This window comes from Gasterosteus aculeatus, chromosome 17, assembly GCF_964276395.1.
Source record: "Gasterosteus aculeatus chromosome 17, fGasAcu3.hap1.1, whole genome shotgun sequence".
NCBI classification, from domain to species: Eukaryota; Metazoa; Chordata; class Actinopteri; order Perciformes; family Gasterosteidae; genus Gasterosteus; species Gasterosteus aculeatus.
This window is the reverse complement of record NC_135705.1, coordinates 16,045,322-16,188,944: the sequence shown is the minus strand read 5'-3', so window position 1 is coordinate 16,188,944 and position 143,623 is coordinate 16,045,322. Positions and strand designations below refer to the sequence as shown.

The window sequence follows — 143,623 nt, the reverse complement described above, 5'->3', positions numbered from 1 at the left end:
TCTCAGAGGTGGGCGGGTTCTGGCTGCAGGGGAGGATTCTTTACCTGCAGCCTCAGGAGAGGGTCGAGGGGCGGCTTAATCCCTGAAGCGTGGACCATATCTGTCCTGGTCCCAGCGGGGCAGATGTGCTCCAGATGGCAGTATGAACCAAAAAGGGGCATTAATCATTTTCAGCTTGATGACTCTCCCCTTCATCTCCTCAACCCACAGGATTTGTCAGGTGGGGGGAGTTCCCAGTGAGAGACATGCATGTAGGCTCCTTCTTATAGAAATGCCAAGATGTCCAATCACGGGGGGGGGGGGGGGGGTGGCGACTGTCAGAATTTTCAACAGAACAAGAGGAAGGTACCGTGAAGGATACACGTTTTCTATCTCTTTCATCCCTTTTGAAGGAAGACCTCTCATGCTTAGCGAGTCAGTGACATTGGGGCTCTGATCTGTCCTGGCGTGGGACGGGGTTGAGCTCATTTTTCCGGATGTCAGGCCCTCGTCCCCTCTGATGAATCCCGCGGCCCGAGGCCTGTGCGCAGTGACTCCCACGCTGGCTGCATCCAGGTGATGGATGACTGGGGGAGTGCTCTGATTTCCCCCGACAGCCACAGTCGACGGGCGGACATCTGAATCGGGCCTTCCGCCACCCGACGGCAGCTTACAGCAACTCTAGGAATGGCTGCTCAGTGAGGAATAACTGCGCCTTTGGTAGGCCGAGGTGTATTACACCCACGCAGTCATGAAATATCAATAAGCTGGATGTTTTCCACATTCGAGTGCAGCAAAGATGGATTTTGTAGTATATCTTGGGCCCCATTTAGAATCGCTTCTCTCAGCATCCTCTGGAGCAGTGAAAGAAGTGAGCCGACGCCGCAGAGCACAAGCTCCTGTCTCAGCTGTTTGGATGAATTTTTGCCGTGGCGCACGCAGAGGTGGTGCATCACCTCCTCAATTAGCACCTCGTCCATACCCCCCCCCCCCCCCCCCCCCCCCCCCCTCCCACATGTCCCGTTCCCTCCCACAGCACGGCTGTGAAATTTAAAACCCTACACCAGCGTGATTGCTCTTCTCTTCGGGGCACCGCGCTGCCGAGGCAGCATAATGACAATCACCACATGGTGGCCGAGGATGGCAGAGTGGGAAGCACCGCGAGCCAAACCCAGCGAGGAGGGAGGGAAGGCAAGACGGTGTGTGACTTAACAATGGATTTAGCAGAGTCGTGCCGCGGATGAGTCGTCGGGTTTGCTCGGCCACACGTCTCCGTGCCAGTTCTGACCGTCTGTTTGTTCGGCGAGAATATCCATTCATTCGCGTCCACCCTTCCCTCCTGTCAGGCTTCCTCTTTGCATCCCACGGCAGCTCGCCAGTCGGGCAAAGTTGTGCCTGACAATTACGGCCTGCTCAGCCGGGAGCGAGGCTAAACGTCTGGTTGGTCAGAGAAGGGCTGATTGGCCGCGCCGGTCCCTGCTCATGGATGGGTTCCATGTCTCAGTGGACGAGGTAGCAGATGATGGCGAGGGTTTGATTTTTGGCTGTTTCTTCAATTAAGTATTTTTGTCTTGGTTCGGCTGGAGGAAGAAATTACAAAAACCATTACATATCACTTTTAAAGAGGCAGGTGATTGTTATTAGTATTTCTGTATCGACAAACACGACGTCACCACATCAGCGGTCGGTGCATCTGGCCCTAACCGCACGGATAAGCTTATCTTTTCTAGTCAACCCGCATTTATTCCCCCACTGATACACCTCCAGATTCTTACAGCCCAGCCAAACATTTGTCATGTTGTTAGCAGGAGCACAGGGCTCCTGTTTCCGGGGTCTCTGGCCCCCTGAGCTGCTGCGCCAAGTGGCAAAATATTATTTAATCACAACCTGCAGCTCGACCAAAATGAGAAATAGGAACAGGGTGAAGGGGTGGAGGGAGGAAACGCACCCATCCAGCCAAGCCCGTGCACATCACCATGGCAGTCTTCCCAGTGTACTGCCCATCACAGCCCGATAGAATATTCTATTACATTATTCTCCAATTTCTGCCCCCTATCAGCCTCGGGGGCCCGAGTGCCTCGCTAGCACCGCCGGCCGAGGAAACGTTTCGTCTGCAGCCATCTGTGGTGATGGGAGGACATATTGGAAATCAAAGCAGGAACAGGAGGAGAGAGCAGAGGGCAGGTCCCACCGCTCTGGAGAGGCTGCTCTTTGGCTCAATGGAAGGAAGGGGAAGAGAGGTGATCTTCTAGCCGGCGTACACAGATGGCGTACGGCACATATGTGTTGATGCATACTTTATTGAGGGACCTTATGCTTACTGCAGTACAAATACAAGCCAGTACATTTCTCCGATGTAAAACAGTCAAATGGGATTTTCCGCACGATAAACAGTAAGGCGACGGAGAAGTAACACGAGGACAGAACTGTGAGCTAAAGTGTGTGTCAGAAAAAAAAATACTGCGAAAAACGGAAGGAAGAAACTACTCTAACGCCAAGAAGTGAAAAAAAAAAAAAAAAGAGACTGGCGAGGACGCCCGGTGAGGACTCTCGCTAATGAATCTGTCCTCTGCTCGGTGCTACCCACTTCCTCCCTCTGAGCGGGGTTTAGTAAGGCCGCTGTAATCCCCCCCCCCCCCCCAAAAAATACCCCTTCAGGAGACACTTCCTATGGCCTCGCCATATCTCTAAAGTACAGTTGGTCGGCATCGCGGCCCCGGCTTACTAGCAAAGCCTACATTTTGAATACAATCACTGGTGTCTCTCCTACCGATAGAAAGAGAATTACAGACTCAACATGTATTCTAAGACCGTTAAGAAACACTTGTTAGATTGATCACCTGTTTAATTTATTGAAATCTAGAATCAAATTCGGACGCTGGATGTTCATTTAAAAAAAATATATTGTACAGTTTCTTGATGTAGAATTGTGGCTTTAACGTTGAAAGTTTTTTTGGTGTACGGTCGGGACCACGGCAACAATTAGGGTAAGCAACAAACTACTAACCTATTCAATGTATATATGACCATGTTAATATTGTTTTAATCTAGACAAACTATTCATGTGAATGTTCATTCTGAACTTTAATAAAGAAATAGCATCAAAATGAATAGAAGCAAACAACTATTTGCGTCTGAAGATGTAATCGAGTCATTTCTGGGATGAAGTCGCTCTCCGTCTTGTTTGTTATCGGAGCTTCTCCCTGCTTTCATATTCAGAAGCGTAAGTGTTGTCAACTGGCTGCTCACACACGCAGTCCCCACCCACAACTGTCCAACTGCTCGCGATTTTGGATCTTTTAATGCAAATGAAGGCCTTGAGCATTAAAAGTAAGTAAGTGTGCACAAATAATAACACTGTGCATCTATGAAGAGGTATACGGTTTGAGACGGTAAGACTCAAAGGGGACACATTAAACACTGGAGGTTGCAAATGGTCACACAGAACCATCTTCCTGAAAAATAAAAAATAAAAGCGTGAGAATCCGATCGTCAGTTTTTGATTGGATGAGAAAAAAAATACATGTCAGGGACGCGGAGCAGATGAAGTGTCCCATCGGGACGCAGAAACACGACCAAACAGCTCTCGGCTACACTGTGTCGGTCACTATAGCGGCTGCCACATGGTAGCAGGTTGTTACATGACCTGCCAATAGGCGTTATGAATTATGCAGCCTGAACAAACATACACGCACCTCGGTCGCTTGAGGAGCAGAAGATTTCTTCACCCTCTCAATCCTGTTCTTCATCCTTAGAAAAAGGATCCGGTGGACGGACGAGGAAATGAAAGAATAGAAGGAGAAGTGGAATAATTGACAGATAGAGGAAGAGCCAGCTGATAAATTGTCCACTATCGAGGTCCACAGAGACGTGACCTGCTCCTGGTAATGTTCTCCTCCACCTCAACACAAACATACACCCATGCCGCCAGCTCTGATCACCACCTCCTGAGTGCTCAGCTGGAGACCAGCGGTGATCTCACAGCAGCATGACAGGACAGCAGAGACCCCGAGGTAGGGGGAGGTCAGAGGGACAACAAAGGTTGGTGGATGGTGGGGAATGATGAAAGTGTGTGTGTGTGTGTGTGTGTGTGTGTGTGTGGAGAGGATGGTGTGGATTCACTGTCTCCATTAGCAGTGGCTAGGCCTGAAGATCAAGCCAAGGGCACCCAGCCAGCCACTCCTCTAGCCAGCCTTGTCTCTAGTGGATCACTGTGTGTGTGTGTGTGTGGGGGGGGGGGGGGGGGTGCGGTCATTGTATCCGTGTGCATGTATATAGGCGCGTGACTCACCTGTGACCAGCGCTGCTAGCTGGGAGGCAGCTCTTTGTCTTTGTGCTGACAGGGTGAAGATGATTGAATGCGCTGCCCCTCCAGTTTTTATGCTACAGAGACCAAGAGCGTTAGACACACTTAATGCACAGTTTTTGATACATAATGGAGCCGCACTTGCTTTGTGCACATCAGCACTTAAAATATATTAGTTCCCAAAAGGTACGTAGGTAAACTGTTAAAGGATTTGGCCAATAGTTAAAGAATCCTACCATCTGACAGTGGGAAGGAAGCTGTGTTTGATCCGTGTGAGTGATACACTCAGCCAAGCGCTTACCTCATATCAGACTACAGCTGAAATCTTCCTCCCCGGAACTCTGAAAAAGGCAAACGATTTCCACGCCTGTTTTAGCACCACATCTTCTTGTTCTGTTGAGCCCTTAAATGATAAAGATTCTTTTCTGTTTTCAAAAACCTTTGATTCAACATTGAGGGATAATTATTGTTGTTTGAACTTTTTGTGTTCAAGAAAATCTTAAATTACAGCTCATGTACACAGTGGTGCCTGATTAAGTTAAAAAGAAAGAAATACAGTTGAGGTATGTTTCATTGAATGCAAATTCTTAAGAATTGAATAATAGCAATAGAAACGTATTATAATAGAAAAGATCCAACCTGCAGGTTCAAAAGAATCCAACATGCTTCAACAAAAACATTTTCGATGTTTAAACACGCTTTTGTTTCAATGTCATGCATTGACAATGTGGTCAAAGCAATCTGTCACACCAGCCATCTATTTTAATGGTTATTACATACGCATACAGTTGAAACAATTAACCAATAAAACGATTGACTATTAATGTGTAGCTTTTATTATCAGCAAAAGATGTGAACATGTTTTGAATCCCGCTCCTGGTGACTGTAAACTTCAATATATCCTTTTTCTTTTAAAATGCTTCTGTTGGTTAAAGAGAACAGGTGATTTATAAAGACATAAACATGGACTTTATGAAGCCTTAAAGGGGTTTTCTTCTTTCACCTATTACAGACCAAAGAATCACTTCAGAACACAATCATGAAAATAATCAAGGATGAAACAGCTTTGCCTCCCGACTAAATCAAATCTCGCAATGACTTATTGATGAACTTGCAGAAGCCCAGGATGGTGGCGGCAGCAGACTGCACTGTTTGTCCTCGTCTCCCGTCGTACTTCCAACGCGGCTGATACCATTATGTTGACAAGCGTGTGTTGAAATATGGAGTTTGGCTTGTGTCCCTAGAGCCTGTGCTGTGGCAATGATTAGTAGACCAGTCTGTATCACGTTGAGCCAGACGGACAGGGAACATATGTATGTGTGCTGGGCCTTGTAATCAACACATGGGCTGCAAGTCGCCTGCTGCAGACGGGGAGTGAAGGCTCTCATGTGTTTGAGGGAAATGAGGTAAAGACACAACGCGGGTGTATCCAAAATCACGCTCGCATGCAAGCCAAGAAACAATAAAAAGAGGTCTGTGATTGATAAGATAAACAGAATCCGATTTACAGTCTGCAAATAGATCATTATTTTTACTGCCCACAAATGCACATAAACAGTCCCATGAAAACAATTCAGAAGAGTTGCCATTTGAATGCAACTGATCCAAACAGCATTAGGAAGCTAATTCATTTCATTGACCAACACATTTTCTCTCCCCTTCTCCTTCGTTCAAGCCTCCAGCGCGTAAGATGTTATCAGTATTTGTCAGTAGAAACTGAGCGAGCGGGGGGACAGTGGCCCTCTGGGTGCACACAGATCCCACTGCCTCCTCACTGCCTGCCTGCACTCCCATCCTGCCAAAGGCTGCCGGTAATTAAGAGCCACACACAGGCGGAGTGTGTGTGCGAGTGTGTGTGTGTGTGTGTGTGTGTGTGTGTGTGTGTGTGAATGGAGCAAAATGAGTGAGTATTATCTTTGGAGGTAATAATGCAAGACACAAACAGATTAAGCCAAAAAATGAAATGGGAAAATCCATTTATTTCTAATATATGGAAATCTCTCTGCGTGAAGTGGCCATATTTTATGTCTCTTACTGTGAACAAATATGACACCGATAAAACCAACTTTCTGTGTTCCATTGGGGTTTTAAAAGAAAAAAAAACAACTCCTTTTGACTTTCTTTTCTTTCTGGAGACAAGAAAAAAAAATGAAAATTGCATTTTATACTTAGAGGCCAATGCGGTAAATGATTTACAATTGTAACTATAACAGGATGCAACCTGTAAATTAAATACAGAGAAGCTCGTCTCTGTTGCATAATCGTGCGCGCTGAGTAGACGTGTGCATCACATGTTAGCCGGAGTACATTACAGTCACGGGCCGTCTTCTATTCACGATCTCCTTCCCCGTCTCTTAACCCTGCTTCCCTAATGCGGGTGTCAGATGAGGTGAGAGAGGAAAATGATGGGCTTCACTTCCTGCAAAACACCCTCATCAGCGCGTCGCATCGATCGCATTAGTATCTCCTCCTCAGCGATCGATGACTCTCTGTGCTCAGCATGCAGAATTTCGCCTCCCGTGGTCACAGGCCAACCGCTAGTTTGTCTCCATTGTCGATTACATCTCACACTAATAAAAATAACTTTCCAAAGCTTTTGTGGTGAAACATGAAATGAAATGTCATCAGTCATATTTATGGTTATCTTCTGTAATTCTTTTCCCATTACATTTGCCTCGCTGTTGAGAAAAGCAAGGGGAAAATCAGGAATTACTAGAGTTTGGATCTCATCCGAGGGACGATTTGTCCATCTCCCATGTTCTCTCAATAGCTGTGACAGGGAAGCAGGTGTTGGTTGGAATAGAAAAGATGAGCTCAGTTAAAAGACCTATTAGAGGCCAGCAGCAGGGGCTCAAATGCCCAGATAGAAACACTCTCCTCTTTTGCTTTCCCATTTTCGACTGAATGCAATTCTATCAAAGGATAAACAGGAACATGCAAACCCACATTGAAGGTACGGGATCCGTAAATCAACCTGATTTCTGTTGTCCGACTTAATGCCTTCTAACGTAACATTGTCATCGTGTGTGATCTTTTCTTTAGGTTTTGAATCACTGACTTTTTCTGTCTGCTGCACAGAATGAGATGATTTTCCACCAATTGCTTTTACAGATTCTGCTGCCGATGCGTTGTATTTATTCTGTTACCCGTCGCTTCTTTCCTTTATTACCTGTAGAATCGCTCCACCATAACCATCCCCACCCGCAGGTTACTCTAAACCATTTTATTCCTGACCTCCTTTTGCGCTAAATGTTTTTGCACCACTGCAGTGCTTACTGGACCGTACTGGATAACGCCCCCCCTCCCCCCCCTCCTCCTCCTTCATCTGTCAACTTACTGTCAGTGTCCCGCTCACCTTATGGCGCTGGCACGTGGGGCTGAAATTCTCGGGGCATCTTCACCCTCCCTCCCTTCTCCTCCAAAATGTATTAATATGATTTACATAAAGTCAAAGTTCTCCTGGCAGCCGAGGAGGCCACTCTAAAATAAGCTGTGGTGATGACAGAACCAATGTGTTATACCTGTCCCGTGCCCGGGGGGGCTGCGGGGGCTGCCGGGTGGGGAGCATTGAGGAGGGTCCCTGGAGGGGTGCTGGCCTGGAAATGACACAGAGTGAGGGAAGAGCCCCCGTACCTCAAAATCAGTCATCTTATCTGTAGAGGGAGAGGAGAAAGGACAAAGACGCATTGCCCCACCGCCGGGCACACACACACACACACACACACACACACACACACACACACACACTCACTGGAAATGCATGGTTGTCCTTTCACACATGGGACACACATGCATCCACACTGAACCATAACGTAATACTTTTTGTGTGATTTCTAAATATGGCGTTAAAAGGGATTATTCTGTGTTTTCATGAACGTTTTAGGATATTATGTGTACTTAATCTATTTAAAAGTACCCAACACATGAGTGTATTCAGACAGCAACAATTGTGTACATTGTTCTGGCTGTATCTGACCAGGCAGAAAGCTTGGGGTATAAAGGTCACGGTTACCTTTATTTTCTACTAAGTATCTTCAATTTGAGACAAGCAAACACAGTTAAAAATAGAAAAGCATATTTTCTGATGCCTCTGAAAAATGGCACTGCAGTACTGTGTGTGTTAATGGTGTTCAGTTCAATCTGAGTTAGATGTTTAGGTCACCACCACCACGCTCCGCCATCTAACATACAAACTCGATCGTTAACGCGACCCCATCACCACCACGTCTGCTGAAAATAGCAGCGCGCGGTGTAGCTTACCCACCACAAGGTCAATATCTGCCTATCTGCCCCCCCACCCCCCCCCCCCCCCCAGATGATGGCAGCCAACTGATCTCAAACTACACCGACAGCTTTTTGATGGGATGATTTTTGAGAAACCGCCTGCCGATCCCCGGAAGGTTTGGACCAATAGCACACGGGAAATACAATCCAGTGTGAGATGTGGCAGAGGAGGTTTCTCCTCAGAGAACACACGGCACTCGGAGCCGTCAAAAGCTCAAACATGGTCAAATCAAAGAGCTGTGGAATAAGTTTTATTAAGGAAGAGTAACAAACGCTAGAAACGACCTGGGCATGGCCTGTGTCACTGCCAGCCATTACCCCACACGGCAGGGACGTTACCCCAATGGGCTCCTCTGAGGCCATCATTTCAACACCCAGCTTTCCCTGCAAACATCTCAGAAAACTGCGACGAAAGGAGACGTCCACAGAGAGACGCAAAAGAAACACAAAGAGGACAGAGAATTAGCGGAAACACTCATGTTACATTTTCCCAGACGCTTCATCTTAATTACCGCCGTGCAAGCCATGCAAATCCGATTTGCCGTTTATGCCAGGAAATTCATCACCACAGTGCGATATTAATTACTCCGGTAGGATTCCAGCTATATTTGATATGCACGAGGCATCGCGGCCATTACCAGCCTTGTGTTTCAGCATCAGCCCTGCGTGTCACTGGTAATCAAATCTCAACGTTGACAACAACACATTCACTAATCAATATAGGATGGGGGGGGGGTCCTTTGATGGGGGGATTTTAATCTCTTTTCTCTCGTGCATGTGTTTTAGCGTGTGTGTCGATATCTTGTTAGCATCTCTCACACGCGACTCTATTAATTTCTGCCCGGCGTTGCTCATTGGATTCCCCTCATTTAAAGCGTTTATGTTGTATTGTTCCAAAAGCCATTAGATCAAGGGGAGTCAGATGCAATTGCAACTCATGGTTGTTCAATGCCAGCAGGTATCTGCTGTATTAGTGGGAGGAATGGGAAGAGAAGAGAAGCTCTACGGGGGTTTTTCCACATACCAGCTCCTACAGCGCGGCACAGAGTACGAATGAGACGGCGAAGGGAGAAAACGGCCTGAGAATGATGGACAGGTGGGAGGTAAGTGGCCTTTGACTTCATCAGTGGAGCAACACTGACCTCTGCTGGCAAACACATCTTTTTTTTGTCAGTATTTGTTACGCACGGAGTGGCTTTAAGATTGCTTCCTTAAATCATCTGGCGGTGTGAGCGAAAGGGAGCATAGATCAAACACGTGGAGGGGTAGAAATAATCATTTAAAAGGAAAAACAAAATTACTGGCAGGGGTTCTACATTGCTCTTATAAAAACGTAATCAATCACCTGCTCCAACGAGGGCCGCCCACAATGAAGTCTGCAGTTTACCAGCCCGCCGCCACGGGAAAAGGTCACCTGGGTGGAGGTAACGTACACGTGTATTCGGTTGGTTACCCGACTACACTGGACCCCCTTTTTAGTGAACTTGGAAATGAGAGATGGCAAGTGAACAACACACAAAGGTGACAGACAATGTTTTACTCTCATCCATATCCCAAAGAAACATTCATCTTCCCCTTCAGGGCCCCCTGGCTCGACTCCATTCTCCCCTAAAAGCTTCGTTTGATTTTTAGACGGGCACAGCAGTTGTAGGCTGTTGGTGGGAGGGGGGGTGCCCCCCCAGGGGTCCTTGAAGGCCCAGACATGCTCAGTAATACTTGGCTACATAGGGTGCCACAGACAACAAAGAGCAAGAAGGGGGGGGGGACACATTGAGATAAAGGCATGTATAGTATGACCGTTTTACACAAATACGCACGCGCACTTAAATTGATGATCCACGTTCTGAATTCCTGATCTGTTCATTCAACACACAAAAAAGAAAACGATGCAGTTCACGAGTGAACAGCCATCAGCGATCATCACACAGCCGTCCACCCTCTGTGTGTGTGTTCCTGTCTCTCAGTCATCCTGTAACTCGCCTAATGACGTCCTGGCAGGCCGCCGCGCGGCCGCGTCGCCGTTCACGGAGCTGGCGTGGGCTAATGGCCCTGGCACCACACGCTGAAGCGATACATCCAACTGGCTCTGCGGCACAAACACAGTCAGCCCCCGAACAGATGCCACTCATATCTGCTGGCCAAAGTGACCCAGCAATCAGCTGGCTACACACCTAAACAATCCCAGCAGGCCAGCGATGGAGGGGAGGAATCCTCCTCTTGGTGACTTCCCCCGCCTACTTTCTGTTTGTCCTTTTCCCGCTCTTGCCAGTTTTATGGCCGATCCTTACCGAGCTGGTGTTTCGCTGACCCTCAGTCGGTCTCGCTATCTTCTGACCTCGTTCTCTTCCTCTTGTTCTATTTTCCCTCCCGTCCTGCCTTTCTGTCTAATGCATAATTTGCTTTTTTCCATCACATAAAACGCTCAATGGGGATATTTCTGTCTGCCCTGCCGTCCTCTCGCAGGTCAGCACCGACGTGTGTGTGTGTGTGTGTGTGTGTGTACACGCCTTCCTCTGTGCTTATGTGTGTTTGTGTAGCTGCTAGCTGATGTACTCTATGACATATTGAGGTAATAAAAATCTCCTCTGCAGGGATGGCTGTGGTCCACTAATTAAACGCCTCCTAAGCGACCTTATGGCGGGCGCCAGTTAACGTGGATTCTGAAAAACGTCTTCTGGGCCCTGCGTCACTCTGGATCTCCCCTCTTTGAACCACGGGGAGCAGAGAAAAGGGTAAAAGAACAGAGGGATGAGCAGTTGCAAGGTCATTACTTATAATTAGTGTACATAATTATATACAATTATCATCATTTATACTTTTCATGCCAGTAGGAAAGTTTTGTTGTGCGCAAAATTCTTCTCACCTGCATTCTCTGACTGCTTTAATGTTGAGGGATAAATGTGAGGGTCCGGCCTGCTGAATGACGGCGTCCGCTTGGTTTGACCCCCGGTGGGGCGGGGTCAGCGCGACAGACGATTCAGCACCTGTCACTGGCCGAGTCCCGCTCATCAGTCACTGCCTCCATATGCTGGCCATTAAAATCAGACATGTGGGTACATGCTTGGCAATGTCCCCGCACCTCTTGACCCTCCCCACATCTGTTGACGGAGCCTTGAACCCCCGTGCAGCAAAGAGGAGGAGGAAAGGACGGCCGAGCAAAGCCAGACACTCTGCATTTACATGGTTACACTAAAGTAAACTGATTTCTGGTCAGTGGGACTAATCCTCATCGCTCAGCCATCCCATAATTCAACATTTGACTTTCCACATCTGGAGAAACTCTTACGAGATTATTGTTCACCCGGTTTGCTGTCAAGATAGAAATGTATCATTGCCTTTGGAAGTCGGGGTTGGCATTGCTCTGCATTACTTAGTCATTCACATTTGAGCGGTCAGTGAGAGAAGAGGAACATTTAGTTAAATGGTTGTTTAGTAAAATGACACATAAATATTAATGCTGGTGTTCTCTACATTTTTCTATTGAAATAACGATTTCCATGGAACAATTCAAATCCACAGTGTGCTCGCCCAAGTCTCAGTACTTTCATCCTACGACCGAAGCCCTGAGCCCAAGATGTAAGTAAATGTAAAAAACAGTTCCCCAAATTACAGTTTCAACAGTTAAAAGGAAAGACGCCCGACTACATCACAAACACACACCAGTGTGTACAGTGTTAAATCAAAGACTTTTCAACTGCAGATTAATATATCACTATTGATGGCAGCAGAATGATGAATGCAGGATGTGAAAATTGTTTTATTAGTGGAGGTCAATGACACACTTCACTTAGAAAACACTTAATAGTGTCAATAACACTAAAATAGTGTAGTCTCATGAAGTATTAATTGTGGTGCTAACAGCTCTGAATGTAAGGTTTTAGATATGTAACAGCGGTAATGTTATTATTCACAGACCTCACGTCGACAGTGACACTACTCTTCACATGCAGCTTGTGGACTCTTTGCCACCTCAACTGTATTTTAAGACACCGATGTCACTAGATTTGCAACACAAAACTTATCACTTATCACTTTTAAGTGTATTTTTTTTATTGCGTATCACCTTTCATTCATGACCATTTCTGTTTGCAGTACACTTAATAGGATGCACATAGTATGTATTACCATTCATTTTAGTTATCCATGCTTCCTTTTTCTAGGTGTTTGAAAGTGAGTCTGTTTTGCATCTACGTGATCAATCTCGTTTATCTCGTTTCTCACGTTCTGAAAAAGAAACAGCCCATAGTGTCACACGGCGAGTAAAATATACTGAAAGATAGCAGGGAAAGAGGCTTTTTAACCTCTGCCAGAGACAGAGAGAGGACATGAAAAAAGGCTGCAGGAGTCCAAGTGGAAAAGGAATTCTGTCTCTATCGATGACACTACTCATTGATAAGTGTGCGCGCATGCCGTTATATTCTGGTGCGATGGTAAGCCTACTGTGCCTGTGCATGTGTGAAAAAGGCAAGAGAGAGCGTGACCACACTTGAGTGGCTGTGTTAAAGAAATGCAGAGGGCATTCTCTTCAAAGGGGGTGTATTCAAAGAGCAGGGAGTTTAAAAAGCAGACAGCACTGAGGGCACTCGGGTTTGAACTGTGTTTGTACAAAGCTCTAAAAAAGAAAAGAAAGGGATTCCTGCAGAGCTTTCGCTCTTTTTAAGGAGAGAATATTTGGAGAAATAAAGAAAAAGCCAGAAAAGGGGGAGGGATGAGGGATGAGGGATGAGGGGGGAGCCGTGGACTGAACGGCAACAAGTGAGGGGGAGAAAAAGAGAGAGAGAATAAGGCGGACACATAGAGGGAGAACATTTGCCCGGGGCGGCGCTACATGCGGTGCCCCTCTCCTCCCCTGCACCTCGTCACTCACTGGGGCTCTGGTGGATGTAACCTCTTGAATAGAAGATGAAGATAATTAAAGACTTTCTCCACTTTTTAGTATTCACTAAATACAATTTTGATCATTTATGTAAACATGTGTTGTTGTTCATTTCTGTTGCATGTTAAGCCAGTTGTTTCTGGATGTCGCACACTTGTAGGTTTGCCTCCTCAGTCGATGAACTCTGGGACAAATAGGGACATTACAAAGACAGACACATCGTTTTCTCTTTGCCGAAGCTCTGAGGTTTGATGTGTTGTGTGAATTTAAGTGTACAAAATACGTTAATTCAGTGACGTCTTTAGCTTTGTTGGAAACTAAAAACGGATCTGTAACCAACATGGACACTCCAACATGAGAACGTTATTATATGTCTATACTAATGTTTCAGCTCAGTCGGCACTAGACGACAGAGTCCGTGCTCTCTCACACAGAGGCTCACTGTGTTCTGGGTCATCTGATGATCAAGATGTTTGTGGTCAATGTTTATAATCTCGTGGTGACTGGCAATTGATTTTTGCCCCCCCCCTTCCCCTCCCTCCATTTTGTCTGCTTCGGTATTCTTGTTCTCTGCAGCCTCAGAGACGAAGCAAGACATGCGGAGGATGGATGAAGTCATAGTAAGGAAACACCAGTAAAAACGTTCTTAGTTATGCCAAACAAAGACTACGAAAGACGTGATTGTATTGTATACATGGAAATGTTACACACATGTCCTAATATCTCATAGAACCGTCATGAAGGGCAAAAAGTTCACAGTGCCTTGGAAATGTCATGTCTCAACAAAAAAAAAGAGTGATAATCAGTCATAGCCATGATGTAGTATGTCATAAAAAGTCTTATTATAGTAAGCCATAAAAGTGTCACAAAAAGCTCATTTGAAAAGTTACTATCTGGAATGCCATTTAAAGGTCATTCAAAAATCGTAGATAAAAAAGCTATTTTTGCCAGTATTTTGTTATACATTACGGTAAAGAATGCAATTACAGTAATCAAAACAAATAATACATATAATAGTGTAATACAGTATGTTGTATAAAAGGCATAAGGAGAAGTATGTGTCAAAGAATATGTCATGAGAATGCAATAAACATTATGCCATAAAATACTATTTTTTAAAGTAACTGTAAAGCTATGAAACTCATGTAACATACCTGCTATGGGGTACGTCTTACAAAGTACATAAAAACTGTAAAGTTTACCATTGTACGGCAGAATGGTGAAGTACAACACGCTGTAAAGAGTACGCCATGTGAATTACAACAGACATGTCATCAATCTGTCATATGCAATTACTTTTTTATACGTACTATACTATGACTTTTTAGATCTTTTTAGAGTGTTGGTGATAATTACATAAAAGACAAAAAGAAAAGTCAAATGTATTAAAGAGATTCTGAGATCCAGTGTGCTGATATTATACTGGGACTGTATCAATATTTAAATCTTATTATACTGTGAAGTTTTCTATATGCAAGATTATTTTTCAAGTGCTGCAATGTGACTTTCTTTATGACAATTGACCATTGCAATGCCTGATATTCATACCAAGTACCAGAGTTGGAGTTATTTTATACCCAAAAGGAAACAATAAAATGAATGAATAATGTGTGACATGGTACCTGAATCGACTAGAAAGGATCCAAAGGATATTTAGGTTGTTTAAAACGTTTGGGCTTTGGAATAAACGTAATATTTGAGTAAAACGACTGGAGCACTTTGTGGCATTTCAGGTGGTGCTCAAAGAAAACTACTATGAAAGCCCTTTGTGATGTTAATAAGACTCAGGAAGGAGAATCACACCACACCGGACCTGTGCGTGTTCTAATGAAGACGTGGAAATTGCTTATCTGGAGTGTTAACTGGCCTCATCCCTCAGTGTATTCCCAGAGCTAATAAAAGCAGCATCACATCCGTGCTACAGACCTTAAGGCCACTGTAGGTTTGTGGTACGTGGGGTCACTGTGTGTGTGTGTGTGTGTGTGTACTTGCTTCGCTGTGTTCTGGAAGTTCGACCCCACTCGGGGGAGGGAAGCGCTCCATCGGTAGCCAGTTGCTTGCTCAACACCTAATCTTTGCGTGTGTGAAATATCCCATTTCAATTTGTTCTGTTGATAGATGCCGGCGCTCTTTGAGCCCTCTGGGAGCACATTCTTTCCTCCCCACTACTGCTGGCTAGCGAGACCACTCGAGACGCATCAGGTCGACCCCCCCCCCACTATTGTAAACAAGTAGGATCTTACTCTAAAGGTCAGAGGGGCTTAATAATCAACATTGAGACACCCATCTCTCGACAGCACTCGATCCATTTATGCAGCTTCAGCAGCTGCTGACGAACACACAATGTTTGTGAGGACGGTTTGTGTTACAGTCACACACCCTCCGATAGGGTTTACCTGCTCAGAGACACACAGACGTGGAGCCTTTTCGTCGGTTGCCGTTGGTTTCACGTGACCATGCGGCTTTGAGCCGCACTGTTCCCGGACGCGCTGCGGGGAAGTGGAAGTGGAGTTTGGTCGTAATCTGACAATATCCACCTTACGGCAGCAAAAAGTGAAGCCTGTAAAGCCCCGACGCTCGGCCCCGTGCTGCTCTATACCGAGATGGTGACGGACCGTACTCCTTTAAAAAAAAAGAGATGAGCCAGAAACCTCAACCACAGCTCCTGTCTGGTACACAGTGAGTGTTTCTTTTCACACTGAGCACAACTGTGATGAAATTCCTAGAGAACACACCTTGTGGAGCGGGTGGGATGCAGAGGAGGGTCAGCAGGTGAGAGGGGAACAGGAGGTGAGAGGAAATATAATAATGATAAACAGATTGCCGGTCACAGCGGCCATCGCCCAGCCTCTGGGGGACTTTTCCACCTTGTCATGTCCAAAGACCTTGCCTAACAGTCAGCGAAGGGACGGGAGATGGTACTTGTGTGTGTGTATATGTGTGTGTCTGCATTTCTAATTTATTGGCCCACTGAATTGCTGATGTGTGTGGAGCTACATGCAGCTCAGAGCACCGGCCTGGAACATCCTGGCCTCGCTTCATTAGGTGCTCACGCCCTCAAGCTGCTGACATTTCTAAACTTGTTCGCCAGTCTTCTAATTGTAGGGAAGGATTTGACACAGTGAATGAGACAATGCGCGGAGGATGTTTCTCGTGCCCGTCATTTACCTCGCTGCTTGGATGTGGAAGGCAAAAATGTTACGATAAGAGATAAAGGAAATCAGACCCTTCCTCATTTGAACGAAGAAATCAACAATTTCATCAAATATGTCTGACTTTACTTTGCAAAGTATATGAATACAACACAATAAGAAATGCAACAGTAATTTATTATGGTTAACAATACAGTGTTATCCATAGTGTGAGTGTGCGTAGTAGCCATAATACAGCTTTTAAATTATCTGGTAACAGGATCCCAAAAAGCTGCCATCACCTTGGAATATAAAACCTAGACTATTTAGATTCAGGATTATTTTTAAACAAAGTCTCACTCCAACTAATACATTCCCTCATGTGCACAAACACACACAGCAACAGATCAATTAACAGTGCATGCAAGTCTATTCTCGTCCAAACGACAAATGTCACATCTAAATGTCAAATTATTATATTTTATAATGTGTTGAAGCAAAGATGTTAAAATTAAATAACAAATTTATAAAAACTATTACCGTAAAACTGAAATCAGTAGCCCAAGTCCACCGGTGTATATTTTGGATTCGATTTCACTCTTTTTCAGCAAAGGCGGGAAATACCATCAAATTGTTTATTTTTTCATTAGCGCTTCACCGACTTGTTTGTAGACATCACAAGAATGGAATGACTTATTTCTGTAACTGTAGACAGTCTAAAGATGTGTATATAGCATGTCGATATTGAAATACCTCACTCGGAATCCAATGGAGGCATCCGGTGAGTGAAGCTGTGGCTCGGCTTTTAATTGAGGTTTTGTGGTTTTGCAGGTTGTGCACTGGAAACGCATCTCGTAACACTTTAAATACTACCATATCTTTGCTGGCAGACACATTTTTTTCATGTGCAAAACCAATTGACAGTTTTATGATGTAAACACTTCAAGGGAAGAATATCTCATGACAGTCTCCTGAGGTTTTGTACAACAACAATTCATGAAGCGGTGAAGTGCTCCTTCATGAGCAAGTGAGAGAAAAAGTGGAGATATTGAAGCTGTGTGCATTCAAGTATTCCTTGTGACTTTTGTTTCTTAATTAACCTTCCACTAATAATGATAATATAGGAGGGGTAAAGTCATTTGGGGTATGTCTCAATTCATTGGGCTGCATCCTTTGAGACGCATTCGGCAACCAGATACGTCACTTCGGCCGCGACTCGCCTGGAACTCGTTCCGCAGTTCATATTTAAATGTAAGTAGTAGAATTCACTTGAGTATCTACAGATAAAATTGTTATATTATACTATAGAACATCATCATACCCCCGTGAAGGTCTACCATGAAGGCTGGGTCCTACACTGATGGAACCCACTGAATTGAGACACAGCTATGGAGACAGTAACAGTCATTAAATAAATGGGGAAAAAAACAGGAATGCCTTATTTTCATCATATTTTAAAAAGGGTTTTCCTTTGTTTTAGCTTTGACCAGCGCCCCTTTAGTCGGTTCATCTGGTTGCAATAATTAAACAGCTCCTCCTGACTGGCAAGTCAGTATTTAATATGGCATTTTTGTGCTTTCTTCCTTCGTGGATTTCGCTGGGCTTTGGCACTTTAGGATGAGATGTTCACCTGGTCCTGGTTCTCCATGGTTATTTGGTTCAGCTCTCGGACCTTTGCTGCCTTCTCCTTATCCAGCATGTAGTAGTTGTAGATGTTCATGACGAAGAGAAACAGGCCGCCAGTCACAATCACTGACCCACACATGAAGAAAAGGTACCTGTAGTCGTCAAAGAAGTCCACCAGTAACCCTGTGTGCAGAAGGGCAGAAGGATGCAAAGAGGGTGCGTTACAAACCAGGGGGGCGTCAGTGGTACCAGTTTTATTCCACAGCTAAACACTGAAATGTTGTCTGCAATGACACGCACAACACAAACTGAATAGGATCTTTATTCCGTACAACTTTACAAGTTTGATGGTGAAGAACAAGACCAAACTTCACGCTTCCGTGTGAGTTGGAGGGATTGAGAGTGACAGGGGCCAATTTGAGAAGAGCCATGTCGGAAATGACCCAGGACACCCTTTCTAGCTCTCCCCCGTATCTCTGGGAAGGCAATTTGGACGGCTGCTACCGAAACGAATCAGAAGAGAAGCCCATTCTCAAAGCCATAAATATCGAGCCAAAGTCTGCAGGAAAGTAACAGATGTTGTTTAGATCAGATTTAAGCCTCCAGGTTTTCCAGGTCTTAACGGGATCCCCAACCAACCAAACTCCGGGGCGTGTTTGACAACCTGGTACACTTAAGAGTGTAGCAGGCACCTTTACTGCACGGCAATATACAGTATCTTTAAAAAAGGATTGTGGGTCGGTCTCCAAAGCCAAACGCCATCTTTTTAACAAATGGTGATGCTTTGTGTGTGCATCTACTGTCTGGTACCAACCTAGGAGGGGTCTCTTTGTGTTATGATCTCAATGCAGTCTGTATCATCTGATTGATAGCACTCATTTGCTGTGTGTACGACAATGACCATCACCCTCATTAGGGCAGACCTTGATCTGCTCAGCGGTAATTAAATCCATCTGGCATGGTCACCCCTTCCTTCTTTTTAATGTATTCACAGCTTAATTATGGCCCAGGTACAGGATTTCAATGAGAGTTTGAACTGAGCGTCATTAAACACCCAAAGCAAAGGGCTAATTACACGTACTTACCTCACTTCCTCCTAATTGGATTGACCCGGAGGTTCGGGGGGGGGGGGGGGGTAGCAACAAGCAGAGTTGTTGGGGTAGACGTAAGGATTGCGTCCTCTGGCGGAGAATGTTAGACGTGCAGCGGGGCACTTATTTACCCTATTTAATGAACAGGGTCGCACCAGGCAAACTGGGGGGGTATTCATTTTCAGCCAATTAGAAAGAGTTTGTCAGTGGGCCGATATGTACAGCTGAATATGTTGTTCTTCACTGTGTTGTCTTATCGGTCTTGTTGTCCATTGTCTTACTGTCTGATGTCTTTCACCAACCGCCAAGTCAAATTCCTTGTATGTCTGACGTATTTTGGCAATAAATGTTCCTGATAGCTCACACATTGGCTAAAACCTGCATCTAGCTTATTATTTCCACATAAGGATCAAGGATCTTGAAGCCAATCCCCCTTATTTACTTTATTTTTTGCAGCGCTAAAGATGGAGGGTGTTTAACCGTGTGTTGTGAGTATAGGCCCTATAAATACCTCGACCCTTTTTTCGATACCCTTTTTTCTGCAACAAAGCCGCACTCAGATGGCTCATTTGACTGTTACCATACCTTTTGGGTGTGGTACTTTTGCTATACAACATGGTTTCAACACAGTGAAAATAATTCTTTCAGGAAGCAGCTGCCTCAGCAGAAAGTCCACTGATGACAACAGCAGTAATGTTGCGTGCTTTTGTTCTGTAGATGACAATTTGTCCACAAGAAACATTCACTTCCTTTTTTTATTAGAAACCATGCTGCTGTTTTTACTGACTCAGGAGAAGACAGTTCCATAGTGGGAGTTTTCAAAACTGGTCTAATCTCAAAAGAAATGTCCGGGAAGCACAGAGGGTAAACAATATCTTTCCGATCACACGGTTATTTGGACCATGAAAGTAGGTGTCCAACGCTTCAATCCAAAGGTATCAGAGTCTTTGAGACAGAAGAATGCTGGCGATGTACAGGAAGGGATCGGATGGGAAAGGGTCCGTTTCTTGTATTTGATTGGCTCATGAACACGTAGTTCAGTAGCTTGTAAATTGATGAGCAGCGATAATAAATAAAAGTCTCCACTGAGCAACATATATAACAGATACTCACTTGTTTTTAATTAACACTGTTTTAACAATTCAAATTCTCATGAGGCTATTCTTTTTTTAAATATCCTTATGAGAATATTTGATGATCAAAAGAAGCAACGGTCTGTCTCTTTGTCTATACTTGAAAAATAGTTTGGCTCAGACTGGAACCATGACTGGATCATGCAGCCAGAACGCAGCTCCATTCATCAGATCCAATCACTGCACGGGACACACAGGCACTCAGAAAGTGACACGGGCTCTCGGTTCTTTTCAATATCCAATATCAAAACAGTAAATTTTAAAGGCCTGAGCTGCTTAGCTTTGAGCTATAATCCATAATTTGCACAGAGGCCATATCCTATAGTAGACTTCAAAAAAGCCTGAGCAACCGTGATTCATGATTACCTTCAGCTTACTCATCCCTGACAAACTTACTGTCGTGGTGTGAGACCGAACAGAAGCTTTGATTTAAGTCAGTACTGCATTATTTACAAAAAGGAGCTGGCGCTAAAGTGGCTATTTACTGTATTTCTCGTGTACAAATGCTTATTCCAAAGTGTGCGTTTGTATACATGTGTGCATCTTGGCGGTTCAGTCGGAGGAGGAGGGATCAGCAGAAGACATTTTACATTGTGCTGGAGGTCAGTGCGCATTACCTGCGGCAGGCGGTCCCAGCAGCATGGGGAAGCACTCGATGATGGTCACCAGTCCCACCGCACTGGGGAAGCGTTGGTTTCCCATCAGGTCCATCAGACACTCAAATATCAGGGCAAAAACCATCCCGAAGCTCAGGCCGAAAAACGCGGCATACGTCACCAGGAAGGCGTAGCTGTTGACCAGCGGGCACAGCAGGTGACACGTGCCGTTGAAAACCATGGCGAAGCTGAAGAAATACTGGATCCTGGGCCTGATCCACTTGCTGCTAGCTATCAGGCCAGTGGCCGGCCGAACAAACATGTCGACAAAGCCCATGATGGAGAGCAGGTAGGCTGCGGAGTACTCCTCCACGCCTTGGTCAATGGCGTAGGCGGACAGGAACACAATGGGCGCATAGGCACCGAAGATGAACAGAACGTTCCCGATGAGGTAGATGACGAAGCCTCTGTCCTTGAAAAAGGTGAAGTCCATGAACGTCTTAGCCCTGTTCATACAATCTATTTTGGGCTTTGTGTTATTTGGCGGTTTCTCAACTTCATTCAGAGGCCCGGACGTGGAGCGCCTTCCAGGCTGAGCGACGGGTCTCATCAAGGCGCCGGCAACACAACAGTTTAACATCAGGCCCCCGAGGATGAGGAGACTTCCTCTCCAGCCAAACATGTCCAGTAAATATTGGTTGACAGGAGCCAGGATGCACAGGAACACTGGACTCCCAGCCATGGCTAGTCCGTTGGCTAAAGGACGCTTGATGAGGAAATACTTGCTGATGATGGTGAGGGATGCGTTGAGGTTTAAGGAGAGTCCACAGCCTGTTAGCAGACGGATTTAGAAGACAAAAACAAGTCACATTTCGACAAGCCTCGGTGAGAAAACCCTCCTGGATGTAAACTCCAAAGGGTGCTTGCTAAATTAAATCAAGACTGATTCAGCTTGGTGCTCATTAGGGTTTCAGCCTGTTTACTTTCGACTGGCTAAGATCTCATTATAGAATGCTTGAATTATTTGCAGAATAATTTCCTCATTTGAATAGAAGTAAATTAGAAAGCCTGGTTAATACACTCATTTGCTTACCTTTTTACCCCCAAATTGAAATGTTAGTTTCTATGAGGAGGAAGAGTTACAGGTGGCTGGTTAGGGCACTACATCCTCCTTTTACAATGACAGTCTTCTCAGGCTTCATGGCAAAGTTTTGTTTGTGAACATCCAATAGGGGAATCTAACAAGAGGATTTATAAAAATTACAAATGCTGTAGAAATGGTGTTAATGAAACACTCCATATTTTTCATTATCAACAGTCTATCCGCCAATCAGAGCCTCCCCCCCCCCCACAAACCGCCATCTTGACAATTAAGTTGCCCTTGATTGTTCATACTTCAAAAGCAGTTAAAAATCAGCAATTCCTGAAGAAATAAGGGGCAATAAATAAAGTTCCAGGAGCTATCTATATAAAAGATTAGTATTTAACAAAAGCCACTCAATGAGTTTGTCATGATGTGTGTGTGCATCTGTGCATGCATGTGTGTATGCACAGATGTCTGCTAGGTGCGTCAGAGCACAGGGGGGAGCAGAGCAGGGCACACGCATGCCCCTGGGCACCACACATGACCCAGCCACTTGCCGGGCCTATTAATCCTTCACAACAGTCCTCGGCAGGGTAATGAGCCTCGCAGGGTGGCGGGGAGCCCCATGTGACGGCCGTGATCGGAGCCTAAGGGAGGGCAATGAGGGCCACGGACGACCATTCCCTCTGACATCGGGGACAGGTCCCCTTAATTACCGTCCTGGCTGTGGTCCCCTTGGTGCTCTAACTACACCCCAGGAGCTGGGGCAGATGCCGCACCCCCCCCCCGCACCCCCCAAACCCCAACAATCACTACAGCAGATCTGGCTATACAGAGATTCTGAAAGGAACTTCAACCTTGCAAACCTTCCTTATCACAAAGGGTCTTAACAACGACTGAAGGAAATACAGAGAAAAGAGATAAATACTAGGATTGCCATCATTGGCTTATTTTCTTGATACATGGGTAAATACATGGGTACCTTGTCTTACTTTGGGCCGTAATCTACTAAGTACTCAATCTATTTTTCATGCAACACACACAAAAAAAAAAAAATTCAAGTACGTTACCTCCTATTACGCCGATGCAAAGGTAGAGGTAAACGATGGAGTTCCCAAAGGAAGCGGTTACCATAGAGACTCCACACAGCAACCCCCCCAGCATGACAATTGGCCGGCTTCCAAAGTGATTGACCAACAAACTGCTCACCGGTCCTGTGAACAGAAGGAGAGAGCACATAAGCATTAGTGTGTTACATGTGAACACAAACAGCAGTTTTTAATAAACTTGCCTACGTCTGGTGATAAAGGATTCACACGACACTGCGAGTTGCCCCTCTGGTTCTAAACCAAGGGCAGGAGGAGATCACCACGGATGATGGAACACCTCTAAACTTTAGCATCCACCGTGAAGCAACTTGACGACTCATTATGCTCTCACCATATAATGTAAAATGATCAATCAGCAATTAAACAGCCTTTTATATGCTGTCAGTCTTCCCTTCATTCGTAACCTTGCCTGAGAGAGTGACATTGCACCGTAACTCCTCCTGGTGAAAACCTTCTTTCCTCTCCTTGCAATAAAAGACCAACCGCTTAAATATACATTTCGCTTAATTCATATGGAAAAATTACTAGTATGCGTTGGCAAGAGCTTCCGTGTGGATGGTGATAATTGCAAACAGTGCAGTGAGTCATAATGTCACTTCTTGACGTTAAGAGCATGTTTAACAAGGCTGATGAGTCATTTCTCATTGCACCAGCAAGCACATTTGCACAAAGAGGAAATGTATGCGGTGTTAAATGGTGCCAACCAAAGGATTTTTTTTTCTAGAATAATATCTAAGCTTCCATTCTGAAAATAGAAAAGAAAAAAGCAGTAGCACATGGGACGAGCTAACAAACACATTTAGGACCACGTTGAACAGTTTTGACCATCAAAAGAACACAACCTCTTAATGTAATGTAATGTGTAATCACAAACAAATACACTACCAGGACACAGGGCTGCAAATAAGGATTATACTTTAACAATTACAATGCTCATCATTTTCGCAAAAAAATCATCTCTAAAAATGTCCAAAAAGTTCCTGCTTGGTTTTATCAAAAGTGTGAAAAGTTATTTAGTCTACGATAAAGTAAAAAAAAAAAACAGTAGGTCCTCCCAATTTAGAGTCTTAAAGCAGTAAACGTTTTTCCCTTTTGCCTGAAAAATGAATTAGTTAGTTGATTCATACTTGATGGACTAAATGTTTCAGGTCTTCACCTTTCAGAGAACCAAGAAGATGTCAAACAAGCTGCAAACCCGGATCCTCGGCTCAAGGACTCACTGACTGAGCTCTGTGATTATCGTGCACGGATACCACAATTAAGATTGGAAAATACCTCCTTGCTTATTAACTCGCTTACATCAATTATCTTCTTTTTGCGCTTCAAGCTGGAAAAATAAATGTCCTCAACAACCGAGCCCGCTGTACAACTTTAACTACTGTACACGGAATAAAAATATCCATCCCAGTGTCTATATAGTTAACCAGGTGCCTAAGGGGGTCAAAGATGGATCCCGTCTCTCTCCCATTGTAACCGTGTCACAATAGGGCAACTCCCACACCACCACCATTCTTCTTCCATTATAACTTCATCATTCGGGCTGCTCGAGTCAGAGGTTCTCTGGAAAAGGCTGTCATGTCTCTCCCATGAGGAACTGGTGGCAGACCCAAGTGTGCTGAACCTTCCTCTGATATATTCCCCCTGTCTCTCTCCTCCACTGGGTGACATTGCCAAGGACAATATGATAAAAGGCGTGTGCCTGAGCCACAGTGGAGGGGAATATTTCACCAGTTCGGCCTCTCTGAGTAGCGTGCAGGCGAGTCGCACGCCCTGTTGTCCCGTAACCTTGAAAAGCAGCGGCTGATAAACTCAAGTAAAGCCTGAAGAAGACTTCCACATTTTTTTATTTTTGTGGTAGAAACAAAGAAATGTGTGTGCTGAAAGCATGTAGTGCCAACTAGAAAAGCTATGGGAGGTAGGCAAAGGAAGCATTACCCAGCAATCTACCAGGAGTGTTTGTTTGCAGGTGTATTAGACCGGCCAACGCAGCACCTTGCCACAACCCATTGCCTTCAGTTCCAAGAGTTGAGGATACAATGCTTTTGCTGAATGGTCTGTTTGCGCAGCCATTCGCACGGTGCATTGACAAATAAATCCTATTCAAATGCATACGGAGACCGCATGTTGTTCTCCGTTTGGACACAGACGTAGTCGCCAAAAGAGACTGAAGAGAAGACGGAAAGCGCGTAAAACCTCACAACATAAAATCGTCCTTATTGTTCCTGACGCTTACCAAATCTTTTAAAAACATTCCCCCTCTTTATAAGACTCTATTACATTAAACATCACTATTTGGTTTGTCGGCCTGACGGCTCAGACGTGTCGGACCTCTGAAATAATAATCAAAAGCTCTTTCTCAGTGCTCATTTTGGGAGTCACTGTCTTGAGGAGTGCAAGGCCAGAGGAAAAGCAGAAAGTGTCAAGCGGGCGGACACAGATCTGATAAGGATGAGATTTAGATACACACCAAGCGCCATACAACACTCACGCTTTGCTCGTTATGTTCACATTACGTTAGAAGACCACACGTTGCATGCGATTGGATCTTGTGTTGTGGCGAGAGGACTTGCTCCTCCTCAACGCCAGTTTAGGGCCAATAGAAATCTTTTCTTTTCTTTCTAACAAGAAATACAAAATGTAATGTTTTTCCTTATGTTAGTCGGTTGTTCTTCCGGCCTTCAGACCGACAGAACTGCTCCTGCCTTTGCAAACGCAGCGCTTATACCCGACCTGTGATCGGACAAATACATTTTGTTCACGATCTCCCCCCCCCGCTGGTCTACCAAGCCACTGAGACCCACTTTGTATGAAGTGGCCTTAGATCCCTTTACACCAAAAAAAAGGTACACGCATTTAGTGTTAAACCAGTTTGTTTAAGGAGGAAAAGCAAAACTACTCATAGAAGACTTAAAGCAAATGTTGTCCTGTGTTTCTATGGGCCTGCTAGAAAAAAAGTTGTCTTTAACTTTATGGGCGCTAATTATAATGATTGAAAATTACGTGAGATTAACGTAGTTTTCAGCTAAGTGTGTGAAAAGACTTTTCAACGAAAAATGACCCAGGCCATTCGATTTAAAGCGAATGTTGCTCAGCTTGAAGTCGTCACTGACGACGTCAGAGTTGATTGTTAGATTCAAGTCAGGTGATTAAAACTCGCTGACATCACGCCTCTTGTTAGGCTCACTGATACTATTTCCGTGCGTTCGGGAACTCATTTAACAATTACACATCTTCTTCAAATGAATGTACAGCCAAGTGGTTCTCAGCACCGAAGACGTCTTATGTTGTTCTTTTCATTTAAAACATGATAAATGATATTACCGAGTAATACACAACACTGACTTTCTTTTTTACTGGCGTTAACGTACAGACAGTGAGCTGGCCATTTGCTTTCTTGTATGTTATATTTATGACGAAAATCAAGTGATGTATCAAAGGTTTAATTATAAGAATGCAGATCAAATTCCTGTGTTACACGCATGTTCGCATGGAAACAATTGTCAGACTTCATCATCTGGACAGACCGGTTCACGCTACGCTATGAAGCTGATAGGAAATGAAGAATTGAAGCAGGGGTCCTCTGCTATTAGAGCATTTGAAAAGACGAAGAAACCCAAAATTGGAGGCTTAGATTAGGCCTCATTACGACACGGCCTTCTTCTGCCAGGACTTTTCCTGCACATTGCTGAATATCCCGACACATAAATGCCACCTGGAGTTCCCCAGGATGTTCTAATAGAGTAAAAAGGTGTAAGAGTGGTTGCTTATTTGGTCCCAGCGAGTCCTACTGATACTGATTATCTCTCCAACAGACGAAAAGTAACAGAACGAACTCACCTCCTGCATACATGACAGCCAGCATGATGGAGGAGATCCATGCTATTTCACTGGAGCTGGCCTCTAGGTTTTCTTGGATCTCTTTGAAGAAGATGGAGAGGACTTTGGGCGTGGAGTACGCAAATCCGATAGAAATGTGGGCCCCAACCACCACCATCCATCCCCAACCACCATCCAGGGGTTTGTAGCCCAACTCATTGGCCGGAGCAGGGGGCATGATCCTGTTCAACCAGAGGGAAACAGGTGCTGGATTGTAAAAACACAAGGACTTTTTAAAAGAAACGTTCCATTTGACATCTACCGCCTGTAAAGGTGAATTTGAAAAGATTGTTTGAAGAGTGACTATGTAACTTCCAAATGAATTGGACTAACGTAAAACATGACCTACCTGTGACAGGTAACTGAACCTGAGCGATGCTGTGAGGCTCGTTTACGCAACGTAAGAATATATATTTATAAAAAACACAAAGCTGCGACTGAATGAGCAATATTTCATATGAATTGGGTGAGAACTACTGAATGTGAAGAAAACCATGAAATAGTCACTGTTATGAAAGACAGCGCGTTGAGCCTGTAAGCAAACGCATGGTCGTATTCCTGAATAAACATTTATAATGCAAATACGGAGCCCAACACGCTCAACGAGTTACTCAATGCAGTCACGCGGAGCGCATCCGCAGTGACGTTGTGTATTTGACTAAGTTCTATTCGCGGACATGTAGGAAGCGAATGGACGCGGGAGGACACGCGCTACACGTGGACAACTGTTGGAAGAAGTCGCACAAAGTCGCCGCGATGTTAAACGTGTAACAGCATAAGCTCGCGCGGGTATCGATCAGAGTCCACTTTACCTTTCACCGGGCAGGACGTTCCTCTCGCACAGTTGGAGACCATAAAGGTTTCAGCCCACTCTTTTATTTGACGTGGTCACGTGTCACGCGTCTGCCCTGGTGACGAGCGGGGGAGTTCCCCCTGCGGCGCGGTCACGCGTCAGATGACGTCCAGAGGCGGGAAGAAGACAGTCAGGACGGCGAACACAGTGACGCGTTTTCACTTTTAATAGTTTTATTTTCAAATTATGTGCAATGTGAATTTCACAGTTGAGCTCAACCGACCGCTATAACCCGAAAAAAAAAAAACAAAAGTAGACAAACCAGCGGAAAGGAAAGCATGAACACGATGGAATAGCACCCATAAGTGACACATGTGGAGGACCAGACTCCCGGACACGGGAAGCGGTTTGTAGCATCGTGGTACTCGGGACGCAACCAGCTTCTCACTTGATCCGCAATGCTTAGTTGTGGTGGGATGTTACAATAAAATACTACTGAGCTGGAGGGGGAAGGAAGGGGGCTTTTTTTTGTCAACAAATCAGGTTTACTCTACAATAACTAAATAGGCAAATATATAAAGAAAAAAAACAGTCACTGGAAACAAAATAAGGAAATCACATCTATTTTTTTTTCAAGTTATAAAATAAACTAAAGAGAAGTTTAAAAAAAAAAAACTGTGCAAGTACAGCAAACCTATAGTACAGTATATTACACATAACAAAAACACTTAAATACAGTACTGTGTATCAGTAGAAATCCTGAGAGTTCTCCGGTCCTGGTTCCCAAATGGCCGTCTGTGGACACGTGGATGTAGCTCGAACCTTCTCGCAAACACCCCTTTTTGAGAGCCTTGTTCAAGCCGGGCCAATAAAATATGAGCTCCAAGTCCGTCAACAGTGGATCTTCTCTTGGAGAAGTTACATCACATCCTCAAGTCCTTACTGAATGTGACTCTTGTGGTATTAACATCCATTCAGATCTCGGAGGTGATCGCTATGTGGGCTTTTTCGTGGTAAAAAGGGAGTACTCTTTCAAAAGAAAAACACCAGAGAAATGTGTAGTGCAAAGATGACACAGGAACCTGCATGAGGAGATCGACGGCACGGAAAAATATCACACTTTTCACAGGGAACGCCACTCGGTCGTGGTATTAATTCTTCTATACAAGATTGTCAAAAAAAAAAAAAAAAAAAAAGCAGCACCAACAATTTGTGCCCTCTGCGTGATGCCGTGTAAAGACTGACCCATGGCTTTTCGATGAATTCCAGCACAACCCCCCCCCCCTACTTTGTTCATACAGTCCGCTTGTTCGGGGGGTTCGCTGAAGCTCGCAGTGTGACACTGAGTTAGACCTTTCAGATGTTCTTCATCGGGAGGAGCAGGTTTGTCGCCCCCTTTCTTTTTTTTTCCAGCCACAGGCACGTCGGCGTTGCAAAATGATCCGCACTAAATTCCGCGTCACTTCAAGCCTGCACCCATGCAGCAGCCACACAAACCACCGGGACTCACGCACACGACACCATTAAAGCACTTTTACTAAAAGGTAATATTAAGTAATATAGTCCGATCACAGTTCCATGACTTATTGCTACTACAAAAAAATCGTTCCAATGTTCAGATCAACAATAACAAGACCGTAAATGCTTTTTTTTTCTTGGGCATTTAAGAGGAAGGCTCTTCCAAATGATTATAATCAGATGTCAAAAAACAACCTCGACAGAGGTCGTTGCTTTCGCTGAGCTTTCAACGCGGTCGCTTAATCAACACTGTGGCCTGAAAATGTCCCTTTTCTCCTAATCAAACAAGTTTCTGAGGTAAGCCTGTTGGTTGGTCTGAACTCTTCACTTAGTGTTGACACAAATTTGACTCCGTCCTTATTTCTCCAATGTGGAGAGTGAGTATTCTTACATTTCACTTAAGTTGTCTTTCGCATGTGACACAAAATGGATGCCAACTCAAAGAGCGGGGAGGTGTGAGCCCCCACGCAGCCGGAATCCCAAACAAAGCGTAAAATAGCTCGGAAGCCACACGTAGTGTATCGTTTGACACACTGAAGCATGTTAAGGAAGCGGGAGCATGAAAAAAAACAACAACAACAACATACTAGCTTCAAACACACCCAAGTAAATCAAAGCAACACTTCAAATTAAAACGTGGCTATAAAAGAAGCTGACGGGTCTTGAGGACAGAATAGGAAGAAAAACACACAAACCTCAGAGCCAGCAAACCAACTAATGAGCTATGGTACTCATCTTACCCGTATGAATATATAGTTTATATAGTTATTTATAGAGATTTATATAGATTTTCACGTTATGCTGACACGTAGCATCTTTCTCCAGAGGGCACTTTTATCTTATCTAACGCCCTCATCTGCATGCTCATCACTTGTAAAAACCCTAAGACAAAGAATGGAACAACATGGCTCAACAACAAGCAAAAAAAAGGATAATTGCACTTATGATTCATTGAACGGTTTTGTTAAACAAGCATCAGTGTGGGTAGTTGGTGCTGTCTGGGGAAAAAAAAAAATACTGCAATCTTTAAAAGCACCCCATTTTGATCGCATTAAACCAAAGTTTGAACGACTTAAGACTCAACCAAAAATGGTCACACACACCAGGCACAAGGCGGGCAGGACCACCCAACTCCCTCTGCCTCACAGGGCGGCTCCACACAACCAGCCACCTCAAAGCACTTTCTGCAGACACTGCGGGTAAAGTTTGGCCACCACACATTCAAAATGGCGACCCAAATCCCAGAGGCGGTCGGGCGTCTCGTAGACTTTGGTCCATAGGTCCTGCTCGTCGTTGTACTGGTACAGGGAGTTCTTTCGGCTGGTGCGGAACACGTGCTCCTCCACCATTACCTGCGTGGCTCGCACAAACAGGTGCAGCTTGCCCTGCAGCAGCATGGCCTTTATGTACGGGCTGGTGGCTTGGTCAAAGGGCAGATCTCTCTTGCGGCTCCATGCGTTCTTCTCAATGTCGTAAACCTCCACGGTGAAGGTGCGCTGGTGGTTCCTGCAGATGCCGGCGATGTAGTAGATGCAGTTCTTATGCAAGGCGGCCAAACCCTGGCTGCGCGGGACACTCATCGGGGGGAGATGACTCCAGTAGTCCTTACGGGGGTCGAAGCAGAAGAAATATTCACCTGCAAGAAAAGGTATGAAATTTAGAGCTTTGACATCCTTCGTCATGAGTGCTTGTCAAACAAATACTGTACACATTTTCCAAATACTTTGAATAAATGAGAAAGAGGACACCATCACAAAACGTTCAGCCACACCGTTAAGATCACTTAAGTTTCACCGAGGCAGCAGTAACTGACCTTGGAGGACGTAGATGCGGTCCCTGTACTCCACGGCGCTATGAAACTCCATGGCCGCTGGCATAGGACTGACTGCTGTCCAACAGTTGTCCCTGGCGTCGTAGCACTCCAGTGACTTGAGCGCATTGCGCCCGTCCCCTTCATATACTCGGCCTCCCAGTGCATAGAGCTTCCCACAGCAGTGCACCAGCCTGCAGCCGATCCTGGCTCTCAGCAGAGGCGCACGCGGCAGCCAGCGGTTGCCCGCGTGTTCGTACTGCCAGAAGTCGCTCTCGGCCCGGTGGTCGATGGACACTTCGCTGTTGCTCGGCCTGTAGCCTCCGGCGATGAAGATGTCGTTCTCCGAGGACACCAGGATACCGACCTCCCGGAGGTCGTTGGGGGGTTTGCAGAGCTTGAACACCCTTCCCGTGGCTGTGTCCAGGCAAGGCACCGTCTGCTTCTTCCCTGAGTGTTTGTGAGCGGCATCGAAGCAGATGACCATCTCAGACGCGGTCATTCCCAGGCGCTGGGGGCAACCGTTGGTGCCAGCGAGGCGGGCTTTGGCCTCAGCAGGGTCCTTAGACAGGGAGAGGGCACAAGCAAAGGGGGCAGGTATCCGATGGAGGAAGGCCTCTTCCAGCAGCGGCAGACGGATGCACTGGGAGAAAACCTCACGTAGGTGGGCCTGACGGCCAGACAGGTCATGCTCCAGCCAGCGGACAATGCTCTCATAGACGTGCTCTTCTTTCTCCACGTTGAGGTCATCATTGTTCAAAATGCTGACCAACTGCTCCTTGGTCATCTGGAGGAACTCTTGCTCCCATGACACACACAAGAACTACCACAAAGACATAAAATGTTTAAATTATTAACAACTAAACACACTGGTCACATAGACAGCCCTGTTACAAGAACAAAATAACAGAATGTCTTGAAAGTGTAATATGGTGACAGCAGAAATAACCATGAATTCACATCCATTCCTGTGCTACCGTTTAACAGACCTTCTTGCGTATGTAGTCCTGTGAGCGTTCCCTGAGCTCCTGATGTTCATAGGCATCGGCAAACATGTAGACCCCAATACAGTTCTGGGGGTCAAGTCTGCTGATCATGAACTGGGCACACTGATCCTGTAAGGCAGGAATCTGGAAAATGCTGGCTGCAGTGAACAGGGCCTGGACATTAGACTCCGAGAGCATGACCCTGGATGTGTAGGCATAGTCTAAGACGAGGTTCATGGATTCAGATTCCACACCAACAATTCGGACCTCGCGCTGGCTGCTCTCTGTAAGGCCACTGGTGAACATGGACCTGGTGGTGACGGAAGACAACAAAAAAAAGCTATGACTATACGAATCCATTTTCAGGCAGCAAAGACGTTAGGATTCACACACTGCTAAAACGTGACACGGACATTTGATCTTAATATGACATCAATTGTGAAGGATATGTGTAGGATACAAACATTCGTAAACATCCAAAATGTCTTACCTAAAATACGGGCTGATTGCTGCAAGGACATTTCGGTGACATGAGAATGTCATGCCATGGTCCACTTCTACCACGATGTCCGTGAGCTGTGCTTCATCGTACAAGGCTTTGAGCTGCTGAAGGATGTTACAGGCATGAACAGCGTCTACCCCGTTGTAGTTGGTGCTTGGAGGCGTCCCATTTTGTACTTGTAACAGCTTCCCAACCTCTAAACAACACAGCAAAGAGAGGAAAAACATCACAACAGAAATTGTGTAAATAAAGAAGACGTGATGTTATACAGGCTCTAAAAGTTCTAGCAGGTAAACAGTCCTGACTAATAGCATTTTGTGACCCTTCTTTCAATCACTTTTATAAAGCCTTGGTCAAACAGAAGCATTGACACGGACTGTTGGTCACATTACATCGACATTTCAACACCGGATGAGTTAAAAATGATGCAGGTGTTTAGAAATACTGACAATGTTGAATGTACATATAAAACATGATGGGGAAAAAATGTGTTTCAAAATATTAATGTAAATGAATACGGCGTGGGTGTTTTAAACTGAAAAAGGAACAGTATCAAATATGGCCTCTAAATATATACATATTTTTTTAAAACAATGATCATTCACGAATTGCAGTGACCACAAATCAATAATAGATTTGTTTTCTAGATATATAAATGACTAACGAGTACAAAAAACACCTCATTTCACACGGGCCCCGTGGACTCGCGGCTTCAGTCCCCTTATAGTAGTGTCTGCAAAGTAAACACGTTTATTATCACTCGTGTTGTGGGAAGTTATTTAAGGGCCGGCAGAACGTCACGACTCTGTAACTTGTCACTATATCGCCTAATACTGTCCGAAGCTTAAGAGCAAAAAAGTTTTCCAACAAATACCTCGTGTTATACGACGCCAACTCACTGACAGGACAAAAGGCTCGCGATGAGTGCATAGAAAACTACTGTGTCGCCCGCTGGTAGCTAGCTTGCTAACGTCTCAAATGGACCGGTGGCCGCAGTACCGTTGGCTCTGTGGGTGGATAACTGGACTGAAAGGCAACTGGGGGAGTGGGAACAATTTGCTGATAATTCATCGTCGGAAAATGTCGGGACTATCAAGAAAACAGCTAGGCGTACCGTAACGTTAGCCAGTTGACAAGCGAGCGTAACTTTTAGCAGACAGCTAGGCACTAAGCTAACATTAGCAGGCTTTCTTTGACACAACATTGCGAGATTTAAAGGGCGAGAATAACTGCAATGCTTCCAGTCCTAACATTTCGGACTTTCAGAAACGTGACATTGTTTAGCACCATTACCAGGAGATTAATACCGAAAACGGTAACTAAAACAACACTTCTCTAACCTTTGTCTCTGGTCACAAACAAGTGTTTACACAATCAGCTGTGGGTAGCAAGCTAACCGGCCGAAAGTTAGCTTTAGACAGCTAGCTTTAGCCGCATAGCGAGGCTAACGAAAACCGACACTTTTGACGACTCGTTTAGAGCCTGACCTCTTTTAACAAAAATGCGACATGTCACGACTCTCTCTATCGGTCTATAACACTGCACTCCACGAACATGCGAACACACAAATTATAACTTTAGAAGGCGTTATTTCATTCTGATTACTACACAAAACAATGAAGATTTTTGCGAACCTCCACTGGCAGCCATTCTCTCCAGTCTATCTCGGGGCAGACCGAGAAACGTCAGAGGGCACAACGGGGCCCCGGAAACAAGGAGCAACCAATCACAAGAGGATCCCGGATCTCGCAGCCAATCATATTCTTTTCATCTGGGACAGGAAAAGTTGTTAGTCGTGTGGACAAATTATGCACATTAAGAGAATAACAGACTGCATTCGACGCAACGTTTGTCCTCCCAAAAGATCAGAGCAGCGAATCTAAAAAGGTGGATGCAGAGTAATCTTCTCCCTGAAAAGATTCATTCCAACGCCGTGGGTCCCTTATTGCTTTGTCATATAGTCAAGCAGGTATGTCAATTGTTATCAGCAAAAGTGAATGTGAGTTAAAACTATAAAGCCAGCCAATATATAAAATCATTTTTAATCAATTTATTAAAAAAATGTATTGTTGTTATTATATAGAGTAGTAGTTTGCTGGCATAGAGTTTGCTCACGAGGGAATGCTATTTTTTTGTAAATTATAGACCTGCTATGTTTAAAAAGTGTCATGAGATAAAGTATGTTATTCTAATGCTGTATAAAATGTAATTACAGTTTTCAAATAATTATTTTGTGGGGGGGGGGGGGTTTGTTGGTGCATTTCAGTGGTCTGCTTGCACACGAAACCAGTCACACTTAGGATATATTTTATTTCTACTGAATTAAAACAATTAAAGAAAGGTGTTCTCTCCTCCTCACAGAGTCCCGGAACTTTACTCATTCAAAACCTGAAGACTTCAGGTGACATTGTCTTTCAGTTAATACATTTTATCTGGCACTTTCTTTCAGGAATTGCCTTTCAAATGACACTTATCGTCGCATATTATCGTTAACACGTTGTCAACTTCAACACTTTTCAGTGCCTTCACCTAGACGATAGTTCAACCTTTGTTCTGGACGAACTTCAAACTGTTCATATTAATTGTATTGAATTCCAGCTATATAAAAAAATGCAAATTTTCTCTATAAAAGTTGGTAGTTAAATTATTGTAAAGATGAATCTAACATTGTTTACTATTCAGATTTAGTCGAGCAAGCACCAATAAAAGAAGTGTCACCGTTTGAACTTTTGACTACATGCGTTGGTGATCCTGATAGCTTTTTACTACCAATCACAGCCCAACAAAATAGTGCAAGCAGCAGCAGCAGGATTTTATGAAGATATTATAATACAATAAACTTAAAATAATGCAGCCAGAGACAACACTCTTGGCCAACATTAGGCCCACCTTGAATTCATTAGGCAGTAATGAAATAATAAATTGTTGCAAACCTTAGCACATTTACTTCAGCCAAACCACCAGTGCTGTGCAGGCCAGAGATGATCTCTACACTACATAGCACTGTAAAATGATAGAAGAGGAGAGAAATAAAAGTACAACTGCAATCTAAGCAATCGATTTCACTTTTTTCTCCAATTTGTACCCATTCAGCCACAGTGCCGCCTTTGAAATTGAGCCTCCCTACTGTTGAATGAGAGAAAAAGGCTTCCTGGATTTGTTGTTATTTGATGAAAACTCTGATTTCTGTTTACCTCTCCACAGATGTCCTATTTGATACATTGAAACTGATCAGCCAATATCTGCACTCTCTGAACCATCCCCATCTTGCACCAAATTGTCTGGCCTGCACACCAAACCAGAGGTTTATTATAATAGTGTGCGTTAACAATACGATACTGGTTCAGCCAGAAATGGCTGTAACCAATGAAAGAATATTTAAGAAGAAATGGGATCATTGTTTTCTCCTCACCCTCAAATCCAGGAAAACAACCGCGCTTTCTGATTATATGTTAAGCGTAACTCTTATTTAATGGTCCTAAGTGAGGTGAAAATGTCTATCGCTGTTGATATCTAAATAACATAGATGATGTGCTTTGTATAATATGGATATGCACAAGTAAAAGGGTTTGCGTTTGTACTAAGTGTTCTCATCTTCTCTACAAGTATCCTCTTTTGTTTTGAGGCCAATACATGTGATCACGGGAGGATGAGAGAGAGACAGTGCGGGGGGTTGAACGGTGGAGTTGCATGTTTGCAACGTTTGAATTGCAGAAGAGAGGAAGACACGATATGGGATGCATGAGGAAGAGGAGGTAGGGGGTGTAATTGTAGTTTAAATGAGTGTTTTGTCAGAGATGGAGGTAATGGGTTATTATATCCCTGTATAAGAATGCCTGCAGATGTTGTAAAGAGCCAGTGGCTCCCCCACCCCGCCGCTCAGGAGGAGACAAATAGGAGCTCTATGGGAGGCTGCTGTAAATACCGACCTGATCCTTTCTCCATGTTTAAAAAGTCCATTTCTTGTCCTCAGACCTTCTGTCTTACTAACTCACGCAGAGCAGCAGATGAGCAGATAAACTGAGTCAATAGCAACTGTAGTGGACGCTTAGCACCTCAACCTGCTGGGAAAGTTGTTTGCTAATGGGAGTTATATCGCTGCATAACTCTGGATTTGGACGTTTTGTTGAGGGCTTTGTTGATTGTAAATAAATCCCGGATGTAATGTAATGCCTCGTTCTAAAGGATAATTTCTTGCTATGGAAACGCTGTACACTGAATAGGCAGCCGCTTAGCTTAGCTTTGCATACATACTAGAAACAGGGTAAAGAGTCAGCATGGCTTTTTTAAAACATCCACAAATTAAAATGTTATATATATATATATTTTTTTTTTGTTTTGTTTTGTTTTGTTTAATCTAATTTGTATAAAGAACAAAACTATGCTGTTTTACACGCAATACTCATTGCTAGATAACAGTAAACCCGTATAGAACGGCAAATGTTTTTGTACACAATAATCAATACAAAAAAATATCTTTAGTCTAAACCAACTGAACTTACTGCTGCTACTTCATGCGGATGTGAGAGTGGTATTTTAAAAAAAAAAAAGTAACTTGCAGCAAGATAGCATACAAGGCTAAGTCCCAAAATGTTGAACGAACCCTTTAAATTGTTTGGCTTGATCTTTCAGAAAGAAATGTTTTTCTTTTCCTGTTTTGAAACTGTGCCCGAAAACGTAACCGAACCGACGCCGATGGCTCACAGCTCATGTGTCAATGTTCAACTTTGTCTGCCAAAAATCACAGCGACGCGCAGGAAGCCCAGGCTCGCTTTGGATCTAACTTTGGGGACAATCTCACTAAGCTGCTGCTGGGTGACCGTGGATCATCTGCCCTTCAAACTGTAGAAGCAAACAAATAACGCTGCGCTGCCTCCCGCTGTGAGGTCGACTCATTTGTTCCACTTGTCCAGCTGATGGATTTGTTTTTTAAAAATTTGGCTGTTTTTAGCCTGCGCTAATTAGTTAAGGGAGAGAAAAAAAACTTGCACTCCACACATTTTTTTTGACTTGACGAGCTTTTATTTTTTTTTCTCTCTCTCCTTCTGAATCGTTCTCCTGAGGTCTTCTTCACAGACCTGTGCGTCCACTGCACGGTCGAGCCGGAGGGTCCGGGGGGGGGGCTCAAGACGCCCGGTGGGGAGGTCTTGGGCTCTAACAGCAGAATCGGATTAGAGGACTCCCCCTGGTGCGTGGCGCCGTGCATCCGTGTGTGAATGTGGGGGCGCGGGGGGGAGATCCATCAGCAAATCTGATTGCACGCAGAGAATTCTGAGGTCCCGGCAGAAAAAAGGCCGGGATGGGGGCTTTCCACCCCCCCCATCCTCTCCTCCACTTTCCTTTTACATTATTTCAGGCCCCAGGAGAGTATTCTCCATCATGTCAACGTAATCTAGCACACGGAGGCAATCATGCAAGCTCTCTGGCCTCAGGGCTGCCTGCTCGCAGGAGAAAATGCAACTTTAGCACTTAATCATCTCACCCATAGCTGCCGCACCAGTCCATGGGAAGGTTTTCCACACAATGTGAAACCAGATCCCTCACGGTGGGCATGCTGTTGTGCATCCCCCCCGTATCCCGGCTTCCCATTTGAAGATCAGCAGATTCTCTGCCCCGGACCTGTGCTTATATGTCGATTCAGCCCAGGCGGAAAAAGACCTCAGTTGGGTGCGATGTTACCTGCCGACCCCTGCTGAAACACTTGGATCTATGAATCCCATCTCCTCACTGAGGACTGGGGCGACAATCAGAGTCGTTTTTTGTGTGATCAATGCCGTGCCGCTGAGAAAGACCATGCATGCCCGAGCAGAGTGATATGGGCCTCTAGTGACGTTGGCTTACTTGCATTTATAGCACATGTTACCGTTTTATGTTATAAAGCCACAGAGCTCACATTTGACAGGAAACCGATAAAGAAAAGGTCTATTGTGTTGTTGTCCAAGCAAGAGACAGAAAAAGTAGTATGTGTTTGTGTGTGTGTGTGTGTGTGTGTGTGTGTGTAATGCATAGAAATGGACAGGGAGGTGTGTGTATTATCAAGTGATTGATCGGCTGCACGTATGGCTCCAAGGGAAGACATCGGGAGAGGTCAAACAAGACCGTTCCAAATAGACCTGTCGGATTCAGCCGCGGGGAGGCCTAACTGGTTAGACAAGGGCGTTACCACAAGTGCCCTTGCTTTACTGTGTGTGGACCGGACAAGCCCATGTATTATTCACTGGTCTCACTGGGTGATAAATGGGGAGGGGGGGGGGGGGCTGCATTCCAAAAGCAATGGAATATTCACTAGTGCTTATCCCTTTTAATCCCATGACTGCAGGCCAAGTCAGTGAATTAGTGGCCAAGGCATAACAGTGCTGCTCAAACTGCGGGGGCAAGGTTGTTTAACCGGGAGATTTATCCAACAGCTATTTGTTTGATGAATTAGCCGCAGACAGTGCGTTTGGGACGTATCTAAAAGGAACACGTGTAGGATTTAAGCGAAAGATGAATCGCAGTTATGACCACACACTGTATATTATCTGGATTCTTTTTTAAACAGCTGCACATTCATTAATTACTCCTCCCGGCGGCGTTTTATATCACATAAAAGCAAAGCTTTAGAGCTGGCTGATGGTGGTAATTTAAAACTGCGCCATCGTAATCAATTTTAAGGTAATACGTTGATGATTAAATTACACCGAGTCACAGTTATCACAGCAATTTGTTTTTATTAGATGTATTTTATTTAGGTCTTTAAAACACACACTGTATTCATTTTGACTGATTGGACTGCTTGTATTGAGTATGCGTGCATGTGCCTGCTTGCATGATGGAGATGTTTCATGCAGTATATTGAAAAAGCACTATTCCAGATGTGTGCTTCAGTCTATGGTTTCTTTTACGTTATGAAAAATCTGTTGACATTCTTTGCTTTTTTTAGTCAACAAACCCTGCGGACGCAAACATAGACACCTCTGGAGGCCGCTGACGGGCAGTAATTCTGTTTCACCACTTTGGAGCCTGTGAGGAGGACACCTTAAATATCAGCCCAGTCGATTGGCTCATACACAAATACATATTCCAGGGACAAAAAAATCCTCATGAAAACAACAAAACAGGCACAGAACATACGTGTACACCCTGGGGATTTAGGCAAAGTTCAGGTCACTGGTAGTATTATTTTTTGCTATAGGTATTTCCTTTTAGGCTATTATGGTCAGTCTCTTCCTACATAAGCTACACTCGTTTTGGTTTTCAGACCCATGACCACTTAAAGGTGTAAAATTGACTAAATTAAATCTATTCATTGTTGATCTTGGTCTTTACGAGGAATTGATGTATATATAAGTTCTCTCCTTAAGTAAAAAAGCGGTACCATAACTTGACAGCATTGCATTGTATGTAAAAGTACTGAATTCAATGTACACAATCTTCAAAGTAGCTTAAACTCTTAGAATGTATAGAATATATTCTAATATAGAGAAAAAAAAGTACAATGTTGTTATCTGATGAAACAACTTTCTCAAGTAGAAGCTCTGAAAGAACTTGAGTAAATGTTGTTTAACACCTCTGAGGCATAAATCAAAACCACAGCCCCTCAGTTTGTACACGGACGTCGCTGCATTTTCATGTACGTTTCCTTCAGAGACTGAAACGTGGTGGAGGAGAAACGCTCCACGGCGCTCTCTCTTCACCTGCTGCAGTCACATCACCACAACTTCAGAAGCAGAATCCTACAGTACGACTCTACAGCCGGTCTTTGCCTCCCCCCCCCTCACACACAGAAACTGGATGTCTGCCACCTAGCTTTCTAGAATACTAATGACGGTGGTTAGCGAGTCAAACATGCTGACCCGAGGTGTGGGGGGTTAAGTGCAGCCAGACACCGTCTGCCACCATAAGACTGAAAATGTCAGAGTTCATTCCCTGCGGCTTGGCTCGCCCTCAGTCGGTCGGGGCTGATAGCAAACTGCGCGTCTCGTCTCATTTGTCTAATTATGGAGATATTTCGGCAATGCACAATTATTTTGTTACACCACAATCAGTGCAGCCAGATTGAGATGTTTTCCATTTATTTCAATTAGAGCAGACATTTTTTTTAAAACTCCTTCAAAGACTTACAGTAGTTTCACTGCTGTGTGTGTGTGTGTGTGTGTGTGTGTGTGTGTGTGTGTGTGTGTGTGTGTGTGTGTGTAAGTGCTCTAATATGAGGTATTCAACTCCAGAAGCCCCACATGAGGGAAGAGAGATGCCCCCCACCTCCCTCCCCGTCTTGTTTTTTGTTTCACAATGTCACTGAATATTTTTCAGTCCGCCGCTGTCTCCCATTTTTCTCTGCCTCTCTCTCCCCCCCACCCCCCACCCCCACCCTATCTGTCTCACTGCCGATCCCTCCACAGGTGGTGAGACCGGAAAAGAACTGAAAGAGATAGAGAGATAGGCTCCTCATGCCTTTCCATGAACATCGTGAGGGTTGAGCTTATCAGGCAATTAATGCAACTACTCGGGTATGAAGAGCCTCTGCATTATGAACAAAGCCCATTCATGAGCTGGAAGATAACCCCTTTGCCTTTATTTGTGTCAGGGGGAGAGTAATTGCCCCCCCCCCCCACGCAACTAATCTAATCTATGCAACCGCTGTTCTGATGATCATCCTTTATAAGGAGGTATCCCCCATTTTTCTCAGTCTCCCAACTGCAGAATCTGGACCTCTGTGGTCGTATCGGTAGCACGACCACTTCGTCCTGGTGAACCCTACAAGCCGATTTGAGGACAACAGATTGTGGATGAAAAAGGTTGCATGAAGAGATATAGAAGAAAAAACTCACTGACTCAGGATAAAAAGGTCAAAATTGTAATCCAAACCTACGAGAAAGGAACATGGTAATTCTAATTGAATGAAGAGAAAGACAAAATTAGGCATTATGAACATTTAACATTTAAACTCCGTCATATGTTTGCCATTTTTATGTGTTTTTTATGCGATTGCTCAATTATAGGCGTAAAACGCATTTCTGTAGTGAAAATTGACAGTTCTTTGATTCCTCTTTTCTCATCTTAAAGTTTTACGTCCTCATAATGCATGTTCCCTACCTTCATAACCTCAAGCGTCTCCTTCATTTCTGTTTCCCTATAACAGTATATTTGCCAAAATCGTGTTCTGATGAGTTCAAATTGAACAATTACTGAGTAAAAGTGTTTGCGAGAAGAATTTGAAAATGCCCCAAACCAGAAAATTGAAGCTGAGTATTTTTTTCTATGGAAGAGCAACATTGCCATCTATCACTGAGAAACTGAAATGCAGATGCACCTCAACAGCTGGCTGGCCTTGTCTTCCCTGAATCGGATGTTTCACATGTCTGCAGGTGATACAAACCACAACAAGATTCTTTTTACAGAATTCTCCAACCAATCCACAGGTGTTTCTAATAGGTTAGAAGATTGATTGACCTCAAGTGATAATCCCCAAAAATGTGTTTTTTCAAGTAAATAAATTGCATCCTAAACAGGTTAAACATGATGCCTCCATTCCACCACTCTGCCATGACGGTATACTGGCAGTGCTGATGCATTTAATGTTGCCAGCTTGCCTTTGGATGGGAATTCCATCGCCGTCCTGGGATTTATTCCTCAGGCCTGCGCTCAGGTGGTGTACAGTATTTGCATGGGATATGGCGATGCAGCCACATTGTGGAAATGATGATCCCGCTTTACTGCTGGTTCCGAAAAAAAACAGTGCCTCGTATGTGTGGATGGGATTTAATTTCCCCCGGCTGATTTAGCAAAGTGCATTTTGTTGAGAGTCTGTCTGCATTAAAGATTGCAAGGCAGCGTGTTTGCTCTAGTGTCGGGATGGCAGCAGTGGCATCAAAGTGTGTGATGCAAGGCCCTTTTCTTTTTTATTAGGCTACATGGAAACATCTGCACAGTGAGACACACTCAGCGAATACCATAGGAGTGTGTCATTAGGACCGAGAGAGACGTCTTCTTCCTTAACCATCATTTCATGCATAATGTCACAGATGTGCTGCGCTGCCCGATTGTTCTCTCCTGAATCCTAATTCCACATTCAGATTGGTTTATTTTCTGAGACGCCTCGGCAAATCATGCTCCTAATTAATCGAAATGATCCATCGATCAAAACTTCCTTATTCCCTTTCCGCTGCAATTTTCAAGGGTTTAAATGCGTGAGGCAACAGAAAGACAATCAAAGCAGAGAACCCAAAAAGGGGTATGGCTATTTCCGATGTTGCTTTTTATTACAACACTGTGTGCAACTCACTACAGAGTCTGCAATGCTATACATCTGCAGCAAATATTTTTGTATCAGGCTACCTCTCCTGCTCTCCTTTGCCTCCCTCCATCCTTTGCTCTTCAGCGCTAACAGCCCTTGACAGCCGGAGATGAAATAGAAATTTTGATATCACACACCTACAAAAAAAGGAGGGTTGACCTTTGATCAGCACGCCGTTTGATGTTATGACATGAAATTTGCATCACGGGAGCCCGGGCAGCGGACGCAAGCGCAGAGGGCTAATGCTAGGAGAGGGATCTGCGAAGGTCAAGGGCCTATTAGGAAGGAACAAGCCCTCAAATCCCACACGAGGGCCCCGCACAGCGTTTGATGTCCAATACACAGAAGTAGAACAGAAAATTGAGCCCTGAGAGCAGAGCGATGACAGTGAGAGTATTCATTAGGTATTAGCCCGAGAGTGAACAGGGAAGGAAGGGTGTTATGGAACTATTACGTGATACGATGTTGTGTTTAGAGCAAGACGTTCATAACCTCTGTCGGTCAAACGAGATGATGCTATAACGGGCCTCTTGCTGCAAGTAAAATATGCTCATTTATTAAACCATCTGTGACACATTTCATACCTGAGCAGCTCTTTGCCAGAAATATAAGGGACGTCCTCTTTCAGGTTTGTGATGACACGGGACATTTCTGAGCATGTGGCATGTCCCATTTCAGTGGTGTCTGTTGATCTGTAGATAGCTGAAGCTGGTTAATTATTCAAGCTGGCACGTCATATTTCACACGCGACGCTTCAAAAAAAAAAAAAAAAAACTCCCATCGCCTGTCCATCTTTCACCTGGGCATCAGCTTGCAGCTTCATTACCTGCACAGGGCAGGTGAGGGGGAGGGAAGGAAAGTAAGGGGAAGGACAGAGGAGGAGAGAGAGTCAAATACATCAATGACAATTCATACTTTTCTATTGCTTTCTGTCTCTCATATACACAGACGAACACGCACACACATGTCATTTAACAGGCCTGCAGCACTATGTCAGACAATCATTTGATCTAATTTCAGGCAATATCATAATCTTTCTTCTGTCCTATAATCAATATTTCAGTTACAAGTTCAGCCCCACTTTAAAAGTGCAGTCGTGAGACACACCAAAGGGTTTCACAATAAAACATCAGTTTGGTTGGTTAGTTCATGATAGTTAACTCTTTGACCAATTATACATGGAATTATACATTCTTAAAATCTGTATTACTGTGTTAAAAGTTCCTTCACATTCCTGTAAAGCGGGGCTAAACGTTACCGTCCACATGCCGACAAAGGCCACAATGAAAAGGCAAACATGCTGCTGTTTAGCAGGTTTTGTTCACCAAGTCCACCATGTTCGATGTGTTAACATAAGAACATTTAATAAATACTAGTCACAACCACATCAATCATTTTGACTAAATTGTTGAGGGATCAACAAGGCGTTCTCAGGTGGTTGTTCATTCCTGTAGTCAATTTGATTAATGTAAAATGTCAAGGATAAATGTAAATCCACAGGAGTTTCACACTACACTGCAGGTGTGTTCTACGACGGGCAGTGTGAAATGTTCTGTTGGCTTGAGACGGTCTGTGGATGTGCTGTATGCATGCTCTCTGTGATTGTTTGCATTTCTTAACAGCTGACCGTATGTCTCATCAAGACAAATTTCCTTCGGGACAATAAAAATCGATCTATCTAGAAGCGAACTCAGCAGACCGCCAAAGTCGATGGGATAGCTTGTAGATCGTCACTTGAGCTTGACCGAAGACTCTGTGAGGTCATGTGGCTGATTTTGTAATCAGTGTGGAGTTTAGAACCAGCACCACACCTACCGCCATTCACTACAGTCTACATAAACTCCTTTGTTGAAATAGAAAAAAGCAGATTTTTGTAGAATGAGCCCCTCAGATAATACAGTGTGATGTTATGCATATTTATTTATATGGCCTTAGATTCACACATCACAACACTCTGATTGCACCTTTCTGAGGACGCTGCGTCCTCACTCGTATAACTCATGGCTTAATGTGTTACCCACTTAAACCGTGATTTAGACCACCTTTGGCATTGTCTTGTTGTAATAACCCCCCCCCAGTCAAAATTAGCAATCATTCCACCAAGACAAATGTCCGCTCTGGTTGAATCAAAAGGTCAGAGTTCATTCTTTATGAGTCCCAGTAATCTCCCAGGAATGGTCCACTGAATGGCGTTACCTCACTCGCCATATTTCCTGACAGCAGCATGAGGTACGTCTTCTCAGGGCCGGCGTTTTTAAGATTCAGGAGTTTACTGGCCTGATCAATAATTTTGTTCTCTCTAATTATCTCACCGTCGCACTCATTAATTCTACTTTCAAGGCTCATTTCCAGCGTTGACCACAGAGCACCCGGAGAGGTGAGGGTGAGGAGGAGAGGGAGGGGGGGAGCGGAGGAGAGGGCGAGGCCTGCTTCGTACTCATTCTCTGTCCGCCACTCTTATCGGAGTGTGAGACTAACTAGGTATTTGGTGGCCATATTGATACATTCCTCAGATGAGCGGCGCTTCATCGTCGAAGTAATCCATCAACCCTTTGCAGAAGAACTTCCTGTGGAACCCTTTCTGATTTAAAGATACATAACATTGAGAGAAATGTTGACTTGTGTCGTTATGGAGTCATTTTAAACGTCTGATTGGCACACAATTTCATGGCCATTCATAGCTCCTAGAAAATGTCCAAGACTTCGTTGACCCCCAATGTCTCTATATAAATGTATCCATGTTAATAATAGTCTATGCATATAAAGGCTACTTTTTGAAGAAAGCAAGAAGTGTTCCCATCAGTCCCAAACGGAATCCCATTGTTATTCATTCATTATCCCTCCAGATTGTTATTCTCTAGGAATAGGACCTGTGTTTTCATGGGGGAGAGGAGGGAAGACGGGGGTGGAATGAGGTTGGCTGCCCGCAAATCCAGAGTGATGTGTGACGTTGCTAAATGTGATCGCCACCATGCCAACCTTTCCATCTGGGCAAGAGGCGCAGTTGCCAGATTGCCTGAATAATTTCATCAGAACCAAACAGCTGTCATCTCCCATCGACGGCATGTTCCCATTACAACACCTGGATATAGTGGGGGGGTGAAGAAGCTGACATCATCGCAGAATTACACGAATCGGGTTACAGCACTTGTGTTGTAATCGTATCTGATTGGTGTTGTTAATGTAGCGGTTAGAATATGAACTGTGCGTGAGTCCCTTCCCTTAATGGCACCGTACGGGGCACACGTACCAAACTGCTGAGTGCAAAGGCAGCCCCCGAAAAAGAGGTTGTTTTTTTGTTGCTGACGCTGCTCAGACTCACTTTCTTTTATGCTAATTATATTATTATTATGGCTCGTGATTAGGAGTGGATCCACCAGAGGGTAGAGAGAGGTCAGTTAGTTAGTTAGACATTCAGCATCTAACGTGCTCCTCTGAATAACCTGGTCAGAGCTCAGCTGAGAACACACAGAGGTCTGGCACACTGATGCCATCTACTGTCTGTTCCCCCAAAAAGTGCATTTACAAAAATGATATTACCAACGTTGATGAGCAGTATTGCTTGTCCACACCCGGTGTTGCAAGATTTATTCAGGTCACAAAACTGCATTTTGTTGGTTTCACTTCCGTATGAGTCAGATTTTTCAATAAAGGACTAACAAGTTTTCCCTAGAAAGGGGAAGTGTCATTGGAAGTGTTGGTGAAACTGTTTCAGTAAGCGCGGCTTAAGGATTCTGAAGACCACGTAAACGTCTGTTTTTTGGGGAAAGTGCAAGAGAAGGCAATTGAACTGAAGTATAAGTGGTTCGGCGTGTGGATGGAGGAAGGATCAAAAAGAAGAAAGAGGGCGAAGACAAATAGCGGAAGAGGCGGTTGGTGAGGAGAGGAGAACCAGCTGGGGTCGTACCTTGAGTCGGCATACAGCTGTGTTGTCTGGAGTCTAAGGCCGGGCCTCAACACGGAGCAGTTTCACGCCTCAGCTGCAAAGCAGTCAACTGGGAACCGGGGGGGGGGGGGGGGGGGGGGGGTAATAAAAAGCAGGAGCGGATGACTTTCTGCTTTTGTAGAGATTTTTTCCCCACTTCGAAGTCTGTTTCAAAGGTGTTGGACTCTATGTATGTACTGTATTAATCAGTGGCTCTTTTTTGTGTATTCTATTTAGCAAATATTGAGGGCCTGATCTGGACCAGGACAATAGGAACCAGATTGTTCTCTGTCGTCCAGCAGCACAGTCTGATTTCACAGACATTCTGGCCTGACTAACTGCGCTCATCAGACATAGAGGAGCTGTCTTCCTCCACAAGGGGGCAAACTCTCTCCAGTGTTCGGGAGTCCATGTGGACCTGCGCTAACCCGAGTCGCCAATACGGTCCGCTGCAGTTACTCAGGCTCAAGTGTTCGAGCCCGGCCTGCAGCTTGAGTCTGTCGTTCAGACGAGGCGTTCGAGTGAAGAGCGACTCTTTCTTTTCTTCAAAGTTATGCCTTCCTTTCCGTTCACCTCGGAAATGAATTTCCCACCCTGATACACAAACTTGGCTGTTTCATCCTTTTCTCAGTGATTTCTATTTTTTTTTTCTCTTCTTGCTTGAGGCAGGAAACAAACACAGGAGGTTTTGTGCTACGCTGCGCTTGGGATTGAGACCCCCCCCCCCCCCCCCCCCCCCCGACCCCGACCCCCCCCCCCCACCCCTCCAAGCGACTCAACTTGATGTTGGGAGATGTGACGGGAAACAGGTGTCACCCATGACCTTCAGTGCTCAAACACTACAGGCCTCACAGGCAGGGGTCCTCGGGGCAAGGGGGGGGGGGGGAAGGAGGGTGTCCGGGGGGGTCCTCCTCCTCCTCTCCTCTTTTTACCTCAGACTGACAAATATTAGTCAACCGCACACACTCACGTTTGTCATCAAAGATTATTTCCTCCAGAGTCGCTGAGCGGTTCGGGATTGTGTGTTTGTGTGTGTTTTACATCATTACCGCATCGGGCCAGCTACACTACGTTTTGCCCCCCCCCCACCACCCTCCCCCCACCTCAGCCCAACTCAGGAAGATGACCCCCGCAGACAAAGTAGGGAACACAAAGTAATAACCTCTAAATCCCGACGGCTGGCTTATGTGAAGCCGGAGACGATTGGGAAGTCTGCTGCTGAGAGGCAGCGATGATGTGGGAGCCGGCGGTGTCTGTGTCCTCAGCTTGTCTGTCAGCGCTGCTCCTATCGCCCACTCTGTTTTGCTCATAAGAAAAAGATTAATTCTGCAGATTATCTCCAATAAAGTACTCCCTGTTAAGTAGCAGTTGGGAGAAGTTGATGCCTTGTGCAGACCTGCAGGACGCGCGGTCAAACAGGGGTAAAGGACACCGGAGGCCCGTCGGCGTACGTCTGTGGTTTGGTACACCTGTAAACGCAGCGACGAACCTTCCCCTAAAACGAGGAGGGAAAAGGCAGAAGGAATGTAGGTGAAGAGCGATCAAACAAATATCATATGTCCAAATGTCAAGTCCAGCAGTCAGCTGAAACTGTGGAACCACATTATCTTCTTATCTTTCTTGCCACAGTCATGCAGTTTAAAGTCTGATTGCATTTAGCCTTTCCAGAACTTGTAAAGACAAGACACTTACATATAAAATATCTGAACAAGTATTGCTAGAGTATCCAAGAGTACATTATTGTACCACTAGCAAATAAACACAAGGGTTATTGCTTGCGTGAATATAGAAATGATGTTTCATCCATTTCGTTTGACAGACAGTTGCATTTCTTTTAGAGCGACGGAAAAGAGAAGGAGGAGTAAGACGGTTCCAACTTGTCTAAAATGGAAAGTTTTTTACTGTATATTCCATAGCTTTGTGACCATTATCTCACCACGGATATGACCATAGAAATCCCAAACCGTTGGCCTGTTTATGGACTAATGGTTATCCTGGATGTGTGTCTATGGCATGAGCCTGACAGCCAACTGTTTGCCACTGAGGCCATAGTGACAGATGGCGACCAAATGCCTTTTATTGCCTGCCTTTACCACTTGTGTGTCCCGATCCCGTCAGTCATGAACACGGAGCTCTCTCTCTCTCTCGCCCTCTCACTCTACAAAGGCGGATCAAAATGAATGCAGAGATACAATCATTGATTTATGCTTTTCCATATTTAAACCTGTTGCATTCTGTATGCAAAATATCCACATGCACATTTTCTTCTGCATTGGTCTCTGCGTATATACGTGCACGCAAACTGTAAATGTTTGCGTGTGAGTTTGTGCGCTTTGGAGTGTCGTGTTGCTCCACTATGTGCTGACACAGCGCCTGGAGCTACAAGTCGCACCTGGTGTGTGAGAGCACTCCACCAGCTGCTGATGCTTGAATGTCAGACGCACACACACACACACACACACACACACACGCACGCACGCACGCTCAAACGGTATATTTGTTTGTTCCATTCCTTACAACACGTCTTTACATTGACATACGCTCCTTCGTGTCTCGCAATTGACATAATGCATGCATTCATATTTTGACATTCAGTCAAGTGCAACAAAGAATGAGCTATAAAGATATAAATTATCCCGACGACACACTCAGCCAAAATGTTCTGGTCGAAACCCCAGCAAGTGCATTTTAAATGTCAACAGATGCATGAATATATATTTCGATATTCTGTCTTTAACCACAATGTACCTACACTCATCTTATTCCCCTTAGTATGCAAACTTTAATATAAACTTAAATACTGAAGTAAAAGTAAGGACCTTTAAATTCATATTTCAACATTTTGGGAAGTAATAATATTATTATTCTTTTTCCTGCTGAGAGTGACATAGGAAGAGTGATTTCGCTCCTCACATAATATACATCCAACATATTCCGAAGGTTTGGCCAACGATGAATAGTCCCTGTGTTGGATTATTTCATTTTACCACTCAGTAAACAGTAGTTAAGCACACTTTAACAGTGTCTTTGACATTGTGAATTATCCACCGCTCAGCCATCGTAATTCTTAACTTGGTCTCGTACTTCTAGTGGTTTTCCCAGACGCGGATGTCAAGGTTCGTACCTGTGCACACAACTTTCCGCTGATACCACCACCACATCGTCCTGACCACTTCAAACAAGACAAGTGCGATCAAAGAGCGTCTAGACTCGCCTGTCAAACTAAAGTGCAGAATCGCCTGACATTTGTTTGAGATAAAAACAGGCACGTCACAATCCTCAATCAAACAGCAATTTGCCGAAAGTGTGTGGCCAGTGTTGGAGATAAGGAATCAAAGTTGATCCGGCCACCTTTGGGGCTTGAAAGGTGACGGTAGCAGAGCTACTATCACTTTCCCGCAATACGGGCTAATCTAATCAGTTGTTTTATTATAAAAACAGGCTGGAGGTGACGCCAGAAGCCCAACACTCCACAGATTAATCTCACATCAGGCGCGACGGGAAGCGGTCTATCTAGGAAGGAAAGCGGCACTTTCACTGAACGCACACGAGAGCGTAAATCTCTTTGTAGAGGGCACACAAAATGTTTTCTTTTGCTCATGCAGTTTTGATTCTAATTGAAAGTTTCCGCGTTTCTCTCGACTGCTGATTCACAGCGTTAGAACAAAGCTTTTTATCTCTGTTTCTTCAAGGGAATTTCCTCAACGCTCGGCTCTTGATAATAGGTATGCGTTTGTGGTGTGGCAGAGAGGAGGCCGAGGTGAGAGGCGAGGAAACCATCACACCCCCTTCCGAGATGGACAAGCCCCTATTATGCACCCTCACACCCCCCCTTCTTCTTCTCTGAGTGGGGGGCTCATAATTGGACCTTTATGCTGTGTTTGAATTCTTCGCCTGCACACACTTTCCCAGACTGTGTCCGGCCACCAAACAGATGGGGTCTGTATGCGGAGGACACACACACACACACACACTGGCCGCAAACATCCACACACACACACACACGCACAGTGCGTCAGCACACGGGACGTGTCACACACCCATGCCAGACCCTTCTCATGCCCTAATAATAAAAAGAAAGCAGCACAATAACGAGAGAAGCAGCTCGAGGAGCCCCCCTTTGCACCGCGGAGTCCCAGAGAAGTGAAACGCACGGGACATTCAGCGGTGTTTTTGTAACGGCATCGTTTGAAGTCATTGAGGGAGATGCATCATTTGGGAGAGAAGAGGGACAGAGGAAAGCGATGGCCAAAGGTCTATTGTTTGGCCTTTCATTGGCTTTGTGCACGTTATTGAACATTGCGGTGAGTACGGCGACACAAGAAAGAAAGCAACACATTGCCAAGGCAACCGGAGCCTGTAATTGTCTGTTAGCACTTCAGAGCTTGCAGCTGCACAGGCTCTTCCGTGACTGAGCCTGGCTTTGGCCATTGGTGATACGGGGGAGTAGAGGGAGTTTGGGGGGGGGGGTTGTGTGTTGTTAAATGGGGGGGCCTCCAAAGTTTTTCCGTCTTACAAAAGTTTTAAGCAGTCGATTTGCTCCGTCAGTCAGCCACTCGTCGTTTGGACACTCCTACCTGTCAGCAAACAAGCGCTGCGGTCCATAGTTCTCGTAATTATAGTGGCAGGAAAAACACCACCTTTCAGCGTAAAAGGTGGTCATATTTTAAAGGTTCAGCGAGAAGAGAACATGACTAATGTCTGAGGACAGGAATTTGTTGGCTGGTATGAAACCGTGTGTCTGCCTTACTGCAAACGTTAGTTTAAATGCAAATGTGTCTGTGTTAACCTGTTTGTCTTATAAGTTATAAACAGCTCCTCGCCATAAGTATATCCGCTCGCCATAGTTCAAGAGCAGCAAAAACCGTGGCGGGCCGCTTTCACAATCTGAAGCCAAAAACATGATGGGATCTGGCAGGGATTTCCTTCAAATCAATGGTCACGCTTTTTCTGACGGAATGTAGCTGGAACATCTGCTGCCCGAGGTCCGGCCAACAGGTGCTGCTGAGCAGCGCGGTGTCGTGAGAACACACAGAGCCCACTGGGACCACGGCAAAGTCAGGTGCTCCAGAGCCATGTTCATTGGGGGGGAGCATTAAACCATAAGCAGAACTGTAAACTTGATCCAGGACAGAGCAGAGTTCAACACAGTGCCAGCTCGCCCACGCAGGCTCACATTGCCTCATGGGCCTCTGCACGGATACGAGACGTGTTACTCACAAAGATTCTCATAACCTCTTCAAATCCCCGTCTGTCACAACAACCGCTGTAGATGCGTAGCAAGCAGGAACGTTGGCCGATTTGGCCCATTTTTGTAGGAAATGTGGAGCATCAAGGAGAAAAATACTGAAATATTTGCAGGGAAAACGGTTTTGTCTGACTACATAGTCTGCATACTAGGGGGAAATTTACAGAGGGAAAACTATTCAGGGGGAAAAAAACACTTGAAAAAATGTTTGTTTTTCCCGTTTTGGCGCTATTGACATAGCTGTTTTTTCGTTCCGGCCTATCCTGTCCTTTTTCACACACACACACACACACGCACACACACACACACACACACACACACATACACACACACACACACACACAAACACACATCCAGCCAACCTTGTCGCTGCAAGCCCTCACCACGGCAACAAGCCCAGAGGAATTGATGATTTTCAACACTCCCCCCTTAGGGATTGTGTTGATTGCTGACGTTAGGGACTGCAAGGTGTGTCTATGTCAACGGAAAAGACAAAAAGACAATACAAATATGATTAGAAACAGAGAACAGAGCGTAGTCATTCTTTCACACAACCCAGACGATTGCTTGTTGCTCTGAGATACGTATTCAGACGTGCTGAGCAAATCCTTTTTGTTAATTTGGGTTTCGGTGCCAGAAATGATGGTGTGATATTTCACAGAGAGGGGAGAATTGTAAAGTCCAGCTGTTGAGTTTGACAGCTTAAGGGCACAGCTGGTCTTCTGTTTGTGTTCTGTGTGTGTGTGTGTGTGTCCATGTGTGTGGGTGAGGGTGTGTCTAATATGCACCTATAAGTTATCCAGTGGTTCATATCCGTTATGTCCATTTTTCTTTTTTTTAATTAATAGCTGATGTAATGCAGTGTCATGTTCACCATTAATTGTGCCTTTCAAATGATATGAGCAAGATTGAGAGAGACTGGAATGAGCCGTGATGAGGGGTGAAATATCAGTGAGATCAAGATATAAAATCACTGAACATGTAATTGAGATTTAAAGACCATTTCTAACCGAGTTAGTGTGTTATTGGCAACGCTGCAACCTATGAAGCGGATGGATGGAGGGAAGCAGGAAGGTTCGGTGAAGGAAGGAGCCCTGTCCTCTGGGTGTGTTGGGGAGTTAGATGAGACATGGCTGTAACCCTCAGGGATCAAGGGTAGCCCAGCCAGACCAAAACACCGTCCTCCCCTCTCCTCCCGTCTCCTCTTCTCTCCCCTTTGCTCTCCCCCCGTTGTTCTCTCCTCTCCTTCTTATCTGATCGGGCATCCACTCGCTCTTATTTGCAATTCTAATGAAAATCAGACACCTGCACTGCCAACCTTCGCCCCTCTCTGCAGATCCCTGCCACAACAACAAGGAGCAAAAGACGGAGAAGAAAGGAGGCAGAAAGAAAAGCTGGTGAGGTGAAAAGAGAGGGAGAGAGCCCATATGCAAAGAGGGATATTATGTTACTGCTGGCCTGGTAGATTGGATTGTCAGATGTCCCAGCGAGGGGAGAAAAAAGTGGTCTCTTTCGCTCTGTTGCTGAGACAGAGGTCTTCTCACACAGTTAACGGAATCCCGATATGATGTTGGCTGTCGGAGTGCTCAGGGGACCTAATGACCCCCATGGGAGATCTAACATCACAGTGATCCTGTCATCTCTATTTGGTTGGTGGAAGAGATGGGAGCTTCGAAGATGGGGATGTTATAAGGATTGCAAAGCCACCTGCAGCGTTAGCGTTATTTATGAGCTCGTATCAGTGAGTAATGTGTAACACGTGGTTAAAGACAGCGTTCACTCAGAACGAGAACTTCCTCTTTGCATTCGGCCCTGTCCCTTATTTCATCTATCGCAGTAGACAATCTGCAGCTCTCACTGGCCCTTAGTCGTTGATAGCCAAAGGTCAAGAGTATCAGCGGCCCTAAATGGGGCCTTTACCAGCCAGCAGACTAAAGCGAGGAAAAGAAGCAGGTGGGGAAGCAGGGAGGTCAGAACGATGCTATCGGTCCATTACAGAGCCCCGAGGACAAAAGCAGCTTCTCTCCCTTTCAGTCCGGCCTAGTTGTGGCCACTACGCTCCACATATGGGTACCTACACAAAGACGCCTTGATATAGGTGTCAAGAGGTCTCGGTCATGTTGACTGGTCGGTGTGTTGAGTTCAACCCTTGTTTTAGGTTACTTTCTACTCAAAGGGGTAAAGCAGCAGAGCCCCCAAAAGGCCAGGCCTGCTTCTACTTTGTCCATTCAAAGATGTTTTTTTGTTGACAATCCTGGATGTAAGCTGGGTGGTGAATCGGAATTCAGATGTACTTTGAAAATAGATAACTTCTGACATTTGCTCTGTCCTTAGGAAAACACGCGTCACAGCCACAAAAATGTTAACAACATTCAAATTAATTTGGGCCTCTACAAAACCAGCTCATTAGGATTTTCCCCTTCCCAGTAACACCCAAAGTCGCTGGGACAGAAAGAACTGTTTTTGTATTGGGGCCTCGGGCACGGCTAAGGGAAAACAACCCACACCTGTTTCTCCCCTTTTAACACCTTCCCCACTCCCTCCGCTTGGAGCAGCCACATGGGCACGGAGAGTGGACTGTACCGCTGCTTAATCCATACGGGCGAGGACATTGGTATTGAGACCCATTTAGATGGTGCCGGGGACACGTGGCTCACCCTTTAGCACGCTTGAGGGAGTATGGGTGGAGGCAGGCTGCGGGCCGCAGTGGCAGATGCCGTGACGGATGTCCTGTTGGGTGCCAAAGCAAACGCCGAGAGTCGAGGTGGGGTCAGGGTGGGGCAGTCAGAAGGGTAAAGCGGGTATAGGGAGATTAGTGTGCCGCGGCCCTGCCCTTTGGGGAGGTGCGGGCAGTGAAAAAGAGAGGCGTCAGGACACACAGGGTCACATTCTGCTGCGTCATGCCTTTGTGATTTCAAGCAAGATGCCGAATGAATCACCTTAGAACCGAGTGAGAGTTCAGTATGAAGACACGCAAGACTGGAAATGAAAAATACGATAGTCAGCTTTTCTCTTTTCTCTGCCCATTTATAGAAATCTACTTTTTTATCTTCTTTTAATCCAACTTGTAGCAGCAGCAGTGGGAGGAAGTATGAATTAGGTAGAGTTTCACTAGCCTCATGTCCTTTAAGGGCCCACCCAATCACCAGGACATGAGCGTTTCACAGAACATGTGCACAGGAAGCCAGGAGGTATTGCTGTTACACAACAGAAATGGGATATGCCTTGTTCGCTAACCTTGGGTTCCCTCTCCTGCCCTCAGCCCCCCTCGTACCATTATGAGGGCGACGAAAGAAGGGCTCAGAGAATGTGTGAGCTTCAACCTGTTCTAGACTGAATGCTGGCGGGCAGCTCCATTGGCTGTCAGGACAGATTTGTGGATGAACGGTTGCATGGAGGCAGTAGAGAGTTTGCCTTATTAGCCCGAAAGGTCCAAGACAAGTCTGGAAAAGTCCTTAACGTTACCAGGGCAACAATAAGCAGGAGAGAAATGCTTTGAGTTGGTGATGTTTGGGAGAAGCGCTGGAGCAGTAGAGAAGCCAAAGGTCAAACTGCAGGCTGGTATTTTGATCAAGCAGATCTAAGGACCAGTTGCCTTGCTTAGTGGAGCAGTCCAGCTGACCAACCAGACCAATTTTCTTTCCATTTCTGACCCAAAACGAAGGAAGGAAATAACCGGTATTTGCACACAACTCAATGGTGCAAATACAAGGCGTAGGGATACTGATACAAGGGCAGTCATCCCAGGGTTAAAGAAGGAGCAGAGTACCATGCCGCATATATAACTTCCCGATGCCTTGACCTGACCATGGATCTCAGAGAGCCTCCTACATCGGTAAAACTCTTTTGCACCTCTCTGCTGTCATAGAGACGGGCGAGATGCCGTATAGGTTCACACATAGAATCAAAGGCATGTGTGTGAAAAATGTGAAAAAGAGTGGATGCAGCAAATTGCTGTGTGAAGTTGCAGCCATTGACTGATTGACATTTTACAAGCACCACGGGTAAAGCTAACTGATGCACTTGGACTATATTGGATGGCTTTTCATTTTGTTCTACTGTACTAGCAGCAATGTCTAGTCAACCAAGCAGTACATGAGCGGTAAACATGAGCCAAGGAATGTCTCCCAGAAGTTCGGAGGTCAGAACGAAGCATGCCTTGGCAGGAACAGAGGGACATAGCCACCTGGTCATCTAGGTTAATTATAAATGTAGCAGGCCGCAAGGGGGGAAGATGAGCTGGACAGCTGTCTCTCCAGACACACATATAAACACACACTCTCAGGATCAAAACCCAAACGCATGGTCCGCTCGGCCGAGCACCGGATCCCAGGGGCCCGTCGTGGCTGAAAAGCCTTCCACCGCAGCCAGGTGGAACTGGGGAAAAGTTCAACATCACAGCCGCCAAAGTCTTTTCGACTCTCTCTTTCTCCCCTTTTTCTCTCTTAGAGCCTCCCACGGAAATACAAGATGAACTAAATGTTCTTTGGATTTGTCTACTGTAATTCTATGGTATTATCTTGAAAATCCTGATAGGCAATATACCTTGGAGAGCCTTTGGAATAGATAAACTACTGAGTTAGACATTGTTGATTGGGTGATGCATTGCGCAAAGTGGAGATCAATGCTCTGGGGCTGAAATTTGTATTATATTCCAATATATATGCAGAGATCCATTTGATATATTTGACCGCAGTCACAGATAAACAAAGACGGAAGATGTTCGTATTCGGTCCTCCTCCATACAAGAAGCAATTTGTCCGCCTCACTGTGCCCACAGGACTTTGTGCTAATAGGGTTAATTGTGAACAAATTTGTCCACAGGCTGAAATCCATACACAAGGACACACAAAGCCTGATCGTAACATGATGACGAGTCGCACAGCAACAGAGAAAAGATGCAGGGATTCTGACACGGAGGAGGGGAAGAGAGAGAAAAGCAAAGCGACGGGAAGAGGAAAAATGGTAAATGTGAAACAGGCAGGGAAGTGATAGATAGGGATACATGTTTAAGAGACACCAAGAAAGTAAGAAAAGTAGTACAGGGAGGAGATTATTTGTCAGAGAGACTGATGCCAGACGCATGTCATATTCAGCACCTGGGCTTTTAACCAGATTATATTTCACTGGCTGGAGTGTTGATGGAGGTAAAAGAAAAATACTTCTTATTTTTTGCTGACCTTGTAAAGCAACGCGCTGCTCAAGACATCCACCGCCGAATGATAGGAAGAGACATGAAATACATCTCGCTTTTCACTGCCAGATACAATAGATCTAGAAAGCAGACAGACCTGTGTTGAGTGGAAGCATTGTCCAAAAAACGCACCGACAGCACAGAAAGCACCACCCTTCCTATGAAAGACCTTCACTGTACGCAAGTGTCCAGTTCATGGAAAATACATTGCAGTAACGTGAAGGAGTAATCCTGGAAGGGCCTGTCTTTTCACTTAGAAAACCCATAAGAATCCAAACGCTGAGCAGAATTCCTCCCCCGGCGCCCATAGCTGAGATAGCAAATGATGGCAGAAGCCCCCGGCTGTGTTTGAAATAAACACAAGCCTGTGTCCACTGGGCACAATAAAGCTGATGCTGTCTTAATCACTCTAATGGAAACAAGAGAATGCATTCTTTACATTGCAAACAAGTGTGTGTGCATGTGTGAAATTTGTCCTTTCAAAATAAACCAAAATAAACCATCTCCTTTTAGTCAGTATGGTTAGGAAAAAAGCAACTTGGATAGGTTCAGATGAAGAGCGTGCCGTTACACAGCTAACTACCTGCCTGACACAAACACTGATCTCCTGGACAAAACTCTTGAATCTTTGATCCACCGACCCGAAGAGATTCTCATGGGTTCTACAGAGACTCTTACTTAGGCAGCGGTGCGTCGCACACCGCCGTTAAAGGGGGCCTCTGACCACTGATCTCCGTCGGTAAATGACAACGGGTTGGTGTGTGCTTGTGCGTGAGTTGTGTGCGCCTGAAGCTTCATGCAAATGTCCACGTGAGAAAGATGAGAGCTTTCACGTTCAAGGACACAACGTATTGATATGATGTCCTAACTCTGACCTCCTCTTTAAGCATTTAAGAGAAGGAAATTCACCTTTCAGTTCCACCATTCATTTTGTGATGGACATTGCATCATCTGCTTCTTTTCAAGTCCAATCCATCAGGCTCATGCAATGTTGTTTGTCAGCTCCATGCTGAAGAACGTCTTTAGCCTTTCATTTCCAACCCATATTGGCAGCTGGAGGCAATCTGCAGTGTATCCACCACGCCAAACCACTTCTTCTTACGGGCACGTGCCTTTGAGAAACGACAATGTCACCTGTCACTCTCAAGCGGCATTAAACCCTTATGGCACCCAGGAGATCTGATTAGTTGGGCCTGCCAGCATTTCACTCACTAAGGAAATGAAAAGCCCCTCTGTTTCTGTGCTTATCGTGGTTCAAACCCCGCAGTCAACTGCAGACATAAGTTGGCCACAAATATGGATGGATGGATAGTCCTTAGGTCAAGACGTAGTCGGATAGAAATGTATGTAGTTTTGTTAAGTTGTGCAGCAAGTTGTCAGAAACGGCTAATAATTTAATTTCTTTCTTCTTTATTTATAAGACAGAATACGATAAAAAAACTTTATTAATCCAGAAGACAATTATTATACCACAGTTTCATTAAACATTACAACAGAAGAATAGCAAAGAAAAAACAATAGAATAAAACTATACACATATATGAAGAATGTAATAGCAATTACTACACTATAGTAAATTAGAATACAACAGCAATAAAAGTGAGGTAAATAAATAAAGTGAAAATTTAAAAAAAAGTAAAAGTTGTACTGTATTAGAAGTTTCAATCCACAACTAAAGCCTAAGTAGAGTATAAGAAATTACACTAGGAGTGCCCTAGTCATTTTAAAGTGATATTAAACATGTATGCATGTTTGCCAATCTTAGCTAAGTTGAACTGCTCCAGAAAATCCCTCAACAAGAAGATACTGATTTTTTTATTGAACGTTAAACAAAGAGTTTAATCTTTTGGTGAAACCATAGTTTATAAAAGGAGCCAGTTGCTTGTGTCGCATCCGAGACACAATTTTGTATGATCGGAGCAGCCGGCCTCGGTCCCATCAGGCCCCGCTACAGCATCCGGCCACAGCCAAACACAGCAAAGGTTGAGCCCAGCTGTTGGCCGGGCCACTTGGAGCAGAGGGAGCCCGGTGGGGTGGGGACTGCAGTGCGGAAAGAAGGGAAGGGGCGGCGGTGAGGTGGCAGTAGGAGTACGAAAAGGGAACACGGGGGACGGAGGGGGATCAGCCTGTGAGTGTTGGACGAGGGATCGGGTGATGTTTGGCCAAGGCCTGAGGAAGTATCACATGCGGCAGCTTCATGCGAGAAGGTTACTCCGGGCCGAGCCAGCCTCCTGGACCACAGGCCTGCGGAAAAGCTGACGGATACACAAGTCCACACAGACACGGGCACGCGCACACACACACACACATAAACACACTCTGCTCTAATTCACACACAAATATTCAAAGATGAAAGCAGGCACCAAAGCACATTCTCGGCAGGAGGCCCACTTGCCTCCACACACACTCATTGATTGATCCATGTGGACCAGCACAAACACAGCAGCCTCTAACAGCTGGGTGGTGAAGTCGGAGGGCTCCACCCAAACAAAGCTGAACAGGTCACGATCGATTCGATAGTCTGGTGTCCTTTGCAGGGCCATGAGACCACAGAACCTCTGAACCACGCAAGAAATCCCAAACATTAAAGCAGGAGTCTCTTAGAAGGCATTTGCCTCAGTTGGACATGATGAATCCACGTGGGGCAGCATGCATTCCTAGAGCTACACGGATAAAATCATCTCGTTGGTCTTGGGATGTCACGACGGAGGCAAGCATCCATTGTCGGGCTAGAAGATGAAAAGGGAAGTTTCTAATTTATCTGTACATCGATAACTCTGTCATCCATCTATTCGTTCTGAATCCGCTTCAGCCCTCACATTGAGATAATCCCACTGAGCCAACAGAAGCCTTCCCTCTGGGTCAAAGTGTCCAATCAGCAGGTGGTGGTCTGGCGATTGACACCTGAGCGAGATGTGATCACAGATAGCCCTCCCTCTCTATTCCACCGGGAGCTGGCCCGGCGCTGGTGACTGACAGCTCTGCTCTTAATAATTCATCCGGCCCTGTGTGTGTGTGTGTGTGTGTGAAGGTCAGGAGATCATCGACTGTCATCAAATATTTATTGACCTGCTGTACTCTCAATACAATCTCAAAATGCACATCTGTCTTCGCTAAACACAGATTCGCACCCATCAACTTTGGCGGGAGAGCATCTCCACTGATACTGGTTGACTGGGTGGGAGGATTGCTGGTTGTGGAAGTGGGGAATAAAGGACAGATCATGTTTGTGTGTGTGTTTATGAAAGCTGTTTTACTTTGTGAGCATATGGATTATGAGTCAGTGAACAGACGTAAGTGCTGATAAGCCAGTGTGTAATCATGTTTTAATTTTATAGCCAGATGGGAAATAGCACTGACTGCACCAACGCTCAACATTACAATGCCTCTAATCTGGGAATTTCTGCAATTGCTTACTTTTCTCATAGTTTTGTCCCATTATCACTATTGATCATAACAGTTTAAACATTGTCTCCTTATGCGGATCATTTGTGAAACATGGCCTCAAGTGAGGCTGGCGTCACCGGTTACAAAGAGAACGTTCCTCCTCCAGGAAAACGTCTCCCCCAGTCTGTTTCCGGTAGCCTGGGGCTGTGACTCGCTTTCAAATTAGCTTGTGTTATTGCCAGAGCAGTGATGGCAAGATAAAGTCGTAAGCGTCCATAACTTTTTCCCCTCTTTTCTCTTTTTTTCAAATTCACTCCCAAAGCACTTTTTATACCCTTATTGTCGCGAGTTGGCCTACAGCTGCTAAGCATTGCTACAACAGCTACAGGGACTTCTCAAAGATTGCTCTCGTCCTCCCTCACAGCCGTGTTTTTACAAAAGCTGTCCCGATCCATGTTGTCCTGGTTTCCCCAAATCAGTATAACAGACCTCAAACCTTAACACGACCGTAGTCTTCATGGGCAAATAAATATATAAGAATTGCATTGATTCATTTGATCAATAGCAGCCTCGAAAGTCGAATCTCCAGTTCCAATTTGGAGCAAAGTGCTGCAAAGTGAAGTATTTTGAGAGCAGCCAGAACCTCCATATGTGGACATGTCTCCACCAGTCAAGCACAGCAGCTGCAGAGACGCCTGCAGATCTGATGACCTAATACTAGTCCTGCTTCATCATGATCACTCCTGAAGGAACATACACACACACACACACACACATACAATGAAATACACATCCCGTCTCTTTGGCCAAAGCATTACGCTGCACACACTCCCAGATTTCAGGCAGGTGCTGCTGTTGTTTGTCCGAGCGCTTGGCAGTTTAGTCTTGTATTGCCACATTTCTGGTGCATCTGCATCCGCTTGATACCAGCAATTACGTGTTCCTGGTGGTATGCTGCAGACCAGACTCACAGGCCTTACTGTTCCAGTGGAAGGTTGCGTTGATCTGAATGAGGAGCCCACCGATGTTTTATGCATCTTAATGACTGCACATCACACATCAACAAACCAGACCGAGGGGATTAGAGCAGCGAGACAATATGGATGCGTGTGACTTTAGTAAGAGCGTGTGGTTGTGTGTCCCGAGCAATCAAAGTTTGTGTGTAAGATGTTTCCACTGATAAACTACGAGGGTTGATTGTTTATTTTATTCATGAGGTAAGACAGGGAGTGTTTATCATGCCGTATAGGTGAGTGAATATTTGCCCTTAGATCGGGAGTACTCATGCGTGAGTTTGGAGCAATTTTTCTACCAGTTGAGCTGCAGATGTTTAACGAGAGGCGTGCAAGTCGGAGGTGTACACAATGAAACGGCTTCAGTGCCAAGGAGTCGAAATGGGAGGGAGGGGGGGTTGAAAGAAGAGAGTAGTGCAGATGTCTAGTGTTCACTACACAGCCTACCTCAATAAACCTCTGGACACACATCTGTATAGGTTTAATACCTTTGAGCTCCATAAATTGTGTATTTCTCTGCGAGGGAATATATATTGCACATTAAACCTAGTAAATTTTATTTGGAGATGTGGGGAACAAACTAAACATAAAAATTATGTTGTGTAGGTTGAATTGACTTTGCAATATGCATGTGGCACCGTGTGATTTAATGTGATCAGCTTCTCTGGCACTGTGTCACATAAATCGTTCATATTAATAAGTTAATAAAATGAATTAATGACATAGCGGATGATTGATTTTGTTTGCTATGGAACCCAGCAGGAGATGCCACAGTTACAGTATGGTGACTGGCTCGGTAAAAACAAATAGAAAACAAACAAATAATCAAAGAAATATATATATATATTTGTGCATGCAATCAATTCATCCAAGACTGGGAAGCATGCAAAAAGGCATTTCATTTATTTACTCTTTTACCTGAAAATCCTGAAGGTTCCAAGACAAACATCCCTCATGCAACTTGTCAGTCTCACAAGAACAAAACAAACTTCAAGGTGACCAACAAACTAACATGACACACGACGGCCCATGAAGTGCGGATTTGGGGAAGATAGCAGCAGTTGCGTTGGAGATCATCGGATGGAGCCACAGGTGTTAAACAGCTAAGCGCTTCAGCTGCTCCGAGGGAAGAGATGTTATTGAACCAGGAAGGCTTCTCAAACAGCCCCACACTGCAGGGCAACTCAAAGCCCAGGGGTCAAAGGTCACTTTGAGCAGCATCGGAGGCCATTTGTTTAGTTGTCATGGCTTAACAGGTGAGGCCCGGGTGGGGGGACCGGGCTTCTCAAAACATCTCGCCCGGCAAGAAAAAAAAATAGCACCACAGGCTCAATATCAGGAATGTCCACCGCACACGGTCACTCACTCACCACACACGTCACAACAACCCGTGTTTACCCTCATTCCACCCCGTGTTCACACCACTCTGTTTGCTTTGTAGCTTTGAGACGGGAGGCTGCCCCGGAAAAATGCTGAAGCAGAAAGAAAGGAGTAAAACAGAAAGAACAACCATGGCCGCCATCGGTGCACGGCTCAGTGTTTGTTTTGTTTAAATGTCACAGGGTCGAGGCTTTTTTTTTTTTGTGTGTTGTTTTTTTTCCAATTGAGGGAGCCACCAAGGCTGCACCTGTGCTACAAGTGCCTCCGGACCGGTAGCTACCCTCCAGCTGGGTTGTTTTGTGTGAGATCCAGCCTAATCATCACATTGGACGTGTTGCTGCACACATTCTTCCTCCCCTTGGTCTATTGTACCAACTGTGTGGCCAGTGAAGCATTTTCTATAGAAGCTGCTCAGCTCATTTAATACAGCTTTCGGGTGACTTCCATATCTTCACAATGACGGCTGATTGCTCGTTGGCCACAAGTCATGTAAAACTAATTTTCCAATGCTGTCCTACATTTGTGGGGAAATTATTTTTTGTGAAATTTTAGCGTAACGTGACACTCAAATACTGCATTTAGGATACAGTATACAAAGTACTTCATAATTACAATATCAAAATACCACGTTCATATTAATGCATTAATAACAATGACTAATTACAAGATTAAAATACAATGTTCATGTTAATGCATCAATAACAATGATTAATTACAATATAAAAATACCATGTTCATGTTAATGCATCAATAACAATGACTAATGCTTTATAAACACTTATTTTGGATACTTAAACTTTACTTTTTTACTAAGGAGTGTGTTAAATGTGAAAGAGTTACCTCATATCAACAAAAAAATAGTATCACAACTGAACTCAACAGAGTTCAGAGTATTATAGAGATTTTGAGTATTTGGTGCATTTAGAAGCTATTACTCTTTGGAAGGCCAAATCGGCCAGTTTTTGGACTTTATTCATCAAGAGGCCAAGAACACAACTCTGAAACAACTCTAAAGTGGCTTCCTGCATAGATGACAATTTAACTCTGAGCTCTGAGATCACATTTGGTGGCTATTTTGCTCTCCACAATGACTGTCTCAGTGTGACCTGCAGGGAATAAAAGTCAGTGTTTTCCATACCAATAATGTACCATGGCAATATATTATCTTATAACTGTATTTTTAATTATGTATTTGTGTTGCTATACCTTGAATGCGTGACCTGAGTACTTGTTTCACCACTGACTACCAGCTACTCAGCATTGTTCCGCTGTGTGGTTCTTTCCGACAGCGGATCAGACGACTAACAAGCATGAAGTTACAGTTCGAAGCCGAACACGACAGCACATTAGTGAATTATCAGAAGGGGCTGTGACTATTTCCAATCTGTAAAAAAAAAAAAAAAGCAGTGCACGTGAAAACATCTGCTGTGTGCGTGTGTACGTGAGAGAGAGTGAAGAATATGGCAATTTCCAACCCCAAAAACACAAGGAACGTCACCGGCTCAATTTTCCAGCAATGCCCTGGCTCAGCGGCACATCTGCAAGCAAACGCGCACACACACACACACACACACACACACACACACACACACACAGATGTCCTATGTTTTCCCATCTTGATGGGCTGTGCAATAGAGATAATTATGTTTAAATGCAGCCATTTAAAGATAAATGAGCAATAGTCAGTAATGGTGGCTTATTTCCCATCTGTCTGTGCATCGCTCAGCAGCTGAGCCTTGTGAATGAACATCAGTGTTCTCACCCTCCACGAGTATGTCACATCTAGCAGTTCAGAGGCCGTTGCACCCAGAATACCACTCCGACTGCTTTTACAAAACATACCACCTTGACGCAGAGTGATGTAGCATTCTAAATAATGTGGCGTGAGATTAAGTGAAAACCAGAAAGGACGGATCTCTCTGTTCCCACAGCAGCCTTCCTGGACCTGACCAAAGAGTGAGACAAGAGTGATTGAGGAAGACTCAATGCCTCGCAGGCTGAGGCTGTTGTTGGGTGATTGAAAAAGCAACTGTGCAGAGGGGGGAACAAAAGAGGGTCCCAGGCCGTTTCTAGGGGGCCCCTGAAAAACAGAAACTTCACAACCTCCACTAGGAACAGCGTGGGAGAAAATGGCAGCATAAAATAATAGGTCTATCTTGGGTTGTTTTCTTTTATTGTGAATTTCACCAAAAGGTTTCCACTTTCTTTTTTGCCGTGTTCTTGTCATACTGAAACGTGCACGCGCACATACACACCAAACAAGTCCAGGGCATGCAGGTGTGAAGGTTGTGTTAGGCAACCTGTCCCAGGTGCGGATCAAATGTTTCTGCTATGACGAACACTGCATTGCATTTTTCACATTCCAATACCTTTTAACTCTTTCAAAAGGTCAGGCACCGAAGTGCAGATTTGTGGTTTACGTTATATGATACAAAGGCTTCCAAAAGATTTCTTGACACGGTTAAGCTGGGTGAAAATGATTTAAGTTTGAGCGAAGGCTTTTCCCGACTACTGTTTTCGACGGAGGTGACACCTTATTAAAATATTTTATTGCACTAAAAAATGTCCGACTTGTCCCACACATTCCAAACCTGCACAGTAGTTTGTCACTGGTGGAATTGCAAAGCGGACTAAAGTAGCATTTGGTGATATTCAGGGAAATATGTGGACGGAGAGAATGATGGGCAGCCTTTTTTTTGCCTGTTGGGCCTGACCTGCATTTAGAGGAGCGGACCAAACTGTGATGGATAATCTTCTGAGGAGGAAATAGATCGGAGGGGTAAGCTTGGCATAGACACACAGACTCCCTTGTGACAGTGTCTTCCACAAGAGTCCATAAAACTGTCACCTGATTCAGAGGTTTCACTACACCCCGAGGAGTAATGATGACAAACTGGCCTTATGAGGAATAACCCTCCGTTTAATAATGAACAGCAGAAGTTAATTTCTTTCATAAATTCACAGTAGAAGCACATTTTTGGAGCCGACGCCTGCCTGTCCAGCACTTCTTTGTCTACCAATGACCAAAAAGCTACTCGTTCGGTAGTTAATCATGGTTAGTGTTGAAGCAAAGACGCGTTAAAACTAAAAGATCCACCGTTGTTTTTGAAAGTAGTCATGTTGCATAAGTGGGCGTGGTCAAGCCATGATCTCCTCACCCCCCCCCAAACCATGTTTGAAAGCTTTAACGTTGGATGAAGTGTGTCTGAGCAAGAGGCCATTAACGAACAGAGATAAGAAAACTGACTCCATGTGGAGCGTCTCCTTTCCAAACGGTCTCAGCGGTTAAAATAAAAACTCTTTCCAGGAAAGACCTGGAACCAAACTTCCCCTGAAGCGAAATCAGGCACTCAGCAAACTAGGGCAGAAGCTGGGGGAAAATACTCTGTGAAAAAGGTGATACAGACGCTGATGCTAAACATCACGGCCTGCAGCAGTAGCCATTAAAGCGCTCGGAGGATACATGCAGCCTGGGACTGCATCTCCTAAACTTTCTATACGCGTTTCTTCAACGGCTGGCTGAGGCTTATCTAATCTTTCCAATCATGCACAAGGAGCTGGGTTGTTTCTGGAGAAACCTCAGAAACGTTGCTGCAGCGGACTGTCCGTGTCTGCGTGCACGCTCACACATATTCACACCTGCAAATGGGTCAGCAATCTGTAGAGCGAATGTTCATTCACATGCCTGCACGCATGCTTTCATGGATGTTGACGTATACAAACACATGACTGGTGGGGCATGTGGAGAAAAATAGTACGCCAAGCATGCATGTCCATGGAAACCTGAAAGACAGCTAAAGAAAACATACCGAGCGCTTACTGTTAAACAATGTTAGAGGAGCTACAAATACATTTCTGGCCGGTATGATATTTTAAGATGAAATTTGAGACGAGTGAGTTTAATCCAAAACAGTCAATCTTCTCCAGACTTCAGCGCTCTGCATCTCACCTAAGCCCGGAGTTTGATTTCCACGGCAAATTTCCTGTTTTAATCAACCTCGGCGTGTCTGACTCCCCACAGGTGTCAAGAAATGGATTATTCTGAGGATCCAGTCTGACTGCAGTAAACTATCTAGCAGAGGCCAAAATGTTTGATTACTTCACAAGACGCGTGTGCTGAGCATTGTTCCGCTGTGTGGTTCTTTTTTTATTTCGAGTATTTATTATATTATTATTATCGTAACATTGTTATTGTTTCTATTTAATGCATTTGCGACGTATATTTTTAAGGAGAAAGATTTACAGAAAAAACAAAACAAGAGAGTGAGAGAGAAAGAGAAAGACAAAAGGTGAGAATGTGGTTGCCGTTAGACATGCGGAACTGAAGTGCATCTGCCCTGTCACGCTCCTGGCCTCAAACTGCCTGCGGTGCCCACGCACATATGAACAACAAATTGAGCACAGGAGGGGTGTGTGTGTGTGTGTGTGTGTGTGTGTGTGTGTGCTTGGGAGGAACATAAGGGAAGTTTGACACGTAGCGGCACCTTGCCGGTAAAAACCAAACACCTTGTCATGTCTGCAGTGCGAGAGGTTAAATTGATCTGCAGCAGTTGAGTGTGAATGACGATCTGCTGCTGTCAGCGGCGGTGATGAACTAATGAGGAATAAACGCAACCCGTTGAATGACTTCAGCGGTGGAGTAAAGTCATGTTTATAACATCATGGGTCTCAGACGCCTCTCCTCCTCCACAAATCTGTTCGCTGTGTGTTCGACGCCACCAGGGTGCTTCTAATTCACGGATGTTTTGGCTTTTTATTGAATTACACCAAATGCTACCAGGCAGGCGAGGATTCACGTTTGGAGCCTGACATATGGAAGACATTGTCAAGTCCTTGTGTAATGTTAGATGCTGCGATCGCTTTCGATGGCGAGGCAGACTGGATTTGTGGAGGGTTTTTCCGCGCAGCATTTTCGAATCTGTCAAGGTGCTGAGGCATGTTCATAAACACCGCTTAGCCGATTCCCTTTTGTTATTTGGATAACAGTTTTATTATTCACCTTAATGAGTTTTTGAGTTTAAGATGTCAAACAAAGGGCTCACTGCGTTTATAACTGTTTGTGTGTCTAAGAGAGAGTGTCATGCTCATGCGTCTATTAATCTATATGTGTGTATATATTTTGGCTCCACGTGTGAAGACGTTTGATTTCTTGAGCATTTCTGCAGCTCCAAAAGAATACAGTCACGGTTTCATGCTACAAAGTTAAGGGCTATCAGGATCTTTTCCAGCTGGACACGAAACCGTCACTGTTTCTACCTCTGTCTTCGCTCCACTTTATCTGCAGTGCTTTCTCTTTCACGGGGGCGAGAGCGTTGGCTGAGGGAAACCTCCGTATCCCTTTCACTCATTGTGCGAGACGCTCTCCCTCTGTTGTTTCAATTTGACAGAGTTTCAGGGCCTGCAGGATCCCGAAGATCCCGCGCAGATGTGTGGCGATAGGTCCCGTGCGCTGTAAAGGACTTGGACGTACATCAGAAGCAGTGAACATCTGCTGGGTAGTTTGAATCTGGCGGAAGCTTCAAAGGCCTTTTGTCATTGTCTGCTCGTTTCCTGATAAACACATGTGGATATGGAGTGTTGTCACTACTCTAATTGTTCCTCAACTACTTTATCACCTAATACTTAAAGGGACTGTAAAGTAATTTGTAATCCAACTTTATAGCTTTATAGTTTTCTTTAAAGTTTTCTTTAATATAATTATATATAGAATTCAATGTGGAATAAATAACTAAAATCTAACTTTGGGATATAATTAAAAGAGATCCTGTAGATGACGTTCCGTAATTTAAATAAACTCCATTCAATCGGTTGACACGGTGAAAAGAAGAGGAAACTTACACAGTACGAGTTACAGCCTCTGGGCTGACGCACGGCCTTGAAAAGTTCTTTCTGGGGTTTTGAAATGTTTAATGCTCTGTGGAACCGTGAACGTAAAAGCAAAGGGTGTGTCATTTTCTTAATGTTTTACCTTGGAGGTAATGCAGGAATTGGAAAGAGAATAACTTCTGAAAACACATCGTGCATTCCCCGCAGCCCAGTGGAGCAGGCAGGCATTCACATTCACACGTGCACATGGCTCTCAGAGTTACTCCGTGGGTTTTAAGTGTGCATAACATGGCAGCCATTATCCTATTAGCAGCAGCAGCAGAGGCCCGGGGGCAAGCAGAGGGGAAGAAAGAGCAAAGAAACAGAGCAAAGGAAAAAAGAAGAAGCGGAAGAGTTGAAGCGGCAGCCCGTGGGTAAAAGGAGGGAGGCAGTCAGATATTACTGAGGGAGGTGGATAGGAATAAATAATAAGAGCTAGAGGGTATAAGCTCATCAACTGGGCCCGTGCCTCGGATTATGGATGGAGATGTGTAATGGAAGAGACCCAAAGAGATGGCACGGAGATGAATGAGATTACCCCCCCCCCCCCCCTCCCTCAAACCTCAGTGACCTTCTCATTGAATAATATTAGTACAGCACTTGATGTGGATTTCCAAGCTCTAAAATAAGCTCCAAATTTTTTGAACTGCCCAAATAATTGACGTCCCCGACCATTATAACATGCTTGTGTTCATTATGATTGATTCAACCGACCTGCTCTTCTTCTCTGTGTCACAGCAACCGCAGGACCTCCGTGCTCAGTGGGGGCACCACGGTGGGCGTGTGCAAACTCTGTACCCTCTCTCCTCCTACACCCCCCCCCCCCCACACCGCTCCCCTCCCTTTTCTCCCTTCCTTCCTTCCTTCCCTCCCTCCCTTCTTTAACTTCCATCCCTCTGTATTCTATTGCTACCCCGTCCAGGCCCTTTTCACAAAGTCCCCATTGAAGCCGTGCCGGGAAAAAAGGCTCAGCAGCAGCAGCTGGCCAGTCTTTTCTCCAGGGCAGGTATAGAGGGACCGGGAGCTCTCTGCATGAGCGAGCCCCACTCCTCCGGCTCCATTCAGCGCCGCTCTTGCCTCCGCTATTCACCGGGGCCCTACTTTGTCAGGAGCAAGGGAGCACAGAGGAAAAAAGGAGGGATCAGCCTTTTCTCTCTTTGTGGTGCACATAGCTATACAAGCGTCCCCAAAGCCTCCGCTAATGAGTGGGCCTCGGCAGTGTTTGTGAGAGGGGAGTAGCAGGTTTGTGAAAGAGAAAAGGTTTGATTAATATGGGTTCATTCTCCTCCCGGATGGAATGTCAGTCTTGTGTTCATTAGGCCACTGGGTACATCTTGTGTTGTGCATGCCCCCTTTAGAATATTTATAGAGAGTGTGTAATGTGAAAATGCATTGAACTGTTGTATTGGATAACTTTAATTTGTGTGATTCGGAGCAAAAACTTTTGTGTCCAAGTCTTTCTTGAAAAAAATTTAAAAAAATAAAAACGTTTCCCTGAACCTTTCTTTTTTTATTAGTAGCTGGTAATCACACACGCACAGCAGCATCAGTTAACCCATCATCTAATTTGCCGTTTCTCCACAGCTAATAATGTACTTAAGATAATGTAATGATACTGAATGAAGTGCTCGTAAACATATACCACGCACCACAAGGGAGAGGCCATATGGTCGACCATGCAGTTAATGCGTATCCGGTTACCTCAAATAAATTGAATTTTCCACCTCCGGCCTGTGTTGCCATCGAGTGTGTTTGAAGACATAATTGAATCTAGACTGGCGGACCGCTCCTAATTTGGCCGGCTAATTAAAGCACTCAGTGGATGTCTAAACACTGCACCTATGTGTAACCAACCATGAAATGTTAGAGGTCCGGTCTTGTAATTTTATATTTCACAGTTTGAAACCAATTGATTTTGCATTAAGCCGAAAACCCCAGAAAATGGCTTTTCTAATTTGAGTAAAACGTGCATGGTTGAATACAAAAAGGGCACCGGGTTTAACGATTTGTAATTATATTGGATACGATAATAAATGTTCTTTGTTCAAACCCCTCCAGATAGTGAAATGAGAGCTAGCGGGAGAGACAAAGACAAAAGAGAGAATGAGATTCCTTCTTGGGGCAAATACATTCACACTAAAAACACAGAAACAAAGAGTGCTGGCAGACAAAAAGCTGTTTGGCCGCTGCAGCCGTGCAACCCAGAAGTCACCTTTCAAAGGGTGACACGAACACATTCCTCGCCTTGCACAGAACAAAAACTGTTCCAGGCCATTGCTTCTTTTATGAAATATTCTATTGACACGGCTTATTAAAACAACCACGGCCAAATACACAAGAGAGTAACCCTTCCCCGCCCCTGCCTGTCAAAGGAGCTGTAAACCAACAAGCCGAGGCTTCAACTTTGTCTTTGCAGGGTAAGGATGTGAGCATTGTAGACACAAGTAAACACCTGTTGAAAGGACGTGGAAACGAACTGCCATTTTTGGCCCAACTCTCAACAATGCATACCTTCTTCTCAGCTGACACTGGGACTTGAAGCGTAAGCAAAACAGTCAGGGCGAGCGCTTCTGACCACGCCTCCCTCGTGATGGAACAGGTTAGGGAGCTGGTGCGCTTCGTCGCTGATCGCCTGCCATCGGGTCGCCGAGCAGCAAGCCTCACTGACAGGAACTTGGCACGGAGCCGCCCGGTTCAATGTCCTCGTTAGACGAGCATTGGTGAGAAATGTCAATGTCGGCGCACACTTTGAATAAAAGATTAGAAAAAGAATACAGGGTGAAGAAAAGCCAGAGCTGTGGTGTTTGGACACCTGCAAATCGCTACAGGCTGCGTTGATCCCGACAGGTTAATTCTTCTTCATCGTCCAATAGCAGCTGCTTAGCGACGTGGGTAAGATACCTGTTCATCAAGTTATGACAGAATTGTAAATGACTCATTGATAATCAAAAGCACTCGTAGTGCTCGTTTAGGGAGTCACTGTCTTGAGGAGTGAAAGGTCAGAGGGCAAAGCAGAAAGTTAGAGACACACCAAGCACCATGCGACACTCACGCTTTGTTTGTGATTTTTACATTGATGTCAGGAGACCCCACATTGTATGTGATTGGATCTCGTAATTCGGTGGGAGGACCTGCTTCTCCTCGACGCCAGTTTAGGGCCAAAAGAAATCTTTTCTTTTATATCTAACAACAAGTACAAAACGTAAAACTGCTGCTACCTTTGCAAACGCAGCGCTGATACTTGACCTGTGCTCTGACTAATAAAATCGACCACAACGAGAGAAGTTGTTCGGCTGAACTTGCGCAGAATAACCCCAACCGGGCTTCCAATTTTGATCACGGCTCTTTCATCATTTGCGATGACTCATTGAAAAGTAATCAAGCTACCAATTGCTCCACGAGTGAATCATTTCTTTTATGTTTCATGTTGTTCCTCAGCCCTCAGCTGAAAGGTGCCTCACACCACTGCGAATCCACTCAACATGCGCGTAATTTAGATGGAAATTGAGCAATTGCAGTTGTTTTTACGAGTCGTTGCTCTTCAAAATATACACCAACAGCAGACCCTCATACGACATTTCAGAGGGCCTCACGGCGGAGCTGCAGGGTTTACACGTCCTCCGAGTCTGAACAGAACCACATGAATCCTCATAGGTGCGCTGTGTTAAAAGGCCAGACGGTTTCAACGCCAAAGGTTATTGTGGGTCATTTGGATTGGTCGCCAAAATACAAGACGGAGAGCGGATGCCAAAAAAAGAGAGAGAGGGTAGAGGAAGAAGCGAGGGGAGTGGCAGTCCGCTATGGAGGAATGAGGACGACACTCATCTCGCAAGCATTTATCAGCTGGGACGGCAATGCTGGTGTTGTGTTCCCCCTGTGAGTCAGTATGTGTTTGTGTGACCCCGGCAGAATGTGATTCTTGAGACATGTATCGACCACAGAAGTGGTTTTACTTGGCCGGGTGTTTATTTGTCTGCTTGGGGAAAGATTCTTTTTTTTTTTTTTTTAAAGCCAGAAACGTGCGAGACTTCACTTGCTGTGTGGATCACATCGAAGGCCGAGTTTGAATGTGGGTTTGCTCCAAGAAAGGGGGTTGGAAGTTCGGGGGAGCATAACCCCCCCCCACACACACACACAAACTTTAGGCCATCTCCCTCTCCCTGCATCTGTTAGGTTGTGCTTTTCCCCTCTTTGCCTCGTGCCCCCGACCCCTCCGTAGGCCGCGCATTACGCCACTTAGCAGGCCGCCTGGAGTCGACAAGAAATGGCCGAACCGCTCCTGCTTCTTATTAGCAAAGCATCTCCACGCTCCTGCAACACCCGTTAGCCATCCAGTCCCACTGCAATGACTTGGACCGGTTTCACGCCTCTCCATTTTATAGTTGACGAATGGCTGCAGCAGATGGTTTCTGATCTTTGAAGATACCAGGAAGAGGAGCGTGATGAATCGCTCCAGGCCGTCCGCATGCACCGGCCCTGTCGGCACCCTCAGCGCCGACGCCACCCCGCTGCCCCCTCCGGCCACGGACGGAAAAGAAGCAAAGGTGAAATGTGAACAATATGGAGTCGAGTACAACTATGAAGCTACTGCTTTCCCTTTTGTCACGTCCGCCCCAAAATCTTTAGACGTGTCAGCGTTTACACTTGCACTCCATTCCAGCTGTGTAAACGGCAATACGGTTGGTGTTAAAAAGATCCACACAAAGGAAAAAAACCCATGGGCTCATCTGCTGCAGTCATTATCCTCTTTACAATGCACTCTCATGACAGACGCACGTCCACCCTTCTCATCAGTCACAGCTTCACACAGCAGATCACAGGAGAACGGGTGCGGGGCGAGCATGGGGAGCGGACCAGCCACGGTTAGGCTCTCCTTAGTATGTGATTTCTTCGCAGGGATCTCCATTCCTCGGTTAATAAATCCATCCATACTGTCAGGATGCTGCCATGAAAGGTCTTTAAAAGAAATTATGCAGGATCTACACACTCGCGCTGCTCAGCGTTGTAAAAATAATGAATGGTCCGACTTAAAAAAAGGGATGGAATTCTTTTTTTTTTAAATGTTCGCTGGAAAAAAAAAGATATTTGCCCCTTATTTTGCTGTGACAACACTCAGAAATTGCAGGTTTTCTCTATTGCAAAACCTCAATAAGACTTCTGATTAAATTGGCAATACCCCAACATATCTTGTGAAAGATCCTATAACCTGAGCTTGGCGTATTGGTCAAAACTCGAACCTGGTATTTGCCTGCTGCATTAGTAGTTATTTGTGTTCCAAGTCCTCCTGAGCTGGTCATCCAGCAAATAAATCATATTAAAAGACGTGTCAACAGTTGTCTCAAAATAGGCCCACAAAGTACCTGGTCCATCTGTCGAAGGAACATCAAAACGCAGGGTGGCGCATACTCGGGATGGCTGCATTGGTAGACCTCCCGTCCCTTGTGAGCTTGTGCTGAAGGCCTCGAAATGAAAGAGATATGGAATAGTGAAGTTAATATGAAATGGAAATGCAGTCACTATTTATCTGAGTGTTTACAAGTTGCCTTACTACTACTAGTACTACTATACATTTTAAAGAAGTTCTTTCAAAATTAATATATGATTCGTTGGTGAGTGCACTGTGATTGATAGCTTGGCCAGAGAATGATTTGCCACTTTGCAGCTCCGAACAAATCTCAAACGTCTCAAACTAATAAGATTTCAGGAAAAATAAATTGCTTGTCGTCCCCCATTACTCAGTTTTCCATCACCGATGAAGTCATGTTTTAACAGGGTCCCATTTCTACAATATTTCCCTTGCTTCTAAGAGCTGGAGGTCTCACCTGAAGGCTTCTGTGCTCACTCACACACGCATGATGCAATGTGAAACCCTCGCCTGTTTCCTGCAAAAGGTACAAGGAGCTGTGCCACAAAACTGCCTGCAGGGCTGCAGGTGTGAATATCTGTTTCCTCGCCGCTGTGATTAATAGCAATGAAATCCAGGCCATCTCCCAACCTCAAACGGTCACAATGGCTCTGACAAACTCAATCAATACGTACTGTCAGTGCCAGGAGAAAAGAATGTGATGAGAAAAAGTGTTGGTGCGGCCCGGGGGCTGACAGGGCCACTGATTTATTGCAGATGTGCCTTTCGAAGGCAACGGACGAGCAAGACTTCAACATTTGGAAAGAATCATCGCGTGGCCACTATAGGGCACGCTCAAATGCTGAAAAGACCAGTCTGGGTGCACAGAACACACAGGCATGCATGGGTGTGCCAGCACGCCAAAAAGTGCACACACCCCCGGTTGCACACAACTGTGTACACAGACATTTTTGCATAATATCCACTGGCAGTTATAGAAGAAGCACCTTGGATCCTTTTAATTAAATGAAATTACTATTGCAAAATATTTAAACTAAATTTCCCTCATCACCTCAAATGAAAGCCGGGTATTTAACGTTTTACTTGAGTAAAAGTATTATCTGTGAAATACTGTATATCAAAGTATTGGAGTAAAAGCACTCATTTGGCAAATAGCCCCATGAAGCCAATTGTAACACTCCATATCTTTTTTTCATAATGGAACAATATATATATATATAATATTTTTTCATAATGGAACTATATATATATATATATATATATATAACTCAACTGTTGTACTTGCGTTTTTCCATTTTATGGCACTTAATAACTACATTTTGGAGGGAAATATTCTTGATACTCCACTACATTCATCCGAAAGATGTACTACAAGTTGCTTTCAATATTTTTTATTATCAGTATATGAAGCAACTGTAAATTAGACCTTTACCAAATGAGTAATTATTATACATTAATGCATCAATGATGATAATCATTCTGGACCATACTGCATAAAAATTAGTCATTTTAAAAATAGTAATTTTACATCTTTGACTTTTAAGTATACTTTATATCATAGTTATTTGCCTACGTACATTTTATATGCAGGACTTTGGTTCATAACCAAGCAGTTCTACACTGTGGTATTGTTACTTTTAAGAAAAACACCAGAATATACAAACAAATTAAAACCAAACACATGAGGCAACGAAATGTGGCAAAGTTGTGGGCGCATGCATTCCTTGCAACAGTTGTTTACATAGTTGATGAGTACGTAAAAGTCAACTTGTGAAGGTACAATTAGCCCCAGTCCTATAATCATCATTGATGGCAGTAATAATAGTGGGGCTAGGGAAATAAGCCACGGGACACCAGTTGCTCGTCCTGACCGCGGCGGGAAATTCAGCGTTTGTTTTTCTCATTTAAACCTTGATCTCGCCAACAAACCGCTCGAAACGGAATTGTTGCGGCACTCGAAACAATTACAGTTATCCCACTTTGTTATAACGCGATTACAGAGCGTGATCACGCCGGTTGTCTCTTTAAGAGTAGTGAGCAGTGAGAGTGAGAGAGGCGGTAACGCGGTTTCACACCCCGGGGTGGGAAACGGAGGCGGGGCCAACCCCCGCTGACTGACGGCCACTCACACCCCTCCTCCTCCTCCCCCCCTCGGCGTTGCGCGGAGAACCCGGGACGACCAATCGGGTTAGGACTCGACCCGTCCATCAAATCGAAAACAACCAATCCCCTCGAGCCATGGGCGGACCTTGGAATTGCTGTTGTGAATCCAACGTGGGACTTCGAAACGATCACTCGGGACAAACAAAAAAAAAAGGAAAAGTAACTGTAGAAAGTCCCGGTGGCGGTACACGGTCGGAAGGAGGAGGAGGCTGCGTAACCCTATTTCGCTATTACTCGGATCGTCGAGATTGTGTGACCGCAGACCGCACCTGATCAACCGGGACGGACCGCGCGTGCAAGAGAAGTTGGATTTATTCGCCCACAGTCCGCGGGGAGATCCGGGCGACATGCAGCGCGCGACTCGGGAGATCAACGCCGGAGTTCTCGGCACCTCGCGCGGCGCCCCTTGACTTGGCAGTTGCCGCATCTTCAACTTGTGTTGCGGGTTGGAGTTTTAAACAGTTTCTGCCGCTTCTCTGTTGACCGGCAGTCTCTCGCTCTCCGTGTGTCCTTTTAACGTCGCGCTGTTGCGCGTTAACCCCCCCGACATGTCACCGAGAAGCAAAGTGTGTTCGGTGCTGAGTGAACGCGCCGCTACGACTTGTGTCTGAGTCCCGGGCGACATAAAAGTTCACCCGCGGGTCGCCTTTGATTTCGAGTTGGACACCCGGAGGAGAAAGTTGGACTGGTGAGCTTGTCCCGAATCACTGTGACTGGGATGGGACACGTTTCGACCGCACCGCAGTCGCCATCGACCGCCTCCCTCCTCGTACAATAAGACGGTCCGTGCGCTTCCAGGGGGAGGGGGGGTGTGTCTCCATCTCCCCGAAGCCGCGTTAGCGTCCCGGTTTGCGGGTACGGGGAGAAGAGGGAGAGAGCCCAACGGCCGCGCTATTAAAACTGGATACAAAATGGCGGCGTCCCTGGGACGAATTGGATCCGTTTCTCCCGGTGTTTTTTATTTACTTTTGTCGCTCGAACTGTTAGCGGGTCCTGGATTAGGTTCGCCTTTGCCGTGCGCCCAGAACTGTACCTGCGACGGGGATTCAGTGGACTGTAGCGACCGGGAGCTGACGGCTGCGCCTCTGGACCTTCCGGTCCGGACTGTCTCCTTGTAAGTACCAGCCCGAGCCCGCTTATCGACCTGCCAATTACACTGCTTGTAAAGTGCCCAACGGGGAGACACAGCACGTTGAATTGCAAATAAATAGCTAGTAGTAAGCAGTGGGCCCTCGAGGGCCCCCCCCGGTGGGAAGGGGGGAGAGTATTTGAGTGGTCCTGATTTCCCTTTGCATAAACACATGTGTCTTCAGTAAACGGCGAGCTGTAGTGTTTATTCCTTCCTCGCCGCAGTGACTTTAAACGTTGAACTCGGTGGTGAAATACAAACTTCTGCTCATGTCCCCGTTAACCAATAAGAAGAAGCCCCCCGGACCCCCCACGCAGGTGCAAAAAGTGGTCCCCGTGTATTGAGCGGGCGGAGTGCCCTGCTCAAGGGCACGTGCGGGGATCTTCCAGAACTAAAATCCAAGATAATGGTGTCCTGAAGATGAAAGTGGGCCCTTAAAAACAACTTTTCTGTACCGCGTTTATCAAACTCTTTGTGGAAAGTTCTGCCCTTTTTTTTTAACTTGGGTTTAACAGGAATATCAGCGGCTATGACTCTATTATGTCCCAGTCTGTACATTCGGATGTCTTAGATTTGTAGATGCAATGAATTCATCTAAAATCGGTGAGTAAACAAACCCCGCGTGTGTCGTAAAAAATACATTTCGGCTCTATTGGGTGATGTTTATGACGGGTAATACAATTGTTTCTGTTTCTAGCCGTGTTTCACACATTTACGGGGAAAAATAGCACTTATTCCTCTAGAAAAGACCGACATCAGCCGAAACGCTGCCTGCTGGTTCGTCGAGGAAATGAGCCAATTTGGGAGATTTGTCCCTTTTTTAACGGAACACCCGCCAATGTTTAGGAGACTTCAGCGCTCAATCGAGCCCGATGACACAATTTATTTGCAGACAACGCGAGCCTCTGTCCTCCCAATCAACATTTGGGCTCCTGCCTCAGTGTGCTGCGTCCACTGTCCCCGCCGGCACTAGAGAATCCTCAGTGACAATGGGGCATCTTGTCATGGACGCATCGGCCTGTGTGTGTGTGTTGCTGAGATCGTGGGGTTAAAGACCAAAAGAGACTCCTCTGGCTCCCAGGTTCCTGTGTTGGGCCGTTTATCGGCCCCTGGGAAGCAAGGAATGCAACTTTTTTTTTAAAAAAAAGTCCTCTTAAAAACATGAATAACGGCACTTGTGCCCGGGGAGCCTCGCTGCCCTGAAGCACCACTTAGCTCAAGTTCAAGTGCTGTTTTATCGTGCAAGTACGCAGACACACACTGCTCCTCCTGTCTCCTCGCGGACAAAGGGCAAATAGTGAGGGACAAATGTCCCGTCTGAAAACGGCGGGTTTTAAACCGCTGCAAGGATACGGTCCTTTTCGTGAGCTCCGTCTACTCCCGTTATCTCGGCTAAAGCTTATCGGTCAAGATTTAAGAACCCGCAATCTGGTTGTTTTCAAAGGGAATGGCTTTATGGCTTTGGATTACCTTTTTAAAACACCTAGGTTGCATATTTCCACACCACTTCAGATAGTCACTCCACGTTGGCCGGGGACTCAAAGGGAATCGGCTTGGTTGCTCCGGGGCCTGTAAGTGAGCCAGATTTAGCAGATGATTACTGAAACCCCCAAAGAGACAAGTATGGACGGTCTCACTTGTGGCCCAGTTTGATCCCAATATAAAGGCACCATACGCCACGTCCTGTCTACCTGAGTAGATTCAATTTGCTTTTTTGGGGTTCCTAGTCGTTGTTTATGTGTGTTTGTGCTGCCTGTGATTTACGTTATTCACAGACAAAAGGGGAAACTGTTGTGCTGTTAAATATAAGTCTATTTACTGCACTGTGCAACAACAGTAGCTTTATCCTGTTAACAGAGACAGTTTGCACAATGCCTCGGCCTTAAAGCAGACTACCTTCAAGCAGGGGGGGGGGGGGGGGGGGGCGCGCACAGGCATCAGAAGCACTTTGTACACTTATCCACGGGGCTCCGCACACCTACCGCCGGCAGTTCTGCTTGGCCGTCTTATTGGCTTACAGGAGTAATGGAGCCGTCCCACCCTTTCTTGTGGGCGAAGACTGATTGAGCTGTCATGTATTTGCTGCAATTATCTCTGTTCGTGCTCATAAATTGGGAGTACGGGAGTGAACACAGCAGTAGCACCCCAGGAGCCGTATTTACGGAGCAGTTTACAGAGGGGACGGAGGGGGGGGGGGGGTTCTGTCTTTTCGCAGTGGAGCTTCTCTGCTCCCTCGAGCGACGCGGTCTTCCCCCCCAGTAGCTGTCTTAAAAGCCCCGTAGGTGTAGCTGAAGAGAAAAGCTCCTTCCACTTGTCAAAATGCCGTCCCTTCGGGGCCCTGGTTTTAATGGTCCCCTGTGAGAAAGTGGCCTTGATGAGGGGGGGAAAAGGGTTGTGGGCGGCAGAGCAGAGCGAGCTCACAAGGAGACACGGGGTGGGATTGAGGGCTCGTGTGATTGATTTACGTATGGAACATCCGAATAATAATTCACTTCATGAACTGACAATGCATTTTGAACATGTTTGTGTTGCTTTAGAAATGCTGAATTAAGTCCCATATATCCGCGCGATTGACCACACACAGTTTCTAAAGCATCTTTAGAGACTCTGCGGGTTCGTCAAACACACCCTTTGCTGTTCTACGTCAGTCCTTCTAACATTTAATAAAGTGACCACCAGTCTCGGAGGCCCGTCCATTGTTTCTGATTGATGAATAGCTTAATAACATTCAAGGCAAGTTTGCTCTCACACGGTCACATATTCCCTCTCAGGAGTGGTGCCTTATCTCATTTGCAACCACAGTAATGTGCATAAAAAGCATTTCTGCCCACAGTGGCCCCGGCGTAATAGGATTTCACGAGTAAATAAAATCACAAACATAACTAATTTAGCAGGCTGAGATTGCTGCTGTTGGGCAGAGGTTAAGCAGATACATGGTGTCTGTTTGGCCCATTCTTTTACGTGTTTTATGAGATATATTTACGTATGTTTGGGGTTAGTCTTCCATGCTTCCCCAGCTTAACCCCGAGGGAAAAGCCAGAAGACGCCTAAACTTGAATGGTCCCAATTGCAACCCAGTGGTTTCCCAATGCGCTGGTCACCAAACCCCGTAGCCCCCCCGCTCCCTACAGCGCAGCCTTATTGGTAAACACCAACCCGACCGTTGGTTTTAGCTTCTGCCCTCAGGGAATGGGTTTGTGTGGTGGTTTTATCCAGACAGGGGCTGGGCGGGCTCTCGGCTGGCTGCTCACGGAACTGGTCTGCAGAGGGGTGGGGGGGCCGCAGATCACCTGGCACAGGGGGTGGACTTTTTTTTCCCACCCACTGCATGGATGTCAATGTCACGGTCTGCTGCTGCTGCTGCCTCCAGAGCTGCTTCCACTAGTTGGTGGAGGTTCTGTCAGTGGTCAGAAACCCAAACCACTGTCCCACATTATAACACACCCAGAAATCCCAGAGGAGCAGAAACATCGCTGTCTGCCTGGACGTCCCATGTGCTGACAGACAGAGCTCTTTCTGATTTGAGTTGCAGAAATGCTCCTTCCTCACAAACAGGTGAGTGTAGGAAGGGGGGGGGGGCGGTTGGGGGTCGGGGGGGTGTTTGCAGCAGCGCTCTTTGGGGCCGAGCCCATTGTGGTTACAAGGGCATTTCTCGCTCGGCAGCCATGTAACCTTGTGGTATTGGGGGTCTACCAAGTTTGTTTATTGTCATAGTTTCTTTACCCTTGTGGCTCTGGTATCCACATGTGGATATTTTAAAGTCAAGCTCGAGCGCTTAGAAGGGTTTAAGACGATATTATTGTTGGCAGAGATACCTTTTTTTCGGTCAGCAGCTCTTCCCTTTCTCCACAGTATCAGCCTTTTTGCTGGTACGTTGAATAGAAAAGGTGCAGGTTTTTTTCTAGGGAAATGTACGCGAGCACGTGTCAATCAATTAATGTTGTAGGCGATCCTCTTTGAACCGATTGAGGTAATTTGTTCCCTAGCCGAGAACAAATTATGAGGTAAAAACTTCATCGGTTCTTACTCTAGTAACGGCAGAAATGACAATCAAACAGCTGCTGCCACAGGTCATTCTACAGGAATCCAGTCAGCAGAATAGATGGTCCTTTTGTGAAGACACTTTAAGGACCCCCCCCCCCCCACCCCCCTACCACCACCTCCTTGGGTTGATCGATGAATCATCTGTGAAAACTCTACATCTGGTAAGAGTTGGCAAATGTGAAGAAGATGTTAGAAAGAGAAGAAAAAAGCGTGACTTGGACGAAGAGGGGGAAAAGGTGCCGGCCAAGCGAAGCAGCTTCTCCCCAGAAATCCGGCAGGCCTCAGAGGAGCGGGCGGCGCTGGAGTGCCAAGTTGGGCCTTTTTTTAAATTTTTTTTTTTTTTTTTACGCCTTCCAGCCCCCGCACTGTGATATTGCAGAGAGGAAATGAGCGCCAGAGCTCTACTGTCTAGACACCCACATGTACTCCGAGTCCTCTGTTTAGAGACGTATTCCACCTCTGGCTGTAGCGCAATTAGCGCTGAATTGCGCTCCGCCGGTATAATAAACAACAAGCGGGGGAAAAATTGACTAATGATCCGGTCTCTTTCTACGCTTTTGAAGTCGCAGGGTCAGCGCTCTGCGCAGCGCTAAGACAATAGCCCCGCCGAAGAGACGCACAATATTTGTGTTATTCTTTCAGATTAATTGGGGACGCTCATTTCCCCCTTTACTCACAATGAAGTAATCTGGGCGCCATTTGTAACCAATTGCACCGTTATTGCGCTAGAACGCCGCTGTTAAATGCGGGAGCGTGACCCCTGCGTGTTTTGCGGACGACGGGTGCACGAGGCGTGTGTGCAGTTTGGCACCGGGAGCACTATTGTGCTCCTCCTCCTCCTGGCTGTGGGGTTCACGCAGTGCCTTCCCCCCCCCCACAATCTGCGCCCTACTTTTCCAGCCCCAAACCGGCGTGAAGAACGGCGGCGCACATGGCCCCAAGATGTGCCTCGGCCAAACTTCAGAAACTGAGTCACAGGCTCGCTGATTTTCGAAGGCGTTGTTGTGTGTGTGTGTGTGTGTGTGTGTGGCGGGGGGGGGGGCTGTAATGCAAATTGTGAAATATGCTGATCCCATCGGCACTACACTTCTCTGACCTCGCTGCACAGAAGTTTCTCTCCCTCTCCCCAAGATGTTGCGCTGACGGGTGCTTTACTCATCCCATTCATCATTATTTGTCATTACTGCAGATCCCGTTGTTTGGCCCATCTAATAATCCCTTTAACCTCGTTGATATGAGGTCTACCGGTTTGCTTCCTCTGTTTGACTCTGTTTTGTGTGTAGAATGTCAGCCTGGAGCTGGTGTTGGCTTTGTGAACACTCTCACTGCAGTTGCCTGGCCATAAACTGGCCCTTAATGACAGGAAGAGTGGTGTGAGTGTGTGTGTGTGTGTGTGTGTGTGTGTGTGTGTGTGTGTGTGTGTGGGGCCCCTCAGACACTCAGGTTATTATTTGACTAGCTTTATGATGCTCTGAAATCGACCACATTAAAGGGCCTTTGTCTCCCTGCTGGACCACAGAAGGCTCATCGCTGACATCTCTTCACACTTTCGGCGAGCAAAGTTCACGCCGCATTTGTGTGCGATAGGAACAGGAAAGATAATGATGATGTATTTCTCCATGTGCGAGTCCCTGGCTGATCCGGGGCTCCCTCCCCCGTATCTCTCTCCCCCTCTCCCTCCCTCCCACACACCGACTGTGTGCTGCTCTACAAGCATAGCGTCATACGTCATGACATCACGCCCAGCTTTCCTCGACTCCCCCAGCACCCGTAGCGCAGATCTTTTTGAAGGTCTTTTAATGAGTTTTATATGTCAGATCTGCTGCGCAGTCCAGCGATGACGCTGTGCTTCAGGCACTGGTTTGCTCAGTCAAGGGAGTCTGGGTTTCGAAGCTACAACTTCCAGTAGTCGGTATATTATCAGCCGATCTCTTATTTCAAGTTTTTACGCCAATGTAAATTTTCCCAAGAAGCATTTGTTAGAAAATCTGTCCAAAAACCAAAAGATATTGATCCATGAGGGAGGAAGGGAGTGTGACCTCATGTGTTGCAATAGACGAATGTGTTATTTGATGCTGTAAATAGTGATCAGTTAATGTTGTATGGATTTATTAACTGTCTGTTTGGTGAAATGAGTGACCTTGCTCCGGGGCAACCGGTGGTTGGGTGATTAGAAGCTCTGCCGGTTGCTGATGTTCACCACTGCCTCTGGGTTTGCAACGCAGCGGGAGGTGTTGAGGGCTGCAGCGGCTCTCGTGTTTCTCGTCTCCATTCCGGCTGACAGAAGCGGGGTTATGGCGACCTGATGGGCGGCCGGCAGCTTGGACACAGTGCGGCTTCAGACAACTTCAGAGGAACTTTGTTCCGAATGGAGGGCCGGGGTGTGCCGGCAGATCAATCATATGTTCTGTTATCAGGAGTTAGTTTTTGATTAGCTGATACATTTCCACGGGATGAAATAAAAAATAAAATAAATAATTATGAGATCGTGCACAATATTCACCCTGCACCAATCGCAGCGGCCTGAATTAAGTGTTTGGCTCAACACAATGTCTTACTTTGGTTAAGTAGCTGGCGGAGGGAGATTGTGATCTGCTGACTAATGTGTGTAAACTAGTTGTACCATACGGTGGAATGCTGCGCTTCACAAAGGCAAAACCGCCGCTTATTGTTTGAGTCGGTTAATCGCAGAGGCCGTGACCAGCTTATAGACCAGATCTTTAAAAACAGATTCTCATTCTTCTTCCGTGCGTTGGATTCTGCTAACGTTGGTGACTGAATCCCTCAAAGGTAGAAAAAACGAATGGCTCTCCCAGAAACGACCTGATTCTAAGGTCACTTTCTGGAACGGATTAACCACGCTTCGCACCGAGGTTCATTTTCTTTCCACGGGAGGGAGGGAGGCCGGCCGGCGTTATCACCACTGCGCCGTACAGTAGGTGTTAAAATGCTGTGAGCTGTATCTGATCTGATAGGCGAGAGAATAATAAAGGAGAACGAGCCTGGAGAGAAAAAGGCCCAGTTGTGTAAACATCGGCGGTGAATCAGAGAGCGACACATGTGTGCGTCTGGGCCCTCGCACAAAGGACCCGTTTTGTTTTGTCGCCGTGGCCTTTAGCACCAGCACTGCAGCTTTGGCTCTTAAATGCAACTTTTTTGTCCCCATAGTCCTCCTTTTTAAGCCTCGGGCTTCACGTGCGAGTTGACTCGCAATATCTCTTGAGCTGTTTTGTGCCCAAATCCGGTCGATTTGAAACAGCGCTGTGTGTGTGTGTGTGTGTGTGTGTGTGTGTGTGTGTTGGCTGAAGTATGTATATCTCCAGGCAAGCGGTGTGGTTTTTCACTTGGCCTCACCGTAACGAGGTAATAGTTTCCTGTCGCGGGGCCGACAGTTCAGTGCTCGGGGCTGCGATGGGGGGAGGGGGGGGGTGAAGACAACAATAATATTATTAAGATATCGATCACATATTGGATGTATCCCAAGCTGGACAATGGACAAACGTCTTTTTAGTTGACGTCCTGTCCAGTCCCCGTTGCCCTGCCACAGAGCACACTATGTAACGTCCTGCTCAGCTGTTGTTATGCCGATGTGTCGCCTTCACTAAAGGCCTTTGTACTGACTGCGTTCCAATTAGCTACGAATGGAGGAAACCTCCTGTCACTTGCTTTACAGGCTTGTTATCATCAGGAAATGTCTCACCTGCCAGATGAATGGCCGTAACCCTTAAGTCATACCGCTAAGGAATGAAAGTTTCCCATTACTCAACACCAGACCGACACTCCGCAGATCCATTTAGAAAATGCCAATGAGCTGATTCCCGTCTCATCTGTAATCTAATAAAAAGTCATACAGTACCGGTCAAAACGTTTGGAAACATTTTCTCATTCAATTTAAGAATGTGTGTCCAAACGATTGACTGGTACTGTACTTCGCGGTTTCCACGGGAACGCACCCGTCCAGGCTTTGGGCATTCGGGTTGAAAAATCACTTCAAGCCTCACTTTTAAGGCCTGTGCCTGGAGGGCGGACACACACACTATTAACTCTTTACACAAACACACACACACACACACGGGGAAAAGATTTAGGGACCAACACTGTAATTAACTGCGCAACAGAAAGATAAATCTGTCACGGGAGAAGGAGAGTAAGATTGACAGGCGTAAACCTTATAAAAAAGTGTGTTGAATAGCAGCCTTTTGCTGTCGTATTGTCCCGCCCCCCTTACGCGGCATTCTTTACAAGACGGCGGTGGGACGAGAGGCCGAGGAATGTGTTGCTTCAGGTGAAAGTGTCCCCAGCAGCTGGGAACTAGCGGCCAACTCTCGGCAGGCCTGTGAAACATTCCTGCGCCGTCTCTCACGTCTGGACGGACGGACGGACAGAGGGACGGGACGGGACGCCCGCGGCCTCAGAGCTGTGGGCTCCCTTTGTCTCACCCGCGGCCAAAAACACAAGCGGCACTCTCACTGTAGCAGCCCGCCCGCCCCTCCCCTACCCTCCCCTGCCCTCCCCTCCTACACCCTTTCTGCCAACAGGCCGCCCAGGCAAGAGATGGCGCTTGTTGAATCAGCTCCACATGGCGTGGGACGCTCCATCTGAAACGCAGACGCTCGCGTGGCGCAGCGCTACATCACGGGACTAATCACTCCGTAATAAGCCCCCGTGCCAGTCAAGCGGCAGCTATTAAACGCGGCGTTAGCCTGAAGTGCTAATTGAGTGCTGCGGATGAATGGCCTGCAGGTTATGTGTTTGAAAAGTGAGCTGTGAGAGCCTCTCTATCGATAGTATTGATCCGGCGCTCCTGGATGGACTGCTGTGTTTTCAGGCGTACGTTATGTGTGCTGAATGGGTGAAAACTTGCTGTCATTGATTGATTGATTGAATACAATATATAAAGGTCAGTGTCCTGTCCACTATTCGGCAAATTTGAACTGCTTTTTAAATTGACCTCTTCTTCTTTATTTCAGAAACCTCGGCCGCAACAAGCTGACTTCCATCGACGTTGAAGCTTTTGACGGCCTTCCCAACTTGAGAGAGCTGTAAGTAGTCGCACACACAGCATCTCCATCCACAAACACCTAGACACTCTAATGGACTCCCTGAAGTGTGTGTACAGCCCCGTTTTCCTCCGGTGTGTTTCAGATGTTCGACTCTGAAACGCGGCGTAGGTTTTGATTCCCGAGCATCGTACGTGATCGCCACTCTCTGCTTCCCAGCGTGTGTGTGTTTCCTTGAACTAAGTCCAATTGAGAATAAAGTGGTGGTTTTCTATATTAAGCCTCCTCTCCACCACCTGATACTGTGGCCAACGCTGGCCTTGTAAATATTTTATATGGTGAGGAGAGCGCTTGGCTCTGTGTCACTCAGCGACCAGCACACAAGGCACACACACACACACACACATCCAGCAGCTAACTGGTGATACACACACTGGTGACATCTTTGGCAGGCCAGTCATATGCTCCCCGGACATCTGTTTCACTCCTGGGTTATTTTTGGTTTTCAAAAGGGTGACTTGCTCCTTGCTCGGCGGGGACGACATGACAAGTCATGTTTTTAATCTTCAGATTGGTGCGAGGGTTAATTGCATTTTGCCTCATGTGATGGAGCACGTGGGATAGAACGACCGTCTCAGCGAGCGTTTAATACTGAAAACGCACAACAATCTGCTTTGTTTACTTCACCAGTAGAGCTCCTTGAATTCTTTGCTGTGCTTCCTCCTCTTTAAGTGTCTTTGTCCTCAGACCTCACAACCACATATCATGCGTGTCTTGTCTCTAGTTTTCTCCTCTAACCCGCGTGTGTTGTTTCACTTGCAGGCGCCTGGACCACAATGAGCTGACCTCCATCCCAGATTTAGGACGGGCCGCCTCAAGGATCGTGTCCCTCTACCTGTGAGTACGGCCCCCATTTACCCGTAGACGAGTTATCTGGCCCTCCGTAGCTTTACCCTGAAGTCAGTGGCCTCTTTGAAATGCTCCTAAAATAGTCCCCCTCTTTGCCTTTGCATCTCCGAAGTAACGCATTCGTGTGAAGTTGCTGATGAATATAGTCACATTACATTGAAATAACCCCCCACCCCCCCTCCTCCCCCCCAGCCCCTCTCCGCCTAAGCTCTGTTGGTGTAAATATGGCGCTCTGTCTTTAGCGTCTAGCGCGTGGTCGAGTGACCCAAGTGTGTCAGATCCAGCGCGGTTGTGAAACAGCGCCTGTGGGGACGGGGACCTGCACTGGCATCTCACTGGAGATTTACTGCCCTATTTGGGTCGGGCCGGTGTGCACTTGCGCGTGTCACGAACGTGAGCTCGGCAGTCCATCGCACAAAACCCCGGCAGTTCAACGACAAGCTTTCATCCAAAAATACGCCTAAGTTAAGAATCCAATGGCTCTGCTGTGAAACCTTACTACAACTCCCGTGAAGATAAAGTCCTTCTGGTTTCCAGTTCTAAACACACACACACACACACACACACACACACACACACACACACACACACACACATGGTCAGCTTGGCTTCACTGGTTGTATATCTATCGGTGTGTCGGGCTGACTGCCTGGTGGTGAAGTTTCTGTGATATCGGTCAGGGTGAGCCGTGCGGGAGTCACACCTTGGCCCGTCCCCGTGTGTCATCCGCCCGCTTCTCAGAATTGAACGCGGTCACAAGATTACTCTTAAGCCGTATGGAATTTGAGGATTGATTGGGCAACTCTGACGTCCGTCTATTTCTGTACGTTTGGAGCTTTTGTCACGAATGTGTTTTTTATGAGGTCGGATCCAAAGAGTTTAGAAACAAACTCGCGTTCGCAATCCGGCTGGAGCAAGTTCACCTTTACTTGCACAAACCGCGCACGGGCCGCAGCCCCTCCGAGTGATGGGGGTGTCTTTTTTTGGCCCGACTGGAGGTCTGTTGCTAGGTGGGGGGGAGGCCCGCGGGCCCGATGGGTGTGGAGGCTGGAGGGCGGGTCGGATCTCTACAAAGCCACACAGCTGAAGCGAAGGCCCGCTGAAGCACTCGCAGCTGTCGGCCGTCAGTCACATGGCTCACACTAAAACGGGTGACAGCGAGAAGGGGAGGAAGTATGAGAAAGCAGGGAGGGAGGGCGGCGTAGGGCTGGGGCGAATAGCGTCGGATCAGGGTGACACCACCGTACCGCCGAAAGAGGAATGGTAAAGGAGAAGTTGTGTGTGTGTGTGTGGGGGGGCACAGAGAGGCAAAAGGGAAGCAAAAGGTGAGCTCGTGCACAGGGTTATATTCCCTAAAGTAAATCCGATGCACAGCGTCTCCCGTGACAACCGGCCAGCTCTCCACAGTGAGGGAGTGTCTGAGCACAGACTGCAGGCCAGTGTTCCTGTGCCGCTGGGCCACAGCGTCCGGAATGTCGTCTGACTGCAGGTTTGTGTGAGACAGTGGTTTGCACGCACACAAACACACAAACACACGCAAGCAAATTGACTGAGAAACTTTTCTTCGGCCCCTTCATCACACTCAGTATCAAATGCTGAGAGAGAATCACATGCGAGAACGCTGGTGGAATTTCTCACGTTGAATTGCGAATGTAAAGGGGAAGTTTCCGGGATAACCAAATAAGTTTAGTTTCCCGTGTTACGTTATAATGCTGCCCTTTCTCCGGTTATGCCGCGCACCGGACTGAGTGACGCAGCAGCTACACTAAATATTGCACAAATGCTTGGTCAGCAGAAACGCACGATGCTTTTTAGAGGATTGGATTCAAACAAACGTTTGTTTCATAAGGGCTTCAAGATGCTTTATGTTAATCAGATGACCGTATTCATCTTTGAAAGATTGCACACGGAAGTTGATGACCAGGTCCCGTGGGAGTACAATACACAGGCTTATGAAGAAGTACAGTGGTATTAAAATAAAAAAAGGAATTCAGTGGACAAAAAACCTCACTGAGGTGGCCAGAGTTTTCTTCCTTTTCTCGTTCTGTTTCCTTAATCTTTTGCTTGATTGAAAGGGTGTTTCTCTTTTGTCTTTTCTTTGTTTCCCGTCACCTTCATTCCTTTCCTCCCCTCTTTTTTTTATTGCTGCAGCCCTAGAGATAATTAATTTGCCAGTCCAAGCTCTTCTTTGGTCCAATCGTTATGATTTGTTCAGATGTCCATCAACCAAATACAACAGATGCATCACGTTTAAGTGGAATTCCTACCGGCCCATAATGCACTTGGCCATTGGCATCCCGCAGACTCCCCGAATGCCACAGCGGGATGGGAAAAAAACAAAGCAACAGAAACAAAAACAAAAAAATTAAAAAATGAACTGAAAACAGTGTCAAAGTGACAGCAGAGCAGCACAAACTTTCCCGTTGTGCTCATCGCTGGCTTGTCTCGACATCAAAGCAATCCTTTATAACAGCTCTGGGTGGAAATAACACGGCTGGTCTGATTTTGAAATAACTCTCCCATTGTCCCGGCCGTCAGCTTCAAACGCAGAGCGCGGCCCAAAGAATCGCCCCCAAAGATGACACTGGAACCGCCAGGACGGGCTCTCCATTGGGAACCGCTGATGCACTTTCCATGCATCAAAAGAAGTGTCAAAGTGAGGCAGGCGCACGATAATCAGGCGGTCAACGGGGCAGGGTAGCGGTATTTGGAATCACGTGGAACCAAGGGCAATAAGGCCTTCCGGACATGAAAGGATGACCAAGTGCGAACCAGCTCCGCTTCATCAAAACTGTCACCGGCCGTATGATGATCAGTCTTTACAAACGTGTGGACTTCAAACACGCTGAGCTCTGCGGCTTTAACCGCCTATCACACGAAGCCGGGGGGGTGGTTGGAGGGGGGAGGTCGGGGGGGGGGTGGAAAGGGAATTTCGGTTTGAAGGCAAACGAGTGAGAGAGGTCAACCTCTCCCACCAGTTTGAGACTGATCTGTTTTTCCCATCAAAGGTCACCAGCTGTTGACCCCACCTCACCCCTTCATTCTCCTCCCCCATTCTTTCCCTCCCTGCTTTTTGCTCAGGCTCACTGTAGCCACTGTCTGTTGCTCTGTCCCATGTTTGCCGCTGCTATTTGTGTTGTGTTGTGTGTGTGTGTGTGTGTGTGTGTGTTTGCCCAGGCGGGCTTGCATGGCTCATCCTTAACCATTTTTGCCACTGTTTATTCAGGTGGGCCGCTGTGGTGTGACCCCTCCTCCCCTCAGACAGCAATAAAGTTGTGTGTGTGTGTGTGGGGGGGCTGAAGGCTAGAAAGGAAGCAGGGAGGAGGGACTGACCTTGTTTTGACGAGTTTGACCAGAGGGACACCTGCTCTCACCTTCCTAAAAAGCAAAGCAGCCGCAATATCATGCGCCGTCCATCTGAAGATGTGTGATTTAGTTGTTCAAGGGGAGAAATGTATGTGTTTATGTACTTCTTCTGGCTGTATTGCCCCCCCCCCCCCCCCACCCTCCACTCCTCTTCCCGCCCCCTTTTGTTTGATGGAATGTTTCAGAAAAAACAACAGAGGGGACAAGTAAAAAAAAGTATTTTGTCCTTCCGTGGAAATAAAGTGAGGAATAAAATGCTGCGTTGCTCTTAGTCGGATGGGACGACATCCGTGTGCTTTAAAGGGGAACTTTAATTGCTGCCTTTCCACTCAATCCACGGAAAGCCTTTTTTTAAATTTATTTATATATTTTTGCACACTAGTCGGGTAACTGAAAGTGACACCAATCGAAATTCCGACCCCTAGTTAGCACCGAGGCATGTGTCGAATGTGTCACCCGGCAAAGGCTTTCATGTATGCTCAGATAACAGCGGACACAGTACGGACACAGACACACAGCGCCTGGTGTCTTTCTGCCTTACTGAACTCTACACATGTATACATGTGTGCATGTTTGATGGAGAGGAGCTTCTGTCTCCCGATGTCTTTCCTTGTGCTCAATCCTCTTCCCCTCCTAGTTGGAGGATAATGATTGTGGCTCTATGTAACTTTTTTTTTCTTCTCATCTTTTTTTTGTGTTTAATGTGGTCCTGGTCGCCGAAATAACCCACCCCGGAAGTTGAAGAGGACAGGAAAGTCCTTGGGGAAACTATTCTGTCGGGTCAACTAGATCTGGCAAAAGGGAGTTGGGGCTTGACGTAACGCTTCCGCGTGTGGTTTAATTAAGTGTTCTCTAGTCCAAGTTCCCACTCCTTTTGGAGACGGACACGGCCGTCTTCCCGTTCCATCACGCGCTGAAGAGGTTCCCAAACCCCCCTTCAAGTGTCTCTGGGTGATCACAGAGGCCCCATCCAGCTCCCCGATTGGGAGAAGCACAGGTGTCCTTGGGGTTGTTTGAAAAAGGCCAGCCTCAGTTTGGAAGCGCTTTAAGTACACATCTTGTGGTGGTTGAAGACCACTTTGTTCTGTGTACTTTGCTCTCTTCGTGCCTTTAAGTGGGTGCAGGAGGGAAAAGGAATCTGAAGCTGAGCAGGGTATTATGTTTGGAGATGGAGTTTCAGCCATACAAATACCTTTTTAAATGTGTTTTTCTTTTTTATTATTATTTTCCAGGCATCACAATATGATCGGCAGCATAGACGGCAGGCGGACCAGAGAGCTGTCTTCTGTGGAAACCCTGGACCTGAGCAACAATGACCTCACTGAGCTCCGAGGGCACTGCTTTCCCGCGGGCCTCCAAATCAGAGACCTGTGAGTCCAATCTGCATTGTACTGTGTTACGGGACCGCTTTCTTTTTAAAAAGCGGATGTTCTTAAATGAAATGTTTCTGTGTCCAGGTACCTGAGCAACAACAAGATCAGCGTGTTGGAGCTAGGCGCTCTGGACCATCTGGGCTCGACTCTCCAGGTCCTGAGGCTGAGCCGAAACCGCATCGGCCAGATCCCCGTGAAAGCCTTCCAGCTCCCGAGGCTCACCCAGCTGTGAGTACCAGCAGATTACAGCAGTCTTAACAATGCACGTTGTTTGTGGTCCGAACAGTTTGATTTGCGAAAAATGATGGGATTTTCTGCCATTCCTGCTTTTCCCCCCAGCTGTAGCCTTTTTAGACCTTGCAGAATTGAAAAGAATTAAATTGAAGAGGAGTTTGTGGGGTGTGTTGATGGAGCCCTGCGTGTGTAACATGTGGAGCGCTATTAGTGTGAGCGGTACCTCCGGGGGCAAATAATGTCTGACAAGGCAAACACCGAAGACCTATTACTGCTGATTTATTGCCTTCTTCCACATCCCCAAAGTGGTTAGTTCGCTCCCCACGCCGCCGCCTTATCTCGCCAAACCTCCCTCCAGCGCAGCGGCGAGGTTGGACCCATTTGTAGCTCGACGCCTCCATTCGGGAGAGCGGAGGAACTCGCGTAATGGGACCCTGGCCTCCCCGGGGGCTCCCGCCGTTTACCCAGGTGCCCGAGTGACACTAAATCTACACGGGCCAGTGGCGATGCACATCAGTCTGAAAGGAACAGGGTGGATGTTTAACAGCATACACACACACACACACACACAAACACACACACAATGTACAGATTTCCATGCTGAGACTCGCATCTCCAACGCAAAATGAAAATAAAACCACCAGTGGTTTACATCTTATAGCGTGCTGTAGTGTAATTTTATAGGGTCATAACTTAACCCTTGTTTGCGAGTTAAGGCCTGGGGGGGAGACCCCACTGGCCCCCTGCAACAGCCGGAAAGGACACCACTGAGGAATGCCTGTTAAGTTGGGGGGTTTGTTAACGACAAAATGCTCTAACTGGAGCGTGCAGACTCTGGGATCCTTTGGTTTTGTCTTCAGCGTGATGGATGCCAGTATAGAATGAAGGCAAAGCATTTCTCAGTGGGGTGGGGGTATACATGTGGTTTTCTCGCTTTGTGGGGGAGAAGTTGACAGTATGATTAAGTGGTGATTTGTTTTCTCCCTCGTGATTTGTTTTGTCCGTCCGCCCTGCAGCGAGCTGAACAGGAACCGTATTCGTCAGGTGGAGGGTCTGACCTTTCAGGGTCTGTCCAGCCTGGAGGTGCTCAAGCTGCAGAGAAACAGCATCACCAAACTGACCGACGGGGCCTTCTGGGACCTGGCCAAGATGAAAGTCCTGTATGTAAAAAATAAATGAAAATATCTATAATACACAAATATTGTTCATTATGTGAGCCATTTTATTCAAACATTGCATTTCAGAATCCATAAAACATATAATATCTGAAAGGTATCATGTGGTTTATGTCTGCAGGAGCGAGCACCACCTGACAGGCTGATCCTATTTGCACGTTTTACTGACTTATTAGGAATACTCACCCACCAAAACTCAGCTCAGCATCCTTTCTTCATGCAACATGGCCAGTGTCACATCCATCACACCTTTTGTTACTGACCTGCAGTTCTTACACAATACTTTAATTTCATTCAAATTAAAATTGTGGTCACAAACCGCATTGCATTTCTTTAGAACTCCTACAAACTCCAAACTCCAGACCCCCCGTTGCCTGTAAACCATTGTGTCAACATCCTACAAATGCATCCTGCTCACCGGTTATACATATGCTCCTTTCTGTCTCCTGCAGTCACCTGGACTACAACAGCCTGTCGGAGGTGAACAGCGGCTCCCTGTACGGCCTGTCCTCGCTTCAGCAGCTGTTCCTCAGCAACAATCGTATCGCCCGCATCAACCCCGACGGGTGGAAGTTCTGCCAGAAGCTGAGGGAACTGTGAGTACAAGCGTTCGAGTCGGCCCGCGCACTAAAGAGCCTTGTATAGCCTTGTAGCAGAAGTTTAATTAAGAAAGAAATGTTAAAAGATGTATATTTCAACTTTTCCGTCTGTAGGGATTTAAACACCTTGTCCTATAGACTGAGAATTCAGCTCCCGCCCCCCTCCAAAAACACATATCCGCCATCCACCTTCCCCATGGTTGAATGACATTGTGCTTTAACACTCGACGCGCTACGCTATTCTCAAAATAAGCCTGTTTATCCCATAATTAGAGCTCGGATCAACAGCACTCAAGCCCTGCGACGGGAGTTTTTGTACGCTGCTGAGAAGCGCTGGGGTTTGTCAAACCGCCGTGTAATCCTCCGCCGGCTGTGTTGCGCTAATTACACCGAAGGAGATCCACCTTCCCCCCCCGCGGCCTTTTGTCCGCCGAATGAGTCGTTATTATCAGGAGAGCCTTTCCTCCTCCGCTGACACGACTGTCGCGTCGCCGCGGTAGAGTGCTCTGCTCAGCCGAGGCGTCGCTAACTGCGAGGCAGCCCGGGGTATCCGTGGCGCCGCCGCTTGTTTGTGTGTGGCGGTCGCGGGGGCGGGGGGGGAGGTAGTAGTAAAGAGGTCGGCGTGCGTTCCCGTCAGTTTGCTCTGCGTATCTCAAAGCGGTTTCCTGTGCGCGCGGCTGTCGAAGGACCGGTCGCTCCCGGCACCGTCTACCAATCGTCCCCCGGCCGCCGCGCTCAGCGGTTATGTGATTTATTTTTTTATGATTCACAGTTGTGATAGCCAACCGCACGCCGCCGCCCCCCCCAACCCACGGCCCGATAGAAGAGAGTGACTCGTCTTTATTAGCGGCCTGTTATTGCATTCCCAGTGGGCCGGGCTGAGGCCGGTCATCAGGGAGAATCTCTGCACACATGACCGGTCAAGCAAACCTGAGGCCCGGCGGCAGAGACAGGCAGCAAGGGCCACAGGGAGGGCAACGAAATGCACAGTACTCCCTTTGAATGCTGGACGAGGGATGCCAGTGTGAGGGTCACTGCCATTTCTAATCAGGGTTCATCAAGATTCTCACAAACAATTTTGAGTGAATTGACTTTAGATCATTTGTCACGTCCTGTCATGACGCGTCCAGCAGCTTATTCTTTCTCAAATCCCGTCCTCACATTGAATTACGATTTTAGGTAATTGACGGCTACATTCAAAACGCGTCTGAGGGCTGTCGTTCGCGTTTCTTCCCTGTCAAACGCTTTGGACCTCAGTCGAGCACCAACGTCTGCTGAGCCCATTCTCTGTTAACATCTTTCGGTGGAGAGGAAAAGGCGCAATGGAAAAAAAGCACATCGCAGACGTTGAGTCAGCCATGAAATTCAAGTATTATGACGTTGCGAGCTGCCTCAGCGTTGTGCCAACCTGTCGTCTCCTCCCAGACCTCACACAGAACATGTCTCCCTCTCTTCCCCTCCTGTGTCCTCCTCTCCCTCCGTCTCTCCCTCCAGGAATCTGTCGCACAACAACTTGACTCGTCTGGACGAAGGCAGTCTGGCTGTGCTCGGGGATCTCCACTCTCTCCGTCTGGGGCACAACTCCATCAGCCACATCACAGAGGGAGCCTTCAGAGGCCTCAAGGCCGTACGCATTCTGTAAGTAACCCCCCCCGCCCGCCCCGTACACCACACCCCCAACCCACTTATTATAGTTTGGCCACTTGCTGACGATAAGGCCAAGGTGTGCCGCTTGAGAGCAGTGAAAGCTGAGATGCTTGATATTGGGTTTTGGGCCCTGTGATATTTGATATTTGGGCTTACGTGGTGCCTTCATTTGAATCCAGAAAGCAGGAGTTGTTTACTTTTCAGTTTGATTTGACTGATTTGAGCTTTTTTCCGAGTTTCTATGGCAACTCCTGCTTTTTCCCCACTTTTCTCCTTTTGTGTGGTTCGGGCCTTTTGTTTTTCAACACTGGTTCCCAACCAACTTGGACCTAAAAGTGGTCTGTGTCCCTCGCTTCCCCCAAGACCCGCCCCCCCCCTCGCTTTCAGAAGCCCATCGTTAAAGGACAAGAGGTTTCTTTTCCCGCTGATCCACCATTTGCACAAGAAGCCCAAACAGGCCCGATGAAAGAAAAGGAAGGAATGAAAGGGAGAAAGTCAGGGGATAAATCCAGGAGAAACTTGGGACTTGGGGGTCTTGGTTCCTAACCAAGGTCCTTGGCTGTCGCTCTTCCTTGCGAGAGAGCCAGGGGAGGGGAGACAAGCCAAGGCCCATAAGGCCCATTGGGGGTTTGATAACTAGCTACAGAGGCAGGGATAAGGAGCCGACCCTGACTGCCATATCTCAGACCCCTTCTCACGTTTTCCTTTCTTGTCTTTAATTGCTTGGTTTCTGTTGGCTTCACCACTTTCAAAGCACACAACGGCCCATTTCTCCCCTATTGTGTTCTGCCATCCCCTCGGGCTATTAAACCCCCTGATACAGACACTGCCGCTATCTGCATCTCGGCGTGATCTTTGCCTTGTGCCACTCCTGCGCTCGGTGTCTTCTAGGCAGCCGTAATCGAATCAGCAGAGGGGGAGAGGCCGGGCCCTGAAAAGGAGCCGGTGGAGCTTTAATTGGGCCCCGCGCTGCTGGCCGCGCCGGCATGTGACTGGAGCCTGCATCGGGGTGTGAAAGCTCCAAACAAGCCAGCCTGCCCTCTAATTCGGCCACGGGGGTCGTTGGCTCATTGCCCCCGCCAATCTCTCCATGGCGTCCTGAATTATACATGTGCTTCCCAGTGATGATTTTTTTCTTTTTTGCCTCGACACACCAACTCGTCCTCCGCCGCTCTACGGAAAGAATGCACTTGGCTGGCACAGCAGAGGGTCTCTTGAGGCCAGGTGCAAAGGGCGGGGGACGATGTGGGGGAGGGGGGGGGGGTAACCCGTGACTTCAAGACCAGCCTCTGCCAGGACTGTGAAACGCTTCAGCGCTGGCAGACACTGCCCCCTCCCCTTCCCTCCCCCGTTGCATCTTTCTTATCCCCCTCTTTTCTCTCATTCTCCACAGGGAGCTGGACCATAATGACATCTCGGGCACAATAGAGGACACCAATGGGGCCTTCTCTGGATTGGACAGCCTCAACAAGCTGTGAGTGTGTCCCCCCCCCCCCCCTGTTCTTTCTTTTGCTTCCCTCCGCCCCTCCTTGTCCTCCCTCTGTCCGGCCCTTCCACTTCTCTCTGCTGTGCTTAAAAGCAAAAACAGAAAGGAGCTTTCTCCAATGGATGCAAAAGTTCCCCTCCGAGTCCCAGTTCCTCCTCCATTGCCAGCTCAGGTCAGCTGGTTCAGTTTAGGGGCTGCAGAGTTTGAGTAATCTGTCCCCTTAGGACCCCACACCTCACTAGGTAGGGAAGTAAAGGGACATAGTTCATGAAACATCAAAGGAAATATTGTACCCCGCGTCCTCCTGTGGAGGCTTAGGTCAGTTCCTCTCCGTTCAATCCGGCTTTTACTGCATGATTTTATTGTTTTGCTGTAACTTTATGGGCAAACTAGAGTCTTTGCTGCTAATGCTAAAAGTAGAAGAACAAGAAGAAGAAGAAGAAGACGGAGTGAATCATTACTGTCACAATTACTCATCAAGCAGCTAGTAAAAAAAAGTTTAATATCCAGAGTTACAAGCACGGACGAGGAGTCTCTGGCACCGACGGGCAATCATCAGTATGCAGGATGAGAAGATGATGTCCAGCCAAGATGGTTCCCAGTGTGAGCACCGCTGAAAGAGAAAGGGCCTTTCTCTGGGCCGGCAGGGGGTTGCTCCCCGATATGCTTGTTTCGATTCCTCCTCCCGGCCCCCGCTTTCCCAGTCCCTGTTGTTTGGAACTGAGAGAGGGTAAAATTGAGGGCCCGCATTCAGTCATCAACATCAAACACCCCATAGGCCCCGCCCCCTGACCCTGCCCCCTTTTGTCACGGCGTTGGCGGAAGCGGCCGCGCTGCATCCCGGCGCTGCCAGAGCGAGGCATGGGAAAAAAGGAGGCGCAGAAAGGGGAAGGAGGGCGCCAAACATCAAAGTGTCCGCCACGCACTCGCCGGCTTCTTCTCAAAGCGGCTCGTGAATGCCGCCACATGGGAGGCAAGAACGCCAAACGAACCCATGAACAGATATGGCGTTTTATTCAAATCAGAATGTCTTTGATGGGCTAATTCTCTATTGCTCCTTCGGTTCTTATCTCTGTTTGCGTGCACACGGGGTGAGTTAGAACACCGGGGTCTTCTCTTGAGAGCCGGCCAGCCGTGTCCCCTCTTCCTGTGAAGGGGGGGTTGGGGCCGTGCTCCGTGGGGGAAAAGAGCCGCCACACGTAAACACACAACCACGCCCGCTCACTGCTTTTTAATTCTAATAAGGATAAAGGTGGTCTTTGAAGAGCAGCGCAGAGACCCCCCCCCTTCCTCCTGGCTAATCTCCACACAGTTCATATTTCCAATATCTCAACCCCCCCTCCACTCTTATCAGATTCTGCCTTGCTAATTGTGCTTCTCTCCTTCTCTGTTTTCACCTTCCTGCTTCTCACCCCCCTCCCCCCCCTCCCTGCCTCCCTCCCTCTCATCTATCGACACCCTTCATGTTTGGAAACGGCAGGACTCTGTTTGGAAACAAGATCAAGTCGGTGGCCAAGAAGGCCTTCTCTGGCCTGGAAGCCCTGGAACACCTGTGAGTATCCCACATTGCTCGGCTGCCCCTCCTCCCCGCCGGAGGGAGAGTAAGAAGAGTAGGTTGAGGGGGGGGTGCGGGTTGCCAAAAGTTGGCAGAAAGCAGACTGCCAGCAATTTAATAGCGTCTTTGTAAAAGGAGAAGACGGAGGCCTTTGCGAGCCTCCAGCTGCTTCTTTCTCGTTAGCTTAGCTTAAGCTCAAATTGGGCCTTTTTTCGTCTGTTTCCTGTCTACACGCAAGGAAGAAAGTTATGGAGCATGTGGGGAGCTGCGCAGAAGAAACGGGATTCCTATAAGCTTTTTCACAGGATTTCATCAAAAATACAGGCAGGGAGGGAGGGATGGAAAAGGCCTCGATAGAAGTCAGATCCTTGCTAATGAAACCGCCGTGTGTGGCTGTAATGTGTATTCAGTGGATGAGACTTCTGCCATGTGCCAACAGGAACCTGGGACACAATGCCGTTCGTTCCATCCAGCCCGACGCCTTCAGCAAAATGAGGAACCTCAAAAGCCTGTGAGTGGTGCCCCCGCATTGGCACAGCGAACGGCGAGGCAGATTCAGTTACAGGTGCAGTAGCCATGACGCATATGCCACGTGTACTGACTCCTTTGCCTCTGCAGTCTCATTCAGAGCGACAGCTTCCTGTGCGACTGCCAGCTGCACTGGCTGCCCGGCTGGCTGGTGGCACGCGGCCTGCAGGTCGCTGTCAATGCCACCTGTGCCCACCCGGAGAGCCTGAAGGGCACCAGCGTCTTCCAGGCTCCGTCCAGCAGCTTTGTGTGTGGTGAGTTATGCTTAGGCTGCGTTAATGGTAGGGGGGGGGGGCAGGTTTTTTTTGTAGCTTTGCAGTTGAACTCTGAAGACATGCTAATCGCTCATTATGCGTGTTTTTTTTAGGTGGCTCCTTCACATTAATATATGCATAACCAACTCCGGGGCTCCTTTTCCTCATTTTAACATCCTGTCTTTTGCCTCCTCCCTTTTCCTTCGTTCCTCTACCTCTCCACCTTCAGACGACGTCCCGAAGCCCCAAATCACCGTGCAGCCGGAAACGTCCGTCACGGTCCTCGGCAGCGACGTGCGTCTCACCTGCACGGCCGCGAGCAGCAGCAGCTCCCCAATGACCTTTGCGTGGCGTAAGGACCAGGAGCTGCTTCGCCACGCAGAGATGGAGAACTATCACCACCACGCGCCCGGTGCGGCCGGAGGCGTGATGGAGTACACCACCATCCTGCACCTGCGGCACGTCACCTTCGCCCACGAGGGCCGATACCAGTGCATCATCACCAACCACTTTGGCTCCACCTACTCCACCAAGGCCCGCCTCATCGTCAATGGTAGCTTTCTTTTTTTTAATGTTATAGAAGCTAACATAGTCTTCCAGCAACTGAATTACTAGATCATCAGCTTCTTTGTTAAGATGGACTAGGGTATCATCACTGATCATTGTCTCACTGCGGTGAAAATGTTTACAAGTGATCCAGTGTCAAGCTAAGCGAGAATAAACAAAAACACTGGTAATATGTGCTGATATGTGTGTGATTACATAATCACTCCACCAAACACAATGCCTGTTTATGTTACACGCATGGGTTCGAATGCTCCCGTGTGACAGCGATTGAGATGAGCGGCCTCGCTGTTCCTCGCCGAGCCGCCATCTCTCCTCGGATGACATTCGGAACAAATTGATTTATCTGCACGTCGCCGCTAACGGGCCGTCTCCCTCTGTCGCTCAGCCGTGGAGGGTATTAATCTGCCCAAGTCTGCATCACACCTGCATTGTGGCACAATAGCAGAATCCTTCCTTGCCCGTTGCCTTGAGAGTTGTCAATGGAGGTCAGAGTCACGTGACCGAGGGGGCTGTGACCCCAACCGCTCCGGCAGCATCCGCCTCCAGCTGCGAAAGCATTTAAATCCTCGCAGAAAATGTCCACGCTGTTGAGCGCCAACCTCGCTCACACAATCGCCGTCTCCTCCGTCCACAGTTCTGCCGTCCTTCGTGAAGACTCCGCGGGACGGCACCATCAGGATGGGCCACACGGCGAGGCTGGAGTGCGCCGCCGAGGGCCACCCGACGCCGCAGATCGCCTGGCAGAAGGACGGCGGCACGGACTTCCCTGCCGCGCGGGAGCGCCGCATGCACGTCATGCCCGACGACGACGTGTTCTTCATCACGGACGTCAAGCCGGAGGACATGGGCCTGTACAGCTGCACCGCCAAGAACACGGCGGGGACCGTGTCCGCCAACGCCACCCTCACCGTGCTGGGTAAGAGCCTCCGGCAAGCGCCGTCGCATTTCTGACCGCGCGGTTTTCCCACATCCTGAAAAAGGAGCACTTGCAAATAGCTCGGCGCTCAGTTGGGAATTGGTCAGTCGGAGGACGACAGGCTCAATATTTTTTGTTTTCTCTGCAGCTGTGGCCTCGCCGCAGGTCAATGGCCAAAGGTCACGGGTCAAAGGGGGATGGGTGGGGGAAGCGAGGGCGACTCACAGAAGGGTGTTTGTTAAGCATTCCCACACACCCTCCCGCCTTCTCCCCTCTCGGTGGGAGAGACAGTCATGGCTGCTTCACTGCAGGCCTCAGTGCTCCCAGTTTATTGGCTGTTTTACACCGTTAAATCAAACAAAACAGGGCGTCTCTCCTACAACCTCTCAGGACACAGATCATCTTTGTACTTTGTCTTTGAGCTGAGCAGAGAGTAAGAAGAGAAAAGGCAGGCCGGAATGGGGGGTGCGGGGGGGGTCTTTGCATACGTAACATAATAAACATAATATTTACAAGCCTTCAACTTGAAACCCTTGAAAGAGCTGTGATCAGATGTGACACTCTTACATATCGTGCACCTTCACAGCGGCTCAAGCTGAGTGTTAATCCACCCAACAATGTAAAATAATTCCTGGACGGAATCTGTGATGTTTGGGTTTGAGAAACGGAGGGGAAGCAGAGGGGTCGGGAGGGGCTGCAGTTGAGGGGCCCCTGTCTGGAAACGAGTGGCGGGGGGATAAAATGGGAGCCGGAGAGGAGGCGGAATGGTGGAGTCAGTTTGTGGGGGAAGGTAGGCTGGTGGGGTTTAGAGAAGAAGAAAGCGGGTGGAGCGTAGTCGAGCGGTCCGGGGGATTGATGGGGAGTCACAAAGTATTGATAGAAGAGAGACCGGCGACTGAAGTGGGTTAAGTGAGATCTCTTAATCTGTGTATGTCCCACTGTGAGGGGAAGTGCTCAGTCTGAGAGGAGAAGCGCACACACACACACACACACACACACACACACACACGCTCAATGTGCTCCATTCAGCTGAATGAGAAGTTTCCAAGGAAACACTGAGAACGTTGTTCTGAGGAGGGTCCTGTCCTGTTGTTTGTGTGGCGTAATTAAAACGTATGACCGAGTGGGGCGATTACAGGACCTGTCCGCATCACAGAGATCACCTCCGATGTATAAATAGGACCGTTAAGACTGTCATAAGATAAGCTTTCTGTGGTCAGATATCAGAGTTGGAACATTTTCACTTTGTGCTCAGCGAGCTGACTCTGTGTGTGTCGTCGATGTCCCGTGAATCCTAATCCTCCGCCCTCCCAAACAGAAACCCCACACCTGGACCAGGACCTGGAGGACCGCAGCGTGGTGGTCGGGGACACCGTGGCCCTGCAGTGCAAGGCCCTCGGCAGCCCGCCGCCCCGCATCACCTGGCTGCGCAACGACCAGCCGCTGCGTCCCTCCGACAGGCACCACTTCACGCCGGGGAACCAGCTGCTGGTCATCGGCTCCGCCTCGCTGGAGGACGCCGGGCGCTACACCTGCCTCATGTCCAACACGCTGGGCACGGAGCGCGCCCACAGCCAGCTGGTGGTGAGCCGGAAACGCGGCGCCTGCCCACCGCCACCGGGCCTGAGCACGGTCACCGTAGGGATCGTGGTCATCGCCGTGGTGACGAGCATCGTGGTGACTTCGCTGGTGTGGGTGTGCATCATCTACCAGACGAGGAAGAAGAGCGAGGAGTGCAGCGTCACCAACACGGGTGAGCTTGGATCTGTCTCGTCCAACACCCAACACCATGTGTCGCCAGCCGCATGGTGCTAATGGTGCTAATGGTGCTAATGGTGCTAATGGTGCTAATGGTGCTCTCATTCCGTCCAGACGAAACCATCGTTCCTCCAGACGTACCGAGCTACCTTTCCTCCCAGGGCACGCTGTCCGAGCGGCAGGACGTGTGCATCCGGGCGGAGGCCGGCGGCGGACCTCAGCCCAACGGACACATCGAGGACCCCGCAGGTACCCCCCCCCCCCAGTCTGATCTGCGTAGGACCCCAGCGACACGCTGGACTGCTGCTGATTGTCTGTGTTCCAAAGTCCTTTATCATTTGTTTCTTCTCCCTGGCTGCAGGTTTCGAGGGCGCGGCGGTGTGCACAGACTGCCTGGACAGCGGCAGCAGCTACTCCAAAGACTCCGACTACCTGACGCACGGCTTTGGCCACGCCGCTGGCCTGGAGTACCAGCAGTACTCTGTTCCCCCACCGTACTCCCACTGCTACCCGGTGGAGCACCGTGAGGCGGGGCCACGCTCGACCTCGCTCTGCAACGGGACACCCAACGGGATCCGGAGGGACGGATCCGCGTTTCCAAAAAACCACAACGCGTTACAGCTGAACCAACAGGATAAAAAAGGTAAGGGGTTCAGAGCGTAGCGGGCGTTGGTCGCACCCAGTGCTGCACATGCTAACACGCTGGAAAAGACACACACATCCAGTAGGCTGGATCATTTCTGTCATGTGATATCCTGAGAAATTAGGAATTTAGGAACCATTTGTCAAAGTGAATTCCCTTGAACATGATTTTGATTGGTTGGCTGTGAAAGGAATTTGACATTGTATCGTAGTTCCATTATAAAGAAACAAACTGGTCTGGGCCTGTTGTGGGATTCAGCCCCTTCAGCAGGGAGTAATACCCGTGGAATTGGCTTCCTAATGCCAATTCTCACCTCCGCACATCAACGCAACAGCGTTGTGCATACATTCCTGCATCCTACATCTGAACGCATACCTGTCAGCACACGTGACACGTCACTGACCTCTCATCCCCGCCGCCGTCTCTTCTCTTGTCTTATCAGTGGGCGGGGCGGGACAAACGCCGGCGCGCTCCCCATCACCGGAGGACTCCTTCCACAAGCCGGTGAAACTGTCCGGCAGCCTCGACAGCGACGGCGAGTCTGAGCTCAGGCAGACTCTGCTGTCCAACGGACACGCCCACCGAGGCTCTCCGAAAGAGAGCGCCCCCCTAAGGAGAACCAGCGACTAGCAGGCGCTCCCCCCCCCCAGCCCGAAAGCTGACTTTTTTATTTTGTTTGCACTGGGAAATAAACTGCTACCTCACGTCGAGGTGAGTTCATCCTGAGCCTCCTGGATCTGGACTGAAGAGAAGCACCAGGAGAGGGCAACCGGAGTGTGAAGGGCGGAGCTTGAGTGGGTGGCGTCCCATCTGAGCGTATCAGCTGTACATAGTTTAAAAACTTTCCTTTGGGAGGTGACCAATACAAATTCTAGCTCCAAAAAAATGTGACTTGCATTTGAAGCATGTAAATGTGGGGAATCTTGTACAGTATATGTATGTGCAGAAGGGGGGAAAGAGAAATATGCCTTTGGACATTTGACTGTACATAAGAGTTTTCTTATATTATATATTATATAACTTTTACAAGAGAGTATTTGAATTTATGTGCATGACAAAGAAAGGAGTGATTTTATTTTTATTCAAAAAGAACACAAACAGCCTTTTTCAGCTTTTACCAACATTCTGCTGCGGTGCCTTAATGCATGATCAAAGAAAAAAAAACCAACTTGTGAACGCAAACGTCGAGAGAGACCTTTTTCTGAGATACTGGTTACGCTCTTTATAGCAAACAAAACACACAATTGATTGCACTTTCTTTTGGGACAACAGAAGCACAGCTCACATCCATCTTGTCAGCTGTATGAAGGAAGAGCTTTGATGTAAATTATTTTTCGGTACGTCTGAGCCGGGATATTGGTAGTTTAAGCACTTTCTGTATTTGCGTCGTAAACGAGTGGATTGTTGTCTGCAGATTGGAGAGGAACCTCCTTTGTTCCCTTCAGGCTCCTCCACCCGTTTCTCACAATACTGAGAATACCAGAGAAGCTGCTCTGTGGTGGTCAGCGGACAAATATTTTGTCTCTGACTCAGATTAGTGTCCTCATTCGTCTAAGAAGGTGCGAGTCCAGTTTTGATGGGTTGTTGTTGTTTTTTAACTCTAAAAGCCAGTAAGGTCACATTCACTATAAAACCTACAGCTACGCGCACTCGAGCACGGATATCGCTTCCGTGTCACTGCTGTAATGTTCCTCAACTACGTCCACCGTGGTGCATTCACAGTGCGAGCCGTGTTCCGTTACCAGCGGCCTTTGTCACGGTGAACTGGGAGGACGCGCCTCCTCGGTTACACCTGGCAGCACCTGTCGGAGGTGGTTTTTTACCAGCGAGGTAAAAGGGACAAGAGGGAGAGAGGTGAAGTTCACGTAATTTATTGAAAGCAAAATAAAGTGAAAACCGTTTTCCCGATGTCAAAGCTGAAGCCGTGAAGTGTCTAACGTGGCATTGAAGTGTCTAATAAAATCACATTTTGCCATTATTGCGTTTTCTTCCTGATTTTCACCCTTCCTGTGTGTAAACTGAGTGAAAAGGAGCAAATGGACAAATCACTGAGAAAACCAATAACTCACAACATCAGACATATATTGAACAAAAACTTAATTTACTCACTCGAATTTGTACAAATATTTGTTAGTTTTATGACTTAACTCAAAATGAATATCCGCTCATCTCAACGGCCAACTGGGTACAAATGCCTTTGAGTGAACTGCTCCTTAAGATTTGAGTTCTAAAGGAAGTGCACAGAGTTAAGTTTTCGGAGCCTGCTAGTTTAGCTTAGCATTAAAACGAGCTCAGTCGACAGACTCAATTAGCATTATCACATATGCAGAGCTGCTTGTCGGTGGCTTTTACCCAACTTCTTATGCTACGCTAACAGGATACCAGCTGCAGCTTCCTGTTTAAAGCACCAACACGATCGATCGATCCGGCTCTCAGACAGAAATAAACCACTTGAGTGAAAATCCATCTTTTCAAGTGGAGGATTGAACAGGTGCTACTTGTAGAACACCATTGCTCTATTGATAAATAAACTAATCTTGGGTAAGGCAGCACTTTCAGTTAAAGATTAAGTCCCACCCCTGAAGCCTATAAGAGCTCCAATGAACCATCCTATAAAGACGAATATTTCCCAATAAGCCCGACAGATAATTTAACCCACATTAGTGAACATTGTTGCATTATTGTCGGCATCAGTAGGACGACGATGAGCTCAGCGGGAATCAAACCGTGACACTTTACCGTGTGCCTCCCCTGGTGGGTCTTCTAACAAAGGCGGCCTAGCAGAGGAAAATATGTTAAAACACTAAACTGATAATAAAACCGAGTAGAGGGAGATGTACGGAGTGACTCCCAGAGGACCAAATCACCAAACCGCACCTCAAAGGATAAAAAGAGACATTCTTTAATGGCCCAGCTCATCACTTTACACACACACACACGTTTAACAGTAAAGATGGCTCATCTCTTGCGAGGGCGTGGCTCCATTTATCAGCCACAGAAGTGCTTGAGCCCGGCCGGTTTCCCTCGGCGCCCCGATGAGTAGGAATGCGGCACCCTGGGAAACGCTCGGGGAACAAGGCTGCTGCCTCCACAGCTGCTTCCTCCCCCCCCACCCGACCCTCTGCTGTTGGACCACACCACGGGGGGCGAGCTTCTACAGCAAAGAGCCGCGGACCTTCTCGTAGGCTCCCAGGAAGATGAAACCTCCCACGCTGATGAAGGCCGTCCTCGGTACGCTGCCCGCGAACAGACTGCAGGGAGAGACGAGAAGGAGCGACGCAGGCTGTGAATCCTCAAATCACGACTACCAACGCAAACCGTTACAACACAGAGGAATCAATCGTTTCATCCCGCCCACACGCTACGGAGATACGTGTGATCAATAGTCTGAGCCAGTTTGATAGATTTCTTACTAAAGCCATTAAGACAAATGTGCAGAAAATATATACTTGTTTATTGTCTATATTTTCCCCCAAGTGGTTTGCTGTGTCAACAGTTACAGAATAAAGTAGCTCTTTCTTCTCTACTTCTCCGAGCTGAGCCCTCTGCAGCTTTATTTACCCGCACAAAACGAAAGAAAACCCCTGTGAACAGAGCGGAGGGCGGCTCCGTATCGGGTATCGTCCCACCGACCCAACGGATCTGGTTTACGAAGCCTTCGTGGAACCCGGGCCTCGTGTTCCGGTGCAGAGGGTCCATGGGAGCAGGTCTAGCATGAGGCCTTGTTGGGGGGGACTGGGCGTGGTCCCCCCCCCCCCGAGCACAACAAGAAGCTGTTGACGTTGCTGGGGGGGTTAGAGGATGTCATCAGCCATGAGACAACCAAGACACCCCCCCCCCCCCCCCTTCCTGCTACCCACAGCTGTTTTGGGGATTAGGCTTCAAGCCCCCTTCCCTGAGGGGGGGGGGGGGTCGGTCGAGCTCTCCCTCCCCTCCCATGTCTGCGTCATTCTCTCACACACACGCTCACTCCGCCCCGTCTGTTCGTCGGCCTTCTTGGGTTTAATTACTTTTATTTTTCCCCCATTTCTTTCTCTCCCTCGCTGTGAATTTGACTTCCAACATCTTCCCTTTGCTAATCCCCATGCTCAAGTGGTCTGGTCCTATCCAAGCCAGATGTGCTGGATGAAGAGTATAGTGTGTGTGTTTGTGTGTGTGTAGAAAAGTCCATGCACACAAAATGACAGTGAGCCAGCGTTCATTCAAATAGGTGGACCATTTTCGGGTTATTTGGCCCTTTTAGAAAGACCGTACTTCCATACTGTCACTTCACTCCAGAAAGTTCTGACCCTTAAAGTGCAGCCTTTTGAGTGTAAATCTAAGATTTGGGTCACATGACAGCACGTCAGCGACCTCTCAGCCATCCAAACTATTCACGCAACTCCACCTTTCAGAATGCCTCGGCCCCGATCGGGTGTTCCTAACAGTCAGCCAGTGAAGAGAGTGCGAGTGCGAGTGCGAGTGCGAGTGCGAGTGTGTGTGTGTGTGTGTGTGTGTGTGTGTGTGTGTGTGTGTGTGTGTGTGTGTGTGTGTGTGTGTGTGTGACAGAGAAACCAAGTGCGCTGGTCTAAGCACCGACTGGCGTAAAGGCCGCAAATAAGCGCAGAGACATTAGTCAGAAGTGGAGCCCGTCGGCGTGCGCTTTCCATCACCGTCTGCTGGAACACGAGGCCTGCTGCAGGAAAGTACTCAGCATCACTACACAACACACAATATCCAAAGCAGATCAAAGTCCGACAACAAAGACGTCTGCACACAGCAGCTGGACGGCTAAACAACAACTCGGGAGACGACATTCTCCCCTCCAGCTCCCCGAGTGATCGCCAGCACTGTGAGGAATGAACTCATTTTAAACTCTGCGCTGCTTGTTTTGTCTCAGCTCTCTGGACTACTGTTACATTTCCTGTCTGGGATCAGACCCACCTGTGGATTCTGAGACGTCAGAGTGGACGACAGCTCAGACCCCCCCCCCCCCCCCCCCCCCCTCCTTTCCCAGAGTGGGCTGACTCACTCTGACATCACGGCCTGGCCAGCCGCAGAGAGCCGTCATCTCCCCATCGTCGGCCAATCCCCTCTCCTGAGGAATCGGGCTAAATATAGTTCCAGAACTCAAAAGGCAAAGTAAACTGGTTTAGAAGAAGTAGAAACAAGGCAGCTTCTCACCAGGGCGAAGCACTAGAAAGACGCCGCTTGTGGTCCTTCATTAAGAGAGACAGATACCGTTAGTTCCTTCAATAGGAGATGGGTACGCATTGCGATGCAATCAGAGCGCACGTCAGTTGCTGCGGACGTGTCGTCCGTCCACTGCCCCCCCCCCCCGCATGGGGCACGGAGGACCCGACGCTTACTAGTCTTTGTCGTGACCCAGTTCCCGGTGCATTCTGGGTACTGCCGGTGCCGCTGCTCTCTGTTAACCAGCGGTCTCTGGGGCACGGCACACACACATGGAAGCACTTTAGAGCTTCACTACACTGCAATTGGGCCTATTACCATAATTACAGCTTTAAAGCCCCAGCAATTTGTACCAGGCATGCAGCAGCGCAACCACCGGGCCCACTTTGGCCCCGCGGAGCGACGCCCCCCCTTTAGCGCTCCACATACTCGCTTTTCTCTTTGTGTTTCGTTCTCCTAGTTGCCCCCCCATCACGTATCATGTTGAGGAGCTCACGCTGCGGCTCTGAGTGGGTTTTAGAGTTTGCTTTGCGGCATCAAAGAGCTCCACCGAACATCACCACTTGCTTGCCGTTGCAGCTTAAGGGGGGAGGGGGGGGATGAGGGGTTCGCCACAGCGGCCCGCCAACCATCACCTCATTGAGATCGTAGCCACTAACATGAGCTTCATTCAAATCGAAGGCTGGCTCGTTACTGATGCCTGAGAGCAGTTTGTGGGGAATCCCCCCCGGCTCATTTTAAATACAAAGCTGAAATGCAATTTGTCTTTGATTCCATTCCAGCACGAGCAAACAATAACACAGTGGCTTGTGTTTGCAGGCACAGAGAGAGAGTCCCAAACCGAATCTGCCACGAGCATTAAGCCGAGGCTCATCTCAACTAAATGATGGCGGCCGATTACTCACCGCGGCAGAGGGTTTGTTTTAGTGCCGGCAGCCCTCTGCGGCCCCATTAGACCCGGCCTTTTGTCCAGCGTGCATCATAAACACATCAAAACACTCAAATAAACGCTTCCACTTGGCCCCTGAATCAATAGGACACTGGGCGGGGAAAAGCTTTTAAAACATGTCATTTTTCAGCTGCGGTCGTAAATTCACGTCCCCCCCCCCCTGACAAGAGCGGCTCCATCATCACACCTGATTTGTGGTGGAGGGGGGGGGGTGGGGGTCCATTAAATAGAAGCTTTTCAAATGGGCTGAGATAAGGAAGGTTGCCGTGAAGAGGCGGTTCCATTCCAAACAGTCCTGATGGCCTTTAGGCTTCTTCAACAGGAAGACACACACACACACACACACACACACACACACACTCACCCCGACAGGCCTTGGCTCTTCCACACGCCGTGGAGCACCAGCGGGATGTTGCCCCTCGCCGTGGTCGATCCTGCCTAGAAGGAGAGAGAGAGAGAAAGAGGCGTGATGACAGATGGATCATCTCCTCCACTTCCTGCTTCTCCAACGAACACCCTGTTTAGTCTTCCTCAGCTGAGCTTCCTTCAACTCCCCGCTGCCTCTTTTTCTCACTCCTCCGCGTCTCCCTTCGTTTGTCCTCACGGACAGCTGTTGTAAGCGAAGGTGACACCCCTCCCCCCCCCACCACCAACTTCCCCCTCGGGCACCTGCTCAGCAAAGCAGCCAGCCATTTGGCCACCCAAAAAACACACTCAACAAGTTCTCCGTCTCCCCCGAGCCCGCCAGACTAGAACTTCTATGTACACAATACGGCTCAGCCGGCCGTGCACTTCTTAATCCATCACTGTGGAGTGTGGGGGGGGGAGGTTATGAGAACCGCTGGATAGGCCGGCCAGGGTTAAGTGAGTGTGGGTGGTGGTAGAAACACAAAGACACCGTGCAGGACACTGTGAAAGAGAAGGGAGCATAATGTGTGTGTGTGTGTGTGTGTGTGTGTGTCGTGACTTGGGACTCCCAGATCTGCTGGAACGAGAAGAAGATTCCCACTTTTCATTCATGAGATGTGTGAGAAAAAAAGGCCCTATTATTCATGTTTCTGTTGGAGACATTTGACTTAGTTTTATTTTCCTTCACCACTGTGGAACTCTGGACGGAGAAGAGGTTGTCCAACACACACACACACACACACACACGCTGAAATACAAAAATATCTTCAGGCAGCTCAATCCATACATGTATTTGTGTTGTTCAGTCATCTTTGTGTCCTTACAGTGTGAGCAGTGATAACATGCTCCTCACATGCTCTCGACATCCACGCTGATCCACGCAAGGAAGGAAGATGTTGCCAGAGCGGCGGGTCAGCGCCGTGCGGGCAGGAGCCCCGCCCTGGAGGGTGTGCACACGTCCAGCTGTGTTCTGCTAGTCCCGCCCTCTTCGACCTCGCCCGGCTGCCTGCCTGCCACACAACGCCAGCCTTTCATTCTGCCCGCCGCAGAAGAGAGAGAACCTTCACGTCTGCTACTGTGGTGACGGAAACTGGCGTGACAAGTCCCAACACTCACACTTCCTCCCCTGCGTCCAACCCAAACTATCCATACCCATCAACACCGGCCTCCCGCTCTCCAAACAGCCTCCTGCCTGGACTTGTCATCCCTTGCTGATGTGGAGGTTTAAAGATTGAAACCAAACTTCTAGTCTGACACTAAAATAATGGCGTCGAAAGCGACGCAAGCCTAGAAAAATGGCTCGACACACGCAAGGAGGTGTGAAAAGGCACCCAAGGGACACGCAAGGGGGTCTTGCATTTGCGTCGCTCTGAAAACGCAGAAGCACAAACTTATGCAGTTAGAAGCGGGGCTCGCGGCGCCGGCCGGGTCCTCGGCCGCTGGTGAAGGACAGCAGCCGCCTTTCAAAACACGTTCTCCAGGAAGCTTTTCGTTCCGTGCCGCTCCGCCGACAGCCGACGCAGGAGATCGAGACGGCCCGAGTGTTTGGTCAATTCAAGGACCTCATTAATTAGTCTGGTTGTCCGGGGGCCAGGAGGGGGGGTGGAGGTGCAGCGACGGAACACTTTGACTTCTCCAAGGACAGGCAGTGTGTGTTTGTTTGTGGGGGGGGGGGTGTAACTTTGAACTCGCTACCCTTTACACACACAGAAAGAACAAAGTGAGGGAAGCCAGGCACCCAGTTAGAGCGAGCCAGGAGCAAAAGAGGTGGACAGAGGTAGGAAGAGGAGGGACACCACTGCACCGAGAGAGAGAGACACACAGACACAGAGAGGCCTCAACAGAAGGGACACCGGCCGTCTGGTTCACCTCTTAGTGACAAGCAGCCTTGGGATGGAAATTCCACTGGAGCAACAACAATTCCTCACTCTAACAGTAACCATGTACCCAAACACGTCTTCCCGATAGCGTCCGTGTTCCAGGTCAGATGATGGATGTGCGCATGCCTCACTGCTGTCCCCGCGCTACCTCCGCCTGCTTTGTCCCGTGTGCGGACACCGTTGAAATGCGCTCAGGCCCGATCGGCTCGCTCTGCCTGGGAGGCGTCACCTGACAGCAGTGTTTAAAAGTGGCTGCCAGAGGAGGAGGTGTGCGCTCGGTGTGTTTGTATACCTTTGCGAGCATGATCCTGGTCTTCGCCACGTCAAGAGGAGTGGTAACAACTGCCGCTACTGCACCTACGAAAGACACACACAAAGTGCTGAAATAAAAGGCTCTCTTTGCTGCAAGGAGTCTTTTAACATTGAAAATAAACCCTGTAAAAAAGTCCAATTACTTACAAGGGTTGAGTTTACTTCATAAAAACGCCAATATTCCCCAAGACTTTTCCTGTTATTAGGCCACAAAATCCAGAAAGACACACTTCTATTCCCACCGCTGGATCAGAGCCACACACACACACACACACACACACACACACACACACACACAGTATGCCTAAGCATAAACACAAAAACAGTTTGATAGATTCAGATTATCACACATGGACATAATAAAGCCCACATATGTGCGCACAATCACACACACGCCAATTAGTTTTATAGAGCAGTTACACCCTGACTTGCCTCCATCCCTTAAATTTGGATGGGCGGCAGAATCCAGAGGCTCAGTGTGTGAAAGTGAGTGTGTGTGTGTGTGTGTGTGTGTGTGTGTGTGTGTGTGTGTGTGTGTGTGTCACTCAGCCACAAACATAGCAACTGTGCTCGGTAAACATTTCCACACGTGTGTGTGACTGAGTGAGCCGAGGATACAGGAAAGCATTCGGATCAGGGTGCAACACACAGGTTCATTTTACTGCAGGCTCGTTAAAAGATGAGGATTTATTTATTTATTTGTTTCCTCAACCTGGGTGGATAAATGTTAAGCAAGGGTAAACATTCATGCTGTACTGCTGTACAGACTGTTTTGTGATATCAGTAAAAAAAAAAAAAAGGACTTGGATCCTCAGAGGATCTAAATTCAGCCGGAGAAAGCGCGTGATTAAAGTGATGTAATCTCGTCTCTGCCCAGGTCCTTTTTTTTTTTTTTTTTTTTTTTTCTTTTCCTCCTTCTCCCTCCCACCCGCCCGTTGACTCCAATGGGGTCAAGTCCATCGAGGGAGTCAAGGGTTACAAGTGGAGATATTCAGGATGATTAAAAGGCGCCTGTGTGAGCATTTCCAGTGTCAAACAGATTAAGTATGAGTGAGTGAGAGTGAGGCGCGATGTAAAGGGGAAGTGACTGAAACATGAGGATCCCTCTTGGACAGCAGCTCGGTCGCTGAGGGACGAGAACTTGATTCCTGCGCTGGGAACCCCCCCCCCCCCCCCCCAAGTCTTTCCTTCTCTACTCCCTCAGAATGCCTTTCATCCGTCCAATTCAAGCTTATTTCCAATAACGTACATCATTATATTATCGTTAAGGTTGGAATCCAAACATTATGGTTCATACAGTTTAGTGTGCGATGAAATAACCTTTCTCGTAAAACACGACTGGTATCAAAGTCACTTTTTTTTTTTTTCTTCCGCATGTCTGTCAGTCAATCTACCCCATATCTCTAATATTCTATTCAGGTTTCTTTCTCTTCCCGTCCAGGGCCACGTCTCAGCTCCTTGGTGTAATGTTTCCACATCTTCTTCTCCATGTTGCCATGGCCCCAGGAGAAGCGAACCTCCACTCCCCTTCTACTGTCTGGAGCGTCGCAGGAGTTATGGACTGAAATTATGCATTTTATTTCATCTTTAAAGAGGTGGATGTAGATTTCAATCCTTTAGAGTTACAATGCTGAGAGGTTGAGGTCAAGCTGAGCTGAACCCTGGGAGACCGGGTCCGAGAAGGCCTCGAATCAGGATCCAACTTTACAAACAAACAAAAGCTGATTCCAAGTAAATCCTATTCGTCATCAGATATCTTAAAATAATAGAGTGGAAATAATGAGTGGATTCACCATGCTGTTCCCATTAGCTAGAGAGGAATAAGAAAACGTTTGTTTTACTTGCTTTCTTGGCAAGGAGCATGGAATATAGAGGCTAGACGGCTACAAACACATTAGATACATTAGGTTGGACTGAGAGTTTTGTTTGGAAAACTTGTAAATCAACATCAACTTAATAGCAATCAGTTGGGAAATCAGTACCAATCAGGATTCGGGTCCATCAATTCTCGGTTATCATGGGTCTGCATACCAGCTTTCAGACAATAGACTGGTCCGCCAGCTTCTCCAGACCGTTCTCTCTGGTCACAGCTCGACTGTGCTGTGCCTTCATGTCAGTATCTGGCCACCTTTTCCCTTTCCGTGCCTCTCTATCAACTTCAAACTTAAAAAGATCTTTCAAAAGATAGAAAAGCACAGACAGATAGCGTCCATACACACCTTCGTCCAAGCACAACATACGCGACGAGGACAGCTGCAATCTTGAGATCAGCCGAACTGAAGCCACACAGGTGGTTCCACTTATTCTGACTGATTAGACGCGAGGTTGGGAGGAGTCATGCTCGGAAACACGCGACGTCACAGGACTCAATGGACCAATAAGAAGAGTTGGTGTAGGAGCAGCCGTGGGTCGACCCGCCCTAACAGACACATATAAACTACCTGACTAACTAGTCAGGTGGAAGCCAATGTTTAATGAATGTGATAATGCTGATTGTGTGCAAATTGAACTAAATTTGACAAAACTCAAATGGCTGCCCAGATTTCTTGCAGTTTGATAAAACAATATCCTTGACGAGGTCGGCCCTGGGACGTGACCTTTTCTCTCTCTTTATCTTGACGTGGAATTCAAACCGAAAACCATCAAACGCAGAACTATTTATTGCTTGTGTTTTACAGCGGCCGATGGAATCCTCTCTAGTTCTTGCCTGTTCCTTCCCCCCTCTATCCATCTTGTTTTTTAGTCCACTCCACTTCCCCTCGTTCATTCCTTTCCTGCGCCTTTCTCTCTCCCTCTCCCTCTCCCTCAAACCACTTCAGGCCCCAGTGCTCAGGAGGTCACACAGCTGCAGGGGCCCATTCCCAGGAACCGGCCCATCTCATCCTCCCTTTGTTGTCCGCCTCTCCCCTGATACTCGCCCAGACTGAACCGTCACGCACAATCATACCGGTCCGCTTTGGTAGGATTTTTGTATTTGCCAAGCATCTGAATAACTCTGATAATGAACCACGCAGACTCCCTGTATTAACATGTGCTAATTTAGTGCTGAACAATGTCTAAGAAATTGGCTGGATTTGCTTCCGCTCTTCTCTACTCTGATCTGCTCTGCAGGTGAGGATCCCCCAGCTGCGCTCACCTTTGTGGAACCTAAAAAGAAAATTGCTTTGCCTCGTCATCTATTCACCAATCCAGCTATCAATTTATCCGTGCTTCCATTCGTCCCTTCTACTTCCCTCCCTTCCTCCCCCTTTCCCCCCCAATCCGCCTTCCCCGCTTCTTTCCCAAAGCAGCAAATAATCCCCTGCACCTGCAAAAGCTCCGCACACTGCAGCCTGCCAAGAGTAGAGCGTGTGACCTTGCCTCCGCGACCACAGAGTCTGGGAGAAAGAGAGGGAGACGTCGAGAGAGAGAAAGGGAGGGTTGTCGATAGAGGGGCATGATGAAAGAGGGAGAAAGAGGGAAACAAAGAGGGAGAAGATTGCAGTTAGTGGGGATATCAGACACATTGAAAACACATTGTGAACCTTGGTCTGCTCTGGGCTCCGGGGCCCGCAGCTGGGAACCGGGCCGTCCGGCTATTTTTGTGCAGCCTTTTTCTCCCCAGTGATGTCATAGTATTTGTTTCCCAAGAACCGGGACGGACGGGAGGGAGGCATGAGAACGCTGCTGCTGCTGCTGCTGTCTCCCTCATCCCGGCATCTTTGGTCCAGATGCCACGGTGGTGAAGTCCAGTAGGTCAACGCAGATTAGCTTATCACACGCACACATCCACACACTTTTATTTTCTTTCAAAAAATAAAAAAACAAAACATTTTTTGGGGGTCATATAAATATCCACAGGGTTGTTGAACTCAAATTACATGGGGGGGCCACCGGACAGGTCGTCGTGGGGGCGTTTGAACACCCCACAGGAAGAAAAATAGATTGCCAAACTGCAACAATATCCACTCGGCGGCTGAGAAACCGGCGTTTCCTTCTCCTTCCTCTCGCACACGGCGCACTGTTCCGCATGTTCAGCGCTGTAACGACGCTTGGCATCATATTCTTGTGGAGCGCCGGCCAGAGGTGGCAGAAAAATGACATATGAAATAATTTGGCGTAGCTGATGAGATTGGCATGCGGTCGGATTTGGTCTGGTGCGTGCGGGACGCCTGCTGCGCTCGGCAATAACGAGGACATTACAGTAAAACACAAACAGGGTTGTGCGTGTCTGACATCTCAGGACGGCTCGGCCACCAAAAGGCAACTGGCCACCGACGGAAGGAGCTTCTCTCGTCCTCTCGAGGCCGGTTTCAGAAACGCCATGAGGAGGCGCGAGGTTATTCTTTGCATCTGGACAGGTATGATTACTTGTCAGGGGGCGCAATTCAAGAACAGCGTGGAGCGATTAGGAATACTTTCTTTCTTTGCCCCCCCCACTGAGAGTCTAATCGGCGGCGCGTTATCTCCGTCTCCTCCCATCGCTCACACATGTGGACGTCACGGAAACCATATGTGCACAAACACAAACAGGTGAACACGCAGGAGAAGTAAGAAGAAAGAAAAAAAAAACAGAAAGGAGCCCCGGCACGAGCTCAGGATGGACGGATGAAAAGGAAGATTCGGCTTTTCCACATCAAAGGCTTCGCGCTGGGAGATTCCTCTCTTTCTCCCTACGAGTCTCTCGTGACTCTCATGAATAAATAATGAGGGGTAAACCTGGGAAAACAAAACTCTTTGACCTCTGAACCCTTGTGTCGGGGTCACAGTTTGCACCTGGAAGACTTCCCACAGGAAGCGGAGGTCTGTGTGCAGGCGAATGTGTTACTGCGTCACGTACGTGTTGCCAGACACTCGTCTGTGCATCTCATTGGTTGAATTGGAGTTCCCATCATGCCTTTGACTTATGGTGATCAGTCATAACCTGAACGTGTTACACCCTCCTGTTTTTTTTTAAAGGTCAGAAAAGATGGGACTACACCGTCAAGTCTTATTCTACAGTTGGTGTCGGGGAAAAAAAAACAAGATATTGGAGAATAAATGTGAGAAAGAAGAGTAAGAATTACTAGAACCCTATAAGACGTCTGGTGTCCACTGACCAATGTGAGACATTTGTTCATATTGTGGGACTATAAAACGTATAAAAACGTCACAGGAAAAGAAATCAAGGGTGAACTTATTGCCCTCTACCAAAGGATACGTCTGCTTACTCTTTTTCCAGCAGGCCCGTAGCAATTGCTCGAGTGGGTTTTTTTTTTAATTCTCTCTGACAGCTGTGCTGGCTCGGCGTGAAATGAAAAAGAAAAAGCCCACAACGCAGCACATTGCTGTCCTACAGAGCAGGTGGGAGATCTTGCCGCACACATGCACTCTCAGATTCCTCCTCTCTGGTATTTTTTTCGAGATAATTCCCCTCACTCCCCATCCGCTATTCCTTTTGAACATCTCGGTGGTCCAAAACTTGTTTTCGTTTTAAGACGTTTGCCTGGGACCGGTCGGTCGGTCGGCCGGTCGGCCTCTGCCACGGCAGCTGAGTTAAGGCCTCGTTGGCTTTACGGAGCCCCGCGTTCATACGGAGGATGCACATGGGAGGAGGAAGCCAATGGAGAAGAAGGAGAAGACGGCGAGAGAGAAGCGGAGAGGTCCAGATTCCAGCCGCTCAGCTCTCCGCCAACGGACGTGTCCAGATGGCCTGGAGAGAGAGGGCCTTTGACCGAGGGACAAAGAGACACTTGTGAACGACCAAATCTAACTCTCTCACACACACACACACACACACACACACACACACACACAGCTGTGAAGCGTATTGTTCGCCGGGTCGGCTGTTAGCTCCTAACACTGATGGAATGTTTGACTGTCCGCCTCTTGCGCCCTTGAGACATGATGTCACTCCAACAAAACGTCTTTTCAAAGAGAAACAGCCTTTTTTATGTGAGTAGGGGGCCACACAAGGAAAAGAGAGGGGGGGGGCAAGGAGGAGAGGAACACGAGAGGAAGAGACATAAATGCAAATAATGTGTAAAAATGATTGTCGTAATAAAGTGGCTGGTTTGATGGCAGTCGTGACAACCCATTAAAGTGGGGCGTAAATTCACATTTTCGCACCATTGATACGGGGGAATGCAGAGGGTGTGACGCGCTGTAAATGTGTAGAGCAAAAGCACACTATTATAGCTTTACTACGGATTTATTACTGAGAATAATTACTGTAAGTGATGGTACGGAGGAGTGGTGGTACGGATACTAAAGAGAGAGCAGTAATAGTTAGACACTTTTATGGAACGACGCGGTACGTACCTTTAAATATTCCCAAAGTGGAAACTGCACCAGAGAGAACGGGATCTGAAAAACAAAGTAAAGTTTTAATCGTCAAGGATTACCTCAGGAGGGTGTAAGTTTCATCTTTAACCTCTAATCTCCTGCACTTGTCATTCCTGCCACCTTTCTCTGTTTCCTCTTCCTCATCTGACTGCTCCCTTGATCCTTCTCACTGCTGATGATTAATGAATGAGACAGGCTGTGGTCTGGCAGTCCTGAATGGATAGATGAATGGGTGGATGGGTGGATGGATGGATGGATGGGGCAAACTTGAAAGGAGGAGCAGGGGGATGGAGGGATGGAGGGAGGGCCCTGGAGGGATAGTTGGAGTGCGGGTGTTGCTACTGGAAGTGCTAAATCGCCGAAGGAAGGATGTTACAGCGGGAGGAAATCAGCGGCAGTGCCAAGGCAACAGGCAAGTGACACACAGACACACACACACACACACACGGGCATGCCCTGCAGACACATACAGAAAGCAAAAAAACATACTCTTTCACTCATTTGAGAGACACAATGCAGACACACATTCACACACACACACACAAACACACACACACACACACACACACACACACTCATACACTTGGAACGGAAGAGCGGCTACAGGAAGGGAGAGAGAGAACAAAACCAAAAACCAAAGAGAAATAAATAAAGTGACACTGCGTGGTGTCAGCGGTCTTGGATCATTCCAGCAGCACAAAGACGACCCACAACCTGTGTTTATGCCTCTTAATGTGCTTATAAAGCACTCGGACCAGAGGAACTCACCTCACACAAACACTCAGGAGATTAACTTGCATGCATCTGCATGTGCTCCGAGAGCTGAAAATATTATTTTATATTTTTCAACTTCTTTTCAATGACCTGGAGTCAAAGGGCATAAATCTGTTCAAAAGAGCATTAATACAGCGGACCACAGCATGTTATGTTTCTGTAACCGACGGCATTAAAGGAAAGCCTAAAATATGCCGCTCAAGCTTCCGCTTCTGGCACACAGAACTAAACAAAACCTGGCTCACAATTCCTGCATATATGGGACAATGCTAAAAGGCTAACGCCACATGTTGCAAGCATAAAGTCAGCATCCTCATCTGAGAATATGTGTATCCGCTCGAATTCAGGCGTCCACGCTGGGGGATGTCATAGTCCCGAGCGGGAGACCGGTGGAGCAGGCGAACAAGGTTCTACAAATGATCGGCTGCACTAGTGACCGATGGGAACGGCCCGATCGATTCTCGCTCACAGCGCATGCAAACAACTTCACACCACAACCAGAGCTTCCTGGGGCCTCATCCAGATGCCAGATACCAGTTTCAACGGGTGTGGATTCAGGTGCTGAAGCTCACAGGCACGTCGGAGGAGGGCTGGCGGTGAAACAGCTGAAAGGCGGTGTCCTTTCTCAATGCACTGGTGTGTACACAGCGCGCCATTAATAAACCAGATCTCAGGCCCTCGACACTGCGTCGCCTCGCCGAGTGGGGAGTCGATCGGATGAATAGTTGGAGAAAAAACAAAGGCGGACAGAAAAATTGAGTCTTCATTATTGTTCGGTAAAGCCAGAATGGTAATTCACTAAATGTCCCAGTGGAAGTGGGACATTCAGTCTTTCTGGACATACAGCAGCAAATCCTCTGCGTCCTTGGCGATGGCGTGAACGCGGTATCTGATGTAGGCCTTGTATCCAGCCCCCTGAAAGTGGAGTATTATAACTTCCTCCGCATGTTTTCCAACTGCGGTGAGATAAGAGAGCTTTCGAAAAAGGAATCAAAGTGCACGTGTCTTTTATGACCCTGGCCAGGTGGACTGGAGATGGAATAGAGGGGGGCGCCGGGGTTACAGAGACGATTACTAAGTGTAAGTTTAACATTTTGCACTTGTATAAATGGAAATAGCTCATAGTCAAGTGATTCTATTCATGTGAATGAGAAAGCTTTTTTTTAGTACTGGATTCGTTTTTTGTTTCTTGTAACCGTTACTTTTTCAGTTTGAAATGTAGTGGAGAAAAAAAGAGAAGGACACATTGGTTCCTTCAGACAATCTGGAAAAAGCGATCCACAAATGACACGTGAGCAAATCACTGTGGTGCTATCCCCCCCCGGTTTTAATGTGCAACCAATCCAATGCTTTAACCTGATGTTGGCGTAGTGATGGAAGGAGATGACAGACACAATGAATCGCTCGGCGGAATGAGAAATGGAGAAAGGCAGAGACACAAAAAGGAAGTGGGGAAGAAAGGGCATTTTTTCCCCTTTCCTCTCCAAGTTCGATGGCGATACATAAGTCAGTTACCAATGTTGTCCCACCTACAGTGCGTCACACCACTGTGAGCATCTCAATCAATCAAAAGTTGTTTTAATTTCATTCCAGCTAAGAAATGCATGAAGTGTGTTGAATGAAATTCACCACAACGTCGATCCCCGTTGCAACTTGCTCTAAAAACACCAGCAAGACACCTCAAAGCAACCCGAGGGAGCGCGTTTTGTTTTCACTCTTGATTCTCTGAGGTGTGGCAACATTGAGGACGGACTGATGCATCAACATTGAACTTTGGGTTCGAGTGATCTTTCTTCATTTAGAACTGCTGTGACAGGAAGGTTACGAGCGGAGATGTCCAAACGGCGTTGAAATACGTTTAAATCGTCTGTGTCCATTCCAGGTTCCTCCCTGCGGTCTGGCGATGAGCATCAGGGACGCCACACCCATTGGAGCTGCTTGTATTTTGAACCGTTCATGGTAAAATCACGGACCATCAAAAGTGTGGAAGTAATTGGCTCCAGGGAAAGGCAAAAGGCAGTTTAAACTGCTGTTGTGTTAAGGCGATACTGCTGTTAACAAAGACTTTATTTGTTTACTGTTGAATAAAAGTGCCCAACACTACTTTGTAATTCCATGTTAAATCAGACACTGTGGGAACTGAAATGTAAGACTTAGGAATACTTATCACAATGACACTTGCCAACATGATATCCTAAACTAATAGAAGTCAATGGATGTGGAAGTTATTCAGACAGCTGCACTGCTATTCTGTGCAGCTTGTGACTGAGCGGCTCAGCGCATCGCTTGGGGACACTGTGACACACCTGTTTGTAAAAGGTTGCAGGTGCAGAACCTCAAGTCAAAAGCGAGACATTGTCTCTGACCGGTGGACGCATGCTTTTGTTGGTCTGCTTTGCACTGCCTCAGCTGCCATTGCCTATTCGGCGGCGTAAAGCCTTGCCAAACTCGCCACGTGTGCAAAGGTGTGTCAGGCCACACAACAAAGCAGAAAGTCTACTTACAAGGCCAATAAGAGAGAGCGTGTTTTTTTTTATGGTTTCAGCCCATCACTTGGAGGACAAAATGTGTGGCTGTTATTCAAATGGCCAGTGAGCAGAGGAAATCGCTACTCTGGAGGCCGAGCGGCGGTGCTGTTTATGTCCGTGAGAACCGCTGAGGTTTCCCTCCGGCTGCCATAACTGTGCTAGCTCACTCAGCTCCAGCTCCAGCCTATCAGGGCCCTCGCGTGGCCATGTGAGCGGTGACAACGGTAACCAGGCAGAGACACGTTCTTTATGGTCTGCAAAATGCCCCACTTGAAATAAAAGACTTCTCGGCTCTATTTTTGTAATGTCTTGACAGGGAGGACTAATTCTTTGAGTTTTGCATCGTTGTTCATCTGTCTGGTCCTCTGTGTCTGTCTTTGGTGTCCACTTTGTCTGGTCCTTTCACACATCTGGCTGTCGAAAGCACTGTCGATATTCGTCTTCTTCACCACCTACTTCAAACCTCCATCAAACTATTTTCTCCCCGTCTACCAATCATCCTTTTTTTCCACTCACTTTCTCTGATGTGTTGGTTGTGTTGTGGCAACCTACAGTGAAATCGGTCCGATCTGAGGTTAGAGTTATCTTCTGCCTTGTATACCTGTTTGTCATCAAACCATGCCAAAGTATCACTCTGAAACTTGGCAACAACGTTGAAAAATGTGCTCCAGGAGCTCAGCAGCATCTGCTTCCCAAAGCTCCCAAACATTTGTGTCATCCAGATGGCCTCAAGGAACCAGATTCCACTGCTGGGAAACACATGAGCAGCTCACACAAAGATCTGCTATCCTGCATGAGTGTGCTTGCTTTTTTGTATGAATATGTCAGCATACTTAATCATAGTTCCGCAGATGTGAGTGTGAGTGTGTGTGTGTGTGTGGAATGTATGTTAGCTGGCTGACACATTTTGCCACTGATCAAAGGTGACAGTGCCACTTGCTGTGACTGTCAGGTACTATATTATACAAATATGGAGATTGTTGTAGCTGTGTCACTTTGCTGACAGTACTCCAGTGTGTGTGTGTGTGTGTGTGTGTGTGTGTGTGTGTATATGGGTCCTAACCTAACTGTATTAGTGGTAACTTTATTAGTATTCAGAGGGGCTTCGGGCTGTCACAGGTCCTTAGGCACTCAGCGGAGGGCAGGAAAAACACATGTCAAAATACATTCACATTGAGCCTGATTGCACGCACGCCAGTTGGCTGCAATTTGACAAATGACATTTAATAGGTCATACTGCTGCCTCGGCATACTGATGAGTATTTAGGAGGAGCGAGAAAGAGGAAGGAAGGTGGCTCATACGATGGGGAGACAAGCAAAACAAATGTATAGATGCCAAAACAACCAGGCGTTATTCACCTTTTTCAACAAATCCCTTTCTCATTATTTAATGTTTACAGTTTTCCTTCTTAAAGACTACTGACCTGCTGGTGAAACACATTATAGTACCATTGAGAGCTAGCTGGTACCATTCACCTACCATTAACCTGGCACTTACACCAGGGCCAAAGTAAGACCGAATCATCAGTAAGATTATTATATAATATAATTAACTGGAAAATTAGCAGCAATAGACAAACACTTGGTCGATCGTTTGAATTTAAATGAAAAGTTAATTGCTGATCAATATTACATGACTACCACGCCACATTATATTATCAGAACCTTCTCACTGGGTACAAAGAGGACGGCACTAAAACAGCACACGGGTCTTTGTTGGTGTGGCCGTTTTTTTTTTTTTGGGTGCCAGTTGAAAAGTTCTCTCAGGAGCCTAAATGGCTTTAACCAAATGTATTGGCAAGCCATATAAAAGTCAGAGACATTTCACCCAAAATCGCTTGAGGTACAAGAGGCTCACCATAGTCACATGAATGTGTCATCTGGGCTCCATGAATATGTGGAACCAATCTCAGGGCTGTCGGTCCTGTCGTGGTGAAGATATACTTCAGTTGGGATAACGAGTGGAGAGTCGATCACACGGTTTGTTGGAATTATTTTGTAATTCTTATTCTCACTTTTCACAAGATTAACTTATGCTCAAGGACATTGTTTAGCGTCATTACAATGGCTTCACTGCCATGTTATGAAATACCAGAAACAAATGACAGAATTTAGAAAACTCACACTCCATCTCAAGAGACTGTGGCGCAATCTTAAACACAAAAATCGTTCGCACTTCTATGCAACTCATTCTGCACTGTTGTTGCCCCCAGATGTGGAGCAAATGAGCAAAAGAGCATATGATTCCCGAGCCAGAGAAGTCTACTGGATCGTGTTAGTATTTGATACTGAATGGTCATTCTTCCAAATCCATTTGGCAAAACAAACCCCGTAACACCCGTAGACCTGGAATTTGCCTAACGCACCATTTCAAATGAGACCATGTGTACTCGCTCATATTCAATTTATATGCAAAATGAAAGCAACAATGGCTCCTTTGAAATGTTAAAGTAGTATTTTCAGGACATGGTGAGTCACTAGTTCAGGTTGAAATTACAGCAGAACTGTCCAGTCGTCGCCTGTTGTTCTTCAGAGCCTTTTACAGCAGAAGTTTTTCCACTGCACGAATACATCAGTCTCAGCATTTCTCCTTCACTCCGACATTCTTTTTGTAGCAGTAATGCAAACCCCGTAGACTTCAACTGTGTCTGCAAAAGCGCCCGGCGCTCTCCTCGGCCAATGAGACAATAAGTGAGATTGCATATTTATTGGAGAGGAGAAGAGTGGGGATTTTAGGAGAGGACAGATGCGAGTCAGATGGGGAAGCGATCAAGAGCGGCCTTATTTGAAGTGCACAATCACAACGGGCCACATGACGACTCAAAAAAAAGAAGAAACAGATCGGCCAGGCGAAGGCGAAGCCTCGAGTAAGTCCGCATTTATTACCTGCTAATGCAACTGGGCTGTAAGCTGGAATCACTACTTAAAAACATTCAGACACACCCACATTCCATCAGCCGTGTGTCACAAGCGCATCAAGACAAACTAACTGGTGACGCACTGACAGACAGACAAATCAGGTATTAATGAGTTGAAAGCTGATAAAGTCAGAGATGAGTGCAGAGCGACAGGTGGTGATGGACGCCTGTGTGTGTGTGTGTGTGTGTGTGTGTGTGTGACAGCGCAGGGTGTTTTGACAAAGTCACAGAGCGGGAACAAGCCGGACCGGTTTGTCTTTATCAGGTAAAAGACACACACGCACACAAAGGGCACAGCCAGCGAAAAGACGGCACGCACGAGGAACCTGCATGAGTATAGTAATAAATGAATGATGAAGAATAAGTGTGTGCGCACTGTGACGGATATGCGGTAAGCAAGCATGTTGAAACACTCTGACTTAATGCTGGGCACATTTCTTCATTAGTTACAACCTTACATCATTGCAAAATAAAGGTTGAATCTGCAATTTGCCAATCTTATTAAACTTATTCTTACATAATTCAATTTCTATTGATACATTTTGTGTTTACCTTTCATTCTCGTGTCATTTATGGAAAATTTGACTTGATCAAAATACAACTACCAACTGTGAAATAGGCTGCATTGTCCTTTTGAATTTTCCACCTTTAATTACCTATGAGCTGTTAATTATTGAAAATATGGGCAGCTGCATGTTATGTTTCTTAACACCCTACACACGCCGTGTGTGCACATATGAGCTAATGTCACACCTACTCACTGCAGTGACGGCACACGGTACACCCGGCTGTGACGCTGCAAAAGCCCATAGCTAAACACAGGAGCAGGGCGGGATTTAGAGGTCTACAGTCCAGTGTGTGTGTGTGTGTGTGTGTGCGTGTGTGTGAGGCACCTAAATACACCTCAGGGACAGAGGGGTTCAGGGCCTGTTAAATAAATAAACAAACACATAAATAAAGTCAATCGATAGAGGGAGCCTGATCCGGCACTCCGGGCCTGTGTTTCGCCTCTCACTTCATAAGAGAGGCCTGTGGGGGAGAGAGGGAGAGAAGAGAGGGGAAAAAGGGGGGGAAACTCAGAGTGCCAGAGAGAAGGTAGGATTACTTCTCTCTCGGTGGCTGTTTAGTGGAAGCCAAGGCCTGCTCCCCCTTTAACAGAAAGCAGGCCTCGATATGCTGTCTCAGTTCATGCACACACACACACACACACACACACACACACACACACACACACACACACACACACACACACACACACACACACACACACACACACACACACACACCTGTCTTTACGCTCGCCTGAGGCACACTTCACACAAATCAGATGGCCCCCTAAACCTAAACCTACCACACATACAAATCATAACTCCCCCCGTGCTCGGTGCAGTTCCTCAGAACCTGCATTTGTCCCCGATTAGGGAGCAGTGTGCGCGTCCTGCAGCAGCAGCACGGGTTCCTTTAAGGCCCGCTGCTGCATAAGGAGTGTTGTGCCTTAAGCGACTGGCAATCACTCATCCAAACCTTTCCAGCTCCCCGGCGCTGTAAAAACTAGAACGGGAGTGAGTGCACTTGCCGAAGAATTCCATCTGACAGCTTTGAATGCCGAGGGCAGCGTGCAGAGTGTGTGTGTGTGCGTGCGTGTGTGTGTGTGTGTGTTTGAACAAGCCAAAGCAGGGAGAGGTTTGAGCGGCGGCACGTCTCCCGTGAGCAAATCAGATCGCACCTGGCCGCCTGCTCCCATAAGCCGCCGCGGCCCGGCGAGCGTCGGCACAGGGCAGTGATATTCCCGACACATTAAGACTTGTTCTGGCGAGGGAGGGGGAGCCGAGGAAAAGAGAGGGAGGGGAGGTGGTGGTGGGGAAACGGCGTGCTGGCAACAATTCAAGACAGCAATTCCATCGACATGAGAGAAATGCTTCCCAGAAACTCGGGATAATATTTATGTTGTGCGAGTGATTCCTTTTCTTCCTCCCACCTGTATGCTGCTTGTTGCTTTCTAAAATGGACGCCTGATAAAGGAGCGCGAGGGGAGGCAGGCTTCCTTATCAACGGCACAACACGCTGCTTTTCCTCCACAGTCTTTAATCAGGGGCTGCAAAGTAAAGCACGAGGCTAAAAACATCCTCGGTTTGATACAGTTAGTTATTGGCGGTGCTTCTGGACCCGTCGCAGCCGCTGACGGGTGACATGGATGAATGGTGCCGTGGTGGGACGCAGGATGCCTCGAGGGTCGGGCCAATTAGCTGCTGACAGGAGGAGAGATGAATGTGCCGCCTGAGGATGTGGCCGGGACGCGCAGTGAGACGTGGGGAGAAAGGACTGAGAGAAAAGGTGCTGCTGCTAAGCTAAGCGGCCGGCCCGAGAGGGGTAGAGGCCACTGAGAAGCGTTTTGTTGGACGAGGCTGGAGCGTGCAGGGCATGATAATGCAAAAAAAAAAAAGTTTATTTAAACGACCGTTGGTCTGGTCCTACCCAGTCACACAGGAGTGCCAACGTCGTTTTGTGTTTTACCAGTACATGCAAAATTCGGGTGGTTTTGTCAGGTGAGAACATTTGCACGCTTGTGGTGGTTTACAGGAAACGGGTCGCCCTCGTGCCAGTGTGGCAATGAAATGAATACTGAACTTTATTTCCAAAGCTATTTTTGAAAATGAGTTCTGTCCATGAATGTGGTTAACGCTGAAAACCGTTAAATAGCCTCGCTAATGACGTGAGAGTTTTCCTTTAAAGGATTTAAATGGAGTAAAGTGGGTAGGAAGGTGCAGAATAAAGGCTGCCTGCTTTGATATCTCCAGCATGGCAAACACACACACACACACACACACACACACACACCCGTATGAAAACATATGGCAGAGGCAAAGACACACACACACACACTCACTTTGCTTTCTGGGAGCAGTGCCCACGGCAATAAAACAAAGACCAGAGTCCTCTCAACCAACCAATCACTGCCTGTGGGCCAGACGAAATGTTTCTCACTAACAGAAACACATCTTATCAGCTGGGGATCAGATAAGAACAGAAGCAGCACAGCTGGAAACAACAGAATTTCCATTCTGAGAAGAGTGTGTGCTGGCAGTGACGCGGCCACTTTGAAAGCGCACACACACGGACGGATGAGCTGAGTGAAACAAAACCACGCAAGGAGCCGATCAATCAGTTAAAGGCCTCAACAAAAGGCTGCACAAACACAATGCGGAGCTGCGCCGTCATTGGTGAAAACATCAGTCTTTTTAAAAGGCGTTATGTTGCATAGCTTGTCATCGAGTCCCTTATTTTCAAACCCGTAAACCATTATTTCATCTTCAGTGTCTTTGGAAAAAAAGATGTCATTCATCTCCACATCATAATTTGACTAGATTTCTCATGTGAAGTTTTTAGTTGACTTGACAAACGTTTAAAGAAATGACTCTTTCCTTTCTTTCTTTAGCCAATGCAGCTTTTGATTGCAGTGAAAATCACCACATGTAATATCTGAAGCAGAAATGGTACATAGATAAAAATGGAAACTGAATCAAATGCTGACGCTGTATCCGAAGTGAGAGGAACAACAGAAGGAATCATGCTGTGGGGAACAAAGAGGTCTGCGCACAATTTACACCAGTTGGTAATTGTTGAAATACTTTATACACGGGGGATAAAGAGTTGTGTACAGATAGAGAGAATAATTGAACTCTTTTTAAAGAAGAACTTGTTGCAGACCGTCTCGCGGTTGGCGCAGAACGTACAAAAACATGTGATTTCTTTTGGTTAATCTGGCACGGTTTGAATTACCGTCGCGGCACATCAAGCACCAGCATTAAACCCTGTAATCCCCCCGGCTCAAATAAACAGCAGCTCCAGCCCGGACTGCAGCGAATGCAGATGAGTGTTAAATTATGGATTGGTTTGAACTCCTAACCTCTGCCGGGGTTCAGTGAGGTGAATGTTCGAGGTGCGCGGTGACACTTTATATATATATATTTTTTTCCATTCGACATTAAGGAGTGACATCATAGCCTGACCCGTGACATTCGGCTGGTTTGTTCCAGATGCGTTAGTGCCGTAAGCGCTGCTGCTAGCGGGAGGACGGTTGTGACTGAGGAAAAGGGGGGGCAGGCTGGCTGTTTGGGTGGGTGGGTGGAGGGGGGGCTTCTGGAACGCCTTATGTGACTATCTGGGAATAAGGGCCCTTACGCAACAGAAAACCTCGCAAACTACAAAACAGTCAGGCGCTGGGATTTAAAAAAAGGAAAGTCTGTCTAAAATGTATTTAAAGTTCCAAAAAGTCAACTGAATTGAAATATTAAACTGGTTTGAATGCGCAGATACGAGAGGGGAGTCTGTTCTTGGGGGGAAAGCAGAGGGAGAATGATGTGCGCCGTAGCTTCTGGCGCTGTAATTACTGTGAGCTTCCACCCGTCTCACTATTGCACCACATCGATTTGGTCTTCTTCTTCCCCTCCCCTGACTCTCGCTATCAGCCGTCACTCCGGGACGGAGGGAAGAGAAGACGTAGCTGATATTGACTGGATGTGATTCAGAGTTGAGCTCGTTCAACGGTGACTTCAAGCCGGAGATGGAGTTACACTATTTAGGCAGTTGGGGTATTGAGTCACGTTAATGTCTTTGACACTTTAAAGTGGAACAGGTGTCCGTTTCAGACAAAACGTACATTGCAAGGATCGCTGCCGGGGGAATAATGCTTCACACTCTATCCTGTGCACGGGCACCGGATTCCGACATGCCGGGGGCATTGACACTTATTTCCTTCCACGTGACATCCGAACCCCCTGCGGTCCCTTTTCCCTCGGATGCCGACCCATTTCGCCCCCCCCCCCCCTCAGTCCCTGTCATGGCTGTGTGCCATTAGAAGCACATGTACAGCACCAAAAGGTTTTCTGCTCGGATTGAGACAAACATGGGTTAAGTTGCGCTGAAGCCAATACAGCCCCGAGACCCTGACGCACATACAAACAACCACAGCCGTCGAGAACAAGCCGGCGCTTCTTTCTTTGCTTCCGGGGAGGGATGTCTGCCGGTAGGTATTTGGTGGTAACTCTCCACCCAGAGATCTCTGCGTTACAAATCGCAGCCACAATGATGGATTTTTGAGTGGATTAAAGAGCTCAAAGGGGACAAATGTGCGTAACGGAAGCGTGTGATCCGTGGCGCTCGGTGGCGCGGACTTCCGATGCATCCTCCTGGGAACGGGAAAGGGGCAAAGCGTGGCGCCGAGCAGCAAGCGAAGGAACTGACAGCAGGGCAGCGCCCTCCTCGAATACATCCGATCAAAGACGCGAGTAAGAAGACCGGGGAACAATCCCAATCTCACCGCTTACGGACTTTGATGCGCGCTGCTACTCTATAAAGGTTTGGTTCTGTCCCACCATTGAGTTTCAGGCTCTCTGGCAGACATTTTGAGCCCTTTATGAACCCTTTCCATAAGTCAGCATTTGATGCTGACTTAACCCAACGAAATGACCCACAAGTCATCACAATGTCACGTTAAGAAAAACAGCATAACCAGAGAAAAAAAAAAGAAATACACATGTAAATCATATTTTTTGACGTTGTCATGGTAACTTGATGAGCAGCAAAGTGGCGTCCCATTCACATTCACACCACCTCAAGCCCTCACAGACTCTCACACTCAACCATTTGAGATGACGCACGGGAGGAAAAGTACGCGGTGCCGCTGTATTCGCCCAACCTCGCTAATGCGAACGACAGGTGCAGCCGGCCGCTGTGAGCGGAAGCCCGCCCATCCGTCATCCGCCGCGGCGGTGGGAGTGAACCATTGCTCCCTGGTGGGGCGCGTGTGGTAAAGTGATCATCCAGTGACAAAGAGGAATCGCTCTCTGTAGCTTAAGGGGGGCCATCACTCTTCCAACAAGGGTCAGCTCAACCCGCAAACGACTCCAGCGAGGGCGGCGTTGGGGACGGATGTCCCGTAGCTCGAGCAGGTCGACAGACGGAGATCCGTCGGAGCGATGACTACTGTTGTTGGGTGGAGGCCCCCCTCGTGTTATAGCAGCTGCCTTTCAACCAATGTCTGAAGCTGAGGAGCAGGTCTGTTTGTATGTGCGCAGTCCGCTAAGTCAGCGCTAGATGTACGGTGAGTGTGACAGAACGCCTCCCTCTCCAGTAGCTTCTCCTTATCACAGAAGCGCTCAAACACCCCTCTGCGGGTCAGGTCGTGTCACGGGTCGGATCTAAGGAGGTCAACAGGTTTTCTCAAGACTCTTAAGCTACCCGTTGATGAACGAGGGCAAGCAGATAAGGCAGCACCAGTAGCTGGTGTTCCTGAAGTACATTCACTCCTCATCCACCAATACAGGCAACGTCTGTTTCATTGGCAGCTGTTCTGCTGTCAGTCCAAAAGGAAGCGAAAAGGCAGATTCAATCTCGCTGGTATGTATTAAACTTTTCCGTGGTTTGCTTTGTCTATTTCACCGAGTGATCTTGTGACACGTTCCTTTTCATTCGATCCAGCTGCTGAGCGTTCTGTGGCGTTGACAGCATTTGTAAAAGCGTGCTTGCTGTCCGGCTCCAAGGGACTAATGGCATCTGCTCAGATGAGGTCCGACTGCAGACACAGAGCGGGAGGAAGCCTCCGCTCCTTCACGCGCGTCCCACCTTTGCATATGTAAAGGAAAATAAACAGGCTTTGCTTCCCCCTGCTCTGTCTTTCTTGCCTCTGTCTGCTCTGTCTCAAGTCATATGAGGTGGTGTATAAACACAAGCCTCTGTGGATCAGTGCACACAGACACAGGATATGAGAGTGATTCCCCTCACCTCTCCCGTTTGAACCTACGTCACAGACATTGAAAAGCAGCTTCTTGCCAAAAAAAAAAAAGGGGGAAAAAGGCCACGTCAGCTCCGCTCTGCCGAGCGAATTCCCCGTCGCTGCTCCGTACAGACTCGTCCTGCCTCTGTTAGAACTCAATGTGCACAATGCAACAACTGGGCTCTTTCTCCACGCACAGCAGCTCCACACTGACATTAATATGTGCGTGTGGCGGGGCAGAGAGCACCACTACTACCTCGTTGGCCCAACTAATACTAACTTATACCCCCCCAAAGAGATAATGATCATCCAGTGGAGCTTAAGAAGGCCATCACTCTTCTAAAAAAGGGTCAGCTCGACCAGCAAACGCAGCCGGGAAGAATATTACTAATACTCAGGAGAAACACTCGCCGGTTCTCTAAGCTCAAGATCTTTGTGTTTTTGGACCCTTCGTCTGGCAAACGTCAACTTGGGCTTTCAGAAGTTGTTATGACATTTATTCTATTTTATGAACCAAACAGTTAATTATTCATTCAATAACCCACAAATGAATTAAGGGTTTCAAATCCGACCAGGAGCACTGAAGCAGGTCTGAAGTTCTGTAGTGGCCAAACGCCTTAATAAGGATCTGTGTGTGGGTCTTTTTGTGTCTCAACAGCCACATGTGGCTCAAAGTCAGCTCTCGATGTGCTTTTGTTCATTTGGCCAGTTGGTAAAAGTTCAAATCTGTTCCTGCGAGTCTTTCCTCCAGCTAACCCCCCTGATGGAGCAAGCAGAGAAGGGGGACTGGAGAGGAGAAGGATGGAGGGGAGGCAGAGACGTGGCGGGGAGGAACCTAGATCAGAAGCCCTACGGCCAGATGAGATACCTCTGGTAGCCATGCAGCTGAAACAGAAAGGTGGATTCAGGGGCCTGGCTAAGGAAAAGCATACATGACCCCAGTAAAAAGGAAGACCAGGGACATTATCACTAATAAAGTGTTCAGTCTCATTTAGCTGGCTCGAGTACCTTGCTGTCGGACTGCTTACCCACATGAATGTGGGAAAACTGACTGGGAATAAAGGCTTCCGGAGTGAGCAGGTGAAAGAGCAGGCGCACGAGAGATGCATTTAGCGAAGCCGTATGCTGCAGTCAATCAGTCGACTCTTTCAGACGCTGTCAGCTTCACTTACACCTGTTCCTCCACGGCACCCGTACCCCCGCAATACGAAATTACTATCTAATAACCCATCTCAGCCTCATTACTCAGACTCAAATTGGAGCAGTTTGGATCAAATCTGAGATCACCTCGCGGTGCTTTAGAGCAAAAAAAAAGAAAAAGAGGCCATTAAAAACGAAAGGCCATAATTTGCAGTGCAGTGTCTGCTGCTCCAAAATGCCATAAAGCTGGATTGGTGTGATGGGGGGCAGAAATGAGGGGGGGCGTTCTAACAATCCAGAACAGTGATAATCTTAGCATGCCATCTAGTGACGGAAGGAGGTACTCCAGCGGGAGAAATACTGCTATATCGATCCCGTCGAAATGAGGTATCACTAGACTCAGTATAATTAGAGTCTGTCTTAATTGTATTTCCACAAAATGAATAAAAATGAACAATTGATTTACACGAGATGAACATCTTAAACCTGGGAGTGTACTCTCCTTAAAATGCTAAACAGTGCAACTTTTCATCATCAAGCCTGCATTTTTTTAAGTCAAGTCAAATGAAGTCGTTTTTACACACAACAATCGGGATGGAATTAATTTCACGCTCCATCCGGCCGGAACCCTAAAGGTGCCGATTCAGCAGACCACTTGACAGTTTCTTCTAAGGAGAGCTCCGACCACAGTAGAGATTAGTGTGGTGCCGAGGAATAAATGATTGTATGTCAGTAGTTCAGATATGATGTCTAAATAAAACTTGGAAAGTGCTGCGTAAAAATCAACCAGGACTGCTGGGCGGTCGCTGCAATGTGAACCGCATCCCCAAACCAGTCCCGCCTCCAACTCCACCTTTACAAACCAGGCCGGGCCCGTCGCGGTCGACCAGAACACACCCTGCACTAATGTGATATCATGACCGTCCGAAAAGCCGCCTGAACCCTAATGAATACAGAGCGCAGAGGGGCCTGTAATTAGTGGGGCGGCGCGAGAGGAGACGCACAACGCCACGCCCGGTAAACAAACTTATCTCGGCGGGGTCGCTCGTCCGAAGGGTAGCGGAGGAGGACGAGAGAAAAGGAATTACCTTTCTGACACACGTCAAAGCCAATCAACGCGCAGCATCCCTCGCCGTCCTCGCGCCCCAAAATCCCCCGCCCCCCGCCGCCACCGCTGCTGCGTTTCATCTGCCAGTGTTAGTATGCACACAGGCCGGACGCCAGCCTCCCAATGTATTCATTTATTCAGAGCCCCTCGGAGAAATCACAGTTTCTTGTTGTCCTTTTTTTTCCTTTTTTTTTTCTCCCCGGCTGTCCAGATGGAATTTGCGTGAATAACATCAGTTTAGTGAGGCAGAAAATAAGTACAGGCTAGCACAGCAGAGAGGACTAGATTACACCCCCCCCCCCCACCCAAAAAGGATGGAAAGTGTCACCTTCATACACCTTTCTCCATTTCTGTCCCCCCCCCCTCCGATTTTTCTCCATTCCATTGAAACTTATTAGGCGAGGAGAGGCGAGGCAGCAGAGAGATCAGCACAGCTTTCCAACAATGACGTTGTGTTATCATGCACTGCAGGTGCAATTAAACACAAGCGCAGCTTTTTCATTTACAAAAAGGTGAGCGTCCATCAAGGGTGATGCCCATTTATCCCTGTTTTGTTTTGCATTTGTAAAGGTAACTAATTGCATTAATTAATCAGATTCGATTTGAAGAGAAAGGCAAGAGTATCTCGCAACCGTAATTGAATGAGATGGGGGGAAAAAAAGAAGCTGTAAATCAATATTTCCTGCCTCAATAAAGCCCGAGAGAAATTAAAATGCCTTCAGTCAGAAGAGTGGAAGGCCTCAATGTTCGCTTGGCCTATCAAAAATAATTCACTACACAGCCTTTAAGTGGTCTGGTAATTATCTTTAGAATGAACTCTAGGAATGGATATAGTAGCTGTAAGATGAGCGTTGCAAATAGCAAAAACAAATCTTTGGCAGACATAACGAGTACGTGAACTTGTTGGCTGAGGAGAATGAAACAAGCGGGAGAAAAACACGCTTGGCGTCATCTTACCTCTCGGAGCACCGTGCTGCCGTATCCTCTGTACAAGCCTCGGACACCCTGAGAACACAACACACTTTTATTACAATCACAGACAAACACCAATAAATACCAAAAAAATGCTTAACTGTGAGAAGTTGTACGTATTTATTTTAATTGTTCCATTCATTCGTTTTACATGTCCAATGTTCATATGAAACGTTGTTCAAACCAATCTCAGAAATCATAATACGAGAAAAAAATATTTAATAAGAAATAATTTGATCTTACTATAACTTGGCTGTTCTAGATATGGCCTTCATCTTTAGACATTTTACTCATTGAAGTAAGCGCCAAGACCCGGGTTGAGGTGTCAGATGGTTTTAAAGCCAGAACCACAAAATAAATATCAAAATAGGTAATAAAACAGACGTATTCTCCGTTTGCCTCGGATTGCTGTGTACCTCTTCCCTGAGTGTAGCCAGCAGCGTGTGGTAAGTGGTGGATGAGGGGGAAGCCTGGGTCCTCTGTTTGATCACCTCGGTGGGAACCCGGATCAGACACGCCACCTACGGGACAGATGGAGCAACGGGTCAACAGTGTTTCCTCGTGTACATTCCCAATCCACATTGCTGCATTTCCTCCTGCAGGACATTCCATATCTACGGCGTGCCTAATTGCCCTCCCCATTGCCCCCACACTGGCCTGTGTATCTCTACACGTGGCAGTTGCTGCGAAGAGAACAAACGCTGAGCTTCCAATTGGGCCAATTAACAGAGCGGACAGGACACCTGAGCAGGTGAAAAAGGGTCAGAAGGCCGACTGTGCATCTGCGTCCGATGAACATTCGCTTCGCTCAAAACACACCGATAGATCCGGGCTGACACACACCTCATAAAGCGCCCCCCCCCCTTCCCCCCCCCAGCTACGAGTTCTAAACACATCCACCATATGTCAACAAAAATATGGACTGCCGACAGCTAGTGAAGACGGACATGAATATTTATGACCTTCATAACCTGGAGGCCGGTGGGCACCGCTGACCACCTGGTGACTCGATTAACCATTTATTCTGCACCGGAGCGGAAACGCCGGCGAGCAATCTCACAGAAGGGTCGTGAACCGGCCCCCTCGCTGTGACTCCCCCCCCCCCCCCCCCCGGTTGTACAGATGCCGGCGGCGCCTCCGTCGCCCAGAGCCGCGTTGCGATGGGGAGCCGACATCACTCTCTCTCTCTCTCTCTTTCTCTCTCTCGACGGGGGGGAGAAAGGGTGATGTCGGCTCTGCGGTAAAGATTAGAAAACGCTCCCCTGTCCCGCCTGCCTCCGTCTCCGCTCAGCTTTCAAATCGCATTCAGCGTTCAGGATGTCTCCATGCGGTGGGCCCCAGAGGGAAAGAGTCCCCCCTCCGGGACCTGTTAGAGGGTCTCACCAGCTCGTCTCCTCTCCCAGAGACCAAGGACACCTTATGAGCGAGGACGGAAATGTGCGTGGAGCACAAAAGCAATGGAAGGGGTACGTTAGCGGCCCCCAAGGTCAAGTGAGATGACAGACGGAGCTGTGGAAGACTTTACAGACACACCACTTGCTCTGTATCTCTAAAAAAAAGAAGAAGAAGAAAAAAATATTGACTCGTGTTTAATATTTTCTCCGTTTCTCAGCCTTGTCTTGACCTTGGATGCATCGCTTCTGCTGCAGGCAGATGTCAGTTTTCAAGACAAAACGAGCACACACAACCTCATCATCCTGTACAGAAGAGCACTTGAATCGGTGCCGAAAGAAGACGTTTCAGGCTGCAGCCTCACCGTGGTGCAACAGTACCACCAAGTGGCCAAACATCCGGCCGCATCCCATCACTGCGATAACTAAGCTGGCCGCATCCATCGCAGGGATCTCATTTGCCCTCCCTCTGCTCAGCTTACCGTTTATAATACATTGTACATCATGTTTTCCCCAAACCAATTCTCCAAAGGACCGGAATAAAGCGGCTAAATGGAAAGAAAGTGGCTATGACAAGTAATTACTGACGTAATTGGATGGGGGGCCCGGAGATGAGACGGCCTTTCCTCTCCTGTCACTGCAGAGAGGAAGGCAGAGTGAGCCAAAGATTATACCAAATAAATTAGGGACATTGTTTATTTGGGAGTAATTTGCGCGCCTCGAGGCGGGGAGAATCATGTTGAGTGGCCAGAAGATAGAGTGTGCCGCCTCTGAGGCCATTTTAGATCTGTAAAAACGGCAGAAAATTGGCAAACGGGTTGATGAACCTGAGGCGTGCGCGATACAATATGACTCGGGCTCAGAAAAGATTGGTAGTGTATTAAAATAATTGGCGAAAGCGGAGTGAGTGACAGGTTTAGGTACAGTAGGTGATTGTCAGCTCGTGTTGGGAGAGGGCTGCAGGTTTCTTCACCTTACATTGCTTATCCTTCACTTTCCGATGCTTTGCCTCGGCTGTCTTTTAAATTCCCCGCCAGCATTAATCTTTATTTACAAGCTGTCAGATTCGTCATGCGGCGTTAATTAGGAGGCTGACTGCCCGTGATTGGAGCCGTCCCGTTTCCCTTCGGCCCTTTGGGGTTTTTTTTTCCAAATGATGGAGCGTCTTTTCAATTTCCAGCAACGGGCCGCCAAACAACAAGGTAAGAGGACGGCACTCAATCATGGGGCGAACAACGGTGAGAAATTAGCAGAGATTCCAGCGATTCAATCGGCAGCTTGAGTCGTTAGCTCCCTCCGTCCTGCCCTTCCTTCGCCTTATTTTGCCCCACATGGCGGCGGTCAGGCAATCAGGAACGTGAACACCATTTGGCACCATAAAGAGACGGCTGGTGAGAGAAACAAGCTGACTGTTATGTGCCTTAAATGTTTGGATTTGTTCATTGTTCAAATGTGCTGCACTCACCACCAAAAACGTCCCTCAACGTTGGTTCACTAATAAACAAAATAAGCTGGGATGAATTATGATTGAAATAAATACCTTCTAAAACATTCTTAATCCACTAATACGGTAATCAATGGTGGAAAAATAGCGCTTTCCACTCAATGTCATGTCAGATACAATGAAGTAAAGCCTTCGTAAACACCTGCGGCCCTGCATGAGCCACTAATTCCCACGACTTTGATCACACGTCCAGTCCTGCAAACACCTCAGAGTACCGACACTGAAGTACAACAAAGGAAGGAAAGGAGGAGATGGAAGTAGAAAAAGGTCATGAAGAAATAGGGAAGATATGAGGACACTGAGCGTCTCCAACTTTGAAACAACAGCCAATAAATCACGGCGCGTGGCGCTGCTCGCAGGCGATGCATGGATTATTTCTCAGTGCCAAGTTAAGTGGCTGCCAGTTTCTACCCTGCCAAACTCCACCCTCCCGCTCCCTGCCCCCCCCCCCACCCCCTCCCCCCCAAACCCCCATCTTGTCACGTCACACTGTATTTTCCAGTACATCCTCCTACAGATGTGTGCTGGTGCTGGTGGTGGAGGTGGGGGGGGGGATTTATAGATGCGAGAAAAACCTGCCGCCCGGCCTTGACAAATGAGCTTTCAGGGCAGACGTCGAGCGAATGGGAATGAAGATAAATCTGATCTAATGGCTGGATAACAGCCTGCTAGAGCCTGACAGACGCCATCAGCTTACACATTCTTTATGGGAGCGTCCCAACACCCGCACAAACACCGGGATGCTTCTGGCGAGGGACTCGAGCAGGGTAGGGGGGGGAATTTCTCTCATTGTCTCTTTTTCTTTCTCTCTGCTGCTTGTGATTGTCCTCCTCTCCGTCCTTTCGCTCTCTATCCGTCCGTTTAAAATGGAAGGGGCATTCGATGACCGCCATTAAACAGCTGCAGTAAACGTCTGCTTTACATCGGTAGTCCTATTCCCCAACCTGTGATCCTAAATCTAATGAAGGAACTTACTCAGCTAACGAACTTTAAACTCATTATAAAGATAATGATTCCCCTAAATTATAATGATCAAATAAGGAGCTTTTGCTTACTGTTTTTTCTTACAACCATTCCTCCATCCCCCGTGATGAACATCTATTAAACCAAAGGCTCGGCTATAAGGACGTATATTAAGTTGATTTTGTTGTTTTTTTGCCCTTGTTGTTTATTGTAGTATAATTACTGATCACCATCTCCCTCTGGAATGACCGTAACACACATTGACTCCACGTTTCGTGAGTTGGTGCCAAGTTGAGCGCATCATAGATAGATGGGAGGCTTGGGGAAAGAAATAAGCGGCATAAAGCTTGTGCGCTGAATGATGTAGCGTGGAAAACACCCGGTGACACTCGTCCAAATGGATCCTGCGGAATGGATCAAGGGCTGATGAAGAGGGGCAATGGGCCGGGTTTGTTTTTAACTATTCAGGTTTGGTATGAAGCCAGAAGAAGTGTTGTTTGCACCTGTGTGGTTTAAATAAAAATAAGCTATACCTCCAAATGAAGCTGTCATATTATTACATCCTGGACGTAAATATAAGAAAACCAAACCTTCACAGTCACAAAGTAGATGATAAAGAGGCAATAGTTGGGTCGGCCATCTTCTCTCAGACCATTGGAAAAAGAATAATGGCGGCTTAAACCTGGTGGACAAACGGTACTTTCTCCCCTCAACATTAACAGCATGGAGGGGCCATTTTTATTAAAGGCCTATTTCATTTTTTGAGAGCCTTTGATGTATAAAAATAGTAAAAATAGTTTTAATAATGGCTTCGACAGGCTTGTGTCCTTTGTGAGCTCGGAGTCAAAAGGTACTCGATTCATAATGATACGTAACAGAAATGCACATCCTGCTCCTTTTCTGTCAATCCACTAATCAATGTATCAACGACTAGAAAAAACAAACATATCGCTGCCGACCTGGGAAAATCTCACTCAGGCTCATGTTGCCTAATACAAAATCTCATTAGCAGTGACTGAGCGGGCGCTTGCATCATAGTGCGGGTGTTTAGTCCTGGAATCCCACTCGGGGCAGCACTGGGTCAGGCCTTTCATGGCTAAGCCTGAAGCTTACTCTGCTTGAACAAGACGTATCCAGTTGCCAGTAGGCAGTGGGATACCGCCCCCCCCACCCACCCCCTCTCCCGCTCCGCTACGCTCAGAGGATTTGGGCCTTTGATGTGCTCAAATCCAGAAAAGCGGGGAAGGGGTTAAAAGAAGCTGCAACCTCAGCCTGACCCTTCACACTCGTGGGGAAAGTGCCACAGACCAAAAGTGTTAAGAGTTGCACTCCTGAAGCGCCGGCACTGACTAAAGACGTCGATCGCTACAACTCTTAGCGAATTTGTGCCGATATAAGAGTAACGAGTGACCTCAACACATCGAGACCCCCAGACCCCCAGAACACCCGCGCATGTGGAATAATCCCATCTCATAAACATGCAAAACTTGGCTTAAATCACATCCATCCAAAAGCCATGAATACCAACAACCTAGTATTTTGGCGGTATAGCAGGGGGGCGCTCCTCTTGAGTATTCAAGGCCCCCATATGGCTCCGATTCCGTGGTTCACTGCGAGTGATTTGGGACGGGATGGACTGAGGAAATCGCCTCGCCTCGTTGTTGGTTTCATGCCTGAATTCCCCCGACTACGTTGGCAGTGTCCGGGGGCCTGAGCTGGCAAAGTAGATGAGCCAATAGGCAGTAATGACATCGTATTTACCCAGCTAGTGGGGAGAAATGCTGGGAGTCCTGAGGAAGCCCCTTTAACGCACCCTGCTGGACTCCGGGGCCCACAGCAAACCCCCCCAACGCCCTCTGTTAACAGCGCTCTGTGACATTTGAAGGTGGCCTCCCAGAGATCGAGAGCAATACGAATGCACACGAGTTCAAAGTGTGCTGGCAGTTTGAGAGTGGAGTGAAAATCCAAACGAAAGGAGGCAAAAGTCGGGAGAACGAGGGAGAGGAAGACTTACTATTTCTCCCAGGGAGGCGGCCAGCATGTGAGCGACAGGTGCGGCGTGCACCGCTGCTAGCGGTCCGCCGGCGCCGAGCAGGGACTTTGTGTATTCGTAGGTGACAAAGAAAGCAGCGGCTGAAATCAAGCAGAACCACAGCCATTTTAGGCCCATTAGTCAACCAGCATACAGCAATTAATATCCCTCACTACTTCTGACAGGGGAGAAACCGCGGCGTGTGTGCGTGCGTTTGTCTGCACGGTCAATTGGGGTAAAAGATAAGAAAGTTAGTTGTGTTTCAGAGATCAGTTCTTTTGTACTGTCATAGGTTTCTGCAGAAGTGATGCATTTATTTTTAAACTGCACCAAAAAGATTCTATTATATTCAAACCACCAACGTATTACTTCAGATCCTCTTCATCATTCTGTCCCTGACATGCATACCATAAGAGTCTGGGAGTTTGAGACACAGACTCCTTTAACAGTCAAAAGATGTTGGGGAACCGTTTGATTTAATGGTCTATTGATTATCAAACACCAGAGATTTCCCCCTTTAAGTAGACAAAGTGAGTAGCATCAATCTATCCTACATATTAAACTGACTAACGAATTATAGCCTTAAAAAAGTCAATCTTAAAATCCTGATTCCAGTCATCCTTGTCATTGTATAATATTCATAAAAATGTGTAAAAGAGGCTCTGGAAGCAGAACAAACAGACCCTTTATGGATATTATGAACCACCGACTGGAGACTTAGGTCTCTACATAGAACGGGCAATTTGTGGTGTTTGGTGAGGACATCAATGACAAACAAGAGTGAACAGCGGCCCCTCGGCGTCATATATCCAGCCATCACACCGTTGGGGAAGGAGCCGACAGCAGCAGATGGGACTCCAGCGTAGATGCCCCTGAAGCCCCCTGCCTTGTAGAAGCCCTGCGGACTCTGCAGTCTCGTCTTCACGGTGTCCAGGGGGAAGAGGGTCAGATCCACACACATCCCCGCACAGCCGCCTGCCTGGAGAGACAATTGCTCCGTAAGACACGGCACATATTCAGACCATCTACTTAAACTTGCAGCTATTGAACTCAACAGGCTGAGTTCACACCACCGACATGTCATCTCATCTCATAAGAAGTGGCAAATGTGTTTGTCGTAACCTGCTTGCAATTTTGCAGACACAGTGTAGGATGGGGAATGATTTGGAGTGACGTTTTCGGTCCCCTGACGTATATGAATGTGCTTTGGTCTATTACTTCTGGGGGACATATCCGCCTCTTTAGCCTCTAAATGCTACAATCAATCATAATCAACCACAATACTAAATAAGCAGGTCTGAAGCTCTAACAATGAAGTATCAAAAGACGCATTTCATTGTGTTCAAGCATTCAAATACAATTGCTGATGTATTTGTAATGTTGTCGTGGGTCAATCTGGAGCTTCTTCTACAAAAATGTTTGGTGGTATATATGATCATGTTTTGAATTAAAATCAATTTTAATTGGTCATGTACGTAATGTAGTAAGGTAAATAAATCTCAAAAAACAAAACTGTCAAATAAGTAGTGGACATATCTATCATTATTGAAAAAGTCAATATAATACAGATAATCCCCCACATAACAAACATATATAAGTTTGGTGGATACTTCACAAAGTTTAAAGTAACATTATATAAAGTACCTGATATTTGATCATACCTTGTATTTACTCTTTAATCACAGTACCATGGCTCAATAAATAAGCTATAAATGCAGTGAAAGAGGGCGTTACACAAATAAACAGATCTTCTCCAACACTCTGTCTTTGGACTTTACATTTGAAGTATTATACATAACATTATATATATGAATTATACAGAAATAACTGAATAATTGTATTAGATGGATACGATTGACTCTTGCTTGTATCAATTAACAGTACATTTTCAGTGAAGGGTCACTAAAGGGTCACTTGATGACTGAGCGCCTTAGACACGTGACGTACCGAGTTTGCCCCGAAACAAACGTGACGTAACTCTGGATACAAATAACGTCACACAGAGCCGCTTCAACCCACACGTTGTTTAACGTTAGCTGATCTATGATGGTGCTTCTAATGACTTAGTTAGCGACCTCTGGACTAATGTAACGTACTATTTGGTGTGTTTATAGAGCTGGTGTTGTTGTAACGTTGGTTACAACTACACGTTAGTAACACAAATCCCTTTGTGTGAACTCTCCGGTTTTTATGTGCATAACGCGAACATGAAACGAAGCTCTGGTGGTAACTAGTCGGTGCTCAACTGACAATATTTATTTAAATCAACGTTAAAGGCTGCTAGGAATGAAAACCGGTAACCAAAACATCGTACAAAAGAGCAAACGAACCACAAGTGACGCGACGAACTCTCGTCTCTCCATCCTGCGCTCTCAAAATCTTCTCTTGTTAGTTGAACAGCACTTACATTTGCCACTGTTGTCCATGTTAGACAGTTGACAACACTCTCAGCATGAGTGTCAAGGACGCTGCCATCTTGGCTGCATGACTTCCGTATGACGTCATGACGCATGGCATCACATGACCTCTAAAGCTGCCAAATGAGTACGCTTCTGTCTCTCCATTAAATTGGGTTAAATGCTAAGTTTAAATGATACCAACGCTTCATATATATACGCTTCATATATATATATATATATATAAATATATATATATATATATATATATATATGAATATGCAAATTATATATATATTATATATACATATGTATATATGTATATATATATGCAAAGTGTACATATACACTTTGCATATTATGCATATTACGCACTAGTCATATAGTGATTGTGAGTTT

At 47.0% G+C, this 143,623-nt stretch overlaps 4 protein-coding genes and 1 long non-coding RNA gene across 8 annotated transcripts; 2 read left to right on the top strand and 3 right to left on the bottom strand.

Moving 5' to 3' along the window:
- Positions 1 to 16,753: 16,753 nt before the first annotated feature.
- On the bottom strand, positions 16,754 to 29,080 carry LOC120835210 (monocarboxylate transporter 2-like). 2 transcript variants are annotated; one of them, XM_040203923.2, is made up of 5 exons: positions 27,904 to 29,080; positions 27,053 to 27,273; positions 23,177 to 23,320; positions 21,044 to 21,853; positions 16,754 to 18,385 (listed from the first exon to the last, which is right to left on the bottom strand). In XM_040203923.2, exons 2-5 carry the CDS (start codon positions 27,267 to 27,269, stop codon positions 18,189 to 18,191), a joined length of 1,368 nt encoding a protein of 455 aa, XP_040059857.2. In that variant the 5' UTR covers positions 27,270 to 27,273; positions 27,904 to 29,080; the 3' UTR covers positions 16,754 to 18,188. The 2 variants fall into 2 exon arrangements, with proteins under 2 accessions (XP_040059857.2, XP_077947714.1); XM_078091588.1 differs by lacking the exon at positions 27,904 to 29,080 and adding an exon at positions 27,441 to 27,890.
- kbtbd8 (kelch repeat and BTB (POZ) domain containing 8) lies at positions 28,100 to 34,486 on the bottom strand. Of its 2 annotated transcripts, none has more exons than XM_040203921.2 (5): positions 34,335 to 34,486; positions 32,689 to 32,896; positions 32,202 to 32,508; positions 31,216 to 32,035; positions 28,100 to 31,038 (listed from the first exon to the last, which is right to left on the bottom strand). In XM_040203921.2, exons 1-5 carry the CDS (start codon positions 34,348 to 34,350, stop codon positions 30,575 to 30,577), a joined length of 1,815 nt encoding a protein of 604 aa, XP_040059855.1. In that variant the 5' UTR covers positions 34,351 to 34,486; the 3' UTR covers positions 28,100 to 30,574. The 2 variants fall into 2 exon arrangements, with proteins under 2 accessions (XP_040059855.1, XP_040059856.1); XM_040203922.2 differs by lacking the exon at positions 34,335 to 34,486 and adding an exon at positions 34,041 to 34,329.
- A 41,967-nt stretch (positions 34,487 to 76,453) lies between these two features.
- lrig1 (leucine-rich repeats and immunoglobulin-like domains 1) lies at positions 76,454 to 105,677 on the top strand. The gene is made up of 18 exons (XM_078091585.1): positions 76,454 to 77,630; positions 86,660 to 86,731; positions 87,512 to 87,586; positions 92,197 to 92,334; positions 92,422 to 92,565; positions 93,588 to 93,731; positions 94,199 to 94,342; positions 95,840 to 95,983; positions 97,386 to 97,466; positions 98,959 to 99,030; positions 99,473 to 99,544; positions 99,652 to 99,815; positions 100,045 to 100,368; positions 101,017 to 101,298; positions 102,617 to 103,051; positions 103,171 to 103,305; positions 103,418 to 103,699; positions 104,142 to 105,677. Exons 1-18 carry the CDS (start codon positions 77,428 to 77,430, stop codon positions 104,327 to 104,329), a joined length of 3,099 nt encoding a protein of 1,032 aa, XP_077947711.1. The 5' UTR covers positions 76,454 to 77,427; the 3' UTR covers positions 104,330 to 105,677.
- Positions 105,678 to 106,585: 908 nt separating this feature from the next.
- slc25a26 (solute carrier family 25 member 26) lies at positions 106,586 to 143,371 on the bottom strand. 2 transcript variants are annotated; one of them, XM_078091587.1, is made up of 10 exons: positions 143,159 to 143,371; positions 141,651 to 141,807; positions 140,811 to 140,929; positions 135,355 to 135,459; positions 134,924 to 134,971; positions 118,700 to 118,744; positions 115,728 to 115,797; positions 112,401 to 112,465; positions 110,185 to 110,258; positions 106,586 to 106,950 (listed from the first exon to the last, which is right to left on the bottom strand). In XM_078091587.1, exons 1-10 carry the CDS (start codon positions 143,189 to 143,191, stop codon positions 106,854 to 106,856), a joined length of 813 nt encoding a protein of 270 aa, XP_077947713.1. In that variant the 5' UTR covers positions 143,192 to 143,371; the 3' UTR covers positions 106,586 to 106,853. The 2 variants fall into 2 exon arrangements, with proteins under 2 accessions (XP_077947713.1, XP_077947712.1); XM_078091586.1 differs by having other exon boundaries at positions 143,236 to 143,344.
- On the top strand, positions 131,206 to 131,612 carry LOC120834736 (uncharacterized). Its single transcript, XR_005714496.2, has 2 exons — positions 131,206 to 131,342; positions 131,424 to 131,612. It is a non-coding gene; the product is annotated as an uncharacterized LOC120834736 (long non-coding RNA).
- Positions 143,372 to 143,623: the final 252 nt, after the last annotated feature.

What these genes read in the sequence shown, in the direction of transcription:
- LOC120835210 (XM_040203923.2), bottom strand. Translation starts at nt 27,269, where the DNA reads ATGCCCCCTGCTCCGGCCAATGAGTTGGGCTACAAACCCCTGGATGGT. An exon ending in GGCTGTCATGTATGCAGGAG is followed by an intron (nt 23,321 to 27,052) that starts GTGAGTTCGTTC and finishes TTCTGTTCACAG; the next exon opens with GACCGGTGAGCAGTTTGTTG. An exon ending in GCTGGGACCGCCTGCCGCAG is followed by an intron (nt 18,386 to 21,043) that starts GTAATGCGCACT and finishes TTCTGCACACAG; the next exon opens with GGTTACTGGTGGACTTCTTT.
- kbtbd8 (XM_040203921.2), bottom strand. An exon ending in GCAATCAGCCCGTATTTTAG is followed by an intron (nt 32,509 to 32,688) that starts GTAAGACATTTT and finishes CGTCACCACCAG; the next exon opens with GTCCATGTTCACCAGTGGCC. An exon ending in CCGCATCTACGTCCTCCAAG is followed by an intron (nt 31,039 to 31,215) that starts GTCAGTTACTGC and finishes CTTTTCTTGCAG; the next exon opens with GTGAATATTTCTTCTGCTTC.
- lrig1 (XM_078091585.1), top strand. Translation starts at nt 77,428, where the DNA reads ATGGCGGCGTCCCTGGGACGAATTGGATCCGTTTCTCCCGGTGTTTTT. An exon ending in CTTCCCAACTTGAGAGAGCT is followed by an intron (nt 86,732 to 87,511) that starts GTAAGTAGTCGC and finishes TTTCACTTGCAG; the next exon opens with GCGCCTGGACCACAATGAGC. An exon ending in ATGAGGAACCTCAAAAGCCT is followed by an intron (nt 99,545 to 99,651) that starts GTGAGTGGTGCC and finishes TTGCCTCTGCAG; the next exon opens with TCTCATTCAGAGCGACAGCT.
- slc25a26 (XM_078091586.1), bottom strand. Translation starts at nt 143,340, where the DNA reads ATGCGTCATGACGTCATACGGAAGTCATGCAGCCAAGATGGCAGCGTC. An exon ending in CCGCCTCCCTGGGAGAAATA is followed by an intron (nt 135,460 to 140,810) that starts GTAAGTCTTCCT and finishes TCTGTCCCGTAG; the next exon opens with GTGGCGTGTCTGATCCGGGT. An exon ending in AAGAGCCAAGGCCTGTCGGG is followed by an intron (nt 106,951 to 110,184) that starts GTGAGTGTGTGT and finishes CTCTCCCTGCAG; the next exon opens with TCTGTTCGCGGGCAGCGTAC.